The 144,179-nt window shown below is 39.8% G+C and overlaps 2 protein-coding genes and 1 pseudogene across 3 annotated transcripts; 1 reads left to right on the top strand and 2 right to left on the bottom strand.

The window, feature by feature from the left end:
- The first annotated feature begins 46,834 nt into the window (after positions 1-46,834).
- SLC13A1 (solute carrier family 13 member 1) lies at positions 46,835-124,756 on the top strand. 2 transcript variants are annotated; one of them, XM_036425829.2, is made up of 15 exons: positions 46,835-46,991; positions 60,880-61,008; positions 72,926-73,062; positions 76,228-76,415; positions 77,322-77,379; positions 77,461-77,509; positions 93,515-93,666; positions 101,785-101,904; positions 106,955-107,053; positions 107,468-107,569; positions 111,058-111,164; positions 113,195-113,304; positions 120,646-120,807; positions 122,234-122,371; positions 124,211-124,756. In XM_036425829.2, exons 1-15 carry the CDS (start codon positions 46,893-46,895, stop codon positions 124,346-124,348), a joined length of 1,788 nt encoding a protein of 595 aa, XP_036281722.1. In that variant the 5' UTR covers positions 46,835-46,892; the 3' UTR covers positions 124,349-124,756. The 2 variants fall into 2 exon arrangements, with proteins under 2 accessions (XP_036281722.1, XP_045432398.1); XM_045576442.1 differs by having other exon boundaries at positions 77,319-77,379.
- LOC118714505 lies at positions 64,553-70,697 on the bottom strand (annotated as a pseudogene).
- On the bottom strand, positions 115,879-117,322 carry LOC118712185 (cAMP-dependent protein kinase type II-alpha regulatory subunit-like). The gene has a single exon (XM_036425713.2). The coding sequence runs from the start codon at positions 117,209-117,211 to the stop codon at positions 115,937-115,939; it is 1,275 nt and encodes a 424-aa protein (XP_036281606.1). The 5' UTR covers positions 117,212-117,322; the 3' UTR covers positions 115,879-115,936.
- Positions 124,757-144,179: the final 19,423 nt, after the last annotated feature.

The following is a 144,179-nucleotide window of genomic DNA, read 5'->3' as shown; positions in this document are numbered from 1 at the left end:
AGGTGTGTGTTTTTTATTTTTATTTTTATTTTACAAGTGATGAAATGAATATAAAAAGGATTATGAGTGAATGATAGAACAATAAAATTGCCCAATCATTTTGTATGCTTTTGACTGGGGTTCAGAAATTTTGAATAAGATCATCGTGGTGTGTGGTCTGGGGTTTAGATCATAGGCTGACTCCATAGCCTAGAAAGTTATCAAAAGGAGTCTGTGAAATTTGCTTACACAAATGTATGGGCACTTCTGCAAAATATTTTATCCACGTAAATAGGGTGGGTGGGTATAGTTGAAAATTGATCATGTATTATACTTGTTGACTCTAATGGATGCCCTGGAATGATAACTCACTTTATTCCTGATGAAATAGGAATTTTTATGGGTGAAAACGGAAGGTTTAGGGAATTTTTTAAATAAAGGAGGTCCTTGGAAAAAGCACAGGGCTACAGAATTGCAGAAAGGTACATTTCCACAAGACACTGAGCAGGGAGCCAGCAGAAGTTACATTTCCATAAAACAAGGGAGCTGGGAGTGGCAGCAATTACATTTCCATAAGACAAAGGAACTGGGAGTAGCAAAAGGTCTATATTTACAAAACAAAGGAGGGCCTCACCGGTCCCATGTGAGGTTTGCCTTTTGAGCTTAGGAATTGCTCTAGTGACCAAATCAGAAGGGAATAGTGACCCATCAGAGGGGCTATCAAAGCACAAAAATCTGCAGCCTTTATAAACAAACCAGAGAAAAGGGTACTCGGTGGGACTCTTCCCCATTCCCCATGTGGAAGTCTGTGCTTGTTCTTCAATAAATTTCCACCTCTGCTATACCATCTTCCTTCTGTCCATGGTTTCATTCTTTGACTCCGATGGACAAAGAATCTGGGGAAGCCATCCTGCCCAGTGGAACATCGCGGGTTCCAGTCCAAAAATGTCCTATCACTTATGTATTGGCTATTACTTGTTTTTAAGTTGCTCCAAGTTGAGCAGGTGAGATGGTAAACAGATAATGACAAGGAGGATGGAGCCCTCTGTGGGCTGTGGGGGTGGTTCAGGAAGACATCTCAGACAGACTGTGGTATCTGAGCAGAGACTTGAAGGATGCATTTCCCACGCAGTCTGGGTGGGGAGTCTGATTTCAACCATGGGGAAAAGGATGACATTTAAGATATCACCGTGTGGAGAAAAACAATAGAAAAAAACAGCACTGCCTTGTCCGAAAACTGTGATTTTTCACTCCCCTAAAACAAATGATTTTAAAGTCTTTGTATTACCATCAAAGGGATCAAGGAGGGGGGAAAGGGACACATATGTAGTATTTTCAACAATAAAGATTTTTTAAAAATAAAAAGAAGCATGTTTCTAATTTCTTAAGAGGATATGCACTTGCGAGACCCTTTGTGGTAATACAGATCCATCGAGATGATCTGAGATGACTTATCGTTGTTTTCCATTTGTAAATCTGAAAGACATTTAGCTAATAAAACTGTGTTTCACTAAGCATATTTCAGGATTGTTTGTCATATAAACTGCAAATGTAAGTACTTTACTTGGGAAGATAGAAACCTCCAGATACATTAAAATGTAATGTTTGCAGTGTAAATGGACTGTTCTTAATGATAAATTTGCCCCTCCCCCCCAAAAAAACACTCCCTGGCAAATTTAATCCATTTTTTCAAGACTTAGACACTACTTTCTTTCTGATTTATCTTTCCTAACAATTGAAGCATCTTTAGAAATACTACCCTTTTAAACATGTTTTTATTGATTTTAGAGGGAGAGGTAGAGAAAGGGAGAGAGGGAGAGAGATATGAGAGAGAAACATTGATTCATTGTCCCTGATATACTCCCCGACAGGAGATCAAACCTGGAAGCTGGGCATGTACTCTCACCCTTAACCAAACCTGCGACCTCTGGGTGCACGGGAAGACTCTCAACCACCTGAGCCACACTGGCAGGGCTAGCAATGTTATCTTTTACCTCCCAATTAGTAAAAGTATGGGAATGAAATAGTTATTTCAGCTGGAGGAACATCAGCTTCTGGGTAAAAAATGTAAAAACAAACATACAAACAAAAAACCCAACTCTTCCTATTAGCATTTTTTTTTTAAATAGCATAAACACATTTATTTACTAACGAAACGGTAGATCTTAATTAAACCAACTCAGAAATAGTTGCGGGTAAAATGGTTGTGATAACTGCACACAGCAATGGGGGTGTGAGGGGGGGGGAGCGTGGAGAGATTTGCTCATGGAACTGAGCTTGTGCATCCTGGTGGCTAATTCCCATGTGGAAGGATGATGGGATTTTCACTCCACTTTCTCACAGACCGGAGTGTCCCTGACCTTGCTCATGATGCATCCCACCACTAACTTCCCGCCTCCAACCTTCCCCATGAAGGCGCTCTCCTTCCCTCCCTCTGCCGGGCCGGGCCAGCGCGCCCTGATCGAGGCTGCAGACAGTCTGTCTTCCTGCCGCCTGCCGTGGTCTCTGCCAACTGCTCTCCAGGTTGCATGAGAACGGGGTGGTCTTCAGCGTGCTCTCGGTTTTGATGGTGAGGCGTTTGCCATGGGAAGTGATGACACCGTCTGGCTTGGCCATGGCGCCCATTTCTGCAGAGCCATCTCCACGCCTAATTCCTTCATGTACTTGGGGAGCCTTTGCTCTCCGCTGAGCACCATCCCTCGACCAGCTGCTAGATGGAGGCCCAGTGGACGCGGAGTCCTGCGGGACCTGAGCGGAGCAGAGGGCAGTGATGGGCGTGTGGCCCCATTGATGTTTTCTTGGCTCTCGCACAGGGGCCAGCTGCCATTCTGATTTGCCTCATTTCCTGCCCATTCCAATCTCTCCTTTTGGCCCCCAAACTCTTGCACTTGTCTCTTCTCTCTTCCTAAGTAGGCTCTATTCCAAATCACCTGCTTCCTGGACCATCCTCTGTCTACTCATAAATATGGAGATTCTTTCTTCCCTAATGCTCAGTGCGCAGGAATAATGGGCTGATGGGTGAATTCTTCTCCAGCCAGAGAGCTTTCCCAAATTGTTCTAACAGCTAACAGGGCTCCAAATCCACTCACCTCCCACAATTCAATGCTTCCTTCATTGTTTCCCTGGACCCCTTGGGCCTTCCTCCTCCTTCTTTGTTTTGTAAATATAGACCTGTGGCAGTTTCCAGCTCCCTTATCTTATGGAAATGTGTCATTTTGTAGCTCTGCTCTTTTCCCACGCACCCCTTAATTTTCTAAAGTTTCCTAAACCTGCCTATTTCACCCCTAAAAACTCCTTTCAACAGCATCTCTCATTTTGGTCTGATTCTTTCCACTGGAGTGAAAGAAAGTAGAAGGAGGTTGCATTTTCAATTGTTTACAATGTCCTTGACTCTAAGCAGTTTGCAGGTCAGAGAAAAGAGACATACATTGAAATTTGATTCTTAAAAGTAATCCCCTCGCTGTTTAAATTGTGTAATTTAATACTCTTTAGGGGAAGGGATGGAGGACTCAAAAGAAACTGAGCTTTACCCCTTTGCTAAGGAAAGCCGGTTTTGACCTCTTATTCCCAATTGATATCAGGGCTTAGAAAATGAAGTTCTGTCTGATAGGATTTACCTAGCCACAGCTCTCTGTTATTTGCTTAAATATTTGTTTTTCCTTCTCAAGTCGTGTCATTCAGACCTGAAATTTGAAGTCATTTTTGTTTTGTTCTTCCTATAATAACTTCCAAAGGTTGTTTTGTTTCTTCCCCCCCACCTCCCCTATCCTAGAAAGACCAACTCAACAGTTCTGGGTGCCACACACTTGTAATGAGGATATTAACTAGGATTTCCTCATGTTCTCCCTTTGGGACTCGCAGTAAAATGGTGGCCTCAAAATGGCTCACTTTGGCTCTTCACTCACGCCCAGGACACTTCTTCCCCTCGCCCTCTCTGACCTGTGAAAGTTGTGTTTGTTTCCTGCCTCTCTTGCCTCTCCTGAAACCTCAGGCTATAAGACGTGGCGATAGGTTGGCTCTCCTAGACGGCAGTTTCCGTTCGGCACAGAACATGGTTCCTGGTGTTTGAGCAGCACTGAGGGACCTGGGTCACTCCTTCAGAATCCATAGTGCGATATTTTACAGGAGGATGCAGAGAAATGAGTCTCGGACCTAATTCTGTGTAACAGTTGCAGCAGGAATAGAAATGTAGAAGTTAGAGTCCAGGGGAGAAACTCAATTTTAAGTTTAGCCGGGTTTCCTGCTGCTGGGATACACAGGGCATGCATCGGAATATAACTATGCCTGTGTGAAATTGGCCCCAGAAAGGTATCTGAAGTGATTAAAGCAAACTGGGAACTCACGAAATACGCAGCGATACATTCATTTAGCCACGTTGAAGGAGGCAGTAAGTCATGCCTGTTAACCTTATTTTCCAATTTTTTCAGTGTTCACTAGGTGTCTAATATATATAGGCATGGACACAAATAAAAACACATATCTGCTCCCAAGTAATCACTCTGGTCAGTGTGTAATTTGCTGCCTTTATCCAGAAAGAAGCTTTGAAGAATGAGAGTGTTAGCTATTTTACATTCTAAGTCACTGGGGAGGGCTGACCCCTCAATTTATATAATAAAAGCCTAATATGCAATGCAAATCAACCGAATGGTGGAACGACCCGGTCACTATCATGTGCACTGACTACCAGGAGGCAGACACTCAATGCAGGAGCTGCCCCCAAGCCAGCCAAGGTGGAAGCGAGTGGGGGCCCTCCCAATCATGCCACTGGGCACCTCACAGATTGACCCTGATCGCTGGCCAGGCCTAGGAACCCTACTCATGCAGGAATTTCATGCACCAGGCTCTAGTTCCTTTATAACAAGCTACTCAGAAGTTTGGAAGCAGAAAATATAGAAATCACATATCCTTAATACATACTTACCTCTGATTTGGAATTGTTCTTTTATAGAAGTTATGGAGCCTGGAACTTAAAGGCAAGATTTTAAAATAACTCATTCTCAGAAAGTCATTAAAATTGGCCTCACTGATTATTGAAAAAGTAACTGGTAACTTTGACTTCTTATGTTCTGGCCTTTATGTCTGGGAAAGCCTAAAACTGTGGATAAAAATGGGCCTGCAGTACAGGGGAGACTTGATGGTGGAGAAGATGGTCACAGATGTGACAGCGCTTCTTCAAAGTCAGTTCATCTCGGGCTTGCTCCCATCACTGAGGTACCAGCATCTCTCACGGCAGCAGGACCCAAAGACAGTAGTCACCACGCTTCTTTGGGGGTAATGGAAGCACACTGAATCATGGTCCAAGTGAGGGTCTTGGTGAGAGGTTGTTTTGTAAGCTTCCTAGTAGAATGAACCTGACCTAGGAGAATATGGTACACACGATAGCACTGAAAAGAAGAGCGGAGGAATAGGGGAGGAGGAGAGTTTCCATCAGAAAAGACTGGAGTGCTGCCGAGGGGCCTGATGGTCATGAGGTCGCTGCAAGGGGGGTGAGAAGGCACCAAGGTGACTACTTGACCTTGTAATAGTATCCGTCTTTTCTTCTTCTTCATTCTCTGCATCATAGTCTACATAGAAATTGCTCAGGTATGTACGGAGAGCACCCTGGGGTTGAAGGGTTAATATTTTGGCACCTTTGTAGCAATGTGTGGTCGCACACAGGATGGGAAGCTATGCTTTCAGGACGGTAGAAGTCTCACCATCTGATAGTCTTAGTTTGGACAGATGGTCCCTGGCTTCTCGGGTGTGGCTGTTGCATATTATATTGACACCTGCTGCTGGGCCAGCTGGGGACTAGGGGGTGAGGGGGCATTGGTCTGGACTTACTCAGCTGGGAGGCCTTCATTAGGAAAACCCTTCTGGGATCCCACTCTGCTCTCATTGAGTGTCTTCTCCACCCAAGGGAGGTGATACAGGAGGGGCACAGGCTGCCTCCTCTCAGCCTGGCCTGTGCTAAGAACAAGTTACACAGCAGCACAGCCGTTCACCATCAAACCTTACCACAACAGCAGACATTGTGGCAAGTCTAAAATCTTGGTCAGTGTCGATTCAAGAAGTTTCTTCACATTTATAGACTCATTACATGCACTTAACTTTAAGGGGAATTTATTGTTTCCAAACAAAAACTATTCATGAATGTTTTCTCATTTAATTTTCACAATGATCTGTGAGGTGGTTATTATTATCTTGATGACTGTCCAAATACACTTTTTTTCTTATAATCTGTTTCAACAAACATTACTTAACTACTAGTATTTAACACTGTGGTCTACAGAATAACCACCTACCCACCATGCCCCAAAAACATCATTATCCTAATCCCTGGATTCGGTGAATTTGTTAAAGTTGCATGGCTAAAGAGAATTGAGATTGCAGATGGAATTAAGTTTGCCAATTCCTTAACATGGGGAGTGTATCTTGAATTATTTTGCTGGGCCCATTGTGAACCCAAGGGAACTCACAAGGCGAAGAGCAGGCAGAAGAGTCAGTGATGCTGTGTGAGAAGCACTAGCCCTGTTGCTGCCTTTGAAGATGAAGGAATGGGACCAGGAGGCAGGGAGTGTGCGTGGCCCCTGGAAGCGGGAAAAGGCAAGTGTGAGAACACAGCCAGACACCTACTCAACTCTGCTGCTCTGAGTCCAGATATTCTTCTAAATTCTTTTCGACTCTGCTAGAGTAGGTCCTTCTCGAACCCTGGCCACTGTACTAACTGTTGGGAACTTAGTCCAGTTCCTCCTTCAACCTCTGCTCACTAGTAACTGGTGTTGGGTCTGAGCTTCTCTGCCTGGGACTGGACCTCCATGGACGCTGGATCTTAGAGAAGCAATGAGAGGCTGGGGGTGTATAGGAATGAGTCTATTGCAGAAGCCAGTGGCCACATAGCCATCAGACAACACAGTCTATGACAGTGTCCATACACCAACTGGTAAATACATCTCTTTCCCACAAAGCAGCATCAGTCTCTGTATCACAGTGATTATCTGAGCAGCCGCACACTGCCTCCAGAGTCACCACCTCACATTGTAGCAGTATCTGCCTCAGCAGCTTTTCTTGTCTCTCTGGCTCAGCAGCTTCTCCTGTCTGCCCTGCCCAGCACAGTGGCTGGTCTCCATAGCCTCACATAGTAACTACCTCTGAGCTTCTCTCTCAGCACACCCGCTGGTTAACATGGTAGCTGTATCTGAGCTCTCTGGGAGCTCTTAGCCTTACATCGTAGCAGTACCAGCTCTCAGCTCCATCTGAGCTCCCTAGCTCTCTCCCACCCCCATCCCAGCCTATTCTCTCACCAACTAGCTGGTCAGTAACCTGCAGATTCTTACTCTAGAGACAAAGAAGGCTAGCTGCCAACAGTGACACCAGTGGTTTGGGTGACAGACGGGCAGAGCGTGCAGTGAGATCGCTGAGGCCTTGCAGCTGCTGTGGCGACTCGGCCTCGGCGCAGGCGGGCTGTGGACACTCCGGCAGAGCTCAGGCCTCCATGTCTGAGTGGCCTTGGCTCCCTGGGGACTCTGGCCAGGTCCCCACAGCGGAAAACAGATTCTCCCGAGAGCTTCCGGAATGGAACATAGTCCACTTGATTCTGGCCTAGTTAAACATGTGTTGGACTTCTAACCTAGAGAAGTGTAAGACTGTAAATTTTGAACTGTTTTAACCCTCTTAGTTTGAGGTTAATTTGTTACAGCAGGCAGCCAAAATCAAGAATTAGATTTTCCACCCAAGGGAATGGTCTCTAGGTAATTAAAGTATGATATTTTGGTGGACAGTTTTAATGTTTTAGATGGAACTATCACTTAAGTGTCATTTGCATTTTTTTGCTACATTAAGCAGGATACATGGACAATTTAGCTTTCTTTTCATAATTGGGGGCTACAGTTATGCACACAAAGGTTTGGAGCCTGGGGCTGATGCTATAAAAAGGGCTCTGAGCTATTACATGAAATGAGCCGAGCCTTATTTGTTGCTGTTTTTTGAGTTTTTGGCCTTTTTTCTCTTTGTCTTTCCTTCCTTCCTTCCTTCCTTCCTTCCTTCCTTCCTTCCTTCCTTCCTTCCTTCCTCCCTTCCTTTCTTCCTTTCTTCCTTCTTCCTTCCTCCATTCCTCCCTCCCTTCCTCCCTCCCTCCCTCCTTCCTTACTTTCTCCCTCCCTCTCTTCCTTTAAATTAATTTTTAGAGAGAGAAGAATGGAGAGGGAAAGAGAAATATCAGCAAGAGAGCAAATATCAATTGGTTGCCTGCCTCCTCCATGCCCCCCTACTGGGGATTGAGCCCACAACCTCAGCGGCATGTGCCATGACTGGGAATCAACCAACAACCTTTCAGTGCACAGGGCAATGCCTACCTGAGCCACACTGACCGGAGCTCTCATTATTTCTTGTTGTTGGCTGTTTATAAGTGTCCACCAGCCAACCCTAATGCTGCTTTTAGTCAAACTTGCTAAAAAGAAGACTTAAATGATATTTAACTGAATTCAGAAACTATATTCTGCATGCCACATATAAAATGTGCCTGGTCTTTCAGAGGGTCAAACATAATATAAATACATCTACCAATATTTCCGTGTATCGTTAACATTCACTACAATCCTGTGAGATAATTGGGGGAGACTAATAAACGCCTCCTTTTTGTGGGTTTATCTCTGTGTCTGACCTGAAGGGGACAACACTGCCTTTTTAAACCAATAGGCTTGAGTCTCTGAGATGTTCCCAAGTTTGTGACCTTGAAAAGCCTGCATTGCCCAGAGGTAGGAGAGGAGAGCACAGATCAGGCTGGGAGGAAGGCAGGGGATGGTAAAGGGCTTGGGTTTTATTCTAAGTGGAGAGAATTAAGGAGGAAAACAGCATGATGAAGCAAAGATCACTTGACTGCTGTGTGAAGACTAGATGGGAGAGATGGGGATGGGGTCGGGGGAGAGCAGCAGAAGTGGATTAGAGGAGGCCATTAATAAAGAGACTAAGCCAGCTGACCAGGCAATGAAGCAGGGACTTCGACTAAGCAGTGGAGAGAAGGGGATATTCTTTGGAGGCAGAACACATTACTCGGACCTTAAAGGAAAGCGTTACGGTTGGGCAAATATTGAGGCTAGTTCGTGTCATAGGGGAGCTATAAGCCGACCAAGGCAAAAGGCCCTCAATATTATAGCAGAGATGTGCATAGTATAGAGATCTTGGCAGCACTGAAATCAAGACTGATTGCTTGCCGGGACCGGTTTGGCTCAGTGGATAGAGTGTCGGCCTGTGGATTGAAAGGTCCTGGGTTCGATTCCGGTAGAGGGCATGTACCTTGGTTGCGGGCACATTCCCAGTAGGGGGTGTGCAAGAGGCAGCTGATCGATGATTCTCTCTCATTGATGTTTCTAACTCTCTATCCCTCTCTCTTCCTCTCTGTGAAAAATCAATAAAATATATTAAAAAAAAAAAAAAAGACTGATTGCCTGATCTTAATGTCAGAAGCTTAAAATTGGGCCCAAACAAAGCTAGGTAAGCCCACTCCTCAAAAATAACCTTTCTCTCACTGTCCCCAGGACTAGCGTTCTGACTTTTGCGTGACCACTCAGCCAGGCCAGGCGGATTCCTGCCTGCTCCGGGCTTTGCCATGTATGTCTGCAACCTGCCAATTCTCTTGGAAAAACTGGAACCCTGGCAGAATGTTTATATATGAATCTTGGCTTGTAGAAAAGCCAGTTTCTAATTGAACTTATTTCCAGACATTCGAATGATGCCATCTCGAGCCTAAGAAAATCTGGAAAGCCTAGTCAGTAAATCATCTGTTAATCAAGCCAGATTTCATTGATTGGCTTTCAGCTTACTGGAGAGTTTCTAACGGTTTGAATCAGGAAATGATCGAGATGCTGAGAGAAGGACATGAGATTCTCTGACCTAGACATCTGGCTGTGAATAGCAGATGCCGTTTTCCAAATCAAAGTGGCATTTTCTAGCAAATACTAACATTTACCACTCAAATGTATTTTTTATTTTTTTATGGGAATACCGCAGAGGGAGCCTGTTTGATAAAAAGCCATAAACTCTTTGCATCTAGACAGAAGTTTCTATAAGACGTCATGACTTCTTATATTCCCTTAAAAGTCACCCCACTTCCAGAGGGTAACTGAGGCCCATCAATCACTCCTTGCTCTCTTTAATATAAGTCATAAGAACACTAACACTAAACCAATTGGTAGAAGTCATTTTTCTACATTAAAAATATTCTAATAGCACCAAACTAAAATTTTCCTGCCTTTTTTTTTTTCTTTTATCTCGAAACATGTCAATAATAGGATGGTCACAAGAAAGAAAACTTGCACATCCTTTCTAAATCCCTTACAAATAAGCTTAGATTGATTTTTTTTTTAATCGTCAAAAACTCAAATCTTTTCTGCTTCAGTGGGACTCTCCAACAAATTGACATTCACCATGAGCGATTTGCTGTGTCCTGAGAATTGTAAGTAGTTAAGTCAGGGACGTGAGCCCATATCCGTGTGGAAAACCACAACCAGTGGCCAGAAGGGCGTTCAAACAGTGAACACACATTGACTGGCTGCTCATTGGGATCCCTTAAGAAGCTTTGAAAAGCACTGACTCTTGGGCTACACTTCAGACCAATTAGGAGGGAGCCAGACATCACTGTTTTGAGGCTGTCCCAAGGACCCCAAAAGGAAGCCTTGAGGGAACCACTACCACATACCAATGATGTTTTACCTCCAGGCGAATCAGGATTATTTAGGCATTTTGCTCCAAATGTACATGGATTCAAGAGAACTGGGATTTAGAATTCTCTGCATGAGAAGTTCATTTGGCAAAGGGCACAAGGAAGTTGGCACGGTATGCTTCTCACTGTTGGTAAGCAGGTGCGCGCCCTGCGATTGCTTTAAGAACTGGGTAAGAACAGTGGGCGCCACCTGAACAAAGTTGTTTCCTCAAACCTGCTCGGTGATTACATTGTATTTCTCAACTAAAGAGAAGGCGGGACCTTCGAAGGACAATGGAAGAGGAAGCTTAGCAATTACCTGTTCCACCAGGTGCCAGGATGCCTATATAAGTAGGGGGGTGAATAAACACTGCCCACTTAGGGACTTGGCTTCCATATAAAATCCCGGGCTTCTCTAAACCAGTAATCATGGGACAATAGGAGGAAGCTGGGATCCTTTCTAATTGGGGAGAAAAATCATTCCCAACAGAAAAATACTTTCACCCCAACTCACTCCCTTTCTCTCTCTCTCTCTTTTTTTTCTCTCTCTCTCTTTCTCACACATGCACACACACACTCTCAAGACTGTTTACATCTGAAGAAACTGATATGCATAGGAGATGAAAATATTCTTTATAAAGGAACAGCTGTACTTAAAAATGATTATAAAACGAAGGTCACAACTGGATTCCATTGTCTCTCTTCCTGAAGTAATCCAAATCATGATACACTAATTGAATAAATAAAAATTGATCTTAACAGATAAACAAAGGAAGATTAATCCCCCCACCAGCAATGATTATGTGTTTCGGCCTCTGCTCTGTGTCTACCTAATAGCTCTCAAATTATTATTCAGAAAGCACAGGGTAGCAGAGGTTTTTGCGTGGCTGAAACTGATAAACATCTGGGAATCCAGGTGCTCACCATTTAAATTTTCTGTTCCTTCATCAGATGAAACTGTCACAGTATTTTGCCTAATGATACCATCATTATCATATTCACTTGAGTGACAAAATGCCAGATTTGTGCTCATCAATTTTCTGCTGCATCTTTCCAAATCAAAGAGCTTTTTCTTTTTAAATCTATCAAATTAGCATGGTGGGCTCAGGCAACAGAGAGTAAAATTTCAGTAGTGATATTCAAAAATTATATACTATCTTAGTTCATCACTGTAACTCGTGCATTTAATTTAGTGCTGTCAAAATGAAGCCATTTAAGCTTGAATTGCTCTAAATTTAATTATGTGTATCAAGACAAATATTTAAGTGCGAAAATTTCAACCACAAGACATAAAAAAGTAAAGATAATTTAGAGAGGAAGAATAAAAAGAAATATTCTATAGTGTTCAGCAAACTGCAGCTAACGAACCACATATGGCTCTCTGGGCCCTTGAGTGTGGCTCTTCCACAAAATACCATGGTCTGGGCGGGTCTATTTTGAAGAAGTGACATTAGAATAAGGTAACCAGATGTCCCACGGGACAAATTGTTAAAAATCGGGACTGTCCTGCCAAAAGCGGGACGTCTGGTCACCTTACATTAGAAGAAGTTTAAGTTTAAAAATGTGGTTCTCAGAAAATACTTTAATCATTGTACTGTTGCTATTTGGCTCTGTTGACTAATGAGTTTGCTGACCACTGGGATAAAGGAAGGTATAGCCAAAGAACATATATACATAACCCATGGACACTGACAACAGTGTGGTGATGGCCAGAGGGCATTAGTACTAGGTGGAGGTGAACTAAGTGGGGAGAAATGGGGACATCTATAATAGTGTCAACAATAAAAATAAAATAATAAATGTGTACATGAATATGTAACACTTTCAACAATAAAAAATATGTACATAAAAAAAATAAGTAATTGCCACAATCCAGTCAGAATTAAAGTTGGACCTGCATAAAGGCTATGGAAGTGGTAATATTCGGGATATAGTTCAAAGGTAAAGTGGTCAGGACTTACTGCTGGATCAGCTTATCACAGATGATAAAATGTTCTGTACATTAGTATGTTGTCTCATTTAATGCTCCAAACAAGGTGAGAGGCAGTTGTTGCACTTCCTAAAGGGGAGAATTGATCATCTGTGGTGTTAATGTGGTATAGGCATGTGTTCTTGAACTTGGTCTTCTTATTCCCAGCTGCCTTTCCTGTACAGGACCCTCTCCCCACCAGTTCTTTTAAGGCCCCTTTAAAAATATCCTACAACACCTGTTTAACAAGCACCTTAGTTCAGTTCTTAGTGCCTTCCTGTTTCACATCAATTCTATTACACCACGAAGGATTCCCCAGACTTACCCAAGGGCTTCATAGTGTCCAGAGGAGAAAATTCAAACTCTTTGGCTAGTTCAGCAACTTCTTTCTTTATCTGGTGATAGGCAATCTCTTCAGCTTTGTCTCTGACTGGACACCCCACCTCAACCCTGGTCCCCAAACCTCCAACCACATACCTGCACCAAACACACACACACACACACACACACACACTCATTGATTATACTCATAAAACTACCTTAACCTTATTAGGTATGGTTTCCAGTTTAATATGGCCACTTCAGTGTATATTTTCTGATCTGGAAGAACAGAGAGCAAAATTTGACAATGGACCAAAACAGAAAGTATGAATCAATCCTCTTGGAAAAACAGTTATTAAAATCTCAGATATCACAAAGACATTCTTTTGGGTTTTTATTTTTGTCTTCTCAGCATAAAATAACTTTAAAAAATATATATATATATATATATTGATTTTTTTTTTACAGAGAGGAAGGGAGAAAGATAGAGAGTTAGAACCTCTTGCACACCCCCTACTGGGGATGTGCCCGCAGCCAAGGTGCATGCCCTTGACCGGAATCGAACCTGGGACTCTTCAGTACACAGGCTGACTCTCTATCCACTATCTTAAATACAAAATCTTAAATAAAAAGTTATTTTAGCCAAACCGGTTTCGGTTAAAATAACTTTTGTATTTAAGATACTTCAGGAACAGGGCTGGTGGAGGAAGAGGATGTGATGGGGATATGGAGTCAGGGAGATTTTGAAGTAGGCAAGTTTATTTCCTTGAACAAAATTAGAATTTAAACAGCATGATGCTGATTCCCCCCCCTCCCTCTAATGGTGAGGAATAAATGAAAATTAACAGCATCTTTACTGCGATCAAACATAAAGTGATTCTAGCTTAGTACCTTATAAAAAGCAAGTTAATTTCTATCCCTGGGATAAATAGTCTCTTAAAGGCCTGTGAATGAACACTCAAACGCTACCTTTGGCGATTTTGTTCACTTTAGGTTCTATTTGCTTTTGTGTAAAAGCAAGCACAGTATGGGAGGGGTAATTGTTTAGTCTCCGGACAACCTTTCGGCTCTCTCAGTAGCTCTAAGGCTGTGGTGCATCTGTGGAGAGAGACACAGAAAGCAGCTCTCATTCTGGATTTTGGCATGCAGGATGCCTTTCTCCCGGAGCCGTCATGGCACTAATATAAGGCAATTTGGCTGGATTGACTTCATCAGAAATTGAGCTGTAATGCATTTTAGTTTAGTATCTCCCTCCCCCCCACGGAGAGTGGGAGAGTGTCCCAGCTCCTAATCATTATTAGTTATGTGTACAACTCCCCGTCTTTTCATTTCCTCTCCTTGTAAAATGAGTCTGACTGGTTGGCTGAAGTTACAGAGAGGAAAAGCTACACACAGACTTTCTGATCATTCAACCCTCTACTAAAGACAATTAAATGGATTCTGTTACCCCAGTACTTTCTGTTTCACTGGCCTATGCATAAGTAGTCATTTCTGAAAAATGGCAAGTCCTACATTAGGATCAATTGGTGAAATTATTGACAACCTCAGTGGTTCTATAATAATGATTTTTATTAATTTATCTTTTTACAGTTATTAAATTTGTTGGGGTGACATTGGTCAACTTGAACAGGCTAGTGTCCTGGTACCTGGATTAATGCACATTGAAAGGAAATTAATTAGAAGAAATATTTTAATATCACTATTTGCCCTTTCCCTATAATAGAAGTGGCAACCAAATTCACAATCCACAATTACAGATCAAAACACACACGTGTGATTGGCGCCAGCAAGAGCTTTATATGTATCATGTATGCACAAGTCAACTTAGCTTTTTATAAATATATAAAATAAACTTGCTTAATTAGACCTGCTTTCTGATGTAGATAAACTTTTTCCAGCCCAGTAAAGCACCCCAACTTCTCTTTCAGGTAATTGTACACAGCAATAAATATCAACACAAAGGAGATTATTATTGTAGATCACACAGGAAGAACAAAGGGTAAAATATTCAGCTATAGCAGTGTTTGACTATATTCTGCATAGTAAGAAAACCTGAAGTTATCTTCAAGTTCCACCATTTCTTAGTTCTTTTTAGTCAGGTCAAGTTTTTAAACTTTCTAAATCTCCATTTTCCAGCTAATAAAAAGAAAATAGGATTCTATGGAATCTCCTATTTACCCTACTTCAGGACTTCTGTGAGGATCAAATGAGGTGAGGCATTGGAAAACACTTCACAAACCATTTGATTAAACTGTAAAATGTTTGCACCTGGCTGTAGAGAGCATCTGGGAAGGCACTTGAGCTGATTGTCAGCTGAGTTCAGTGGCATTAGCAGAGCCACATCCTGGATACATACCTTGCCAGAGGCAGGTATGTTGTCAGCCTGACCTTTAGCTCAGGCGCCAGGGGTGGGTTTCATTATCTAAGGTCAGCCAGGCAACAAGAATGGACGCAATTATCCGGGCTCAGTCTGGAGTGACAATTACAAAAGAAGCCACAAGAATGAAGAATTGCAGCTTGATCTTTAACCATGATTTCACATAATTTCCTTTGTCTTAAACTCTAGTAAAACTTCCTGGTATCATGGTGTGTATAATAGATGCACTGCATCAACTCTGGGTCATTCATTGTCTCTCCAGCTAAGGACAATGTCTCATTTGGCTCCAGCTTTATACTTAAAATCTTTGTGTCTGTCTCTTTTTTATTTATTTTCTCAATCCCCAGTCACCCCTACTCAGGACTTGTCTGCTCTCTAGCTGTGCTGGTCATGGTCAAGAAAGAAAATGTATACCTGGCTATAAAGCATGTTGGGTTCCTGGGCTGAATAAACTCCAAGGAGGCTAGTCGCTAGGGAGAGGAAGCCTGGCATTGCTATGTGACATCATTACCCAGCACCCACAGCGACCATTTCCAGGCTTGGCTGGGCCATGGGCTGCATTTTGCATCCTAGGATCTTGGCAAGGTTGGCTGCGATTTGGTGGGGTGTTGCTTCAGGATGGTGGCAGGGCCTGTGCCCCACTTGTGGGGAAGCCAAATGTTGGTTTGTCATCGCCAGGTCCATGGTGCCATTTATTTTTAAATCAGAAGCCCGATGCATGAAGATTCATCCTAGAATGGGCTTTCCTTTCCCTGGCTGCTGGCCCTACCTTTCCACTCCAGCCCGGCCCCTTTCCACTCAGGCCCTGAAGCCACCTCTTTCTGCTTCAGCCCCGCCTTTCCACGCTGCCCAGAGGCCCTGAGAGACCAGGGGTGGGGCAGATTGCTTGTGTCATCACCATGGCAATGATGCAAGCATCCCACCTGTGTCACTTGGCACCTGTGCATGCAAATCATCCACCATCTTTGTTGGGTTAATTTGCATACTACTTCTGGTGGGCTGGTGGTGTAGCAGAGGTATGGTCAATTTACATGTTTGTCTATTATTAGGTAAGATGGCGAATACACATCATGGTAGCTCCTGTGTTGAGCGTCTGCCCCCTGGTGGTCAGTGTGCATCATAGCTACTGGTCAGATGGATGGAATCAGCCTTTTATATGTATAGATAGGTTTCAGGTGTGGATTTCTATGTTACAAGGTCTGCATATTTCACCATGTGCCCACCATCCAAAGTCAAATCTTCTCCTGTCATCGTATCTTAAGACCCTTTTACCCCTATCCTATACCCTCTTCCCTCTGCCAATCACCACACTGCTGTTTGTGTTCATGAGTTTCAGTTTACTATCCCACCTATGAGTGAAATCATATAGTTCTTAGCTTTTTCTGACTGACTTATTTCACTTAGCATAATGTTCTCAAGGTCCATCTATGTTGTTGCTATTTCATCATTTCTTATGACTGAGTAGTATTCCATTGTGTATATGTGCCACATCTTTTCTATCCAGTCCTTTATTATAGGACACTCTGATTGTCTCCATGTCTTGGCCTTCATGAATGATGTTTCAATGAACACAGGGGTGCATATATCTTTGAGAATACATATGATTTCGAGTTGGTTTTTTTTTTTTTTTTTTTGTGTGTGTGTGTGTGTGTGTGCGTGCGTGTGTTTATACCCAAGATAAGGATTGTTAGGTTGTATGGTAGCTTTATTCTTATTTTTTGAGGAATCACCAGACTGCTTTCCATGGTTGTTGGATCAGTCTTCATTTCCACCAGCAGTGAATGAGGGTTCCCTTTTTTCCACAACCTCTCCAACACTAGTTATTGCTTGTTTTGTTGATAAATGGCCACTTTAACAGGTGTGAGGTAAAGTTTTGATTTGCATTTCCCTAATTGCCAGTGAGATTGACCATCTTTTCATATATGTATTGGCTGTTCATATTTCTTCTTGGGAGAGGTGTATTTTCAGAACCTTTGCCCACTTTTTGTTAGGTTGTTTGTTTGGTGCTGAGTTTTATGAGTTCTTTATATATTTTGGAAATTAAATCTTTGTAGGACCAACTGTTTGCAAATATCTCCCATCTGGTTGGCTGCCTCTTTGTTTTGCTGTCAGTTTTTTTTTTTTCTGTGCAGACGCTTTTTATATAAAAACAATTTTAAAGGAAAATACAAGTATGACCTTCTGGTAGAAATTCAATAAAGTACTAATTTCCAAATGTATAAAACAAATAGGTTGCAGTTGTGGTCATATAATTATTGAATAAGAAGAAACTACTTCTTATTCTAGCAATTATTTGCTATAGATTTATTTATACCCATATATTAATAATAATCTCATGAAAATGTAAGCATTCCTGAAGAAGGTAACAATGTTAGGTTATTATGGACCACAGGAATTGGGGTAGATTAAATTATTATTCAAAGTATTTATGTACTGGACTTGGCATGTGACATGCTCGAGATTCATGGTGGGCAGGATGTAACTCCATGTCTTTTGACTCTGAGCTCAGTGTATGCTTTGCTTTGGCCAGAGGGATATTAGACTTGAAATGTGATTGTATATTGGCTTTGATATCTTCCGTTTCTGCCATTGCCATACTTCCCCTAGGAAGCTGTTGACCCTTTCGCCTGGGCCCCAGAATGATCTATGTGGAGAAGACCAGCAATGAAGTCTGATCAGGCCAGCCAACTTTCAGTTGACCGTATACATGTATCCATTGTTTTAAGTTCATATACTTTTGGGTGGTTGGTTATTCAGAAATAGCTAACTAATGGAATCATAACTACTATTAACGGAACTCTTATTGGTTAAAGGTGCTAAACAGGCATTATCTCATTTAATTCTTATCTCAAGCCTCTGGGTGAGATATAATTCTCTAAAGTTTGAAAGAAGGCATAGATAATGTCAGAGCTAATATTTGAACCCAGACTTTTATGACTCCAAAGTTATTGCTGTTAAATACTTCTAGAATATAATAATTATTCATTAAAATCAATAGCTGGTTCCAAACAAATCTGACCTCCATACCAAGGCCATGTGTGATCTGTCCTCCTCTGTGATCTCATTCCATTTCCCCCCAGACCTCCAACTTGCTATGCTTTTACCTATCTGAAGCTTCTTTGTGTGTATTTATTTATTTATATTAATTTCTTTATTAATTAAGGTATCACATATTTGTCCTCAACTCTGTATTCCAATCCCCCCCCCCCCCCCCCCCACACACACACCTATTGCCCTTGACCACTGGTTAGGCTCATATGTGTGCACATAAGTCCTTTGGTTGATCTCTCCCTTTTATCCCCACCCTCCCTTTGAGGTCCAACAGTCTAGACTATGGCTCCTTATCACTGGGTCTGTTCTTATTCATCATTCTATGTTGTTCACCATTTCCCCTAGATTGTGTGTGTTTTTATTTTCATTGACATATTTTCTTTGTTCTTATTGGCTGGCCTCTCCCCATTTTTTGGATTTCAGAAAGGGCTACCTGCCAACTTAAAGTAACTGCCTCTTCATTATTTTCTCTCTCATCACCCTGATTGTTTCCCTTGTAGTATTACTACAGGTTGTAACTATTTTGTTTACTTGCTTTCTTTAAATTTCCCTTACCAGATGCAATTCCATGAGAGAAAGGCATGTTTGCCTTGCATGCTGTTGTATCCAGAGCATCTACTACAGTGTTTTGAACATGTTATGTGCTCAATAAATATTTATAGAGTGAATGAATGGACAGATGCATAATATGACAGGATATAGAGAGCAGTGGGGTGCTGCAAACCTATGCCGCACATTGTGGAAGGGAACCCTGGGAAGCTAGAGATAGAGTCTGGGTTTGGGGCAGTGGGCACAATAGGAGGGAAGGATGTAGAGATCAGGGGGAAAGTGTCAGAAACAAACGTTTTCCATGCGAAGCTTACATTGAGTACTCAACAGTCTTTATTCTTGAGTGACACTTCAAACCAGAATATACACTATAGAAAACAGACACTAATATGAATATGATTATTTGAACCATCTCTTTTCTTTTTTAAAAAAATATATATTTTATTGATTTTTTAGAGAGGAATGGAGAGGGAGAGGAATAGAAAGTTAGAAACATCAATGAGAGAAAAACATTGATTCAGCTGCCTCCTACACACTCCCCACTGGGGATGTGCCTGCAACCAAGCTACATGTCCTTGACAGGAATCAAACCTGGGACCCTTCAGTCCACAGGTCGACGCTCCGTCCTCTGAGCCAAAGTGGTTAGGGCTCTTTTATTTTCTAAAGATTATAAAAAGTGGTTAATATAAAAAACAAAAAGAAAAAGTTTCATAATAATGTAAGCAAGGGGAGCAAGTGTGCCTGTGCCAAGCAGGACCTTCAATGAACTTTCTCCTCTCACTGCTGCTCTCACACTGGATCCTGAGGAGACTCTAGAGTAGGGGTGTTGAACTCAATCAGAGAAGGGGCCAAAATCTAAAATCCAGCCTATATCGCGGGCCGAATGGTTTACTGAAAAGTCATAAACTGTCATTGTGATGGAAACACAGCGGAGTGCACTGATGATTGCGCCGGTGCGGGCCACATTGCAAGGCCTGGCGGGACGGATTTGGCCCGCGGGCCTTGTGTTTGACACATGTGCTCTAGAGGGAGTCTCGGACTGGAGGCTAGAACATTAAGGAGTCTCACTGGAGATTTTTCTTGGGGTAGAAGTGATATACAGGCAAGAGACCCAACAAGGTCTTGACAAGATGAAGTGTGTCATTGCCATTCTTCCCCCAGGAAGTTGTTATTCCTTCAGCCTGGGCCCAGAATGACCTATGTGGAGAAGACCAGCAATGAAGTCTGATCTAGGCCAGCCAACCTTCAGCTGACCGGTACACATGTATCCATTGTTTTAAGTTCATATAATTTGGGTGGTTGATTATGCAACAATAGCTAATTAATGCAATCATAACTACTATTAATGGGGCACTTATTGGTTGAAGGTGCTAAGCATGCGTTATCTCATTTAATTCTTATCTCAAGCCTCTGGCTTCTGAAAGAGTTGATTTCATGCTGGAGTAGTACATTGGGTGTAGGGTAGACTTCTTAATCCAATTGTGCAATGATATAAAATGGACACGCAAGTGTTATGTTTTATTTTACTTATTTATTATTTTTTTTGTAGTTCAAAGATTCCTTTTTTTAAATTTAAATTCTTTACTGTTTAAAGTATTTTCCCCCCATTGACCTCCTCCTGGCTGTTCCCTCTTCCCCCTCCCCTCCCGCCCAGCACATGCCCTCACCCTCAAGTATTCTATTTTAAACTAAAACTTGCTTCTATTGTCTAGCCATACAAGTCATGAATTGTTTATTCTAACACATCAGGGGTGATTTGTGAATGTGCTAGCTAAAAACAATAGTTTGTTCTTGTTCTTCTCCTTGGAATTCGGGTTGGCATTTATTGAATATTTTCATTTATTGATTTTTCTAACAGTATTATTAAGCTCTCACTGCATATACTATGCAGATTAAAGAAGTAAAGACTCCTGGACTTATAAAGGAGCATTGGAGTATCTAGGGAGTGGGGGTGGGGGTGTGATGAAACATCTCCTCTTGCATTCCTAACAAAAGGAAAAACCTAGAGTATCCCACTGTATTTTCCCCGAGAGTGATTTAATAAATGTTATAATATGATTCGGTATAAGAATGGAGTATGGCACTTTAAAAAGGGACAAAGAAGAGTGAAAATGAATGTTTTGAGCATAGGAAACACATGGTGCCATTTCTTTTCTCTGATTTATTCATTTCATCCTCATAGCAATGACTGTAGGGACTTTGCACTCCTATTACCCCTATTTTGCAGGTGAAAAAAAAAGAGAGACACAGGAGTTTAAGGATACTGGTATCATCATCCAGCTAACACATGAAAGGACCAGGACTCCAACCGAGCCAGACTGGCTCCTGAGTCCATGCAATGCCAAACTGTAAATTAATTAAGTCCTAAGAAATATCAGGGGGGTGCTTTCTGTGTCCCCACCTGTTGCCATTGGAGATGGGCTTTTTGGGGTTCCATAAGGAAAAGAATTTCCTGAGGTCCCCGTGGGAGAATGAGTTATTTTAGAGAGCTTTAATTAACCATCTGAGTTTCCAAGGTCCCACCTCCCCCTCTATAACACCATGGAAAAAGTCCCATTGTTGTCTTCAGCAGGGCTAAGATCAAAGCCATTGCCCAGAGTTTCCACTCCATATTTCCACCATCTGGTTTAGCATCCGGCTAGGTTAGCTTGTGTTCCCAGCTACAGTTCATTGTTTGTAGGGTCTACCCTCCTAGCCAATGACCTTTGTTCCAAAGTTGGACTGACACACAAGCACCTCCCCTACGTCATCCCCACTTCACTGTGCATTCACACATTTCCCCTTTGTGGGACCCCTTCCCCCACTGGCTGGCAGAGAATGGACCAGTGGTTCCTAGGAGTGTGAAGTTGCAGCTTCCTGGTGAAGCTGCCTAGATGACCATGCTTATCATATCTTGCCTCTCCTTTGGTCCTTTCCTATTGTTAATATTAGCTAGCTGGTTACGAGGGTAACAGGACTATTGATCCTTGTGAGAAACTTCTAGCATTCCCTAAGGGAACAAGGAATTCATCCCTCAACCCCTCACACATGTGAATTCAATGAATGAAATGCCTTGCCCTCTTTGCCAAACCCCTTCCTTAAGATGCAGCCCAGATGGAACGCCTCTTGAAAACCTCCATGGTTTCTCCAGTCTGGATTAGGTCTCTTTCTTCTACGCTCTAATAGCTCAAGGTACGTATGTCATTACCTTCAACACCATGTGTCTTTGTGGTAGCTCTAGATAATCTATAACAATAAAAGCATAATATGCTAATTAGACCGGCTTTCCAGAAGAAGCCAGGGCTACAAGGGAAGCCCAGATCCCAGGTACCAGAGGGAAACCAGTGCCAGTAGCTGGGGAATGAAGGCCTACTCTTGCATGAATTTTGTACATCGGGCCTCTAGTTTCTTAATAAAAACCAGTTATAAGAAGTATACATATAAGATACTCTATTTAAGTGTACAATTAGTGCTTACTATTTTGAAAGATTCTCTGTTATTATCTCTCCAACTTGATTTTACAATTCTCTGCATCATCCAACAAGTTTTCTTTAAACTGGTCTTTCAGTCTGGAGGCCCTCAGAGCTTTGCTCCACCTCCAGGCCTTTCACAGGTAGCCTTCCTGCCAGAGTGCTTCCCCACCCTGCTCTCTCTTTATCTCCCTTCTTCACCTTGCTCAGACTCCAGGTAGGCCTTGTCTGATTGCTTACATTGTAGGCTCCATCTTGTTATCTTTCAGTGTAACCCTGTTTGTGTCTTGCATAATGTATCAGGGTATTCTGTTCAAATATTAATTTGCATTTCTTTTTGCTGGCATGGAAGAATCAGGACAATAAAAACCATTGTGATATTGTGATTTGTAGAAAGAAATATATGCATATTTGATCTTCACCAGTTTCCAGACATAGAGATTCTAAAACATTCACATTTTCTAAGTGATGAGAGAGATAATGGTGTTTTTGTTATGTTAATGAGGTTATTTTTAGCCAAACTTAAAGCTGAGGGCTGATTCCTGGAGTTACTCCTGTGATTAGAGGGTTTGAATGATCAGTCCCACTCCCCTGACCTAAGGTGAAGGTAGAAGGGCTGGAGATTGAGTTCAGTCACCAATCGCAGATGATTTAATCAATTGTGCCTGTATAATGAAGCCTCCACAAAACCCTCAAAAGACTGGGTTTGGAGAGCTTCTTGGTTGGTGAACACGTGAAGGTTCTGGGAGAGTGGCATGCCTGGAGGGGCATGGGAGCTCTGTGCTCCTTCCCACATACCTCGCCCGTGCATGTCTTCCATCTGGATGTTCATCTGTATCCTTTATTATATCTACTAGGATATATAAAAAGGACTAATATACAGAGGGTCTCCTCCAGGGTTCGATCAGGAGACCGGGAGTTTGATTGCTCACTATGATGTGGGCTGACCACTAGAGGATGGCGCAGAATGAAGGAAGACCCTAGCCGGCAGCTGGAAGGCCCCAATTGGCCCTGATTGCCAGCCAGGCCTAGGGACTCTATCCATGCACAAATTTCATGCACTGGGCCTCTAGTCCTATTATAATAAACTGGTAAACATAACTAAATGCTTCTCTCAGTTTTGTGAGCCGCTCTTGCAAATTAATTGAGTCTAAGGCAGAATCATTGGACCTTCTGAACTATAGCTCTATAACTGGTTGGACAGAAGCATAGATAACAACCTGGGCTTGCGACTGCTGTCTGAAATGGGAGGAGGGCAGTCTTGTAAGACCTAACTCTTAACCTGTGGCATCTGATGCTGTCTCCAAGTAGATAGTGTCAGAATTGAGTTGCAGTGTAGGACAGCCAGCTGGTATCCAGAGAATTGCTTGTTGTTGGTTCTGTGCAAACCACCTCCTCGCACATTGTAGTACAGAACACCCTTTAGCTTTATTTTCTCTCCCAGGTTTTGGAAGGCCTACTTTCAAAGAGGAGATTATGCTACATAGTGCAGATGGGAAAGCAGAAAGGCTCATGCCTTTGAAGTTGGGGGTTGGAGGATGGAAGAGAACATTTCCAAGCCCTGGAAAAGAAACAGAGGGATGAGTCTTGTTCCACTTTCCTGGCAGTGTTTCAGGGAAGGTCAGAGTTCCAATGTGCAGGGCTCTATATGGTGTCTATAGGCACACTGGTTCCTTAGAACTAGATTAATTGCCTCAGCTGAGTTCTAAGTCCAAGTGTGCAGCAAGATTCTTGCTCATCCAGAACTGAGTAGGCACAAACAGTGACATCATGCTGGCCTGACGATTGCAGGTTCCTCTCCCATATTTCAGGCAATTTAAAAGCTTCCTTGGGGGTTTCTTTGTAATTGTAGGGAGGAGAGGGATGTGGCCCCTAAAATGACTGAGATTACATTTTCCAACCAGGCTGATAGGTTAGGGGTTCAGAGTAGGTTTAATTTTGTTTTATAAAAACAAATTCATCTGACATTGTAGCTCATTATAATTCACTCCTGCTATCATAGCACTTACCACAATTTGAAATTATATATTAACTGTTTTTATTCTCATATCCATTGTCTTACAGACTGTAAGTTCTCTGAGGGCAAGAAGGTGCTCAGATAATTTTCTCAAATAAATATTGAATTAGTAAATTTTGCACATTATATGGTAAATACTAATTATTTACCTAACTCATTAGTGAAGTGTACTTACCAAAATGGAAGGTAGAAAGAAACATCAGGAATAAACATTCAAGGAAAGGTCAATATGCTTTCTGCATTTTCTTTTCTTTTTTTATCTTCATCTGAAGGATATTTTTAAATTTATTTTAGAGAGAGAGGGATGGAGAGAGAAAGAGTGAGAAAGAGAGAGAGTGAGAGCAAGAGTGAGAGCAACATGGATGTAAGAGAGAAACATTGATCTGTTGCCTCTCCAACGTGCCCCGGCCAGGGATTGAACCTACAACTTTTTGGTGTATGGGCCAACACTCCAACCAACTGAGACACACTGAATTAGGGACAGGGTTGCACTTTTTAGTACTGTTGATTAGCAACAGAAATTTACTGAGAAAAAAAATCCACCAAATAACTTTAAAAAATATTCTTTAGATAGCTAACAGTCATTCTGCTGGGTGGTCTGTGGTAAAGGAACAAAGAAATGAGGTGTTGGAAAGACGGAGGACAAGGACGTGTAACAGGAATAAAAAAGAAAGAGGCCTTAGCTGGTTTGGTTCAGTGCACAGAACATCAGCCTGCAGATTGAAGGATGCCCGGTTAGATTCCGGTCAAGGGTACAAGTCTGGGTTGTGGGCTCAATCCCTAGCAGGGAGCATGCAGGAGGCAGCAGATCAGTGTTTCTCTCTCATCATTCATATTCCTATCTCTTTCTCCATTTTCTTTCCTCTCTGAAATCAGTAAAAATATTTTAAAAAGAAAAAAAAATGGACAAGGGTAAAGGGAAAACTAAGAAAAGAATGCTCAATAAATGCCTGAGGATGATTTCTGAGAAGTCCAAGAACATTCTAGAAGAAATGAGTGAGTATACTCAGGGGATAAACACCATAAATTTTGCACTTTATATGGTAAATCTCCAGGAGATTTGCCTGCTGAGTCTTTGCCAACCTTTACTCAGGAGTAGATGGCTCATCATCTGTACCAAGAGCCACACCAGTCGGTTCCCCTCATTAGGATGTGGCATCACACCTCACTATGGTTTAGTGGGAGCCAGCAACTTGGCTGGCCTCCATCCAACTTCCCATTGTGCATATACCTGCAAAAATAACAAGATTTTGATGTACCTCTTTTATATAATTCTAATCTGAATATTTTAAATGAATCAAATTTATACTAGTATATACTGTATATCCTATCTAATAAAAGAGAAATATGCAAATTGATCATACTTCACCCATGCCCACCAGCCAATCAGGAGTGAGTATTCAAATTAACCCAACCAAGATGGAAGTTAATTTGCATATCCAGGTGCAGAGTAAAGACTGAAGAAAGTGTAAAAGGAAGCCAAGCGCTGCAGAAGGGATTGAAGCTGCACAGAAACAAGAGAGCAGGGGGAGAAGGGAGGGAAGCAGGTGGGGTGGGAGAGAAAGGAGAAAAGCAGGTGGGGTGGCTGAGACTGCTGCAGGAAGCGCTATTGCAGGAATCTTTCTGCAATGGGCCTCTAGTACATATATATTATACTAGGGGCCCAGTGCACGTATTCATGCACCTCGAAAAGAATTGTGGGCCATGATGCTGCATGATGCTCTGTGCCCTCCACCCAACCCCTCCAACTGAGGCCCCCCCCCCCCCCCGCATCTGTCTGCTGGCAACCCCACTCATGCTGCTGCAGTCTCCACTACTGCCATTCCCAGGCACTGACAGTGCTGGCCCTGCTCACACCCCCTGATGGTGCAGAATGATTGGGGTTGGCGCCAGCAGTGGGTATAAGCAGGACTGGCATCATCAGCTGGTATGAGTGGCAGCTGCTGCCCTGATTGTCCCTCAGGAGCAGAGAGAGGTAAAGAAGCCCTCAGGGTGATTGGGGCTGGCAGCTGCCACTTGCACCCACTGATGATGCCAAGCGCTGGCAGCAGTTGTGAGTGGGGCTGGTGCCAGCAGCAGGTGTGAGTGCCAGGCAGGCCTGCAATGTGCAGGAGCAAAGAATATTTAGTAACCACTAGAGGCTCACCTAAATGACAGCAACTGGTGCCCCACCTTGGTCTGGCACCCCTGTTCACCTGCTCCACCATCCTGCCGTGACCTACGCTCACCATTCTCTGCGCACACATCACGGCGACTGGTTGTTTGGTTGTTCTGTCATTTGGTCTATTTGCATATTAGGGCTATATATATATATATATATATATATATATATATATATATCATATATCAATCATTGTTTTGAGTATACAATTCTAGATAATTGAATTGAAGATAAAACTTTCTCTTTCCTGCCTCTGCCATGTGATCTTCCTTTTCTATTCCTTTAGCATATTCATAGTCTTCTTATTAGATAACCTGATCCCCCATGAATTCAAAGGAGAGAGCCTGAAAACCAAGTGGGCAGTGAACATGAAAGACATACATGCACTTTGGGGGTCCCTGAAAGGAACATGTCTTAGATGCCTGAGCTATAATATCCCTGTTCCACAAGCAGCTATAAACAAGGGATGCTGTCAGATTTTGAAGCACATAACATAGTGTTTTATCCTTTTTTCTTTTTCAGGGGAATAGGTGTGGGGGCAGTAATGAAGGCTTCCCAGAAGGGGTGACATTTTAGCTCAAGCCAGGAAGATGAAGTGGAGGTTGTCAGGAGTAAGATGGGAATGCGGATGGAATGTGTTTAGGGGCTATTTGAAAGGGGTGAGATCCAATCTCATTTTACTATATGCTTATCTAGACTTTCCTGTATTTCATATTCTATATGAACAGTTGATTGTACAAAAGTGCAGAAAAGGGTTTTCACTAACATCAATAAATCATGAACAAATAGGGAATTTATAATGTTCAAAATGGAAAGTTAAGAGAGGTGGGGTGACCATTTGGTTGTTTACTTGTGTTTATTTATCCTGGATTTGACAACGGGTTTGAGTATCACCTGCCTGGTTGTTCTATGCTTTATAAGTCATTGCAGCATCGAGGCAGTCAAGCGCTGAGGTTCCACCATGAGTACAGTGAGTTATGAGCTGTATCTCTAATGGGAAAGGTGGCTTTGTTAAGAGTGGCCCTAAAACCAGCCGTTATGCTTGTATGCTCTGTGTTTGGCCACAGAGGACCCCTGAAGAGAGGCTGTTGATGGAAGGCCATAATTTCAACTCTACTGTAAGCAAAAACAACTCTAGAAGGTTTTCCGTTAGTTACATCAGTAGTTTTATCTACACAGACAGGAAAAACAAACAAAAAAAAAACACCTTGTGATTAATAAGAAATATGTGAAAACACATTTTATTTTTGATGACAATCCTTAACACTGGTAGCAGATGCTGATCTATATCTGCAAGAAGTTAGTAAGAAAGCATGAGTCATTCATTTCTGGTCTCTTATTTCCTTGTAATGGGCCTGCAAACTCCCTCTTGCCCCAAAGAAAGCTTTAACTAGCCCTGAGGGCAGCATGCTTCCGGGGAGGAAAATTACAGTTGCTCCACACTTTAGCAGTGAAAGGGAGGACAGGAGTAGTTTGAAACAAAGGCTGCTACTCACTGGCTCTCTTTTTAGTTGCTTTCTGAGTCTGCAGACAGGATAAAATGGGGATGTCCAGAGAGGAAGGGCATTTCAGAATTTACAAATTACTGGTTCAAATGAAATGGCTTTTTGGCACTCTCTGAAGTGGGCCATTGTAAAAGAAGAAAACCATTTGTTTTCCTTTCACTTTTGGCATTGTAAATGAATATCCCTTTAGGAAAATTGTATATGGAGACCCACAGAATCCATTGCTTTATTCATTCAATGTGACAGGAATGAAAGTGATTCTACAAAATACAAGGCAGAGTGAGTTGGGTTATATTTTGTATTGCTCATAGCCTAAATTTTTTTTCTCAATACCAGACTGGTGATATCTGTTAACAAATATCTAGTAGGCTTCCATTGTGTTTTGTGTTTATAGTAGCTGGATGAGGATGGGTTATAATAAATATACAACTGATAAGACTCTATTTAGTATCAGCGCATCTGATGTTTCTCTTCTACCTGGAAAGCACATATCTATGTGTTTTTTTTAGGACCTCGTTTTTGACACAAAGAAGACATTTATTCTAAAAGAAGACCACTGTTTCCCCCCAAAACCCAGGAGGAATATAAAGATAAGATCTATTTACATGGATGTTACCAGACAAAGCATAGAAACTATTATCATGTCTGAATATGGACTTCCCAATTCTGGTTAGGTAATTCACCTTTTGATTCTCCAGACACTCTGGCAAGGATTCACTTAGAGATAAAAACCCATGAACAACTACCCACAACAAGAACACCAATGCATAAGAAACAGTTAACAATGGCTGATTTGAGAATTAATAACTTGGTATTGCCATTTATATTACATAATAAAATCATAGGCAATGATTCTGGGCAGCAGTTAAGTGGTTAGCTCTTTAAAATCAAGTTAGGAAAGGGAAGGCCCAGAGCTATTAAACTGAACTATGGAAAACCATTTCCTGAAGATTTTATTTCCCATGACCATACATTCTGGTTTTCAGAGAGCAGATAAAGTTTGTGCTTGCTGTCCCAGTATAAGTGTTAGTGTATCCCCTTAACTCCCCAAAGTCTACCAATTTGGATGAAAAATTGAATCTACTCATGGATCATTGTGACTATCATGAAGTAGTCTTCACTTGAGGAAGCTGGATCAATTTGCATTTCAACTGAGTTGTTTTATTGAGCAACTTCTATAGAATCAGCAATGATGATAATAATATCAGCCGTGATTTCAGCAGGTAATATTTATTTTTGTGCTTACTATGTTCTGGGTAATGTACTAAGCACTTTAAATGCATTAGCTCATTTAATGCAACAATTTTATAGGGTAAATACTCTTATTGTCATTATATAGACTTTTTTTTTATAAAAAAAAAATGGAAGAACAGAATAATAAGTAACTTGTCAAAGGCTGTGAAGATAGTGATTGCTGACATTTTTATTCCAGAGCTGATTTTCTCAACTACTTCTGTTAGCAAGAAGCTTACTAATACAATAACTTGGGTTAGGAAGTATGACATAAACACATGAAATAGATAGAATGAAATAATTAAAAGAAACAAAATGAATTGTATTACCTATTTCCCAGTGCCTTTTCCACACCACTATACTTTCAAGTTTATGCATGGCCACAAGTAAGGAGAGTACCAGCAAATCAATAAAAGCTGGATAAAGGAACTTTCAAATCCATCAAGTGTCTAGAAGGGGCTGGTGAGAGCTGAGAAAATATACATGGTATTCTGTAAAGGGGACTAGGCCTGCCTGACTGATATATGATATATGATTTTACAATTCCACACTGGGCTAGAATGCAGGAGCAGACAAGGCTGGGGATATATTATTAGGGAGTGATGTGTGTGAGATGCTGAGAACGCATTGGAGGAGCCAGCTGTGGAATGACATGTCACCCAAACTGAGCAGGTGGAATTAATAAAGAGAAAAAGATCAAAGGGTTAAGAGGGTTTAAAGACAGATTCAAAGAGTACCTATAGATGTTTGGATGTTAAGAAAACTAGGCTACGGAGTTAATGACAGCCCAAGTTGGGGAAGCATCAAATTCAGGACACTGAGTGTTATGGACTGAATGTTCATGTCCTCCCAAATTCATCTGTTGATGACCTATGTGATGGCTTTTATAGGTGGGGTACTTGGGATGCAATTAGGTCATAGGAGGGAACCCTCATGAACTGAATTAGTGCCCTTACAAGAAGAGATACAACAAAGAAGATCATTTCTTCCTGCCCTAACTGGTTTGGCTCAGTGGTAGAGCGTCGGCCTGTGGACTGAAAGGTCCCAGGTTTGATTCCGGTCAAGGGCATGTACCTTGGTTGCGGGCATATCCCCAGTGGGAGGTGTGCAGGAGGCAGCTGATCGATGTTTCTGACTCTCTATCCCTCTCCCTTCCTCTCTGTAGAAAATCAATTAAAAATGTATTTTAAAAAAAGGTCCTGTCTTCCATCATGTGAGGACACAACAAGAAGGTGGCTGTTTGGCCACTGGAAAGAGAGCTCTTGCTGGAACCCTACAGGCTTGGCACCCAGATCTCAGTCTTCCTAGATCTGAAAATAAATGTCTGTTGTTTAAGACACCAAGCTTTGCTATTCTGTTATAGCAGCCCAAGGTGACTTAGACACTGGGGTGGGTAGGATCCAGTGCTTAGCTGAGGTGGCAAATGGCTAATGAGGCATGGATATAAGTAACTTCCTTCAGGATAGTTGAAGAAAGAATGCTTGCTTCATATATATATTGCAGATTAAATGAAGTTACATGTAAGTGTTTATTAGCACAGTCTCAGGCACATGCTATCGAGGAATGTGATACATGTTGACATCAGCGAGTTAGATTAGCATGGAACTTGAGGTTGCCAGGTTAAGTAGGGAAAGGCAAAGAAGAAAAACCTAAGTGAGTTGTTGAGGACATGGAGAGGACAAAAGTGGCTCCAGCAGAACGGAGCAGCAGAACAAGCAGAGGAGAGGAGATGGCGGTAGTAGCAATGACTGAGGAAGAATTTAAACAAGCGGCTGCGGGGACCTGAAGCTGCGGGGATCTCCCTTTTCTGTGTCCCACACGGAAAGAGAGATGAAGGAACTGGTTCTAAGTGGAGGTGGCCAGGGATTGAGAAATAATAGAAATAAAGAAAGAAGACATAGCGAGATTTTAAGCTGGGAGCTGGGAGGGCCGCCGACCTCCTCTGCTGGAGAGGCAGAAGACGACCTCCTGAGCCACGCAGCACATCTATTTATACTCCAATCCAACAAGGGGTTTCACAGGAAAACAAGGAGCCTGGGAGGGCCCAGTCCCACCCACTCCTTCCTCCAGGACAAACACAAGCCAGGAACTAAGAAAACATCTCCACACTCCCAGGGTGGGAGTGCAACTGACATGACTGAGCCAAAACCCCGGGCCCAGTCAACAACAATCTAAAGAATGTCCAGGTGTCTTCTTCCCATTTGGCCCTCTATAAGTGGCTGTTTGGAAGAGAGAGTAAAACCCTCCAAAAGCAGTCACAGTATCCTTTGGAAAGTTTGTTTCTTTCCTACTCGCTGCAGTTCCACCTTCTCAGAACTGCTCTAGGTAACACATTTACCCTTTTAAAGCCACATTTTATGCATGCTCAATTAAACATTCTATCTATTAGGTAAACAGTGGGAGCATTTGTAATAAGTTCAAAGAACAAGTGAATGAAGTGATTTTTGTTCATTTATGTATATTCCTCATTATTGTTGTTGTTGTTTTTATTTATTTCTTTTTGATCATCCTCTACTCTGTTTGGCATGGAATGTGGTGAATGTTCTTAATTACCCTCATCAAAATGATGAAAGAGTTTCACATCACAGGTGCTGATGGCAAACAAATCTGTGGCTTCAAAAAATAAAGCTCCAATCTGAAGAGAAATGAATGTTTACAAAAGCAGAATAGATTTTGCAAGGGTGCTACTCTCAAATTTATTGGGAGAACAGCTCATGCCATGCTCTGTGGGTTAGGTTTAGGACATTTGGTGTGAGGAATGGCCTCCATTCTGATTTCAACAAGGACATTAATTGTTCCCCTCTTGTGTCTGGTGCTACAGCGCAAACCTTCGCTTAATTAGATTTTGAAGGATTCAGAAAAGGGCCCACTCCTGATCTGAATTCTTTCCCTTGATGACATTGTTGGGTGTTATTTTAGCAGCCTGGAAGCAAAACCCATCAAACAATCTGCAAGTTTACACAGCATCCCTACTATGCAGTTGGCTTTGTGTAAAGAGCCTACAATGGAAGTGAAGTGGCAAAACCTACACATCTATACTAATAAAAGGATAATAGGCAAATTGGTCAAATGCCCTCACAGTAACAACTGACCAGCAGGCTGTGTGGGGAGACCAGGCTGGCAGGAGGGGGAGGAGGGAGCAGTGAGGGGTGACCAGGCCAGCAGAAGGGTCTGTGAGGGGTGACCAGGCCAGCAAAGGGGGGCAGTGAAGGGCAATCAGGCCAGCAGGTGGGGGGGGCAGTTGAGGGCAACTAGGCTAGTGGTGGGGCCCAGTTGCAGGTGATCAGGCAGGCAGAGGAGCAGTTAGGGGTTACCAGGTTGGCAGAGAGGGGACAGTTGGGGGTGATCAGGCTGGCAGGCAGAGATGGTTAGGGGTAATCAAGCTGGCAGGGGAGGGGCAGTTAGGGGTGCATCAGGAAGACAGGCAGGTGAGCAGTTTGGAGCCAGTGGTCTCAGATTGTGAGAGGGATGTCTGACTGCCAGTTTCAGCCAGACATCCCCCAAGGGTTCCCAGATTGGAGAGGGTGCAAGCTGGACTGAGAGGACCCTCTATCCCCATGCATGAATTTCATGCACAGAGCCTCTAGTATGAAATAATAAGAGAATAATAAAGCTAAAATGCATGGAGCTGACTCTCAGTGACATAGAAACTCAGAAAAAAAAGAGATCAGTGTAGGCTCAACAGCTAACAATTTATTATTATCCATCACTATCATTACAACAACATGGCTAGCCTTTATTGAGCACTATCTAGTAAGTGCTTACCCTATGCCAAATACTGTGCAAAGCACTTTGTGTGCCTTCTCTGATTTAATCCTCACAACAACCCTTTCCATTATTTTCACTTACAAATAGAAACAACATACTCCTATTAGTCCCATTTCATAAATGAGGATACTAAGTCTTAAAGTGGGTTATATAATTCAACCAAAGGTCCAGCAATGCCAGAATCCACTGACGGCAAGGTTGTCTGACCCCAAACCAGCGCACACATTACCTCACTATAGGCTGCTGTGCTTTTGTAGAAGGATGAAGTACACCAAGTCAGACTTTAAAAATATAGGTATGTTCAAAAAGGCAAGGGGGGAGAGGGAGAGCATTCAGCAGGAGGAATATCAGATGCACATGCCCTGAGACAGGAAGGAGCATGGCATCTGTTAGCAGCAGTGGAAACGCGCATGTCCAGAGCACACGGGGGACTGAAGTGCGGGTGGATCTGCTGTACACAGCGCTGTGCTGGGAATCTGTGCAAATCACAGTGTGGAGCTCGAAGCTGGGTCAGACAGACAACAGGTGGTGCTGTTTAAGACATTAGAACCACACTAACCAGCAAAACGCTTACATCGAGCTGGATGGCCAAGAGACTCAGGTACCCGAGTCAGAGTTACAGAACAGACAGGTAGGGTAGGTCACGCATTCATTCACACCCTCTATTCTAGGGGTGTCGAACTCAATCAGAGAAGGGGCCAAAATCTAAAATCCAGCCTAAATCGCGGGCCAAATAGTTTACTGAACAGTCATAAACTGTCATTGTGATGGAAACGCAGCAGAGTGCAGTGATGACAGCGCGGTGCGGGCCACATTGCAAGGCCTGGCGGGACGGATTTGGCCCGCGGGCCTTGTGTTTGACACGTGTGCTCTATTCATTCACAGTGTCGTATCTGAGCACGTTCCTTTCCTTAAGCACTTTGCAGTCTAGATACTTGGAAATAAAACCATAACCTCCTGGCTTACATTCTTGATAGTGAACTTTGAAGCCCAAAAGTTTTTAATTTTGATGAAGTTCAATGTGTCTAGTTTTTCTTTGATTGTTCATGTTTTTGGTGTCATAGCTAAAAATTCCAATGCCAAATCCAGAGCCACAAGTTGAAACCTATGCTTTTTATAGAGTTTTATAGTTTTAGCTCTTACACTTAGTCTTTTGATTCATTTTGAGTTAATATTTATATGCAGTGTGAGGTTGGGTCCAACTTTATCTTTTTTGCATGTGGATATTCCAGTACTACTTGTTGGAAAGATTCTTCATTTCCTCTGTGAATTGTCTTGTCACCCACATCAGTGTGATTTTACTTTTGCCCTATTTTTCTTTGCTTCCAAGTTAGTCTTGACTAACTGTGCCTTTCACCCAAGTTCAAAGTGCATTTTCCTAGACAAAGCAGAGTCTGCCAGGTAATTAGTGAAAACACTTGGCAAAGAAATAAATTCTGAGGAAGTTTATGTCCATGAAAGCATCTCCCAGGATGAGTGATCACAGTAAGCTCCTGGGCCTATGAGAGGGAGAATGACTTCTGTGCAAAATCATCTTAAAGTTTCCTTTATCTTACAGAGATCAGATTTCCTGAGGTTCCATATGGCAGGATGGCAAATCTCTTGACTGGTTGATTGAATTGACTTTGAAGGAAGATTCCTGCAATAGGGCTTCCTACTTCGGTCTCCACTGCCCCACCTACTTCCCTCCCTTCTCCCTGCCCTGCCTGCTTCCCTTCCTTCTCCCCTGCCCTGCTTGCTTCCTTCTCTGCAGCTTTGCTCCCTTCTGCAGCGTTTGGCTTCTTTTTACACTGTCTTCAGTCTTTGAGCTGCCCGGGTATACAAATCAACTGCCATTTTGGTTGGGTTAATTTGCATATTCACCCTGATTGGCTGGTGGGCGTGGCTTGTGGGTATAGTGAAGGTACTGTCAATTTGCATGTTTCTCTTTTATTAGGATAAATCTTTCATTTTTTTAAAAAATATATTTTATTGATTTTTCACAGAGAGGAAGAGAGAGGGACAGAGAGTTAGAAACATCAATGAGAGAGAATCATCGATCAGCTGCCTCCTGCACACCCCCCACTGGGGATGTGCCCGCAACCAAGATACATGCCCTTGACCGGAATTGGAACAAGACCTTCCAGTCTGAAGACAGACGCTCTATTCACTGAGCCAAACCGGTTTCGGCAGGATAAATCTTTGATTTTTAAAGGGAAAATAGGGACACCTACAAAGATAAATTTATTTGGGGATGCCATGTCAAGAAGCAGTGATTAAAGATGGTAGGAGACGATAGCCATGCTCTTAAAAAAGTTGAAGGATAGAAGAAACTTTCAAACTTGTAGTAACTATGCAGGTACAATACAAACAGGATGAGGCAAAAGTATATCTACTGTTGTGAGTATGGAAGATAATACAATAATTAAGAAATAATACAAGAATAAACTCTATTTTTCACACATTTAAATTATCTAGTAAACAACTGGAGAGCTTCTTCCAGTGTGAAAAGTTGACCTATGATCTAGCATGATACATTAGCTAAGCCAACAGGAATTAGGTTAAGATGAAAAGAATTACCATGAAGGCATTCAGACCAAGAATGTGTCACAATAAGAGATAAAAATCAAGCATTAGCCTTTTATTGTGGGGTGGAATAGCAAACAGCTGTCTTGAATGTTTTAGATATGGAGAGAATCTTGAAGATGAGAAAGATTAAACTGGCCATTGAAAGATGAATTGTATACATGACCAAAACAGAATAATGCTCTAAGTAAGTGGAAATCAGGTGCAAAAGCTTGAAGAGTTAAGAGAACATGGGCTTTTGTATGTGTGTGCATGTGTGGGTAATACTACAAATAATTTGTTGGGGAGACTTGCTTTATAGAAAAACATGAAATGTACCCTAGACAATTTGGCTGTGTGTATAGAGCATCAGCCTGCAGACTGAATGGTCCCAGGTTCAATTCTGGTCAAGGGCACGTGCCTGGATTGCAGGCTTGATCTCCAGTAGGGAACATGCAAGAGGAAGCCAATCAATGATTCTCTTTAATCATTGATGTTTCTTTCTCTGTCTCCCTCTCCCTTCCCATCTGAAAGAAGAAGAAGAAGAAGAAGAAGAAGAAGAAGAAGAAGAAGAAGAAGAAGAAGAAGAAGGAGAAGAAGAAGAAGGAGAAGAAGAAAAAGGAGGAGGAGGAGGAGGAGGAGGACATCGAGGAGGAGGAGGAGAAGAAGAAGAAAAAGAAATTTGAAGCAGGGCAGTGCAAAAAGATAAGACTGAGTATATAGGTTAACATTATAGTCTGCGAGGCCTTTAAAATTGTATTGTATATGGCTATTGGACAATTTTTTTCCCCAAAGTAGAGGGCCTTCAATATGATATGTCCAAATATCATATGGTCAGATTCATTTGGGACAATTTTTCTGGCAGCACTGTGAAAGATGCTTCAATGAGGTAAGTGTCAGGAGTGGAGACAGAGACCAGATAGGAGGCCAGTAACAGTAAGAGATGGCAAGAGCCTGAACAAAAAGTACTGCTTATGAAGAGGGGGAGACAAGGAGATTTGAGAGCATCACTAACAGTAAAATGAAGAGGCCTCAATGATGAATGGATTGAGGGGTGGGAATGAGAAGACAAAGTCAATATAAAGCTCAGATCTCTGGATGATGAGCACTGAGAGCCTTATTGATATCACAACAGGGTGAACATATATTCTAGTTTGCCTGGGACCCTCTTAATTTTAACCCTGAAACTCCCATGTCTCAGAAAACTCTCAGGCCCCGGGGAAACTGGTATGAATAGCCATGAGTCTGATATGCTGACATCTTAGGTCACCACCACCAGATACCTCCCATCCCCCAATCTCTGCCAAGTTTCCTAACTTACTGCATGTGCACCCCAGTCTTAGTTCCTGGTCTAAGAACTAATTTCTCAGCGGGACAGGACAGCTGCATGGACCGAAGTGCAATTAGCCAAGTGGTTCTGTGGACCCTCCTCCCAGTGGCCACACCTTGCTTCCCATAGCAAACAAGACAGGCTATTCAGAAGTGATTCTAGCCCCTCTGTTGTTAGCTACCCTCACTTTTAGAACCTTGTGCTCTGTGCCCTCCTCACTAGGTGGCCCTCAATTATAATGTCCATATAAAGTCAGAGTTAAGTAAGGAAAAGAACAACAGCTTTAGAATCAAGCAGTCTGAATTGGATTTCATTTGACTCACCTCAAGCAAATTACTTAACCTATTGAAACATTATCTGTAAAAATCAAATTGTTGCTGGAAAGCAATAATATTACAAATATAAAATGTTAACCATAAGCAATTTAATTTTTCTTTCTTTGGATTTTTGTAATTTCAGGTGGTACTTCCTTCTCCTAAGGGAGACTCTGAGTTCCACTCACTCATTCAGCCTAGGTCCTTCTTGGTCCAGATTTTCTCTTTTCCCAGCAGCCTTTGTGGAGGTCCCTGAGTGGCTAATGCTGAATTTGCCCATGGGTTAAAACCCCTAGAGGAGAAAAGAGAGGAAAGAATGGCCAGGAAGAAAATGCTAGTGGTTTCTGATACTACTAGGGTCACACTAACTTCACATGTGTTTTCCTAGTTAATGAGTCATACATATGCATTTCCTTTCTAGAAAATAGGAACCTTCTAATTTTTAAATAACTACTGAAGGTTAATCTTCTTTCTTTGGGTAAATCAATTCTATAATAAGTATTACTAACTCTTCTTATCTAGACAAATGCATATTTCAAAGTATAGAGGAAGAATTGGTTAGTGAAGTTAAAAGTAACATATGTCTTAGAAAAAATAACCCTATTTATGCCTTTTTGTGTGTGTGTTTTTGCTAGCCAAGGAGTGGAAGGGTGGTTATAACAGATATGAAATCCAAATTTCTGGGAAGGTAAATTTTAAATTTTTATAAAATTTGTACTAAAGAAACAGGAGACAAGTAAATGCCATCCTGATTGTCAACAAGGTAAAAATGTCCATCTTGGACAAGATTCTGTAAGAAACTACTAAAAGCAGACCATTCAGTAGACCTAAGTTAATGATGTCATTAAAAAGCTCCTTTCTATTGTAAGAATATCAGCTTGAAGCAACTTGTTGATTATGTTATCAATGATTTTGAATAAAAATATGAAGGGCACTATCATTAAATGTGCTTATACACTGAGTGGCCAGGTTATTATGATCTCTGAACATATACAATATAATAATAATCTGGCCACTCAGTGTATATCCTATATAATAAAAGGAAAATATGCAAATTTCCCCCTCAACCAGGAGTTCAACCAGCAAGCAGGCCAGCCGACAGCCCATGTCTCCTCCCCCTGGCCAGGTTGGCTGGACTCCATCTGTGCAAGAATTCATGCACCGGGCCTCTAATATATATATCTGAGTGGCCAGATTATTATGCATTCATAGATCATAATAACCTGACCACTCAGTGTAACTTAAATGTGATGCATGACACAAGTCATGGCAATTTAAAGCATGTAGAAACATCTGACAAGATGGAAATTAGTAGGAAATTCTGCCATATTTATCAGGACGACAAGACAGAGATTACATAACTATACTACTAGAAACATATTTTGAATCTTTACTGGATAATAAGCACAAACTATGTCAGCACATAATGGAAAATACAAAGAAGTTCTGCAGTGCAGCCTGTGTTAGTGTAACCACCACATCCAGAACAAGGCAGCTGACCATCCAATCTTGCTTCTCTCTGCCAAACAGCATCTGCCAGAGGGCATTGAACTCAGGAACCACGCCAGGGATCCAGAAAAAAATTAGCCCATGTTCTTAACCAGAGGAGTGTCCTCTAGGATAGTGAAGAAGCTTAATTAAAATTCGAGACAAGAATAGTTGAAGCGAGTGAATAAGGGAACATTTCAGATATATAAAGGCTGCCATATGAGAAAGCACTTTGATCCCCCTACCCGAAATGTTCCTCAAAAGCAGAATTAAAACAGAGATGGAAGCTATAGGAAGACAGAGTTTGGCTCAATGTCAAGGGGAAAAATCTAAAGGAGGGAAAGGAAATATTTAAATATGGAATGAGTACTGATTTAGTCTGAGACATTCTAGAACAGGCTGAGAAAAAATTGGCTTTTGGGCACTAATGTTTTACCGGGACCTAGAACATTTTTCAGAACAGAGATATTATGATTCTCCTCAACTAGAGAATGCCACATTAGATTTCTATTTAGATTTCTATTTCTATTAGATTTCTTAATTAGATTAAGACTATTAATATTGACACAATTCCATCTACTGTCAGAGAGGAAAGAAAAGGGAGAGAAAATCATTGATTGGTTGCCCCCTCCCCGCCCCCATTGGGAACAGATCCCACAATTCTGGCATGTGACCTGAGTGGGAATCGAACCGTGACCTCCTGATTCATAGGTTGTAGGTAAAGACTCTTGCCATGATAATTTATAATTAGTTATTTTAAGGACTATGAACATGGAAATTGTTATGAAAAATAACAGAGCAATCAGAATTAATTGTCTTCTCGGAGCATGTGTCTTATGCTCTACAAAGCCAATAGGAGTTATTACTGTGTGTGTGTGGGGGGGGTCATCTTGCCCATTCAGTTGCTACAGTGCTCTTCTTTGTGAAGGTACAGTGTCTTATTCCCATCAATCCACTCACTAGAATTTCCATTTGGGAACATTTTCATTAGCTTCATTAAAAAAACAAAAAACAAACAAACAAACAAACAAATAAAAAAACCATTCTGGATTTACCACTCTCATTTTATATCAGGTTTACCAATGCCAAAAGTCAAAGTTAAACCATGTTCCCATGATCTGTCAATCATATACATTGAGAAGAAAATATTTTCTGAAAACGTACCTTTTGACTCTATGAAAAAGAAAATGGACAAAATTGTAAGCATAAATAACGTAGAATAAATTTTGGTGTGTTTCTTCATAAGTCGTCACAAGACACTTATTTCTTTCCCTGGATCAATCAATTTCCTCTATAAGCAACCATTTAGAACCCCCAAAAGCCGCCAACATCAAATAATAAAAAAGCCACGTGGCGAGGAGCAGTGAATGCTGTAGCTATGCCAACAGAAACTTACTGCAAGACTACCCTCCTGCACTCATGTTAATGACATGTTGCGAGATGTTCTACACTTAGCTAACAAGTAATTTCCACGGAACATGGGTCAGCCTGACAGTAGATGGAATTGTGTCAATGTCGTTTAGGCCACTTAAGATGAAATCACCATTAGGAACTATGTTAACACTTTATTTTGTTCTAACCTCAAAATGACAATATTTTGGATGGTAAAAATGGTGAAATACTTTTTTGTTTTGTTTTGTTTTCCCTGAGAGAGAAAAATGGACACATTTGGCGACAAGCCGTAGTGAATTCATAGCAGAACTGAGATTACCAGAAGGAAATTTCCATGTCACTTTCTTTAAACTGGTCTCTCTAGTTATACCCCAAAGCAGTTCTGATGAACTAATATGACTATGGACTTTAGAAAAGAAATGAACACTTGAATCAGCTGGGATCCTATGGCCGTTCTGTGCGATCTGTTTTGGTGGATCCTGGGTTTCCATTTGTGAGTCCTAGCAATCCTCTCAGAACACCTTAAACCCCAGTCTGCTTTCCCATCCGGGTGCTGACAATAAATGCCACATCCAGAAATCTTGGGTTAATCTCTAATCCCCTAAAAGTTCCATGAGGATGATAATACTATCAATGTGTCCAGACTGCTGTCCTAGGATTATTACATAAGGTGACTGGGCCGGGGGAGTGAGGGATAAGCAGGGGAAAGGAGCAGAAGCACACAGGGCTCCAGAAAGCATAGGGTAGCTTTAGTCAATTCCTTTTTCTAATGTATGCTGTGGATTCCAGAATGTTCTTTCTCTCCTTCCCTCCTTCCCATCACCCCTCCTCTACCCTGAATGTCCCCCTTTTCATCTTCTAGAAAGCCCGAGGCACGGTCAGGCTCGGTCAAGAGAAAAACATTCCCCCAGCCGGATGGAGGGTATGAGCAGTCGTGTCTGGGCTCCAGTGCTCAAGTGTTCTGGCAACTGTTGTTCTTGCTGGAGGTAGGCCCCCCTTGTTTTGAACTTGCTTTGACCCGCAGTTCATGGGAGTTCAGGTTCTCACCTCGTAGGACACAGTTAATCTTCATCTATTCAGTCAGTCATTTATTTCATGGCATTGGAGAAATGATTATTCAAGTTGTGGTTAATAATAAATGATACCAATTCAGATGTTTAGGGACTTGGGCATGAATCCAGAGTCTCTAAGGTGTGTTATCCCACCCTCGATAAGGACTTATCCTTTATGTTAGGAAGTGAAAATAGAAACTAATACAGTATTGATGAGGGCCTGGAAATTTTACTATATGTATTACCTATACATTTCCCTTTTATTTAGAAAGATTCATCATCTTAAGAAACAAGAAAGGCAAACATGAGGACACTGAAGACGTTAAAAAGTTGAATGACTCTAGATACCAGTGTAAAAGAGGGGGAATTTATCTCATTTTTAAAAAAAATATATATTTTATTGATTTTTTTTACAAAGAGGAAGGGAGAGAGATAGAGAGCTAGAAACATCGATGAGAGAGAAACACCGATCAGCTGCCTCTTGCACACTCCCTTCTGTGAATGTGACCGCAACCAAGGTATTTGCCCTTAACCGGAATTGAACCCGGGACCTTTCAGTCTGCAGGCTGATGCTCAGCTGACCTTATTTTTATGATGTCTGAAAATGTTTTTGGGCACAGCTCACATATGACCCTCAAAGAGTAGACTCTTCACAGGGAAGTGTCTGGAAGTTAGGAATTATGGCGGTAACCCAAATATTTAAGTGGGGGTTCACCATGAGTGAGTTTCAGAGTTAGTGACTAGTCCAGGCTGAGAAGAAAATAACTGTCAGCAGACTACCTGACTTAAATTTCTTGACTAAATCATATTAACAATAGCAATCAACTAAAACTGACAAGCACTTTGAAACTCTACAAATCCTAATAATGAAAATAGGAATGCATAATTGAAGCACACAGTGTCTTTTTTCTTTGTTTATATATGTACTAGAGACCCTGTGCACAGATTCGTGCACTGGTGGGGTCCCACAGCCTGGCCTGCAGGGTTCGGGCTGAAACCAGCTCTCTGACATCCCCTGAGGAGTCCCAGATTGCAAGAGGGTGGCTCTTGGTAATGTGCCCTAGAATTGGGCTCCCTCCTCTCTGGTTCCAGGTGCATCACCCAAAAACTGCAGCTCGGCAGCTCCTCTCTTGAGCTGGTGGTCAGTGCATGTCATAGCTACTAGCTGGTCGGCCAGCTGGCTGGTTGGCTGGTCACTTACGGTAGGCTTTTATATATAGATTATTTTTTAATCACAGTTGAGATTCAATTGTATATTAGTTTTAGGTATATATCATAGTGGTTAGACATTTATGTAACTTACAATGTGATCCTCCTGATAAGTCTAGTACCTCTTTGACACCATACACAGTTATTATAATATTATTGACTGTTTATGTACAAATGCACCTGGCTGCTGTCACCAACAGTTTGGCCCTGGACAGTGTGCCTTGGTTGGTTGGAGCATTGTTCTATGTGCTGAAAGGTTTTTGAGTTCAATTCCCAGTCAGGGCACATACCTTGGTTTGGGGTTTAATTCCTGGTCCAGGAATGTATGGGAGGTAACTAATCTATGTTTCTCTCTCACATCTATGTCTCTCTCTCCTCCCACTCTCTCTAAAAATCAGTAGGCGTGTTCTTGGATGAGGATTAAAAAAACAAACAACATTTTTTCCTTTTTCCCTCCTTCGGCAAAGTGTATAATGAGTATACATACTTTCTCATGTAAGTGTTTATGGTAAATTTTGCAATGGAGCAAATATTGAACAAGCCATGGCTCTTTGAAAACTTAAGTACTCTATTGATGAACTGCTCTTATAACCTATAATATAATATATAAGCAGTGAGGCTAATTGGTTTCCATTTACCTATATTTATAGTTAATTTTTTAGAAAAACTTTTCACTTGTCCCTAGCACTTAGCACTTTGTTAGGGACATAAGGGAAGTAGATTAATGTCCCCTGTACTCCAAGAGTTAGCAATCTTATTGAGGATTTAAGGCTTCCATGCATTATTAAAATAGTATAAAATATGTCAGTCTACTCATGGGCCAAAATGCGACTTAGAGATACTAACTCAATGATTCTTATATATTAGTGCACATAAAACTATGTGGAAAGCCAATAAAACATGAAGATTCCCAAGCCACATTTTGATCCAATAAGGCAAAAATCTGCATTTTTGTCAAGCACTCAGATCATCTGTGATTCTTTGATGCAGTTGAACTAAGGAGCCTCCTGAACAGATGCACAGAAGGTCAGGAATTGGGGTTTTGGGAAAGGACTGGAATTGTTAGAATAAATTTGTAGAAAATAAAAGATTGGAGATGAGACTGCAAGGTCTCGTGTCAAGGGTGGGTGGTTTTAAAGAAAGAGAAGAGAAGCATATTCTTGGAAAAGGGAAAGGTCTGAAGAAAAGTCCAAATTTAGGAGTAAATGTGGCCTAAGAAAGGGACAACCAGAACACAGGCCTGAGAGAAGCACAGGAGATGGCCACATAAAAGCTGGTGTTCACTCCCCTCATGCTGATTATTGACACAAGACTCTAGGACATCTAACTTCTTTATGAAAGTGACCAGAATGTGCACTGAGTGGCCAGATTATTATGATCTCTGAATGCATAATAATCTGGCCACTCAGTGTATATCCTATGTAATAAAAGGCTAATATGCAAATTGTCTCCTAGACCAGGAGTTTGACCAGCAGGCAAGTTGGCCAACTCCCCCTGGCCAGGCTGGCTGGTCCCCAGCCATGCACAAATTCATGCACCGGGCTTCTAACACACATACATGCACACACACACACACACACACACACACACACACACACTCAGTGGCCAGGTTATTATGTGCTCAGAGATCATAATAACCTGGCCACTCAGTGTATAAAGAAAGAATCTTTCATTCTCATGCTTGAACCTGAGTTTTACATGTTATGTCTAATTTTTAGGTTCAATGGACATTAAAAAAAAAAAAAAAGCAAACAAGGGCTAGAGCTACAACCCCTAAGCCAACCAAACCCAATGTCTGTGTATAAAACTCTAAATATGATGACTTAGTGTTTCATGTCAAATGAATAGTCATATGGTAGATTCATGCCTTAGGATCCAGAAAGAACTGGGTTTGGATCATTGTTATACCACTTATACCTGGGACATTTTACTTGACCATTTTAAGTTTTAGTTTCCAAATCTGTAAAGGTTAATTGAAGATTAATTGAGGTGGCAAATATAAACTCTTTGGCACATAGTAGATAGCTGAGTGAGTGAATGAACAATATTTTAAAAAATATTTTCATATTTTTAAGAAAAATGTTTTAAGTGGATTAATCCATGATTACAAATGGTGTGATGCATTTTGGGTCGGATAGATAAAACTGCACAATTATGATATATTAAGAGATATTTATGTTTTTCTGTGCAATAAAAAAAAAATAGAGATGAAATTTGATTGTGGAGCTGATTAACAATGGATGTGATCTGAAGGACCCCTAAGATGTGTTTCCAAGAGACCCGAAGCCTTCTGCTAGCATTTCACCGCTGGTGACCCATGCAGGGTGCATAGCTCATATCAGTCATTCCTGGTTAGTGTGAATTATGTTTCAGATATTTTCTCTTTGTGACAGTGGAGAGAATACTGCCGAGGAACAGAGACTGGCTGCACAGGAAGGAAAGTTGGAACCATCCTGTAATAAGAGGCACCCTCAGAAAATCGAATGGCAAGAATGAAAGATAATATGAGCATCCTGCAAGCCTTCATCTGGGCAGAAGTGGCACCAGAATAGGTAAAATAGGGCACAGAAAGGAGGTACTGACAAATGCCAAGTACTTTTCCTTTCTCCTAAGTCTGGTTTGACTGCTGTTGTTCCCTGTTCTTTAAGTCCCTAATTTCCATGAAATGTCGCACAAATGCCTTTTTATTTGTGGTGTCACATCACAGAGTAAAATCCTTTCAGATGAGGAAGTGAGGCTTACATGTTCTCACCAGATGACTTAGGGAAACCTGAGAGCAGACATGGTTTCTTCAAAAAGTAGTTTTTATGAAAAGCAATGAACCAAAATATAAGAACTAAACTGCTTTAAGTAACTCAGTTCTTTTTATGTGATTTTAACTATTTATTATTGCTGCCTTTTATTATTATTATTATTATTATTATTATTATTTAAAATTATCCTCTTTCTATGATTTAGAGACCTTTTCTGTTTATTATTCATTTTCTCTGAATCATTATACACATTCTATATTTAGAAATTTAGAAGGAAAAATGCTTTTTCGTTTACATTAAAATACCGTGAGTCTTGGCCCTGGTCAGTGTGGCCCATTTGGTTGGAATGTCATCCCATACATCAAAGGATTGTGGGTTCGATTCCCAGTCAGGGTACGTGCCTGGGTTGTGGATTTGATCCCCAGATGGGGCAAGGGATCACTGATCTCTCTCATACCGATGCTTTTCTCTCTCTCTTCCCTTCTCTCTAAAATCAATGAGCATATCCTTGGGTGAATATTAAAAAAATAAAAAAAACACAAAGAATTCAATGAGTGTTGATGAAAGAATTATTTTCCTTCACAGGAAAAGAAAGCAAAGTTACATTAGTGTGGTATGAGAAATATGGTCTAAATGCCAACCGCAGATTAGATAAAAGTGAAGTTATTTGTGCCGAGAGAAATGGACTATAAATTATGGAAGAAAATGTGTTTTGTTTATACCTAAGGCTAGTAGTTGCTAGTAGTGCATAGTAGTTGCTTCGTTGAGATTTATTGGGTGATTAACTTATAATACAATGAGAAATAAACCACAGTCCCTAGCCCTGAGGAGTTTCAAAATACATCCTCCATGTCTTCACACATACGCACACGTGCACACACTCAGATGCCCTTGAATGGGTCTCATGACTCATCTCTTGTCACCAGATTCCCCGGTGATTATTTAGTCAGAATCAACACAATGTTATCAGCTCAATCCCAAAAAAGTCTTGCAGGGGGCTGCTTATTTGAAGTTTTATGAGAATTTCTGGTTTCTTATTAAAAGAGGCAACAGTGTCCAGGAAATTCCCAAAACTTGGCTTTCAAACCACGAAGAAATCATTGTGCAATTGAATGTGGTTTCAGGAAGAAAATACTGCTCAATTTCGGAAGCAGTGTTAATTATCTTTTGAATGAGTGCCAAGAACTCCCGTTCGAGAGAGGTCAGGAGTTCTGTGGATCAAACTTCACATCGGTAAACGTTTCTTCACTATGTTATCTCAGAAGTTCTAGGAAAAAATCCTCTGTAAGCACCCAGTCAAGAGTTGCTCAAATGTTGATGATTCATATTATTCTGAAACCTAAGTGTGATAACTACTTCTGTAAGGGAGCTCCAGAGCCAGGGGATTTTAGAAGTCTGTGGACAAACTCAACAAACTCTACTGTGTTACCTTCTCCTACACTTGTCCAGCCTATATTCCAGTTAATGTAAATATAGACAACAGGGAAAGAACAGGTGTTTTGTGTTTTTTTTTTAACCTTTCAAAAGCCATACCAGCAAATGATTCTTGATTTCTTGTCAACATTCTTGGGCTTATCACTCCATGTTTATTGTGACAGTAAAACAATAAAGATCGAGATTTAATTTTAACTCACGCTGGTCAGTCTAGGGCAGAAAGTGAAGATGATGAGCTGGAGAAATATTAATCCAGGCTGGTTATTTAACTGCAGCCTCATTTTGAGAAGAGCACTATCCAAGACACCCAGTCCGCACCATGAAACTCCCTAGTTACATTGTGATTTATCGCCGGCTACTCCTCATAGTTTCCAGTCTACTGTTTTTCCTGCCCCTGCCTCTCATCCTCCGCACCAAGGTAAGTGGACCTGGGAAATAGGCTGACCGGTTTCCTGATGTAGACACTGCCCTTCTCCATGGGTCCAGATTTAATTTCATTGGGGCATCCTTGTAAGCATTTTTCTGTTTTCTTTAAGTGTTGTCAGTCTATGAAGTCCCAAATGATAAACTCAGGGCATTTTCAACCCCTTAGTAAAATGATTTGAATCAGCAGATGTTTAGTGAGCACTGTCCCTGTGCCAGGCATGATGGATGTCACTTGCTGGTAGGACAGCCCCCCCTCCCCCCCAGGCTCTCTGCTTTAAGTCCCACATTGATCACTTGCAAGCTGGGTGACCTGGGCAAATTGCTTAACCTCTCAGTGCTTCTGTTTTCTTTTTTTTTCTTTCTTTATTTTGTTTTTGTTTGTTTTTAATCTTTGTTGTTCAGATTATTACAGAGGTCCCTCTTTTTTCCCCCATAGCTCCCCTCCACCTGGTTCCCACCTCACCCCAGGCCCTCACCACCCCACTGTCCGTGTCCATAGGCACTGAATACATACATGTAAGATTTGCGAACTGTCATGCTGCTGATTCTATTTCACTCACCAGCTTATTCTGTTCATCATATTTTTTATTCATTTGATTTTTTGGTTCACTTGTTGATAGATATGTATTTGTTGTCACTTTGTTGTTCCTAATTTTTTATCTTTACCTTTTTCTCCCCCTTCTTAACCGTTCAGCGTTTTATGTAATACTGGTTGGTGGTGATGAACTCCTTTAGCTTTTTCTTGCCTGTGAAGCTCTTCATCTGACCTTCTCTATCTTAAGACTGGGAGAGTAATAGGCTTGTTGTGGGAATTAAGTGAGTGATGAATGTGGTAAGTTGGGTGGAGTGGGTCCCTAAATGTGATGACTCCACAGCAGGTGCAATTCCCCTATGATGCCTTTTCTCTGAGTGGAGGAAAGTAAGTATTCATCAGGGTGATACCATTTTGCACTACAAGGGGATCCCTGTAATTGCAGTACTATGGATCCTCCAGCCTCCCTCAGAAGCTGGTCACCAAACTGGGAATTTCTATGGGAAATTCATGTGAGCCAAGGTCCCTTCTACTGGCAAAGCTGGCAAAGGGACTGGCCTCTGCCACCCACAGCTGCCGCTTGTCTGCTGCCAGGGGCAACCGCCCAGCGGCAGCCTCTCTCCGCACTGAGGCCTCCAGGTCCCCTGTGCAGGACAGGAAGAATTCCCCACCCCTTTTGGTCAAACATTGTGCTGAGGCCCCAGGTTCTTACAGAATTGCTAGTGAAAACAGCAACTGATTTTGGTGGGGTTGGTTTTGTTTTGCAAATTCTGTGTGAATTCTCCTCCCCTCTCCTCCCTATTGCTCTTACTGCTGCTACTTCTGAGCACTCCTTTAGGAGTCTGGCAACCGCTAGATGACAAAGTTCAGTATCAGACATAGGGCTCTAATGGGAATGCCCTCCTCCAACTCTCTTGGATGATTGTTACTCTATCCGGCACGCATGATGGCTTCTCTTCCCAAATCCCCTGGCCCTGAAGACCCCTGCACCTAGCTGGAACCAGCACATCCTGGTTCCTATCTGGACCCCTGCTCTAGTGTCATATTTCTCTCAGTTAGTCTCAGTGGCGAAAATAAAAAGTTGCTTTACAGCAGTGAAAATAAAAAATTAAACCAGTTAAAACAAACCTAGGCTAGGATTGCATATCATCTATGCTGCTTCTTTCATATATAAACCCAGGACATTTTGATTATCTTCCATAATTTTTAGATAAAATGAATATGGACTCTTTCAAAGAGAAAACAAGTAGGTAATAAAAAGCAACGATATCAGCGCATGATTCATTAACTGGAAAGCTTATTCTAAGAAATGCACTCATTGATTTCCCCCCCCGCAAGGTGCTGTGATAAGAGTACATTGGGCCAATGGGGAAACCTTGGGCCTGGCTGTTTAATGAACTGTGTTACCTTTCTTTTCCCTCTAGTCAAGTCCTCTGTTAAAACTCAAGTCATGCTGATGAGAGGTTTATTTTGCTTGTACAATAACATGATTTCATTTTTTGGCTACTCATAGCCCAATGCATAGCCAATCATTTAATCAACTATCAATTAAATTCAAAGATTGTAACTGTTGTTTACAATGAAAGCAAAACTTTATTTTCAGAGACTGTGGGCCTTTGTGTAAAATCTCAGTAGAGGCTTACTTTGACATAGATACAAATCAATGTATTATACCTTCCTGGTTACCAAACTGGAGAGCCCTATGCTTCTAAACTCACAGAACAAATAAAGATTCAAGCAAAGCAAAAAGTCAATTTTGCTTTATGTAAACATAATACATGATCTAGAGCTAACAAACAATGAGTTATTGACTGATTTTCTTTTTTAAGTTTCCTGCTGGTGATTTAATTATTTGTATGGACTGACCTTAAACCTTAATTCCATCTCAAGTCAAAATGTGGCACCCATGATGGGAGACCTTCCTTGGTTTTTCAATGTAATGTTCAAAGGAAAAAGAAGGGATTCACCCAGGAGAGCTTGCTTCTGTTCCAGGAATTCTGTCAGCTAAATTATCTTATTTTTCATTATGAACACTAAGACAATCATCCATGTTCTGTCATTCTCACTTTACACTTGAGAACAATGATGCTCAAAGGCATGCCACTCAACATGGGCCACATGGATATTGTGGAAACTGGATTTGATCTTGGGTTCTGTCAGAACTTCTAATTGATGCTTTAAAAGGGGTTTTCATTGATCTTGTCTATGTTTTTGAAGATTTACCTTTCATTTTGAAAAGTTACATAAAGTGTGGCTTGATAATCATCTATCAACAACTCAGGCATTTCTCTTCATAATGATGCTTTACGCGGGTCAAACCACAGAAGCAACTCCTCAGTTGACCTCATGCTACTTAATGTCTTCAAGATAGAAAATTGCAGTGAGTCTAATCACTGGGGGTGGGCCTCGTTAACCAGAAGAGAGGTTCAGCTCTAATAAAGAACATGAGGCATTTATTTTAGCAAAAACGGTTGCGATGGGGAGAGGCAGACTCAGGTAGCAACTCAAACTGTGCTCTGGAGAGAACAAAATGTAACTCTTTCATGCAAGTAAGTGAAGGGTTGTTGTCTAGATGAACAGGAATTGGTTAGTTTCAATATGTAAACAAGATAGATGAAAATCACAGGGAGAGTTAGAGTCCGGGTGTGTCCAGACAACAGTTCTTGGTCCACAAGCTTATGACTCAGCCTTGAGCTAAGTTTAGCGATAGGTTTATCAACTTAATAGCAGTTCTGAGAATTGAGGCACAAGATGTGCATTGGTCCCACTTCCTTAAGAGCTCCTGACTCTCTTTGAAAGTACTCTCTTAGCAATGTGTATTCTATTTTATTTCTCTACTAGAGGCGCAGTGCATGAAAATTCATGCACTGGGGGCGGGAAGAAAGGGGAGGATCCCTTAACCCCGCCTGCTCCCTCTCACAGTCCCAGAGCCCTCAGGGGATGTCCTACTGATGGCTTAGGCCTGCTCCCTGGCTCTATAGTCTGACAGACGTTGATTATAGCTAAGTCTGGCCTTCCTTGGTGGGAGGTGACCAGGCCAATCAGGAGAAGGCGACACCCCCAGCACAGCTGTTGCTGCCATTGCTGGCCACCAAGGCGGCCTGAGCCTCAGCCTGACCCTCGCAGCAACAGCCACTATCATCTGCGGTTTTGTCTGGAAGGAGGACCGGAAGACGTATTGTCTAATTAGCATGTTAGATATGAGAATGAAGCAGCAGTGGGTCTTCTTATATGTGTCATTTGGTGAGTGTCCCAGAGTCCCAGCTATACAAGCTGGTCATGTCAGTTTGTCACATTGTGTGCCCCTTCCCTTTCATATCGAATGCTCACCATGAGTCATGTCATTAGGCTGGCATCTTAGTATCCTTCAGGTGGAAGAGACTTTAGAACTGTGTTTCAGTTTTTATAGAAATGACAGTTGAGAGCAAAGTTGAGAGCTTATGCTCACACCAGAAGCCTTGTGGGCATAAGTTAAACAGAAGCAAAAATTTAATCTTTACTAGTTGCAGTTGGCTTACACTTATCAGTTTTGTTTCCTGTCCAGTTCATCCTGTTTATAACTAGTCCACAAAATACTATGCTATGTCTTAATATTTGGCAAGGATAGCATTAAGAATGGCCCAGCTCCTTAGACCCTTGTCCTAACATTCACAATCAATATCTGTCAGACTTTAGAGCCAGTGATTGCAACCACAATTGAATATCTAGATCTTTATATCTCTTACCATGGTAATAAGTATATTCCTAATACATTAGTGTAAACGTTTCTTTAATATTGTAATCCTATGTTCTTATCACTTAACACTGCATCATCACTAATGTCATTTTTAAATTTTATTATTTTTTAAAATAAATTTTTATTCATTTAGAGAGGAAGGGAGAAGGAGAGAGAAATAGAAACATCTATTGATGAGAAATTCTCATTGACTGGCTGCCTCCTACACACCTCACACTGAGGATCAAGCCCATAACCTGAGCATGTGTCCTGACCAGGAATCGAACCACAACCTCCTGGTGAATAGGTTGATGCTCAACCACTGAACCACACTGGCTGGGCTATGCCTTCCTTTTAATTGTTACATGGATATCAAGGTTCTTTCCCAATTAGTAGTTACAATACTAATCAGTAAAATAAGCCTATAATGTATTTGCTATTTATGTAAATATTTGAATGAAGTTAATAATTGCACTGAATTTTCTCATTTTGGAGAGGAAATTTCTTAAACATTCCTAGATAAAAACATTTTTAGCCCTGACCAGTTTGGCTCAGTGTATAGAGCGTTGGCCTGCACACTCAAGGGTCCCAGGTTTGATTCTGGTCAAGAGCAAGTACCTTGGGTGCTGGCACATATCCAGTAGGGAGTGTACAGGGCAGCTAATCAATGTTTCTAACTCTATCTCTCTCCCTTCCTCTCTCTAAAAAAAAATCAATAAAATATAAAAACAAAAACCTTTTTAAACTGGCCGAGGCTACATCTATAGTTCCAGAGATATTCTCTGTGCAGCACTGTTCTTTTGTGACTATTCCTAACATCTTGTTCATTTTTACTCTTCACAGCACTTTGTGCTATTTTCTTATTTATTTGTCCAGTTCTTGGCTTTTCTTTCTATTTCCATAATGAAACAAAAAGATAAAAAGAGAAGGCTAGGTTTGAGGAGATATAAGAGGAGAAAACAGAATAACATTTTTGTTTGTTTGTTTGTTTGTATGTAGAGTGCATTTCCTCCTGCTATGTCTCCGTCTATCTAGTTTATCCATTAATTAAGACCCCTATTTGAGATGAGACAGGGAAACAGCCACTCAGCTATTGAGCATTCCCCAATTGACTAGTTGTAAAACCAAGACCAGATGTCAGTTTTCTTCAGGTATTTCTGGATTTCTCTAGGAAATATTTTATTCCAAGAGAGACTTAAAAAAAGAAGAGAATGGGCGAGCCAACACAGCAGGGCTTTAATGCCTGCCAAAGACTCAAGGAAGAAGCCCAAACATCACCCCTTAGCACTAAACCTAGACAACTCACCTAACAAACTTATTCACCAGAGGGCACGAGTTGAGGAGGGAAGAAATTCAGCTTTAACAGCCAGCTCTATTTCATTATTGTTTCTTTCACAGTAGATTCATTGTATACCACTTGAATTTCAAAATTAGAATAGAAATTATAATAAGTAAAAGAAATGAAACATCATGAGAGACTTATGGTGCTGAATCTAAATAAACGAAACAGATGGGAGAAATATACTGCTTGTAAAGAACTGTAAACTTTGAAAGAATAAAGGACCTACTTAGATGTCTGACATAGAAAATTGAAAATGAGTGGGAGAGGATTTAAATAAACTACAAGTGAAAGAAGAGGGAGGGGACAAATTCCAAGGAAACATAAAGAACATTTAAAGGGCCAAATCAAATAATTAAACATTTTAATAGGAATAAATGATATCATTTTAAATGTGGCTTTAAAATATTACAGGGATGTAAGATAAAGAGGAGGGAATGCTATAAACTCTAAGAGAGTGAATACTTTAGACACAGAGCATCAAAACCATGGCAAGAAAAAAAGAGAAAGTAGAGCTCATGCTACAAGTAATGTGGTAGATGAATAAAACCAGAAAGTAAAATTTGATGTATTTTTATCTCATGAATGTATTATGAGAACTTGCTTAGCCCAAAATGTTGTGCTCAGTGAACTGTGGGGTTTAAGCAGAAGTTTAAATTAATGTTAATGCTTTTAAGCAGCTTGTACAATTGCTGAAAGGTCAATATATACTGTGGTAAATGTTTATCACACATAAGGTTGTGTACAAGCACAGATCATTTGTGCCATGAATGGGTAATCAATGTGGGGATAAACCTCTAACCGTCCCACTTGTCTGTGACCTGCTGCTCCTATTTTCTTTGCCTCAGAGCATCTGCCACCCTCCCCCCATTCTTTGGCCTGAAACCTACGTGTCATCTCAGATGCTTCAGATGTTCCTGAGCATCCATCACAGTCTGCATTGCTTTGCCTCTTACGTCCGCCCCCATCCCAATCTGCTTCCACAGCTTCATTCCAGCTGGCACTGCTTTCCTGGGGCTGACTTCATCTCTTTCTCTCATGGACCACTTTTACACTCTGCCCCCTGAAGTCTTCAGCCAGAGCACTATTTTAAAAATGCCAACCTGGTCCTATAATTACTACCCCCCTCATATCACACTTTGCAGGGGCTCTCTTTTGCATACAGGGGGAAATATTTAAACCAAACATGTATACACTGATGGAGCTTTAAGATTTTGCCATTTGTTTTATCCTAACAATCCTCCCCGAAGCCCCAGTGCCTCCCTCCCATTCACATTTCCCACACTAGCAATATTCCCCCATCCGCAGTGCCCAGAATACCCACAATGAGTGTCTCTGTCTTTGCACATCCTGTGCCTCTTCCTGGAATACCCTTTCCTCTTGCCCTGTTCTTGGAAAAGGCAGCGCAGGCTGGTCTACAAGCCGAGTCTCATCCTCTGTGTTCTCATCGCATCATGGATACATTGGCCTTTAGAGTATATATTCCATTTGGCCTTTATCCTTGCTTCCCATCTGGACTGTCAAAACCTAAAGAACATGGAACACATTTAATTTGTTTCCTTTAGCACCAAACACATGCCTGTCACATGGTAAATAGTTGATAATTCTGATGAATTGATGATCTTTCATGACAGAAGGAGGTGGAAAATAAAGCCAGATCTTGTAGGAAGGATAGGGTGCAGGAGAAAGAATAAAAGGAAGGAACTTCAAACAGAGAGAAAAATGTTACTAACGGACAGACAAGAACGTTGGTGGAAAAGGAGGGTGTCTCTTCCACAAGCTCTTCCTGTCCTTCCATAATACCCATTGATACTTAGTTTGGTAACAGTAATCAGTGTGAATGCCTCATAATAACCCTTAGAAATAGTCAATATTTTCACCCCCATTTTATAGACAAGCAGGGACTCAAAGAGGTTAAGACATTTGCCCAATGTCACACGGTTTCTAACGGGAGCTTGAGAATTTAAGGACAAGTCTGTCTGACTCCCAAAGTCATCCTGACATTGCTTCTCTATATCAGATCTTTCAAAGCTTGTGCGTGGATTACCTTTCTCCATCTTTCCTGCATTTGCAAAGACAAGAGTGTGCATTGAGCTGAGCCTTCTTCCTCTGCTCAGATTCAGAGCAGCCACAATTCATGACTGACCAATAGGGAAGCCAGGAGATAAGCCATGCTTGTTTAAAATGCTGAGATGTAGGGAGTTGTGCGCAGTGTAACCTCAATTGTCCTGATTTATCTGGCATATTCTGAATAAGCTCCCCCAGTGATGCAGTCATGCTATCCCTGGCCCATTTCCTCATCAGGAAAATGAATAGGACTCTTCTAAGAGTTTTGAATGTTAGCTGTGTGGATCAGCTGCCCCAAATTTACCTGAGGTACTTGCTTAAAACCATAACCTCTGGGTATACTGCTCGCTTAACAGACTCACATGTTTCTGAAGCAGTTAATTTACACATTTCATTTCGATCAGACTCTAATGCAGTGGTTCTCAACCTTTCTAATGCTGCAACCCTTTAATACAGTTCCCCGTGTTGTGGTGACCCCCAACCATAAAATTATTTTCGTTGCTACTTCATAACTGTAATTTTGCTACTGATAATGAATCATAATGTAAATATCTGTGTTTTCCATTGGCCTTAGGCGACCCTGCTAGCGGTTCTCAACCTGTGGGTCCCGACTATAGAGCCATCGGAAAACACAGATATTTACATAACGATTCATAACAGTAGCAAAATTACAGTTATAAAGTAGCAATGAAAATAATTTTATGGTTTGGGGTCACCACAACATGAGGACTGTATTATAGGGTCATGGCATTAGAAAGATTGAGAACCACTGCTCTAATGCGTAGTCAGGTTGAAGAACTAAATGGTCTCTATAACTATTCCAGTTCCACTGTGTGCCCGGGGAGTAAAGACAGTACATCTCTATTGCTAACTGTGGAGATTAAATGAAAAGGAGTTAAAATTTTCCCGGTAATTGGCACAATGAAGCCACCAGTTGTCTTTCCCTGATCTCCATTTGGCCTAAAAATGAACAAGAAGTGCTAGTTAGTTTTTCTTGACTTTGTAGTTTAGTTCCATCTTACTCTTCAGCCCTCTTTCCACTATATAATTCGAGTCATTTCAAGCTTTGTCAGGTACATGGATTAGGTCTTGAGGAATCACGGTATTAGTGGCAGGTGTATCATAAACCATGCAAAGTCCTTACAGGCTCTGTCAAATAATAAGAGTGTTTTTCTCCTAGCATTCAGATTTAGAATGCATGATTTTTCTCCTTTCTTAATTGTGTTGTGTTCTCTCTAAAAAAAATCATTTGCAGTGAGTGAGGCCTGTGATTGGTCCTGCTTTTCTCAAGCTGTGCTGAGAGATCATATCCACATGTACTAATTCATCAGGCAAATTACTACCTAATATCAGTCAGTATGTCATTAAAAATGGAAGGAAGGATGCAAAAAATCCTATATTTTAAAGCTCATTCTATATTCTGTTCCATCTGGAGCTATAATTTAAAATGGAACCAAGGTGATTTTAAAGTATAATCAGTGAAGATAATGTGACAGTCAGAACTTGGTGGTGGTGGGTGGGGGAGGGGCAGAATTTATCCAAATTGCCAAGTTATAGCTGCATTTTCCTTTTCCACCTGTGCAGCAAGTGCCCTGGCTTCCTGTAGTTGAGGTGGTTAGGACCGGATATGACCGTGATATAGTTAAATGGAGTCTAGGTAAGTGGAAGAATGCAAACTATGGAAAATTAGCTTATACAGGTAAAATTTTTAGTTCCAATTCTAGTTTATTGGCAAGAGAGATGTGAGGTCCAGGAATAATGTAGAAACATTCACCCACTGGAGTGAGGGTCAAGATATCTGGTGCCAGACAATTAGGAGATAGAATGAAAAATTGAGCAAGGAAAAGCAGAGATACCTATGCCAATGAACTTCATTCCTAGGACAGTGACTGTTTTATACAGAGACCAAGAGATATGAATAAAAACATTATAGCACAAATGCAGAGAAGAAATATTCATTTATTTGTTAAATATTACTGAGCACTTACTACATGTCAGGCACTGTTTTAAGTGCTGGGATGGGGGAGTAAATGAAATGATGTATGCCCTCAGGGAGTTTATGCTAGGATTGGACCCCAACTCTACAACAATCTAGCAATGTGATAATTGATCCTTAATTCAATATGAAATTTTGGTGGAGACTAAATAAATCATGTGGAACCCCAAGTATAGTACCTGCCATATAGTAGGTATCATAAATGTTATTTTTCCAAATGTTATTTTTCCTTTACTTAATCATGTCAGAAAAAAAAAGTTTTGTTTTACTTGGTACCTATCTTCACCTTTTAAGTAAGCTTTTCTGTCTGTAAAAGCTATGATCAGAAAGTCTAGATAAATGTTAAACAGTTAGAATCCCCACCCACATACCTATACTCACTTCTCCTCTCTAAATACAAAGCAAATACATATTTCTACATATTAGAATGGGTCAGGAAAGCAAACAAGTGGAGTGAAGTTGAGAAACTGTGGTCTCAAGTGTGCCCAGGTAATCCAGGGGTCAGAGCCAGGTCATCGTCTGTTGTGTAAAGGGTTGCTTATCAGAAGGAACCCCTGTACAACACGGGTAAACCAGCACTGTTCTTAGGAAACTGGGACAGATGGCCACGTCCCTGCCCCCCAATCAGAGGTGGATAATCCTATTATCCTCCTTTTCTAGACTGTGAGCTTCCTTAAAAATGGAAAAAAATGGGGTGTTTCCCAAAAGTTCCTGGAAGGTTGCTATCAGAAATAATGCAGATACTTTGCCTTAGCCAGGGGCACAATGAAGGATAGGCAAGTTTTCAAAACAGGTTCTGCACCTAGGATTCAGCTTGGGCGGGAGGGCACTACCTGAGAGCAAGTTTCTGTTTGAAACTTGAGCACAGAGTGAAACATCAAATAGAAGATCCAGAAGAGGAAGTAAGCCATGCTTCTCAAACTTTGACCTATATCAGAGTCACCTCGGGAACTTGCTGATGCTGCTGGTCCATGGGCCACAGAGAAATGCAAATGAGCAGCCCAAGCATTGCTTCTGAGATGGTGAAGCAAGATTTTTGAGGCAGGGAAGGTGGGCAGCATTTTTCTTATTGGAGATTTTACTCAAATGCTGATAAAGGCCAAGCATGTAAGAGAATGTGCGAAATGGAGTTGTGGTATTGTACAAAGCTGAAAACTACACAGCAGGCTCGAGTAAGCTTTTCTCTAGTCTGGAGAATTGCTGACATGGAAGAACCTCATCCCAATGTTACCAACTTTTTTAATTTTTCAAGAGAAGCCAGAAATTCATATTCAATATTTAATATGAAATCTGCTGGTTTTTTAACTCCTGACTCAAATTAAATACACACACACCATTGTGCGTTGTACATTTTATTTTCTTGTTAGACTTGGCCATCAGCCTGCAACTGCTTCATCTTAGTCACTGGGTCACAGAGCTTAGGAGTCCAAAACAGGGTCATAGGTAGTTGTAGCTGGTACTTAGGACATCCAGGAACTTGCTGGTACGACTGTATGGTTGAATATTATGAACTAGAGTTCAGTAAGAGGGTGCATGATGAGACCAGAGATAGGCACACAGATGTCAAGAAGATATGTAAAGAAGACTTTACAAATAGAGAGTTAATGTCAGGAAGTAATGGGGTAAGTCTTATTGTAATTAGACTGAAGGTGACCTTGAATGGGGATTTTGAATTGTTTTCAAGCAACTACTGAAAATCACTGACTTGATTGTCTTAAATAAAGGCTAGGATTGCTAAAATATGAAAGTGTTAGCCGGGCAAGCTAATAATTTAATATAGGAAGTTTTGCTTTTTATTCTGGCTTCAAAGTTGCCCTATCTGAGCAGAATGTCACTGTCTAGGACTCTAGATGAAGTAAATCTGTGTTGAAATGAAATTTTATCTCTTATGGCAAGGGTTATGTGTGGTGAACAGAATTAGCTAGCAACATTTCTCCCCGCCCCACCTCCCTCCCTTCCATTTTTCTTTCCTCCCTCCCTCCCTCCCTCCGTCCCTCCCTCCCTCCCTCCCTCCCTTCCTTTCTTCCTTCCTTGCTTTTCCTTCCTTCCTTCCTTCCTTCCTTCCTTCCTTCCTTCCTTCCTTCCTTCCTTCCTTCCTTCCTTCCTTCCTTCCTTCCTTCCTTCTTTCCTTTTTAGTTTTTTAGTATTAGAACTCCCTGATGGATTTGTACTCTAGATAGTTGTCAGGTCAGGGTGACCAGCCTCTTAATCTTGTTTTATGCAAAGGAATGACAAAATCAAAGTGGATTCTTGAAAGATGATCTGGTTTTGGAACAGCTTTGCCTGCAGTGGGACAAGTGGGATCAAGGCTGAGAGGCAGATTTGAGAGGTAAAATGATGGGGAGATAGAGAACAAAGAGACTGGTTGGTTGTGCCTAAAGAGAAAGATAGTAGAAGGGCCCCATTTGTCTTTGAAATCTAAGTTCTTAATACCTTTCTATGATAGAAAAAAAGTCATTAGGAGGAGCTTCGGGGTTATTCATGTTAGTTCCAAGGAAAATACTGGCCTGGTCTTTCTCCTACATTGACATTTAAAATTAAGCTGGTATTCACAAAGAAGAAGTTAGGAAAATTCAGTCAAGGCTCAGCTTTGTTTTATTATTTGTTTGAGATTATAGAGGCAGACTTTGTATAAAATTGTCAACATCAAAAACCTTTGTTCATTCTTTCTTCTTAAAATTTTTTATTCTTTCTTATATTTATTGTTTGTTAACAATAAATATAAAATACTAGAGGCTCAGTGCAAAAATTCATGCACCAGTGGGTGCCTTGGCCTGGCATATGGGGATTGAGCAGAAACTGGCTCTCTGATATCCCCTGAGGGGTCCTGGATTTTGAGGGGGTCGGGGGTTTCTCGGGTGACACACCCTGGACTTGGGCTTCCTCCTCTCTGGTTCCATCACTTAAGAACCACAGTTGCCAAATCACTGCAGCTCAGCAGCTCTTGGGTTGAGTGTCTGTCTTCTGTGATCAGTGTGTGTCATATTACAGATTGGATGGTTGCTTAGGCTTTTATATATATAGATAGCCCTAGCCAGTGTGGCTCAGTTGATTGGAGCATCACTTTATACACCAAAAGGTGGTAGGCACCCATATCTAGGTTGCAGTTTAATTCCTGATCCAGATGCATGTGGGAGACACCAATCAATGTTTTAGTGTTTCTCAAATTGATGGTTTTGTTTTTTGTTTCTCCTTCCCTTCCTCTCTCTAAAAATCAATGATTTTTAAAAAACGATGTAATTCTGGATTATTAAAGATTGCTTAGAAAGCCACTAAATTTGCAGGGATCCTGGGTAAATAAATGCCAAGCTCAGGAAACTCACCCTGAGGTAGGTGAATCAGAGGGCAGCAGAGCTAGAAATTGTATTGCCCTGGGAAAACCTTAAGTAAAAGATTTCATTAAACTCAGATAGTTTTTGTAAAATTTTTTTAAATTTAGTTCAGAATTTGCAGAGATTAAGTAGTGTGAGAGCAACACATTAATCTTTATTAATCCCTTAGTATGTTCTGGATAATTTCTTATGAAAATTATTCATGTGTGCCAAATATAATGATGAATGTCAACCATTTCTTACCAATGCCCCAAAACAGAAACCCACAGTTTTTTACCTAGCAAATTGACAGATTTATTAAGATTTGCAACCCTGTTGAGTCTCCCTGTGTCTCCTAAGGAGCTCAGCTGTCTTTCTAAAAAGCAAGACAGAAGGTTTTTCACCTCCAGGTTCATATCACTTAGGAGCTAATTCATTCTCATCCATGCCATGCAAAAATGTTCTCCCTTTTTGCAGAAGGGAAGGAAGGTGGGTGTGCATGGGTCCCAAACAACAAGGCACCAAGGAATGCAACTAAAAAGCAGCTGTGTCCTGCCCCAGGGGCAAGGCAGTAACTTGCCATTCCTGCACTCCAGAAGAACCGGAAGTGCATTTCATCAGCCAAATAGGTGAGCATTAGCAGCCACACACACTGATATGAGCACAGAAAGTTAACTACATGCTTTGAAGGAAATGTGAAGGAGACTTAATGGATGAGGATTTTTAAATGTCTCTTTTTCATGTGTATTTAATTTTTGCTTTTGGAACTCCCAAGAAGGACAGTTTACCCCCAACTCAAAGTGCAGAGGCCTCAGAGTTTCCTCCTTCTCTGTGACATGGCTCCATTCAGCAAATGTGGTTGTGATTTGAACTATGATTTCTCAGCCCCATCATTTCATGTTGTGTTTTGCTATTTCCAGGAAGCAGAATGTGCCTACGTACTCTTCATTGTTGCCATATTTTGGCTTACAGAAGCAGTGCCCCTGTCAGTGACAGCTTTGCTGCCTGGCCTAATGTTCCCATTGTTTGGAATCATGTCCTCTAAGATGGTAAGTGGATTTAAGTTCTCTTGCAAATGTTTGCTGTGTTTAGATTGCTTGTTTTACGCTAATATTTTCACTGAGAAAACTGATATTTATTGGCAGCAATAATCTTGTGAATAATACTTCCAAGTACTCAGGCCTGGTAGCTCAGTAGGTTAGAGCATCATCTTGATAAGCCAAGGTTGTGGGTTTGATCTCCAGATACAAGAATAAAGAATGTATAAATAAGTGGAACAACTAACTGTCTGTCTGTCTGTCTGTCTGTCTGTCTCTCTCTCTCTCTCTCTCTCTCTCTCTCTCTCTCTCTCTCTCTGTCCTCTCTCTCTCCCATAAAAATTAAGAAAAAGATAATGTGTCTATGTAAGTCCTCCAAAGGTCCAGTTGTTTCTCTTCTATAGAACTCTGCATGTGTGTCCACCTTCATGTGGACCAAAACCAAACATGGGCGGCAGCTCCTTGGGCTGTGCATGGAATTGGGAAAAAAGTGTGCCCCGTCTCCCCCGGCTGACACCTAAGCCTGGAGCGTCTCTCCCAGCAAAAGGGCCAGTGCTCTCACAGCCCGCAGAAGCTTTGTGCATTCAGCTGCATTCCATCTCACACAGAGTTGGAAAGCAATTTTTGTTTTTTAATGAAGAAAAAGCTTCTCTGTTTTCTTTTCCAGAAACCTGACATTTAGAAAGATAAAACCAAATTAACTTTCACGTGTCTTTCTATTTTGTTCTTGCTGAGAGGAGTTTATTCATGCTGAGAGGTGCCTCTTACCTTTATATAATCTAAAGGTATCCATCTGAAGAAAATGAATTCAGTTTCTTATTAAAACCATGAAATGCATTGAAACCTGAATGTCTGTTTCCACACGGTCTGCAACCACTCAGCACACAAAGGCCCAAACACGGCCAAAACATTCTCAGGAAAAAATGTCAAGTTCAAGATGCCAGAATTTATCACCTTTGGACTTCTTTCTTCTGCCAGAGTCCAATATTACTAGTACTATCATGAGACCCATCTGTCTTATAATGGAGCTAGAGATTTTTTTAACTAACCCATAATACAGACTTTTTTTTTTTTTTTTAATTTTTTGTTGTTGTTATTGTTTGTCCTCCCACCTCCTTCCAGCCCTTAACCCCCCTTGGAGAAGCTATTATTCCTTTTCTTATTTTCATGTTGCTCCTTCCCATTTTGGATTTTTTAAATTTTATTTCTGATCCTTCTTTTTCTTTTCTTTTCTTACTACATTTCTTACTACATTTCCTTCTCCCTTGTAATCTTCACACATATTTTTCTAGGCACCATTGATTTGGAAGAGTGTAGCTGGGGCTGTACTTTAGCTTCTCTCATCCCCAGGCTGAAGATTTGCTGCCTCACAGAATCTAGGAGCAATAAACGAAGACATTTCTCAAAGGCTCCGGCCCGTTACTACCCTGTTTTCCCGAAAATAAGACAGTGTCTTATATTAATTTTTGCTCCCAAAGATGTGCTAGGTCTTATTTTCAGGGGATGTCTTATTTTTCCATGAAGAAGAATACGGTATACATTTATTGTTAAATGAAAAAAAGAGGAAATTTATTACCTGTATACGATACGGTAGTACAGTAGTTGTCGACACAAACCAGACAAACTGTGAATCCTGCAGTATCAAGAATTTACTCATTTATTCAATGACAATCATGTCATCATCTTCTGGAACATCATCCTAACAATCCAATTCCTGAATTTCCTGGTGAATTTCTTGTGACTCCATTTCTTTCAGAATCAGTGGACCAAATCTCTCATGTTTAGCAATAGCTTTCTAAGACAGAGCCTAGGGAGGCCTTATTTTCAGGGGGATGCCTTATATTTCACTCAGAAGGAAACCTGTAAGTAGGTCTTATTTTCGGAGGATGTCTTATTTTCGGGGAAACACGGTAGTATATGGCTCTCAATAAAGGCAATAGACAAAGAAGGAGTTGACAAATCCTCAAAAATCAGGTGTCAGATGAGTAACCCCTGTCTTGCTGGCTTGTGTGGTCCCACTGCCAGAGATAAAGATTAACAGTCACATATTTGTCACTTACGACTTAATAATAATCAGACTGACTAAATTAACATTTTACCAGAGACTTATGTAGAAGCAAGATTTACTGGAATCATGGGGCATGTCTGTGGCAAGCAGGCTGGAGGGAGACAGAAGGAAAAGGGGGCCTCAGAAGTCCTGGCTTTGGGAGGACTGCCAAAGAAGTAGCTCTGGCCCTTTTCAGTATGTGGAGGCCCCACAAGAGGCAGCAACATTCCCGGCACTAATGGCAGTTGCATTACGCAGGCTGCTGATAGCTGTCCAAGAGCCCTTTACCCCGCAAGTGCCTGTCTCATGCTAATTGAACAGCCACTGAATCTTAGACTCGGGAGCTGTCTGAGTCATTCTACCCTGGGCAGGGATTCCCCACTATAAGGTCCTTTACAGATGAGATCACTCAGGAAGTACTTACAGGCTTCCTCCGTGTGGGCTTAGAATCCCTCAGGAGGAGCTCGTGGCATTTTTGAATCATTTTAACACTCTAGTGACTCAGCTTTATTGAGCCCAAGTCTGAAACTCAGTAGCTCTGACTCTTGAAACGTTTCTCTTTGCAGCTAAGATTCCACCAATGAACTCATCTTTCTTTCATATGATAGTACTGCTTGGATTTTTTAAATTAATTTCTTTATTGATTTAGGTACCACATATTTGTCCTCAACTCCCCATTCTAATCCTCCCCCCTCACCCCCTCATGCCCCATGCCCCTATTATCCTTGACCACTGTTTAGGCTCATATGTGTGCACATAAGTCCTTTGGTTGATCTCTCCCTGCTATCCCCACCCTCCCTTTGAGGTCCAAGAGTCTGACCCATGGCTCCTTATCTCTGGGTCTGTTCTTGTTCATCAGTCTATGTTGTTCACCATTTTCCATAGATGAGTGAGATCATGTCCTACTGGAAATATACTTATAAGAATCAAAACTGAGACAAGCAATAATCATTATGCTGAAAGGCATATGAATCAGTCTGTAGTGAGCTTCTTTCTGGGCCACCAGTTCTTTGGATTTGAAAATAAATCTCTTTAAGTCTTTGCACCTCCAGTTTCTATGGTTTTCAAATCTCAGCACCTTTCCTCAACCCACCACCTCCAACTCCATCGCCACCACCACCTTTTCTCTTGCCTAAACTACCTCTGGCTTATCAATGACTCTTAAGGATTAAATAGTTAAAAACGCAATGTCTGTCACATAGTAAGCATTCAATATAGGTCAGTCAATAATAGTAGTATTGTTTGTACACTGACAAAAGTAAACACTATAGATCACTCTAGAAATATACTTTTTATTTTCCTTTGGCAAAAATAAGATTTTATATTTTGAGTCATTTAAAAGACACCAAGACTCAGTAGATGTAGTTCCCATACCACATTCTGTCCAACCCCTACCAGTTGTCTCTGTCATTCCCCAAAGTTGTTTTCTTTGGCAATTCCTATTTTGTTTGCTGGAGAAAATATATTTTCCTTTTTGTTTGTTTATTTGTTTGCAGTGTAGAGCTTTGTTTTCCAGGAAATAGCGTGTTTGTGAAAAAAAAAAAAATCAGGTAGATCTACTATGTCCAACAATGTGGGGGCAAGGGGGTCAGCACAGGTGAAATGGAAAGGTTCTCTAGTATTTGTTGCAACCAGAAATCCACATGTAGAAACGGCATCCAGGAATAAAGTCGTGTGCGAAGTTGCTCTGTCTTTGCATCGTAGAAACCAAAGCTGGCGCCTCTGGCAGCTCCTCCGGACTGCAATCTTGGAAGGAGGCTCTGTGAATCTCTGCAGATTCCGTGTTGACAGCAAGACCATAAATCACTGGGAAGTGGTTTTCATTTTCTTCCAAGTCATTTAATTCCGCCACATAGAATGTCATTAAGTGAATGTGATCTTCTTGTCTGTCAAATTCACTAAGAAGTTGATGGGTACATTTTCGTGACAACTGCCTGTTGTCCATGGAGCCTCCTATGAGGGTTCCACACTGAGAGCGATTGGGAAAGGATTTTATGGAGTTCATGACCGAGGGGCCTTAGTTTGGGTGTAGGTGCCACCACAGTGTATCAAGCAGGTAGCCCATTGCCTGTCTGTGTACCTCGGGACTACAATGTGACAAGTGGTGGCATCATCAGAGCCAGGAGTGGGGATGGAGCCATCCTTTGAGGTGGTCACGGCAAGCTCTCCTTGATGAACATACAGAAGGCTCTGGGGCCCCACTTGGTGAACAGACTTACCTCCGAGCAGACTGGCTCTTTCCTCCAGAAGTGGGTGGGCTCGGATGATGCCCTCACAGCCCCTCAAAAGGTAGCTCCCCACACGGGCTGCCCGGCCCCTCTAGAAGCATTCTGATTGTTGCAAAGCTAAAGTGAGTTTATCATCTCCCTTCTGGTATTTCAGCCCAAATTCATTTTAAACTTTATGTGACTTTTCTTTCACCTGGTAAGCTTAACTGGAGCTTGAAACAAATCAAAGTCCTTATAACTTTTAAGTTTTTTTTTAGTCTTGTGATCCTCTGTCCACACAGGGCAATGCCCTTTTTCTCAAAAGTAGCTGACCTAAGCTACAAGGAAAGGGCTAGAGATTCAGTCAGAAGACCTGAGCTGAACACATGATATTCCTAATAATTACTTGCATGATCCTGATCATGTCTTTTAATAATGCTTTTTCCCCCCCTCATCGGTAAATGGGGAATGATAATGCCACACAATTCAAGGGTTATAACAATCAACTCAAATAATACATGTGAAACAGTGATGCAAACTAAGTATCAAATATTCTTATGCATTTTAATATTCACGCTTAAAGTTTGTTTGATAGTGTGAAACTGTCATTCCAGCCTATTGCAGCATTTTGGAATCTCATCTGCCATTGAAGAGAATAATATTTCTTTACTATCTTTATCCAAGTTCAGAGCCCTACACATGTCTTTGTTTGGCCACCACAGTTTTAACATTATTTATCAAGCCAGTGCTAAATACCTATATCTTATTTTTTGTTAGAGGTGGGCTCTGTGCCCTGGCTCTTGTCTTGTTTGTAAGAAGGAATTCAAATGAGAGACAGTACCAAATAGCAAAGCATGTGAGAGTTTATTTGCAATTAAAGGAAATATACGCAGATATAATCCAAGTAGATGGAAGTTTAGCTGACAGAAGCCAAACCAAATGCCCCACTTGTTTGGGTTTTGTAATTTTATACTGTGGAGTTTACAAACAACAACAACAAACCCAAACCTCCTCAGGTTTCAAGGCTGCCCCATCCAGATGTTAAGCTGATATACCACATCTTGGAGAAGGTTTCAAGTCTCCCCCTTTCTCACTCTTGGGTCTGCTCACTTTTGGTTAATTCTTGTTTGTCACATCTCCCAAGTCTTCCCTTTGATCTTAGCTATCTTTCCCTGCTCATACCTATCAAACTACCTACTCCAACATTACTGAGCACATTGTTGTCTGAAGAGCATCAACAAGTATTGAATTTCTCTCATCATTGAATAAATTTGAAATGCTAAATATGTAAATGTGCCTAATAGATTTCCTCAAACGGGTGTATTGTTATTAAAACACAGTTATATATAAATTTAAATATATAGATGTAAAGATACAAATGTACTATAAAATGTCATATTATATATTTACTCAGTCATTTAATAAATATTTATGTGCTAGGACTTTGGCAGACACCTTAGAATATATCAATAAATAAAAACAGACAAAAAGTCCCTGTCTTCCTAGGAATAAAGAGATAGCAAACAATATGCCTTAAAGAATAGGTAAATTCCTTATTGAGTTAGAAGGTAATTGGTGCTATAAAAAAGTGCAACAGAAGAATGAGGTCAGATTTCAGTTTTAAATAAAATTATCAATGAGGTGTCCATACTTGAATGAAGATTTACAGAAGATGAAGGAGTTAGCCATTTGGGTATATGGGGAACAGCCATCACTGAAGGGGAAATACCCTGTGCAAAGACCTTAACGCAGGTATATATCTGCAGTGTGATTGGAGCAGAGTGAATGAAGGAGAGAATGGTAGAAATGTCAAGGAGATAATGAAAAGAGGAACTGGACCCTGGTGGGCCAAACTAGGCCACGATAACGTTTGTTTTCTAAAATATATCTTTATTGCTGAAACCGGTTTGGCTCAATGGATAGAGCGTCGGCTTGAGGACTGAAGGGACCCGGGTTCGATTCTGGTCAAGGGCATGTACCTTGGTTGCGGGCATATCCCCAGTAGGGGGTGTGCAAGAGGCAGCTGATCGATGTTTCTCTCTCATCGATGTTTCTAACTCTCTATCTCCCTTCCTCTCTGTACAAAATCAATAAAATATATATTTAAAAAATATATATATATATCTTTATTGATTTCAGAGAAGCAGGGAGAGGAAGAGCAAGATGGAAATATCAATATTCAGAGAGAATCATTGTTTGGTTGACTCCCGCATGCCCCCTACTGGGGTCGAGCCCACAACCTGGCATGTGTCCTAGACCAAAATCGAACCTGATACCCTTCAGTCTGCAGGCCAAAGCTCTATCCACTGAGCAAAATTGGCTAGGGTGACCACAATAAGGTTCTAACTGTGAATGAAGTTAGACCCTCTAAAGAGACTTGAAGATCAATTTGATTTTTATTTTAAAAGAATAACATGGGCTTCTGTGTTGAGAACAAGGTAGTAGGTTTTTTTTTGTTGTTTTTTTTTGCAATAATATAGGTGACAGGCCATGGTAATTCAGACCAGGAATAGTAATAGGGATGTTGAATATATTATATCTATTTTTAATTATATATTTTATTAGTAATTTCCTGAATGATTTGATATGGCACATGAAAGGAAAAAAAGGGGGGGGAGGGGCTTCACAGCTTTTTTTTTTTTTTTAATCCTTACCAGAGGATATTTTTCCATTGATTTTTAGAGAGAGTAGAAGAGAGGGGGCAAGACAGAGAGAAATATTGATGTGAGAGAAACACATCGATTGATTACCTCCTGTAGGAGCCCAACCAGGTCCTGGGCTGGAGAGGAGCCTACAACCGAGATATGTGCCCTAGACAGGAATCAAATCTGGGAGCCTTTGGTCCACAGGCTGACACTCAATCCATTGAGCCAAACTGGCTAGGGTTCTCACAGCTTTTTGATCAGCCAGCTGGAAAAAAGGAGTTGCTACCAATTGGAATGAAGACTCTGAGCAAAGTAGGCTTATTGCAGGAGAGAGACTGACACCTGGAGCTCACTGTTGGACGCCAAGTTTGAAAGACCTATTTTATATCCAAGTGAAGGTGTTCAGCAAGCAGTTAGACACAAATGAGTCCAGAGTTCATGAGACAGCTGAGTTGGAAAAATAGATTTGCTATTCAGCAGCCCTAAGATTTGAAGACATCATTTAGAGACCAAGTGAAGATAGAAAAGCAAAGAGGACCAAGAACTAAGCTCTGGAGAACTAAGAGGTTGGCGATAAAAGAAAGTGCTAGCAAAGAAGACTGAGAATGAAAGGTTATTGAGATAGAAGGGAGACCATGAGATTGTGGGGTTTAGAAATGCAAGTGAAGCAAATGTTTTAAGAATGAGGCAATGATCCAAAGTGTCAAATGCTCTAATAGGTCAATTAATGTGAAAACTGGAAATTGACCATTGGATTTAGCACCACAATATAAGTAAATACTCTTTTAAGTATATTATTAAAATACTAGGGGCCCAGTGCATGAATTCATGCACCTTGAAAGGAACTGTGGGCCACAAGGCTGTGGGTCTCAGCCCATCCTCCAGGACCCTGCCTAGCCCCTCCTGCCATGGCCCCCCTCCATTGTTTTCCAGCAGGGGTGCGGAGTGATTGGGCCTGGCACCAGCAGTGGGTGTGAGTGGCAGCTGCTGCCCTGATCGTCCCTCAGGAGCAGGGGGAGGTGGAGAACCCCTCAGGGGTGATCAGGGTGGGCAGCTGCTGCTCAAACCCACTAATGGTGCTGAGTGATTGGGACTGGCGCTGGGCACTGGCTGCGGGTGCAAGCGGGGCCAGTGCAGGCAGCAGGTGTGAACACCAGGTGGGACTTCGGCATGCAGGAGCAAAGAATTTTCAGTAACCATCAGAGGCTCCCCCCTTCCCCTCCTCACCTCCTGACAGTGACTGGTGCCCCAACTTGGTCTGGCATCCCCACTCAACTGCTCCACCATCCTGCTGGGGCCAATGCCCACTGTGTTCTGCACACGTCCCCTGGTGGTCAGCTCATGTCATAGCGACCGATTGTTCAGTTGTTCCAATTAGCCTTTTATTATATAGGATAAGCTTTATAATCATACACATTAGAACTGACAAAGTATCCCCCCAAATCTCTTTTAATTCACAAACCTGATGTGAAGTATTATTTTACTGTCATGGGTAAGTATATTGGCTTGTAGAAGTTTTCTAAACTGATGTAAATTACATAGCTAAGACAGAACCCAGGTGCTCTGATCACAAAAGCCCATGTTTCTTGATGAAATCTCATTTGAAACAAATATAACTACCTTGATGTTGTAAATGGATTTCAAGTTTTATTAGGTATCTGATTTGACATACCAACTTTGCCTTGAAAATAGTTATATTTATCAGCATCATTTACAAACCGATATCACCATCTTGTATTACCTTCTATACAAGTAGACTATAAACACAAACATGGCTAAAATTCTTCATATATCCTAACTCTGATGAAAAACAAACAATGGAAAATGGAATGCAAAAATTCCTTCTTAGGTTTAACGACTAATTTTATTTAGACAATTGGGCTGAAGGCCATAATTTATTTACATATTCTATTATGGGATTGACAAACCATAAATCTGAGGGTTATAGCCAGCCTGCAACCCAGTTTTTAAGATAAAAAGTTTTGTTGGAAACACACACAGCTATTGTCACTCATTTATGTATTATCTTTGGCTACTTTTGTGCACAAAGATAAGTTGAAATAATACTTATTATAGAAATTATAAGGCTCACAAAGTCTAAACTATTTATTAATTCTTTATAGAAAAAGCCTGTCAAGTTCTAGTATAATCAAAAGATATTATAAAAAGCATATCTCATGGTCCTGGACCTCTTTCTGTGTTTAATTAGTTACTAATAATAGCTTGCTTCTATGTGTTCCTTTGTGTTTTTAAAAGAATCTTGCCATTTTCCTCTCACTTAAGTACAGAGTAATGTTGAGATAGGATCAGTGGGGCTTAATTCAACGAGCAAAACTTCAAAGAGATAAGAGTAGAGGAAAGCTCAAATGTCTATTTATCTTACAATTATCAAATCAAGTATCAGATCCTGTAAAATTTTCCAAATTCCCTTACGAAAAAGTGGTCACTTACTCTTTGAAACTTCAACCATACCTTGATGATGTGGCTCCCATGTACCTGTGATTCATTGTCGTGCTCTTTGTTAACTTATTTTTCCTCCTTTAACGCCCTGTAAACTCTTTTGAATTGACTTATTAATTCAATACCTGTTGAGTGACAATACATGCCAGGCATGTGTTAAGTCCATAAATACAATGACCAATAAGATACATCTGTGGCTTCAAAATGTATCTAGCTGAATGAAAGGAATGGTTAAGTAAAGAAATGATCTCTATACAGATTAAGCTGTACTATAACAAAAGAATGTACCATCAGACCAAGTCGGGGGTGGTCAATCTTTGCAGATTTGATATCTGAGTTCATTCACGAAGGAAGGTAAAAGATAACCAAGGTGAGAGTAAGGATCCTTCCAGTTAAATGACAAGCAAGTGCTACAGCATTTTTATGTTTGTGGACTGCATAATAGAGGAGTTGGCGGAGCACTGGAAGACTAAGCAGGACAGATGAGATGGAACTAAATAATAAAGAGTCTTTAAGTCATATTGAAAGATTAGGTTTGATCTTAAAAGACGTGGGGTCCTCTGAAGGAGTATAGGAAGGACAATAATGTGATTAGATTCACACTTTAGAAAAGTGACTATGACAATGGCAATGAGTGAATTAGACAAGGAAAGATTATGCAGAAACCAAGTAAGAAATGTCAAGGAACTTAATTAAGGTAGGAATGTGACAAACTTAAAAGATTTGAAGAAACTAGAAATAATAGAGTTTGGTGACTAATACACACATATTGAAAGTGAAAAGGGAATCGTGGCTGGCCCTTAGGTTTCTGATTTGAGGAACAGAATAGATGAAAGTTTCAATCACCACAAAAAGAGGAATGTTGAGTTTTTAGATATTTGTGGGAGATTCAAATGGGAATGTTGGATACACCAGTATGGAACTCAGACTTATCTGTCTGGATATAAACATTTTAGTCTTTAGAATTCATTCAATAAATATGTATTGAATGCCTACTATGTGCCAGACATTATTTTAGTCACATCGAGATATAAATTGAAATCATAAGATTCAATCATTAGGTGTATAAAACAAGAAGAATGCAGATAGAATATCAGCATTTAAGAAAAGGGCAAAAGCCCTGACCGATTTGGCTCAGTGGATAGAGTGTCGGCATGCAGACTCAGGGGTCCCAGGTTCAATTCTGGTCAAGGGCATGTACCTTGGTTGCGGGCATATCTCCAGTGGGGAGTGTGTAGGAAACAGCTCATTGATGTTTCTTTCTCATCGATGCTTCTAACTCTCTATCCCTCTCTCTTCCTCTCTATAAAAAGATCAATAAAATATATTTAAAAACAAGAAAAAGAAAAGAGCACAAGAAGGTAATTTTCTAAGAAGGCCAAGAAGAAAAATTTGGAGAGTCAGGGTTAGGACCAGGGACAAAAAATAAAAAATAAAAAAATAAAAAATAAATGGTTTATAAGTTTGGAAGCACTACATAGTAGATTAATAAATTGAAAGAATACTTATACCAAGATAACGGTTAAGGGAGTGAGTTAGGAGGATAGCATTTTGGGAACAGAGTGTAGATAATTGGAACTTAGGAGCTCAGTAACCATAGCTTATTCATTGATTTCCTTTCTCTCTTTCGCATTTATCCAATACTATATACTAAGCTCCTATTCCATAGCAGGACTGTGCTAGCTGCTAATGACACAATGGCTAGCAAAACAGAATGTGTAGTACAATAGAGAAGACATGTAACACACAGGTAAACAAACAGTATTCACACAGTGTGGTGTGCTAAGAAGAAAACAAACAGGGCTCTGCAATAAAGTAAAATAGTGAGATTTATTTAGAAAAGTTTGATTTTTGAGCATTGAAGAGGTGGGAAGAGCAAAAGCTGTCAGCCATTTATACCTATATCCCCTGCTCATAACAGTTTGGTACATGGCAGATGCATTTTCAATGTTAGAGTAATTAATAAATTAAATAAGAGAAAATTGATTGAATCATTAACTTTATATTATGTGTTCATTCTTTGCTAAATACTGCTGCAAATGGTTGCCCCAAATATCTGTACACTTTACTGAATCTGAATGGTGTTAGCTAAGAATGACTTAAAATGTTGACCCATTCAAGGTTATTTAAAATAATTAATTTTGAAGGAAAAACTATTTAAAATACAATTGGTAATAATTATATTGGTGATTTGAAAGCTCAATTTAGGACTTTCCCAAATTATAGGCATTGACATTCTATGGTAGGAGCATAACCCAATTAACCCCAGTGTACAGATGGAGAAATTAAGGGATAGATAGCCTTTGTTTGATGTTATTCAGTGGTTTGAAAACCCAGAATCCTGAGTTCTCTCTTTTTCCCCCGTGAATATTTTGCTTAAAACTACTACTTCTGGGTAAGAATATAAAACATTTTTAGAGTTGTAGTCAAACACATACACATTTCTCTCAACAAAATAGAAATATTCTGTAGCTGAAAGTCAAAGTTAAGAGCAATGAGATAATGCCTTTTGTGTGTAATGTTATTCCCCCCACCAACCTAAATAATCGTGGATTTAATTATAATTTCAGGTGGCATCTGCTTATTTCAAAGATTTTCACCTACTGCTGATTGGAGTCATCTGTTTAGCAACATCAATAGAAAAATGGAATTTGCACAAAAGGATTGCTCTGAAAATGGTGCTGATGGTGGGTGTGAACCCAGTATGGTAAGCTCTGTATTTCCTGTTCCAGGTTTACATTCTCAACAGATTGTTTTTGTGCAGAGCAAATAGCCAAAAAAGCAATGCATATCAAGGCAATCATTTGCATTGCAGTATACTTCATGACTTCATTTTCTCCAAAAATATGAAAGTGATATAAAATATACTTGAGTTGTAGAAAGAACAACTTTCTTTTCAACGAAGGTCTAGTTACAGGAGATTGCACACAACCCTCTTACCTTTTATGCACCACAGGAATCAAAGGCGAGAGAAGCCTTAAACGTCAACATGCAAGATTGATAGACTTCAGAGTAGATTTCATACTATCTTGTTTATTTGGCTGATTACACATTCAAGACTTGTTCAAGAGCATCCTTAGTCACATGGAGGATGTTAGGAACCAAAGACATTTTTGTATTTAAATGAACTGTTGCAAAGTGACAAAATACAAATATGTGCAAAAAAATTACTGACAAAATACAAATGTGTGCAAAAAAATTCCAAGGTGGACATTTTCTTTTCTTTCCTTATTTATTTATTTATTTATTTATTTATTTATTTTAATCCTCACCCAAGGATATTTTTTTCCCCCATTGATTTTAGAGAGGGTGAAATGAGAGGGAAAGACAGAAATATCCATGTGAAACACGTCAATTAGGAGCCCACAACTAAGGTATGTGCCCTTGACCTGAATCAAACAGGGACCCTTCAACACTATATCCCATTAAGCAAAACCAGCCAGGGCAACATTTTTGTATTTAAATGAACTGTTGCAAAGTGAAATAATCAATTAAGAAACTTCCTCTATCTCTGGCTGGTATTGGTCAGTGGTTAGAACCTTGGTCCATGCACCTAAGGGGCTTGGGCTTGGTTCTGGTCAAGGGCACATACCCAGGTTGTGGGTTCACTTTCTACCCCCTTGTCGGGGTGCTTACAGTAGGCAAATTTTATTTATAGCATGTGAAATCACTCATTTGACTGATTTTCTCCACTGAAATTAATTTTCCCCCATTAAATTAATTGGCTATTTTAGTTTTAATTCCAGCTCTTAAGAATGTAGATGTAAGTTAAAATAACTTTCCAGTGTCAATATCATTTGCATAATGGAATTATGCTTTAAAGCCTTAGGTGGTTCTTCCCTCATCTTTCTTTGAAAATGAGAAAATTGCATTGAATTCTGTTGCATAATTCATTCTAAGATATAACCACATCTGTGTTCATCATTTATGGAGCAAACTGTTTCGTTAAATACAAAAACAAATAACTCAGATGAGACAAATTAAAAAAAAATATTTACTTAAAATTGTATAACATATATGTATTAAGGGCATTTCACGTCTTAAGAGTGACACAGTGTTCCAGGCTTCCTGGGTGCTGTAGAGATGTGCCCCTTTACTGCACAGCAGAGCACTATCCGTTATGCCACTAAATTGCTTTTCAATTTAAGGCATTTTTATCAAACAGAAACCTTATCTGATCCCAACCTTTCTTATTGGAAGATTTTTGTGTCTTGCCAATGCATTGAGTTAAGATTGCTTCTAGTTTTCTCTTATTTCTTGTTGAATTTATTGGAATGACATTGCTTAATAAAATTTATATTTTTCAGATATCCAATTCTATAATACATCATCTGTATTTTGTGTTGTGTGTTCACCACCACTGATTAAGTCTCCTTCCATCACCATTAATCCCCCAATACCTCTTTTTTTAAGAACTAGAGGCCCAGTGCACCAAATTCATGCACAGGTAGGGTCCCTAGGCCTGGCCGGCAATCAGGGCTGATAGGGGCTTTCAGGCCACTGGTTGGGGCCTCCCTTTCCTGGCTGCTGGCTTCCACTGCCAGCTGGGACCTTCCTTTGTTCCATTCTGCCCCCTGGTGGTCAGTGCACATCATAGTGAGTGATTGGTCTCCTGATCAAACTCTCATGGGGGCAATTTGCATATTAGGCTTTTATTGAGGGAGGTAATTTCTTGTTTAAGCAGATTTCTAATATTTTGTTGTTGTTGTTTTGTTTTATACATAGAAAATATTCACCTTATCTGAAGTTGAAACTTATAGTGTAAAATTCTTCTGTACATCTATTTTAAAAATATATTTTTATTGATTTTAGAGAGGAATGGAGGGGGGAGTGAGACAGAAACATCAATGATGAGAGAAACTAATCAATCAGATCCTCCTCTATACCCAACACCAAGGGTCCAGCCCACAGCCCAGGCTTATGCCCTGACCAAAAATCAACTGTGACCTCCTGATTCATAGGTTGATGCTCAACCACTGAGATATGCCAGCTGGGCTTGTGTATCTATTTTTAAAGGAAGTTAAAGAATTTAATAAGTGGCTTTACTCTATATGGAAAGATGTGCTTCTGAATGATTTTCTGGGTTCTTCTACTCAAAAGAGATCAAGTTTTAACCCAAGTGTGATTTTGAAAGCTTATAGACATGGTTTAAAGTCCTATAGTTTTACTAGTAGGTATGTTATTATTAAGGGAGAGGAACTACTCTAAATGAAGACCATGTAATGTAACCAGTTTTTGACAACAGGCAGAAATGTCAGATTCAGACAAGCATGAATAATAGAATCTACAGAAAATTCTGAAGCCTCAATTTAGCCATTGCTTTTTAACCATTTCCTCCACCCACCACATATTAAACCCAAGTAGTGAAAAAGTAGAAGGCAGGTTTATAAAAATTAATCTCTCTCCTTCCCTCTAGGCCTTCTTGGCAGCCTCCTATCTTACAGAGATATAACCAAAAGATGAAAAAAATAAATAAAATAAGAGATCCACATTCAAAAGTTGATTGCATCTTGTCTTACTAGAATTTGAAGGAAAGTGCATTCAAATATTGACATAATATTAGAAACCATTATATCATCTAACAACTTGCAGGCTGGTTATGCATTTAGTCATTATTCTGTTTTGGGAGACAAGACTTTTATGGTTTCCTGAGAAACAAAACTTATAAGAACTCCCCTCTTACCTCTGCCGCTTTGATTTCTATGGTTTATGACTGTCTTCCAAGTTTGCTGCCTGGGAGGCACCCTAACCATCCATGTTTTGAACAAACGAATTCCCAACCCATAAACAGCAGCATCCTTTACAGTTAAACCATGCGGTGAGTTAAGCTGGGAGCCCAGCTCATACTAAGAGTCCTCTCCTCTCATTTCAGGCTGACATTGGGGTTCATGTGCAGTACTGCCTTCTTATCTATGTGGCTTAGCAACACTTCCACTGCTGCCATGGTGATGCCCATCGTGGAGGCTGTGGCACAGCAGATCATCAGTGCTCAAGCACAGGTCAAGGCCACTCAGACGACTTATTGCAATGGATCAGTCAATCCCGGACTGGAGATGGAAGGTATCACATGTAGATATGGCCACAGCGGGTCCAGTCATATGGGCAATAGCCATAAATTTGCAATGTCTGGGTTATATGTTTAATTAACTGTCCATTCACTCACATGTGAATTTAACCTTTTTCTTTCTATATTTTCAAATATGTATACAAGAAAATTACTTTACCTCAATATTTACCTTAAATTAACGGTTGAGTTTACAGTTTCTAGCAAAAAAAGAAAAAATATCCTTTCCATTCTTCAGCCAGTCTGGTGGAACTCTCTCTCATGTCTTTATTAGCAGACCTCAGGTTACTCCTTTGTACTGAAAATATGTTCTTGTATAATATTGAGAATTTTTTTTTAAAATACATTTTTATTGATTTCAGAGAGGAAGGTAGGAGAGGAGAGGAGAGGAGAGGAGAGGAGAGAGAGAGAGAGAGAGAGAGAGAGAGAGAGAGAGAGAGAGAGAGAGAGAGAGAGAGAGAGATATCTCAATGATGAGAGAGAACCATTGATTGGCTGACTCCTGCACGCCCTACACTGGGGGTTGAGCCTACAACCCAGGCTTGTGCCCTGAATGGGAATTGAACTGTGACCTCTTGGTTCCTAGGTTGATGCTCAATCACTGAGCCAGGTCAGCCCAGGCTAGATTGAGAATTTTTAATTCCTACATTCTATTTGGAAATGGCATCTCATTTTACTGTAATTATGTCTGCCTCTGATAAACTGCTCTGATGTAATGAAAAATCTTGGGGGATATTTGTGTTTATAAAATACATCATTAAGATGAATATTGTGTCAGTACAGGTGAATTTTTTATTTTCAGTGTCTAGTAATGCTTCCATCACACACACACACACACACACACACACACACACGAATAAACCTTCATTTAAATTGTTTTTCTTTTATTTAATGTTTTGCAGAAGGTGTTAATGAACATGAAACAAATGAGAAGACAGAGAATACAAAACCAGATCCAGGGTAAAGAAAATTGACATTTCCATTAGGATTTTTCAAATTACATTTTAATAATATTATAAACTGGGTCAATTTATTTTTCAGACACAGTGATGATGCAGAGAAAATTCCACACAAGGTGAAGTTGAGAAAGGTACATTAAATTTGATTTTTAAAAATATTTACACATGAAATTATATTAGAGCCACAGTTAAGTAAGTCAAACCACAGTGTAATAGTTTTCTTTTTCTTAGCCTCTAAATACTTCAAGTGTATATTTCTTAAAATCAAGAGTGTTCTCGTATTTAGCCACCATATAAATGTGTTAAAAGTCAGGAAATTAACATTGATAAAAAAAATCTGTTACTGAACCCACAGACTTTATTCAGGTGTCACCCATTGTCCTACCTGTGCTCAGTAGTAGGAAATGTTCAGGATCTAAGGTCACTGTTGCATTTCAGTTGTCATTTCTCTCCAGCCTTCCTTCTCTGGATCAGTCTTCTTTCATCTTTCATTGTCCTTCTTCACATTGACATTTTGAAGAGATGGGGCCTGTTGCTTTGCAGAAAGTCCCAGGATTTGCAAATTATTAAATCTATTTAATTAGATTCAGGTTATGCTTGGGTGGCAGGATACACCAGAAGTAATGCTGTGTTCTTCTCATTGTTTCTATCAGATGGTAGGCGATTTTCACTTGCTCCCATAATTGATCTGAACTTTGATCAACAAGTCTTGAACATGTCCTCCGGGTTTACACCCTCCCTCCCCCACCCATTACTTGCAATTAATAACTAAACTATGGGGAGAATTTTTGAAGCCAGGTGGAGAGAATTTTTGAAGCCAGTTGAATATCCTGTTTCTTAGAGTAATTGCTGACTGTTATCTGAATCAAATTACTATAATGATTTCCAAATAATGATACTTTAACTCTGTTATTCCTTCTGCATTTATTAATTAACATTTTACTGAAAAGGTCTTTCTCTCTTATTATTTACTTCTCTCAATATGAATCCATGGATTTTCATTTTATTCAATGGGCTATAATCCATTACTATCATTATTTATTTTTATGTTCAGATTGTCCCAGAGTTAGTGCCCTGAATGGGAATTGAACTGTGACCTTGAACTGAAGCCTGTTTAAGCTGGCTACTGTGCCGTCATTCAACTTGTGCACAAGATGGTCCACGCTTACCTTACAGCCATTTTTTCTAAGGACCCCTGGCTCTTTTTTGTGGGCTGTGATATTAGAGCTTAATATCTGGAAGCTGGGTGTGTTTATTGTCACTGAGGTATCACACTCATGTCCTTTTAGTGGACAGACTGGGGGAAATATCCATTTCATACCATTCTTGCCTTTCACAATTTTATATTTGTAACTCCTTTCACTCTGAGGAGCCTGGATCCCAACAAAATTTATATATTTACTCCTTTGCTCAATTCTACCATACACATAATCTTTCCTTAGAATTACTATCGATAGTAAACCCACATCACTATTAGCAATAAACTAACTAACCTATTAAGCTGTAGTTAGGGGCAGATGTGAAGCTGAGGAAAGTCCCTGACACAAGTTGCTCCTGCTGGAAGCTAAAACTAGAGCAAACCACAGGGAGACCCAGGTCAAGCCAGACCTTGGGGAGTAGGGAGGGTTGTGTGAAGCTGAGGAGTGCTGGGGGCAGCCTTCTCAGGGCAGCTGGAACATGGACCTGAGCAGGCTGCCGGGAGATCCGGGATAAGCAGCACATATTTGGGGGACCTGAGGACACTGGGATGGCATGGGCCTGCAGGGAGACACCTGGGTCAAGCTCCTGCCCTTGCGATCAAGGGGGAATGGAAGGATCACAAATGGCACTCTGGTGCTTTCAACCTCAGAGAGCCTTCCAGCAGCTCCCCTCCCAATTGACAGATGCTCTAAGATTTGTAAATGGATCTCCTTCCTGTCTAGCCTAGGTGTCCTTTAAACCACTATGTTCCCCCCCCCCCCTTCCCCTCAATCCTCCCCTGTGCCCCAAGGCAGGCAAATCTGTGTGGGACCTCCCAGGATCCCTCTGGACTGCAGGGCAGTGTGTTGGCTGTGGTGTCCACTGGGTGGTGTCCCTGGCTCTCCTACACGTGTCTGTGTGGTCTCTCTCTTGTTGGTTGTGCAGAAGCTGTTCAGTCAGCTCTCAGTTCTTCATCAGGGGGAATTGCTCTGGTGTAAATTTGACGTGTTCCTGGAAGGAGGTCAGTTCAGCCTCTCCCCACACGGCCATCTTGGACCAGAAGCTCCCAGTGCAATGGCCCTTCATAGATAGACCAACATCAACAACCTGGTAGAAAACATTCTGTGCGCTGAACGTTAGCATCACTATTTTCTCCTTTCATTAGGTCCTTGTTGAAGGCATTTAGCATATGCTGTTTAAAGGAATATAATAATCCCATCTCAGAATAGCGGTTTTTTGTTTGTTTGTTTGTTTGTTTTTTTTTTAAATGAAAATTTTGTTTGCCTGATAGCCTGGTTTTCGTTAGGAGCATCCTCATTTCTCCCAGCTTATATATAAGTTCCAGGTTCGATTCTGATCAAGGGCATGTACCCTGGTTGTGGGCACATCCACAGTAGGGGGTGTGCAAGAGGCAGCTGATTGATGTTTCTCTCTCATCGATGTTTCTAACTCTCTATCCCTCTCTCTTCCTCTCTGTAAAAAATCAATAAAAATATATATTTTAAAAAAAGATGTGGTATGCATAAAGACTGGAATATTACTCAGCCACGAGAAAGGAGGAAATTCTGTTATTTGTGACATGATGAACCTTGAAAGCATCATTTTAAGTGAAATAAGCCAGAGAGAGAAAGATAAATATTGCCTGGTATCATTTATATATGTAATATATATTAAAAAAGAAAACTCATAGAAGCAAAGAGTAGAAAAATGGTTGGCAGGAGTGATGGGTGGAGTAAATAGGGAAAGGTTCATAACATGGTAGAAGCTCTTGGCTATGAGATAAATAAGGTCTGAGCTTCAACTGTAAAATGTGATGCTTACTGCTGCTAATACTGTTGTATGTTTGAGATTGGCTAGGGTAGTGGTACTTGAATGTCTCACCACTAAAAAAAAAGATATGCAAAGTGATGGCTGTTTTATTGGCTAGATGGGAATAATCTTTTAATAATATATATGTGTTTCAGATCATTATGGTGTTCACTTTAAGTATCTTACAATTTTATTTGTCAATTTTAGCTGAATAAAGTTGGGAAAAAAAATTGTGGGATATTTAAAGTGTAGATCCTGGTGGTGTAATATGTATTCATGATACAACGGCTCCCCATCTAGTTGATTGCACATACATCACCTCATTTATTTACTTAGTTGCTTATTTATTTTGGTGAAAATTTTGAGTTCTACTCTCTTGGGACACTTCAATTGGGCTGTGTAGTGTTATCAACTGTAGCTGCCATGTTTTGCATTGGATCCTCAATCCATATTTACCTTATAGCTGAAAGTCTGTACCCCTTACTTGGACTTTTTTAATCTGGCAGTTTTCTGTGCCTCTGGGAACACAAGGTGAAGCTGAACTTAAAAAAAAAAAAAATCATAACTCTTCTACTCATTAATCCGATTTATGACAACTCATTCCACACAACTGAATATTTAGAAGCCTCATTTTCAATAGTGTTATATCAGAAGAAAGGAACAAATTCCTGGCATATAATGGGAATCCGATATGCTCTGCCAAGAGCGTAGACTAGAGTGAAGGTAAATGCCAGGATAGACCATCAGGGAAGCCTAATCCATCTGAAATTCTGCCAGGTGTATTTCTGAAAAGAAGAAAGAAGTGGGTGGCAACAGTTGGTGAGGTAAATTCACTTTTGAATAGTTTATTTAACATTCATTAAGACTAGGAATCATGGCAGCAACCAGTAAACATGAGCTCACTCCAGATTTCCATTTTTATCTTAGTCAAAACCTAGCTATACTGATGGGTATAATTAGCGGTGTTTCTACAAAACATTGTGCTGTTAAAGAAATTATTGACTGTTGATGATATCTTGTCTTCATATATCTTCAAGCAAATAGTATAAGCTCACCCATGCTGGAAGCATCTGTAATCTCCTCTAATTATTCAGTAAACCTCCAAAAATATAACGAAACAAATGTAAGAAAAATATAAGAAACAAAATATAATGTAAAATTAATTTAAAATCCTAAGCCATGTTTTTATTCATCTTACAATGCTATTTCCTAAGCAAGAAATATGTTTATTTTGTCTCCAAATTGTATTTTGAAATATTCCATACATATGTATTAAATATAACAAAAAAATTAAGGAGTAATAAAATGAATAAAATTGAATATACCATACATTCCCCTCAGCTTAAGAAATGGAATGTGCCCTGGCCAGTTGCTCAGTGGTTAAGCTTCAGCCCACCCACCAGAGGGTCTCAAGTTCAATTCTGGTCAAGGGTTCTTACCTGGGTTGCAGATTTGATCCCTGGTATCCGGTCGGGCCTGGACAGGAGGCAACCAATTAATGTATCTCTCACAGATGTTTTTTTTTGTGTGTGTGTGTGTGTTTTTCCCCCCTCTCTCCCTCCCTCCCTTCTACTCTCTTTAAAAATCAATGGAAAAAATATCCTCAGGCTAACAAAAAAATAAATAAAAGAAAGCAATAGAACATAACCATTTCTAGAAATCTCCATGAGCCCTTTTTTGATTCTTTTTCTTTTATATTCTCTCCTTACTGGGTTAGCCACAGTCCAGAATTTTGTGGTAATAATTCTCCTATTTACTTCTCAGCATCACCACTTGTATTAGATACTTGTTCACTATGACAACAATCCTAAATAGCAATAGTTTTCATGAGATAAAAATAGGTTGGTATGTTGTCTTCACAATCAAGATGACCCTGACTCTTTATCATCTGCCCTCCTCGAAGTGTGTTAGATCAAATTTGCTAGTTGTACCTTTCAAATAGTCTGTGACCTAACCAATTTCTTTCCGCTTCACCCAGCAATTGATGAACTGTTTTGTTAAAATCTCCCTCTACAATGTGGATGTCTATTTCTTTTGCAATTCAGTCTGTTCATGTTTCCTTATATTTTTAGATTTATTTAGATTCTGTTATTATGGCCTCACCAGTTTGGAATGTTTACCTATTACTGATTAATTAACATGTTTACCATTTTGCAGTGCCCCTCTCTATCTATACTAATGTTTTGGGGTTTTAGAGTTTATTTGTCTGATGATGATGATGCTCTTTTAGGCTTGTACCTGGCATTTTTTATTTTTAAAATTTCTATGTTGTTATATTTATCTCTTGTGAAACAAACACTGGCATGTTTATCCAGGTTGAACATTTACCTGAAAAGTTTGATTCAGTTGAACTTTTGCAATTTTATGAATTCTGAATTTCTAATTTCAGATTTCTATCTTTCTCAATTTTTTTCTGTTTAATAATTCTTTTCTTATTAATTCCTTTAATAGTGTGTGTGTGTGTGTGTGTGTGTGTGTGTGTGTGTTTTAAATTGATGTATTGGTCTTTTACAAGAATTGCTGGATGAAGCAGAAATTTCAACCTGCATAAACATGCAAAAACCAAAGTTTGTTTTAAACTTTCTCACTCACTCTTCCAACTTTCATAACATCTAATTTTTCTTCTCGATGTCTTGCTAGACTACATTATAAATAATACTTTTAGATCTGTCTTCCAATTATTTAATTCTCCCTTCAGCTATGTCTATTTTGCAGTTTAACCCATCCACAGAGTTTTTATTTATTTATCTTAATATATCAGCTCTTTTGGATTATATTCATATGCCATATTAAAGTATGCCATTAAAGTATGCCAGCCTGTCATTTTTAGTATATTTACATAGTTATGCAACCACCACCACAATTTTGTTTTATTAATTGAATTTATTGGAGTGACAATGGCTTGTAAAACCGTACATGTTTCAAGTGCACAACTCAGTAAAACATCTGCACACTCCATTGCTCCAAGCAGAGTCTCTTTTCATACCCATTTCCCCATCATTGCCTACCTCCAAGTACTCCTTGCCCCCTTTTCCTCTGGCTGTCACTACACTGCTGTCTGTGGCTATGTGTTCCGTGTGTGTTTTGTTTTATCCTTCATTCATCTAGTTCCCCAATGCCCTGTCCTCTCTCACAACTGTCAGTCTATTCTATGCATCCATGCCTCTGTTTTTATTTTGTTCAGTTTATTTTGTTCATTAGATTCCACATATAAGTGAGATCATACGGTATCTGTCTCTCTCTGTCTGGCTTATTTCACTGAGCATCATAATCTCCCAGTCCCTCCATACTCTCCAGTTTACAGATGGAATATCTGTAAAATTTCTGAGGGTCTCTGAGGTCCGCCTCCACCTGTCTGCTACTCTGTCTTCCCCTGAGGTTGCCTGATCTTCCTCCAGAGCCTTCTGAAGAAGGACTGCAGAGTGGACCCAGGCTGGCCACAACCCACAAACCCTTCCCCAGGTTGTGAGCTTGGTAGAGGAGGGCAGCTTGGGTCCAGAGGGTGGGACTAGTGGCCTCCTACACGAGGACTGTGTGATCAGCCACTCAATGAGAGGAATGAGGACCCTACTCCAGAGCCAGGCCACTCAACCTCTGCCAGAGTCTCCAACTCCAGTCCCCACAGGAGGGGCATGCTGCAGGTTCAGTTGGTAGCAGTAAGCCATCCCCTCTGCAGGAGCAAGGTCAGCCAGGAGGAACCACTGGGGTTTGGGGGATGGGGATGGGGGAGGTGATCAAGAGTCTCCCATTGGGGTGGTGCCAGAGAGCCCTCGGGAAGGGACCAAGACAATAAATAGCCTCTGAAGGAGACAAACTCTGAATGTCCCAGTACTGAGCTACCCTTCCTTCCCCCCTCATTGGGACTTGGGGCAGGGGCTGGGAGGGGGGGCTGGAGGGGGGAGATCCAAAGTGTCTCCCATTGGGGATGTTGACAACAAGCCTGTAGGAGAGGGGTGGGCACTTCTTCTCCTTGCCAGGATAGGTGGACTGAGCAGGAAAGATAGGAGTGCCAAACAGCTGCCCCTTCCTCCCCCCAAACCCAGCCCTGGCCAGTCTGATTCTTGGATAAAAGCCTCCCTGAAAGACAGAGTGTCTGAGGTGCCAGCTGTGTGCTGTACGCTCATCCCTTTCCCGGCTGAACTCAGCAGGGCAGAGCCACAGCGTGGCAGGGCAGGCCACTGTGATTCAGGAGGTGGGAGGGGCTGTGTGCTGGAGGTGGGGAAGAATGGCCTCACAGTCCAATCAGGGTCTGAGTCTCCACCAAGAGCTTCTCCAGAAAAAGAGCACCCCCAAATCCCTGCTGAGTGCAGCCAGCAGATCCCTCTGCAGCACCTGAGTATGGCAGATGGGAGCCACCAGTAGTTGGAAACTGGGAAGTGCCCTCTCCAGGCTGGTGCTAACAACAGGAGTGCTTGACCCTGGGAAGATGGCAGACTCCCTTCACTCCCAGGCAGACTGAATCCCCATGGATTTTTACCACCAGATGCTCTCCTCTTTGTGTCTCTTTTGCTTGGTGTTGGGGATTCCTGCATGAGCTTCAGACCTCCTGCTCCTGGGGGAAGGAGTTTTGCAGCCCAGATAACCCTCCAGCTCCTCACCTACCACATGGGTGCAGGGTCCAACCCTTTCCACATCTCTGCCCTTCTTACCAGTCTCTATGTGCCTCTGCTGCAAATACTTGTTTATAATATTTCAGTTCAGTTAGACTTCAGTTGGTTATTCAGGTTGATTGCTCTATAATTTAGCTGAGTGTAGCTTCCAACTGCAGCCATTTTGGCATCTTCCCTCCACTGAGTTTTTAAATTCAGTTATTTAATTTTGATTCCTATTTGTCTCTTTTTAAAGATTTGCTTAGTAGTTTTTACAGTTTCTTCCTCCTTACTCGTATTTTCCATCCCTTCTCTAGTTTTGTTAATCATAAGTAAATTTACCATATTTATATTCTGTGTCTAACTCTAGTGTTTGAAGTCCTATGGATCTCTCTCTCTCTCTCCGGCCTATTTTTTTGTTTCCTGTTTGTTCTCACTTTGGTTACCTTATTTTCTTGTGTGCTTTGTGCCTTTAAATATAGAAATGATAAATTTCCTTGAAGTGTCTATGGGGATTTCCCAAGTTCTGGGTTGTAGCTGCACGGAAAAGCTGCAGCTGCATTGAATTATATTACTGTTTTATTTTAATACACACACCAATTAAGAGTTTTCAGGGTACATTATGTTTTCTCTTAAGTCAGCATGAGATTTCCTTGCTTTCTACTTTTGCAAAGGATAGCAGCTTTATGAGTGTTTTCTTATGGAGTTCCCTGCACAGGATGGGCCATCTCCAGCTGTGCCTGCAAAGGAATAAACTGAAACCCTCAGGTCACAATGCTGCCTATACATTCACTTAAGTTTTTCTTTCACTCTTTTGAGGTCAAGGCCGATTTCTTACTTTTATATCAGTTCAGTGATAAATTTTTAAATGCACTTTTAAATATTTTATACAGGGACTCTGATTTGTCATGCAGCTGGATATAAAAATCTGCTATATTATTTATATATTATTTCAGTCATTTTTACCACTATAAAAAAAACAAGATGTTCCCCAATAGCACATATATTTTTACTTTTTGCTCTTCACTAAGAAATTAAAATGAAGTTTCTAAATATTTAACATTGAGAATAATATTATTTTGTAAAATAAATTTTGGATTTAATTAACTTTCAACATCATTGAATAAGTAGAGTTTTTATGGAGATTCCTCATGTCTGGAGCTAAATTTTTAATATCTACCTATTCATCATACTATTATTTTATAACTTAATATTCCCAATTCACAATATGCAACATAATTCTTTATTAACTACAGTTGATATAAAACACAATTCTAGGAGTTTTATTGATAACTTCAACTTTGTTACGTGTTGTTCAGGTTATCACCAATTACAGCTTCATCTGATCTTTATGAAGAGATTTTATCAAGAGTAGGAGAATCTCCTCTTACATTTTCTGCTGTTCACTTACTATTTTCATTCTGAAGTTTCTTTACATAAATCACTTCCTATAGAAATACTTCAAAGCCATATGCATAATATGGGAAGAGGAGATAATAACATAAGCATTTTAGAGGAAGGGGAAAAAAATGGGTGGGAGACCTGGTCAGCATGCTCAGTGGTTAGAGTGTCATCAGCCAGTGCACTGAAGGTTCACAGGTTCAATTCCCAGTCAAGGGCACCTACCTGGATGAGATCCCTGACCCCAGTTGGTGTGAGTGTGGGGAGCAAGCAATCAATGCTTCTCTCTCACTTTGATGTCTCTCTCTCTCTCTCTCTCTCTCTCTCTCTCTCTCTCTCTCTCTCTCTCTCTCTCTTTCTCTCTTTCTCCTTTCTCTCCATCCTTCTCTTCCACTCTCTAAACAATCAATGGAAAAAATACTCTCAGGTGAGGATTAACAAAACAAAAACGAGAATGGGTGAGAAATGATTCCTTTATCCCACAAAAGTGGAATCCTAAATCAGTGGTGAGGAAAGACAATAAACAATCTAATTTACATAGAAACAGCCTCAAAAGTTTTTAAATGTTAAAAAGTGGAGATAAATAAAAACTTCCTTATGAAGCAGTTCAACTGTACATAGATGCAACTACTCCTCTCCCCCCAAAGAGAAGTGTAATCTTAGATATAATGAAGCAGAAGGCAAGGAGAACCAGACACAGTTCCAGGTTGGGGGAAGGTTTCACAATGAAAATAGGGGCATTGAGAGACAGTTTATATGCTAAACTGTGAGACCCCTGACTTCCATCCCCCCCCCCCCCCCCCACGTGCTCAATAGGCAGGAAACTAGGAGTTTCTTCCTTGGAGAATGCAATCAGCACAAAAGAGAAGATGAAAATATATAGCATTGGATTTTTCTAAATGCATTGAAACCCACAGTCAACATTGAATCCCAAAGCACACCTTCAGAGCTTCCAATCAGCTTTTCATTGACTTTAGTAAGAGCAAACAACTAAAAATGTCCTGGATAGCTGAAGAAAGCCTTGGGCATAGAAAGAGAATCCCAAACAAACAAAAATGAAAAGGAAACTTGCAGGAAACAGAGAATGCAAGAAGATGAAAACACAAGAAAAAAAACTATTATGAATCTATTCAAAAGGGTAAAGAAATTATGCTCATCAAAATATGACTGACAGTCTGTAAAAGGGGAAGAAGACTTCCTGGCTGGGTGGCTCATTTGGTTGGAGCGTCATCCTGCAACCAAAAGGCTTTGGGTTGGACTTCCTGTCAGGCTGAGGAGATAAAGGGGGGTAGGCAGTCAGGGTTGGAACCATGGGTGAGGTGGGAGGTCTGCGAGGGGAGTGTAGAGTTGCAGATGCAGGTTGCTGACTGTGTCCTATTCTTAGAAAAACAAAGTAACCTGGAATTGAACCGAGGTAGGCAGCAGTTGCTAAGGCAACCCTGTTATCAGAACAGTGATGTCACCTTGGACCCAAAATGGCAGTTCTCAATCCGGTTCATCTCCCTATGGGAACTTGAGCTTTAAAATGTATGAATTCTTTGAAATGACCAATCTAAAGCAGAATTCTTTGAAATGACTAATCTGGAACTAACAAAGCATATATCTACCACTAGACAAAAAGCACACTATCTTCTCTCTGGTGCACTGGGTTCCTGGCTCTCCCTTGCACCCACATAGCTTGTGGCTATATAGGACTCCATACAAGGACTAAAGGATTTTAAATAGCTTGGATGCTGAACTATACCTGGCTGCAACACAGAACAGAAGGTCTGGACACTGGCCTGCTTTGGGCTGTCCTGGAACCCCAGCTGCACCTTTTCTAGGACTGGCTTAAGGGGCATGGGACTTTGGAACCTGAGACATTGGGCCGCCTCACTTTGCTCCATGCTGCAGGGAGTCCCTCTTTCTCTCAATAAACTGTGCCTCCATTTACCATCTTTGTCCGTGACTAATTCTTTGATTTTTCAAGATACTCAGACCCAATCACAGCACTTTGGATTCAAGGGCACATACCCATGTTGCAGATTCAATCTCAGGTCAGGGGGCAAACAGGAAAGAACAGATTGATGTTTCTCTCTCACATCGAAGTTTCTCTCTCTCCCTTCCTTACTTTCTCTAAAATCAATAATAATAATAATAATAATACCCACATATCTTCAGGTCAGGATTAAAAAGTAAAATTTAAAAAGGAGAATAAGACAAAAATAAAATGTAAAATAAGTATATAAAAATAATATATTAAAATATAAATGGAAAATTTAGTAGGAGAAAATAGGAAGAAACAAGAAAATAACAGGAATTTCAGAAAAAGGAAAGCCAAGAATATTATATCAAAAATTCAATAAAAATTTCATAATGAGGAGTATGCTTTTCTTGATTACAGGACCCACTGGGTGCTAGCACAGGAGATAAAACAGACCCACATAGGAAAGGACATTGAGATTTCAGAGTGGGTGGGAGAAGAGGCTCTAAATATTTCCAGAAAGGGGAAAAACATATTCCTTAAAAAGGGTAAAAATGTAAATGGCTGAAGACTTCTCAATAGAAACACTGGAAACTCAGAGACAAGAGAGAAAAAAATGCCTTCAAAATTCTGAGTAACATTTATTTCCAATCTAGAAACCAATATCATGAAACTATCAACAAAGTAAGAGGATAAATGAACATCTAGATAGCTCTTTGCAGGTTTAGAGAAAAAAGTGATTAGATTTAGAGCAGGCAGAGGCTCTGGAAGACATACCTTCAAGGCAATGAAATTAGTAGATTACTTGATGTGGATTAGGTATTCTATCATTTAAATGTTCTGAGATAAGATCACCTAAATACAGAGATTTAGTGATATGTACTTAGAAAACTAATCAATTAAAGATATGGGGGGAATACACAACAGAAAAAGTAATATGTATCCTAGTACTATGCTGATAATAGATCTCTAGACAATATTCTGAACATTGAACTCAAAGCAAAGTAACAAAGAAGTAATATGCAAATTGACTGTCACACAGTCATAAGATGGTGGTGCCCACAGCAGGCACAGAGCTGGATGCTCTGAGCACCTGCTGCTGGAGTCCCATCAGCCCTGTGCGGGCCTCACATCCTCCTGCTCCCCCCACTGACTGAGGCTCAGGCAAGCAGGGCCAGCTGAGGTGCAGGCAAGCCTCGGATGGCAGCTGCCCAGCCACCCATGGCCAGCCCAAGGTTGAGGTAACCAGGGCCAACTGAGGCTTGACTACTGGCAGTAGCAGCAGCAGAGGTGTGATGGGGGTGTCACCTTTCCCTGATCTCTGGGTTGCCTTCTGCCCCTAAGGGATCCTGGACTGTGAGAGGGGACAGGCTGGGCTGAGGGACCCTCCCCTCCAGTGCATGAATTTCCATGCACCGGGCCTCTAAGTCTAGCCATTATGGGAGAACAATGGAGACATGAAAAGTATGAACATGGTCAATGAAGGAGGATGTGAAAAGAAACTCAATTCATGTCTAACATAGTGGAAATTTAGTTGTAATGCCTACAGCTTTGAAATTAAGAGATAGTATCATATAAATATTATTAAGGAAAGGTCAAGTAAATACCCAAAAAGAGCTAGACTATTTTAAAGTTGCTGTCTTTGGCAAGCAGAAAATCATTAGCAGGAACTAATATTTGTGCAACTAGCCCTACATAATTATTTAAATATAAATAGAAATCCTAATGTTTTCATACCACACTTACCCAAATGAATTATTTTTTACAGTGCTGTGGAGACCAGGGGCAAAATCCATGCTGATTCCTGTATGTGTGTTTATCATCTGAGGTTGGAAATGTGGAACATGCTCTTAGAATCTGTAGTCACTGCCACCAGGTGGCCATAGTGAGTTACTAGGATATCTGGATCTGCACATTTCTCTTCTGAAATGTCTCTTGAGCACCATCCCAGTAGCAATGTCAGAAGATTCTGAATTTGGTCATGTCCAAGACAAAATTTTTTAAGTCACTTAGGAGAATTTTTGGAACTCATACAAAGTATTAGATATGTTTGTGTGAAATATGAATGAATGAAACAATTGTGGTTGAATAAAAGCACAACAGGTTACAATTGCTGGGGTGAAAGCAATGTGAAATTAATTCAATGTGACGTTTTAGATGTAGGTTTAAAAACTCACCTATGTAAAAAGTGTTCTGGGAGGCAGGATGAAACAAGAGAAACCACTGAGAGGGAACTCATATATGGATTCTGGTTTCAATCTGCATTATGACTAGCTATCAAAATTGAGACTCATTCTGAAAAATTAGTCCATGTATCAAATAATCTCTAAACATCTATCTGCTCCAATAGTCTATGATTCTTTTATATATTAGAAAATCTTTCTTACGATTGTGGGACATACAAAATATATAAAGAAGGTAGCAGTTATCTCCATAATCCCATTGTTAAAATTTTAACATATTTCATTTCAGTCTTATTTCTAGTCACATATATGTATGTGGATTGTGCCGAGCTGCCATGGTCATGGGTGAACCTGAGCTCATGCCCCTTTTATCCATACTCATCCCCACATTGGGCACCATATATGCCGCGCCAGCACAGCCAGGTTTGGTGAGACTGAGAGGAGGCGGTAAAGATTGAGAAAAGACAGACAAGAGAAAAAAGCTGGGTCAGGGTGGGTCACTGCCCTCTCTGATAGAGAGACAGCACCACAGCCTACAGCGCCACAGCCTATAAGCTGTGTCTTTATTTTATAGCCAGATTCCATGAGGCAAAGTAAGGGCATAGTCAAGATGTTTACAACATTCTCATGGGTTTCGAACCTACTCAATTACGTGTTCCTGATATAATTTTGTTTACTTGCTGCACCTCCCTCAGCCTATATCACTCAGCCACCTGGGGCTACAGGTTCAGATCATAAGATCAAGCTTACAACTATAGCCTTTGGCTATAATTATGCTGGGACTTGCACGTGGCCTTTGGCTATATTTGTGCTGGAACTTGCTCTGTGCCCTCTCATTAGTCCAAGGCTTGAATCTGTCCAAACACTGTAGCCGCTCTCCACAGTGTGTGTGTGTGTGTGTGTGTGTGTGTGTGTGTGTGTGTATATATATATATATATATATATATATATATATATATATATATATATAGTTTTAATTCTCACCTAATGATATGTTTTTATTGAGAGAGAGAGAGAGAGAGAGAGAGAGAGAGAGAGAGAGAGAGAGAGAAATACAATGATCTGACTGGAAATTCAACCCCAACCTTTTTGTGGAAAGGGTGATGCTACAACCAACTGAGCCACCTAACCAGGACTATTTTTTATTTTTTACAATTTGCATTATTCTGTATATTTAATTTCATTATGAAACATACAAAGCAAGCACATACCCAGTTACAATATATCCATGGAATTTCCTTTGGTTACCAGCACAGGATTACTATCTTTATATCTTTAGCACATCACACACACACACACACACACACACACACACACACACAGTTTCTTCTCCACTTATAGAGAAATATAGTCATTATTTTGTTGTGTTGGTATCTTTAAACACATACCCTCAGTGTCAAGGTCTTACTTTCTACCCAAAAGACTCATTTCAATTCCCTTTTAGCCTACGGTCAAATACTTAGTCTCAAATTGAAACCACTGCCCAGTGTAGCCAAAGACTAATCCTTCCTCTTTTTATTTTTTTTAATTTTTTAATTTTTTTTGTTGTAGTTTTTATACCTACAATTGGCTCAATTAGTGGCTTATCCCAGGCTTTTTAAGAACTCTGTTTTTCTGCCCATTGCTCTCTACTACTGTCCCTGTGGTCCTCAATCTTTATCTCTTATTACCATATCATCTCTTCAACAGTTCAGCCCAACAATCACCTGCCCTAAGCAAAAATAACCATAGAGTTGACTGTGTGGGCCTCATGTTTACTGGGTACAAAAGTGGTGCACCCCATTCCACCTCCCAAACACCTCCACTTAACTATGTATTATGACATTAGTGTTACAATTTACTGCAGAATTTGAATTTACCTTGAGATTTTAATATGTTTCTAGGTCGTCTGTGATATTTGCATATATCACCTTATGTGCATTAACGTATTTTTTTTAAAGATCTTTATATAAGAAAATAGTGTAGAAAATCCATAAGATTTATTTTTACTTTTGTATCTTTCATTTTAACCACTGTTTTATATGCCTATATGCCTATATTTGCCATTAAGCTATTATATAAAATTAATATATATATTATTTTTGAAAGTTTTAATGTGACAATGAGAAATTATATACACATTACATCTTTAAGTTTCTTCCTTATAATCAACTTGATAATATCCAAATTAGGCATTTTTTTGTAGTTTGAAGTCTTTCCTATAGTAAATAATATTTATAACCTTATTTTCACTTTGTGTCACTCATAAGAATTTATAAACTTATTTTTCTATTTTATTTATTTGCCATTTAGTTTTGAAATTTTCAATGGAAACTTTTATCATAGAGAATACAAATAATTTCCATCTAGGAAATATAAGCAAAGGAGGAATTTCTAAATTAACATCTTTGGGATAAATTAACCCTGGGGGCTAACCTTTAAATTAATTAGCAAGCAAAAGGCAACTTACAACTCAATACATCTGACCTTGTCATGCTAAGTACCATTTCCATATCCATTATGGCTTTTCATAAGTAGGAACTTTTTCTGATTATGATTTCTCAAAAAGATCTCTCAGTTGCAATCTTACAGTCAGCCATGCAACCGGGCGACCCTCCTCTTTGTATGTCTTAAATACATCTAGATTTTTTTTAGAAGGCTGCAGTATGTAAAGTAGCTCTGACACAGGCCAGAATTAATGCAAGGAGGCCCATGTGGAAACTACTACACTGTAACTACAGTAACCCAAATTAGAGATGATGTCAATTTAGACCAACACAAAAATGGGGATGGAAAACACTGAACAGAGTCCAGAAATATTTCAGTAGACAAAATTGAGATGATGTGGTGGTATAAGGAAGATTACCTCCCAAAGATCACATCTCCAAAGAGCATCACAGTGTGGGGTAAGGCTTCAACATAAGAAATTTGGGGAGAGACGGGGACACAAGCATTCAGTTCATAACAAAGCTATTACTGCTCGTCATGGCTACCAGTGGAGCTGTTCTCATAGTACATTTTCTTGTTGGACAGAATACAGTCACAGGAATCAAATATCAAACAAAGAAGGACCATATGATGTGTAAGCTTATGTGTTTGTGCATCACTTACTCTTCTACCATTGGTGGACTGACAACGATCACCGGTACTTCCACCAACTTGATTTTTGCTGAGCATTTCAATTCGTAAGTAATATTATTGGATTGGTGATTTAATCAATGGAAAGCAGACAACTAACCTAAGTTAGAGACTCTAGGGACAGAGGTGCTATACTGGGTTAACCCCTCCTCTGAGAGTTAAATATGTAAGATGCAGTAAATTAACAGGTACCTACAGATTCCCCAAGGCAGTTCAGAAAAGATAACTCCTGGATGACCATTCTAATGAAATAGGGAAAATATTTTAAATTACAAACAATACTGCAAATGTTAGAGGAAACAAAATGGGCCTATTTGCATGGGACAGTTTATAAAGTGTTTGGTAACTGGCATTTGAACTTAAATGATGAATGCCAGATAGAGTTATAGTATTAGTTACCGAAGGCATGGCTTTGAATTTAAAAAACTTTGAAGGATTAAGTAATTATAAGAAATGACAGTAATAAAGTAATTTAAGAACAGATATATGACCATAAATAAAAGTTTGGCATTGTATTATCACTCCATTGCAGAAAATGGGGAATCTGTGGCTATAGTCAAAATACTTGGGTTAAATATTCCACAATATTAAGTCACTTTGTGAATTTTAACAATAAAAAAGTACATTGCTCTCCAAGACTTAATTTTTTATATCTAAACTAGGCAAAGTTTACATGATTACTCTGATAATTAAATGAGATAACTATGTAAAAATACTTGGCACTGTGTAAGAGCTATTGAAAGAATAGTTTGAAACTCCAGGCTTTTATGTGAGAGCTCAAATTGCTTCTACACCCAAGCTATATTTTCAAGTACTAATGGGACAAATTATTGTCCAAGTTCCAGAAGGGTGGGGAGCCCTGTGATGCCCTGAAACAGGATTTAGGTCCTTATTCCAGAAAAATGAAGGTTCAGAGGCAGGAAAGCTACACTCTAAGAAGCAGATTCACAGACTGAATTTTCTAGAAGTATTTTCAAAATGTTGTACATGCATAGCTTTTCCAAGAAACTCAGGACAAAAAATGTCACTCTGTGCTGGGAAGAATGAGAACTTGCATACAAAGAAAACTGATATAGCAGTTTAGGACCATACAACAGAGACCTCCATGTGTATTTATTGCTTCTATGAGTACACATTCATCAAGTGTATAGTACATAAGTATAGAGAACATTTTGATATTTGCCAGAGGGGACAAGGGGAGGGGAGATTGGTAAAGAAGTTGAAGGGATTAAGAAGTACAAATTGGCAGTTACAAAATAGTCATGGGGATGTAAAGTACAGTATAGAGAATAGAGTCAATAGTACTGTAATAACTATGTATAGTGTCAGATGGGTACTAGATTTACCGGGAGGGGGAGTACTCCATAAGGTATATAAATTTCTGGTCACTCACTGGGTTGTACATCTGAAACTAATACAGCATGGTATATCAACTGTAATTGAAAAATAAGTGATTATTTTTTTAAAAATCAAGAGTAGAAATGTTAGTGTTGGAAAAGAAGGACCTAGCCTCCAGAGTAATAATGTCATGGAAGAAGAGAAAACATGCAGGCAGAAATTTCAAACCATGTAGACATCCCCTCATTTCACATGAGGAAGCTGAGGCTCAGAGCATTTAAGTGATGATCTAGTCAGTGAGGAACTGGGGGCTGGAGACAGGTGGCCTGAGTCCCAGCCCCTTTTCCACACTGCAGTCTCATTGCCTCACCTACTGTATATGAGTGGGGCATGTTGGTAAAATTCTAATTCCTTAGACCCAGAGACATAGAAGCATGAACAGATTGTTGAACCTCAAAGGGAAGGCAGGGGAGGGTTATTGGGAAGAGATCAACCAATAAACTTGTATGAATTATATGTATAACCCATGGATACAGACAATGGGGTGGTGAGGGCCTGGGGAGTGTGTGGAGGTGGACTGGAAGAGGTCAATGGGGGAAAAGGAGGACCTATGTAATATTTTAAACAATAAAGATTAACAGAAAACATTTGCAATTCAAAATGTTCTCTTCCTGATCCTTACTTATTGCTACACTGATATATTCTTCCAGTTATCACCCAATCTCTTCCATGGCTAACACTATTGTTAATAAATACCACCCTGTAATTAACCATTTCTTCCTACTCTGGTTGTTGGAAGACCCACCAGTTCTGCCAAGTTCCTTCTCTATTTGTGTGGCTGCTCTCCTATTGGAAACTCTATTCAGTTCCTTCTCCATTGCCATTCCCATCTTCTCTTATCATAAATAATATTCACATTTCTATAAATTTGTCTTCTTTACACATGCACAATCGCCAACTCCTGATGAGTTAAAGTTTGTAAATTTTCATTCTTAAACTTCTTTTATTAATCACTAACAAGGAGCACCAGTTAATGATTAATAAACATTAATTAAGATGAGCTATACCAATGCATAAATAAAGTGCTGACTGTTCTTGGGAATCATCCAAATAACAAAATTTTTTTTTTGATATTTAAATAAAGTTATTAAGGGAAATCTTATTAGGCATAATTACTGTTCTCACAAGAGTAGCTTTGACGCATCAATATTATTTAATAAATACAGCAGCTATTAGTTAAATACAAACCCCCCCCCCCAAACCTACCAGATTAAAAACTGCACCATTATCACAAGTCAATTTATATAGTTTGCTGATTATCAAAGTATATTATTCAGTTCATGTTGGGTCAGCTATGAAATACGTGTGTATACAAAGCAGCTTGGAAGGAAGTTGTATTATCAATGATTAGTACAGTCCCTGTTACTAATTATGTGTTAATTAATAACTATCCTAGGTTTACAAACCAACAAATGATAAGAGAAATGAGTTTATAGGTGCCCAAAATTTAAAGCCTACATCTCTAACCTCTCTTCTTAACTAATTACAGAGGGAAAGGTAAATTGGTTACCTAGCAGTAGTTACCTTCAAAAGATACCATGACTTTCCCCTACAGAAATGAGTAATATATACTTCTCAGAAAGAATTTCTTTCCAATACAATAGAAGAAATTTGGATATTACAGAGTTTGGACTCAGGCTTTGGTTCAGATTCCAATCTTGCCATACAGTTGCTTAATTTCTGGGAACATCAGGTTTTTCAATTGTGAAATGGCGGCAAAACTCTAATTTCGAACATTCTTTTGAGGCTTAAAAACGCAAATGTGGCTCTTAGCAAAGGGCCTGGCACATAGGAAACTGTCAATCATGCTAGTGTTGCTGCTGCTGCTTCTACTTTTATTATTGCTGTTAGAAATCTAAGCCTGGCTCATAAATAACACCGTTAATATTTGAAAAGAAACCTCTGGAAGTACACAAATGCAAAACTGAAAAATGGCTTTGACTCAGAAATAATCAAAACAGTCACTAATCAAAAAGACTATGATCAGTGTGGACACTGGCTTATAGTGATCTTAATGGCCCAAATATGTTTCAAGGCTGTAAATTTCCATAGCCACATTCATTCTTTTGAGACAATTTGTGTGTGTTTCATTAGAATTATTCATCATTTTGTAGTTGGGCATAAGATCTGCAATAACAACACTGTGTTCCTGAGTTTCAACATTGACAGGCATTTATGCTTCAGGTCAAACCATGGCTCTGCTATGGAGTAAATCATTTGTATGATGTACTCAAGTGTCCTTAAAACATCAGGTTAGTACTCTGGCCTCTGGATACTTTTCAGTATATATGGAATATTTTCTTTTCACTCCAGAGCTTCCGTTGAGGACACGATGCATTAATGAAAAGAGGTTGTGATTCAAACACTCCTCCTGGGTTAAAAACCCAGCTTCACCACACAGTCCGTGACCTTGAGCCTAACTTTCTGAGACTTGTTGTGCTCTGGTATAAATACAATGCTTTTCTCATAGGATTTTTGTTAGGTCTTCTGCTCATTCCCACATTTCTGCCTGACCTCTAAAATGTAGAGCACCTCCAGAGTGCATTCCTGGTTCCTTTTATCTCCATTTACTCCCCAAATTACTATACCCTTTTCCATGGCTTATGAAGCCACCTATATGCTTGGTACATAGCAATTTTAGATCCCTAACTTGCTTTCTCCTCTCAGCTCCAGACTCATTTATCTACTGCCTACCCGACATGGCCACTTGGAAAATTAAGCGATATTTCTAGTTAACATGCCCACAGCAACGTTTCCGATCCACCACTCTCTTCTTCTTCTGCCATTCTCCCCTCAGACTTCATTTCAATAGATGAAACTTTTCCTCCACTTTCTACATTTTATCCCGAATATATTAAAATCTGTTGCCTTCTGTTCTTTCCCCCCAACAATCTAAATTAAGCTAAAATCTCTACTCTCATGCTCCCCTGTTCCTGTGCAAAACTTCCTGTCTGCTAATTGAGTCCCCTGTGCATTTATATTCTATTATTTTGTTAAAAATTACTACATGTTTAGTGACTTAAAACAACACAAATGTATTATCTTATGAGTTCAGTGGGTCAGGAGTCGAGGCACAGTTTACCTGGGTCCTTTGCTCAAGAGCTCACCAGCCTGAAAGGTGTCAGCTGAGCCTGTAATCACTGAAGATGCTCAGGGTTCTATTCCAAGGTCATTCAGGTTATTGACAGAATTCAGTTCCCTTTGGTTGAATTATTGAGGTGCCCCCCCCCCCTTTTTTCCTGTTGGCATGGAGTCACTCTCAGCAACTACCAGGTACACCCAAATCCTTGTAATATGGCCACTTCCTTTGACAACAGGGAAACTTACTTCTTTAGGCCAGCAGAAAAATCCCTTTTAAGGGATTCTCTAATTACGCCCGACCCACCTACGATAGCCTTCCTTTTGATTAAGGTAGAGTCAGCTGATGAGGACTTTTATTACCTCTACAGAATCCTTCACTTTTGCCATAAAATCACAGGACTGAAATCTCATCGTATTCATAAGTTCTATACACACGGAAGGGGAGAGGATTATACAAGGCATGCACACCAGGGATTTATCTTGGAACTCTACCTACCACACCTTGGCTTCCACTCTTGTTCCCTTCAATTTTGAGAATCCATCTAGCCAACATGTTTTATGTAAGTGATAAATTTACATAGACTTTAAATTAGATCATGTCACTCATTTACTTACTATGTTTCTTCACACTACTCATAATCCCATTTCTGCTAAAACTTCAGATTCCGTCGGATGACCTACAAGGTTATATGTGATCTGACCCCCGATTGGCTACGTCTTGGACTTCGTTTCATGTCGCTATACCCTTAGCTCACTCACTACCCACAGCCACACAGGCCTTCTGCCTAACCCTTAAACATTCCAAGTTCATTCCCACCTCAGGGTCCTTGTACTTGCTGTTTCCTGTCTGTAATGCTGCTTCCCAGTTATGTACATGACTGGATCCCTTGATGACATTCTATAAAATTTTCCCCTCCCCTAATAATCTTTTATTTCATTATCTTGTTTTATTTTCTGATTCATTATATGCTTACCTGTGTATAGGCTGCGTTACTTATTTAAATATAAACTTTAAGAGAGCCTGGACCATGTCCATCTAATTCACCACTGTATTCCCAATAGTTAGAAGAGTAGTTGGCACATGGTAGACACCCAAAACATATCATTGGGTGAAAGAAAAGGATCCTCTCAGAATTAAATGTACTTCCATAGTTCATGATGAAAGAAATGTATGTTTGCTCTAGGCAGATACTTGCAGTCACTTCACTTTTAGGGTATGAGGAAGTGAGATAAGAGACACCACGGTGAAACTAATTCCTTCCAGTATGCCGTTTATTCAATTTCCATCCAAAGTATTCACTCTCAGTAGACATGTAAGAGTTGTGATAATGGAGGTCACAGTCCTGTGTGGTGTTTACTTCCTTATTACTGAAGAAAAAACAAAACAAAACAAAGAAAAAACAGAGTTCAGCTTTTTCAGGCTTTCATTTTTCTAAATGAACTACTTCCAGGCAAAAATTCTGAAAAGCCTTTTTTCAACCAAACAAACCATCCAGGATTCTCTGCAGTGTGGGGGAAACGATGCAGCCTGATGTCAAGGTCTTAGCCACAGATGGTGGAAATGAAATTGAGCTTGGGGCATGGTTTTGAGCCTAAACCAAGTAGCATTTGTAAAGGTCTTTTGGCTAAACAGGATAACATAGGCCATCGACCTGTAACCCAAGTCTAATAAACTAATGGAAAGTAAGTTTAAGCCTTTTCTCCATTATTTTATTTTCCAATTGAAAACAATAAATTATTTTTTCAGCAAGAGATTCTCAATATAGCCTCATAGATATGATAAAGTATCTTTCCATTCATAATTTCTTTGTATTCTCTATCATTTCTTGCTTATCATTTGTCACTTTCTAATGCATATATAGGTAAGCTAATCCTTGGGTCTCTTCAAGGTAGATAAAAATCACCATAAAGTTGCTAATGATATCTCTAAGACCTAGGGAGATCAGCAACTTTTTATAAGCTGAAAGACATTGCAGAAATCATTAGAATTTTAGAGTTTTTGAAACTTATTTTTTAAAAATGAAAGTCTTTGCATTACTTAGAAACCATCCTAAAATAAAACAAAGAATTCTCTAAAATCCATACATTTGGCTTATGTTGATGAATCTGGCATGAAGCATTGTTGTTTATTTACATGTTTTTTTAAGAGACTTATTATTTTTTAAAATATATTTTTATTGATTTCAGAGAGGAAGCGAGAGGGAGAGATAGAAACATCAATGATGAGAGACAATCATTGATTGGCTGCCTCTTTCATGCCCTCTACTGAGGATCAAGCCTGCAACCCAGGCATGTGCCCTTGATCGGAATCAAACCTGGGACCCTTCAGTTCACAGACCGACACTCTATCTACTGAGCCAAACCGGCTAGGGCTACATGACCTTTTTTAAATGACAAAATACTAATGTGATTTAAACAAAATGAGAATTGAAACAGTTATTATTTCTATAAATTCATCTATATTTTATTATTTCAAAAATAACAAAAATATTAATTGTGTTTTTATTACTTTTGTATTTTTTTTTGTATTTTCTGGATTTTTAGACAACTGTTTCTCAAATTTCCCAATTTCCTCCCACAGTCATAAAGTAGATAACTATATTTATTTGGAATTTAAATTAAATTTTCAGCCAAAACTGGTTTGGCTCAGTGGATAGAGCGTTGGCCTGTGGACTGAAAGGTCCTGGGTTCGATTCCGGTCAAGGGCATGTACCTTGGTTGTGGGCTGTACATGCCCTTGGGGGTGTGCAAGAGACAGCTGATCAGTGCTTCTCCCTCACTGATGTTCTAACAATCTATCCCTCTTTCTTCCTCTCTGTAAAAAATCAATAAAATACATTTAAAATAAAAAATAAAAATATAAAAATATAAATTAAATTTCCAAATCATGAGAGTGAGGTTCCCAAGGACACATTGCTTGTACCTGATTCATTATATGAATGCCTGTTTATTGCCTGTGTTCCTCATTTATTGTCTTTCCTCACCCATACATCCTTACAGATTGAGTCAACAACTTTTTCTTGTTGTTGCTATTGTTTTGTTATTATCTGAACTGAAAAGCTGAAAATAACTAGTAGAGACAAAGGCAAAGTTGATGTTTCCCACAGAATTGTTCATTAATTTTTTTTTTCTGGTCCAGATTTACTCCATTTGACTGAGACCCAAAGCACCGTCTAATTCTAGGAAGAAAGGACTAACCTATGTCTGGTCTGATGGTTACAGTTGCTTTGGGGCAGAAGAAATAGAGGAAAACATCTCTGAGAGACGATGTGGGCTGGGTCAGAGTCCCTTCCTAGGTACCTGGGATGCCTAGGTGCCATGGCAGCAGAAATTCTGTTAATCTTCATCTGTTCCCATGTCTGCTTATTGTCTTTCCTCACCCATACACCCGTGGTCTTAGTACTAACCGCAAAACACACGCACCCGTGCACACCCATTTCCTGTGCCTTTGAGTAGCAGGTACTGTGCTGGGTTCTTTCACAAGCACATCCTTACAGACTGAGTCAAGGGGACAAATTTACGCAGTGAAGAGTAAGAGAAAAGGAGAAATGCTAACTTCCATTCTTAAAGGGGAACACCCCCACCATCATCTTACTTTGGCTGGCGGCACAGGGGAGGGGTGAACTGCCATCATTAGGGATTCCACTTAGCCTCTTCTGTAAACGCTTTTCCATGTTTCCCCACAGGCGCTACCCTAACTGCCGATGCATCAACTTTGGATCGTGGTTTTTGCTTTCCTTCCCGGCTGCTATTATTATTCTACTCTTATCCTGGATTTGGCTTCAGTGGCTTTTCCTGGGATTCAAGTAAGTAAATTGTTCTTCAGGTAAATGAAGGTGTCTGGGTTCTGAGTTCTCTGCTGCTCTCTCACCTGTCTCTTGAAGCTGCATTTCTATATTGCTCTTCCCCACAAAGCTGGCCTGCATGAGCACATGCTCTAAGAATAGTCGAGAGTACCATGTAAACTATGTTCACTATGGAAGAGAGTTTGTGGAAAGCAACTCCATCTTGGTTTCCTTTGAGTCCTCAATACATAACATGTTAATAGGCCAGGAAAGCATAAGGGGCTCATTTGGATGAGGAGTGAAATTTGAAGTAGTGTTGCCTTTCTTCTTGGCTTAATATGGGGATTTCCTCAGGTTATTGAGCTACTGTATGTCCAACTGTAACATGCAGGGCTTCCTGTTTTACCCTAGCACTGAAACAGATATGTCCTTGAAGAAATAAAGGTCTGAGAGAGCTCTGTGCCAAGAGCATTGGATTCAGAATCAGGAGGCCAGGGACAAAAGCTGTGGCTTCTCCAAGCCAGACCACTGACCTTTGCAAGTCCCGATCCATTCTCAGTCTCAGCATCCTTAACTGCAAAACAACACACTTTAACTGGAAGATCAGTAACATCCCTTCCAGTGTTGTAATTCTAACACCACATTGAACATATAGAAGACAAGGCAAGAAACACTGACCAATCAAGAGCTGATAAAATGTTAAATGTACCATTCAAGGAGAATTTGCAAACGTTACCTTGGCTGGGATTGAACTTGGTGATCCATAAGTACCAATGACACATGACTTAAATGGCAGCCAGTATTTAAAATTATAAAGGGCTTCACAGAAAAATGGAAAATGTAGCTTATCTATTCAACATAGAAAACAATATTAAAAAAAAAAAAAAAAGGAAGGGAAAGAGGCTGTCTGTCAAACCTTGCGGATTTTCTCCTGAAAAATAAAGCAATTCAAATTCATTTTATAGGGGCTTTATTTAATTAATTTCAAGGGCGAATGAATAAAACAGCATGCTACCCACAAGCAGGTGAGCCTGGCACCAGCTCTTTGTACTTCCTTTGAAAAGCAAAATACCGTGACCAGATGCTGCTCCGTGCCCACACTGCCATTTTCCAAGTCAAGCCACATAAGGACTGATATTTCCCCTCTCTATTCCTCTTCCTGGTTTTCCCCCAGAACCGCTGCCATTGTATTAGTAGTGGGGAGATGGTACTGATGATTTTTTTTTGAAAAATATTTTTGTCCAGATTGTGGGAGCAGCATGTGGCAGTGCTCCCGCTGAAGCAAATGTGTGGAATGTCACTGACTTCAGCAGGTGGGCATCAGTGGGGCGAAGCCAGCTGCATACTAAATGCCCCTTCCTGAAAGCCACGCCTCCGGGGGTCTAGTCAGTCAGTTGTACAGGTAGCAATGCAGGCTGCAGGGGACAGGACACCCAAACCAATGGAACAGGCAGACCCACCTCTGTTTCCTTCTTTTGTGCTATATGTAAGTGACTTTATAAAATATATATGCAACTATCGTCATCATTAGGAAATAGCCTCCCCATTTAAAAGGGAGAAATAAAAAAGGTAAAGGGAGATTTGTGGAACTGTGTTTTCCATGAGGGGGTAAAAAAAGTGTGAAGTGTGAGGTGCAGACATTAGGCAAAGTCCATAAATCACAGCCAGGGGCATGTTTAAACAGTCGCCTTGCTGTCCATTGTCGGTTAGACACTGCGCAACTTCCTGACCCAGCTCATTTTTCAGTGTCCTTTTCAGTCTGTCGGGGTGTTCACCTGCAGAGGTTTTAGATCGACAAACAGAAAGGATCAGCCACTCCTCTGGCAGGCCACCATACATTCTGATTAGTGTGCTGGCTGTTAACACAGTTAACTCTCACGTTATAAATGATCCCAACATCCTGCAGACGAAGAAGCTCATCCATCAGTGCCACCAAACTTATTTAAATGGAGAGGTTGACGCGTTGTCAGATGCTCCATCAGTTCCTTTGTGAAGGCATTAACCTTCATTTACAGCAAAGCCAATTTGGCTTCCGACTTAACTGTTTATGGTCCCCAACCAAAGTGGCAAAATACAAATGCAATCTACAGGGTGGGAAGTAGTTTCGAAGGAGACTCACTCCTTTCTTCACATTTCTATTCTACAGATGGCTCTCAAGAAGGCTCATAGATTAGTCTCTTACAATAGCATTTATATTAGTGACAAGGGATAAAATTTTGACACTGTGACTAGTTAGTAATTTAATTGATCTTAAATGTAACAATTATGTTCTTGGTTGGAGTGTGTACAGTACAGTGATTATGCTCATGGTTGGAGTGTGTATAGTACAGTGATTATGTTCATGGTTGGAGTGTGTACAGTACAGTGATTATGTTCATGGTTGGAGTGTGTACAGTACAGTGATTATGTTCATGGTTGGAGTGTGTATAGTACAGTGATTATGCTCATGGTTGGAGTGTGTACAGTACAGTGATTATGTTCATGGTTGGAGTGTGTACAGTACAGTGATTATGCTCATGGTTGGAGTGTGTACAGTACAGTGATTATGCTCATGGTTGGAGTGTGTACAGTACAGTGATTATGCTCATGGTTGGAGTGTGTACAGTACAGTGATTATGCTCATGGTTGGAGTGTGTATAGTACAGTGATTATGCTCATGGTTGGAGTGTGTATAGTACAGTGATTATGCTCATGGTTGGAGTGTGTACAGTACAGTGATTATGCTCATGGTTGGAGTGTGTATAGTACAGTGATTATGCTCATGGTTGGAGTGTGTACAGTACAGTGATTATGTTCATGGTTGGAGTGTGTACAGTACAGTGATTATGAATGTAATAGAGGTCCAATGCACAAAATCTGTGCAAGGGGCTCAGCCCTCGCAGCACTGTGGCTTGCCTCGGCCCTTATAGGCCTGGCTTCGTCCAGAAAGTCCGTCTGGAAGGTCCTTTGGCTGTCCAGTCTACTTAGCATATTGAGCTTTTATGATTATAAATTACCAAAGAATTGAGGAAATTCTTCTTCTTCAAAAGCAGTAATAGTTCAAACAAGTTTAAATAACAGTGTCACAGGAAAATAAATAAATACCAGTATACATGATCTCTGAATGTATAATAATCTGGCCACTCAGTGTATATCCTATATAATAAAAGGCTAATATGCAAGTTGTCTCATCAACCAGCAGGCTGGCCAACTGCCCTTTGGCCCCCACCCGCTCCACTCCCAACCCCCCAGGGTCAGGCTGGTGAGACCCCACCCATGCACTAATTCATGCACTGGGACTCTAATATATATACTGAGTGGCCAGATTATTATGCATTCATAGATCATAGATCATAATAATCTTGCCACTCAATGTGTGTGTGTGTGTGTGTGTGTGTGTGTGTATGCATATGTTCTTATTTACTCCCTCATAAATGTCCATGTTTACCCCAGAAATTTTACAAAAGAAAATACTACAGCTTTATTCTTTTTAAACTGCTTTATTGAGATATGATTGACATAGAAAGAGCTGTGACTTTTTAGATTCCACATATAAGTGAGATCACACAGTGTTTATTTTTCTAAGTTTGGTTTATTTCATTTTAGCATAATGTCCTCCAGGTACATCCATGTTGCAGCATGTATCAGTGCTTTATTTCTTTTATGACTAAATAATATTCCATTGTACATATAAACCCCTTTATTTATTCATTTGTGTGTTGGTGGACATTTAAATTGTTTCCATACCTTGACTCTTGTGAATAATATTGCAGTGAACATATGCATACAGATCTCTTTGAGATCCAGAATTAAATTCCTTTGCATTAGATATCCAGATGTGCTTTTTTACACCTACATATAATGTAATCTAAGGGAGCTACTCATAGACAGTAAAAGAGATAATCCCTAAGAATATAGGCACTTCCCATTTGTTTCTTCCTCTGGAGGGATTTAAAAAAAATATATACATACATACATACATACATATATATATATATATATATATATATATATATATATATATAGCTGTAGAGCCCTTCTTCACACAAAAATTGTTCAAAGTTATGAAGACCCTGGACCCAGGACAGAAAAGTTAGTCACCAGGAAAAAGGTCACTAAGATAAGTAGCTAAAAAGAATATAAACTGATAGATACTATTGGAAATAAGTTGAAAAATTATCTAGTGGAGGCTATGAGGACATAAGAGGTGAAAAAAACTTGAAGAAAGAAAATATGATCAAGCTGATTTTAGTTCTGAGAACAGATCCAGATTGGACTACATCCATGATCAGTGTATGTGACCTCCTTGCCCTAGGGCAGTGGTCAGCAAACTCATTAGTCAACAGAGCCAAATATCAACAGTACAACGACTGAAATTTCTTTTGAGAGCCACATTTTTTAAACTTAAACTTCTTCTAACGCCACTTCTTCAAAATAAATTAGCCCAAGTCATGATATTTTGTGGAAGAGCCACACTCAAGGGGCCAAAGAGCCACATGTGGCTCATGAGCCGCAGTTTGCTGACCACGGCCCTAGAGTCTAACTTGAGTTTAGTACCTTTTTGTAACAATGGGTGGGTCTGACAACCAACTGACTAATAAATTTGACAAAAGTACTGTTGAGTTGATGAATCAAGTATATATCGTGTCAGGCAGTGTTTATAGGTATCGAGCCAAAGAAAGTATCTATGACACTGCTCATGCCCTCAAATAATTGATCTAACTAGTGCGATAAAACTCACTCATCTGCAACAATTAACAATCAAAATGTATAATGAGTATATTAAAAATATAATAGGTACATGATAAGGTGTTAAATTAAAGATGAGTGGAACATGGGAAAATTTTAATAGTGAAAAAGGACTTGGAAAAGGAGGAGATCAGTGGAAAATGACCTGGAAAATATGGAACAAAAAATAAGCATGGAATATTGAGCAACATGGGCAGAAACAGAAAAGGGGGGGGGAAACATTCAAAGAAGGAGATAGAGGTATAGGTGAAAAGCTCAGATTTACGTTATATATGAAGCTTTCACGCAAGTATCTTTTGAAAGAGAGAATCTTATGATTAATTGGCTTAACCACTCTTTTCAGTTTTAAGGAGATGTTCAAATGTGGAAAGACCAAATCAGAGGAACAAAAGGCTTATGGTGATGTGATTAAAGAAGAATACAAAAAACTTGGGCCAATGAGGTAAGATTGCTGCACGCGCGTGTGCAGGCGTGCAGACACACACACACACACCCAACACACACAATTTATGCTGCAAGTATTTATTAAAAACAAAAACACATAATTATCTGTAATGTATTTTTAATACTTGATAACAGCCCCGGGTGTGCTACCTTTGTGAAAGTAAGTGTTAACCTCCACGTGACAAAAGACAAACTTTCTCTACATAAAATTTAAATGTAGGAGGGCAAGAAGCTGACAGACCCACCGCAGAGCAAAGACCTTCCCTAACTGCACTGTTTCGCTTGAATTATCGACACATCCAGTGTTTAATGTTTGGTGTTCTGGTGAGATTACTCCTGACAACAGCTCAGGGAGTTTCTACAAATGTCCTGGCTGAGAAAATAAATGACAGGATTGCAAATGTTTTTACAGGTATCAGGAAATTATCACCTTGGTCCTCTTCATTGTGATGGCCCTGCTGTGGTTTAGCCGAGATCCTGGGTTATTTCCCGGCTGGTCTGAACTCTTTCCTGAGTAAGCATTACCTGTGACGTGTGTCAGCCCTTCCTCTTTGGCATCTGCTTTTCTCCTAAGCCATCCCTAGAACTCTTGGAGGATTGTATGAGATTTTCTCTGCCCTTTCAATTGAAAAGAATTCTTAATTCTAATCCTTTCAGGAATTAAAAAAAATGATAAGGAATGAAATCCAAGGAAAAGCCTCAGATAAGACAACCACACTACCCAATATAACTAAACTTCAAGCTTCTTTAGACAAGGCTATTTCCATTCCTACAAAATTAGAAATGCAATCTGCCAGGAAGCCATGTTCCATGACAATTAGGAGTGTAGACTAGAGCAGCGTTTTTCAACCGCTGTTCCGCGGCACACTAGTGTGCCGCGAGATGTTGCCTGGTGTGCCGTAGGTGCAGACAAGACAAGAATTTTATAATTTTTCACTATTTTGTTTACTTAATATTTCATAATAAAGTAATTATAAAATACTTTCTTTGTGTTTATTTGATTCCTATTCAAGAGAATTACTTTATATATAGTCAATATAGGCACAGAGTTAAATTTTTTAACATTTTCTAATGGTGGTGTGCCTCGTGATTTTTTTCATGAAACAAGTGTGCCTTTGCCCAAAAAAGGTTGAAAAACACTGGACTAGAGCCACCCCACTTGAGTTCCACTCCTGCCTCTTCCACTGGCTTTGGGCAGGTCATGTCCCTGGATTTCTTCCTGGATAAAATGGAGTTTATAGCCCTTAGAACGGTGCTTCCCTTCTCCCTATGTGAAAGGCAATCTAAAGGCTTATTATGTAAAATGTCACTCAGTGTTTCTTAATAACCTGGTATGAATTCATGTTCTGTGATTTTTGCCGACTCACTTTTTTTTTTTTTTTTTTTTTTTTTTTTTTACCTGTATGGGGGATTATTTATTTGGTTCAGTATCTTGTCTTTTTCTCTGTTTGTGTCAATTAAATACCAATTCACCATAAACCCATGCCTGCCCCTATTTTTTAGGTAAGGAATTCCTTAAGTAATAAACCTGATTTTACAAACTTCTGTTAGAAGCTGGGTCAGAGTTAATTTTAACTTTCAAAGTCTTACATACCAGCAGTCAATGCTGAATCATGTGAACTGGGCTGGAGTGGGGGGGGGGGGGGAGGGGATGGAAGCATAATTTTCTAAATTAAGAGCCATCCCACATGTGATTATATATACTCGGGTTTTGAGATTTGTGTTCCCAATCTATCCTTTACTGAATTAATCTAGTTTCTAAATTCAACAGATCTCTGATTTGGACTTCCTGTCTCATACCTCCCACCAAGCATCAATGTATTCGGGGGCAGAAACCAAAATTGTTTGAGTCAAATATATTATTCCCACATAGAATAAAGAATTTTTTTTTTTTTTTTAATCAGAGCCTTCTGGTTATACAGGCATTGCCAGCACTTTTTAAGGCTGCAAAATCTGAGTCCAAATTCCTAGTGAGCATACAAGTGTAGCAATGCAATGTGGTAGCATGTTTCAAAGAATCTGCTTTAGCTTTATACACTTTTTGTTTCCCCTAAGACTAAACCTTTTCATTTTGAGAGGTCTAAAAAAGACAGCTTCCAATTATTCAGTGCAAGCTATTGAAAACACATGGCTGTTTAAAGTTTGATGATAACATGTAGTTTTGTAATAGGACTAGACCAATATAAAAAATAATTCTTCCACCTTTTAAAAATTCCTCTTCTACCATCCTAGGTAAGGAGGGTCTTTTCTAAACACCAGTGTGTAAGAACTAAATGAAATCAAACAATAGCTAATAAAAATAAAGCTGAAATCCCAATAGTAAATTCAATGTAATCAGTTTCTAATTTCTTTTCCTTACAGGAGGAGAATGTAATTGAGGAGATGTTTGTTCATAGCAGAAAAATATAGTGTACTTGCATTGGACAGGTGTACATGTTACCTAGAATTCTGAGATAAAACAATAATAAAAGGAACAAAGGTTTGAGATAGGAAGTGATTTGAAGATATAAATAAAAGCAAATGAAATTTATATAATCTTACCTTTTGTAATACTGAAGCAACCTGAATTAATTTAGAACAAATGAAAACTAAAATAAAAATAAACATAATAAAATAATGATAGTTTTAAAAATCTTCGGAATATAAATTATTTCAGTATTTATGGCTTGATTTATAGAATATATTTGTAATGAAGAGGTTTTAGGCATTTAGATGTTCCAAAGCTAGTATGAGAGATTAAGATTTATAGCTAACCACCGAACGTTTTCATTCCATCTGTTTGAGCTTGGACTGAGTCCAATGTGTCTTCATAAAAACAAAATCAGATTACATGATGCCTGACCTAATTTGGCAAAAAATCCAACTGTAACTTATAACAGAGATAAAAGAAATAAGGAATAATGAAAATGTAAATATTAGTTAAGTTTATTGAATAAACTACACCAATGTAGCTTTTTTTACCCAACAATGCAAGAAAAAAAATGTACATTTAGGAAAAACAAACTGTGTTATAAATTGTCAGCTTGAATCATATAATGCATTTTCTTGATTTTAATTTGTTCAAGTACATTACAGGAGTAAAGAGCTTCTATAATAGGCCTGCATCATTGAGTGACAAGGTAGCAAAATAACCTTTAGGATGTAAGGATTTCTTCTCAGAATCCAAAGATTCACTAGTTGAATATGACTGACTTTTATAACCAAATTCTAATTATTTATGTTTCATTCATATCTAGTCTCCAGGTCCTTCTTAACTGATGAGGCTTCTGGGAATCAGTCTTATTTGTTGGAATGGCCTCGTGATTCTAAAACCCCATCTGTTCCTGAATCACTCTTAATTTGAACAGTGATCACTTATGAGCATCTCAGAAGCCATTCTAATAATTAATTCTCTTGATTAAGTTTCATAGGGTGCAAAGTATTAAATGGGTTGATTTCATTTGTATGATATGGCTAGGGCTTATAATCATGGAAGCAGATGCTATATCTTAGAAAAACAGATCATTCACTTTCACAATTTACAAAAGAGCTTTCAAGGACTCCAGAAACATTCATACCTTGCCACAATTCAATACTAGGATGTTATAAATCAATTATAGGAGGCTTTGCCTAGCCTAACAATTGTTTCAACATCAATTCTCTGCCAATATAATGAAGATAAATAATTCAAAGAAAAGGTTATTTACCAGAGCTGTGAGCTTTACCAAAAGGGAAATTTGCCATGTTGGTCTTGTAGGTCAGCATGTGTATACATGGTTTTGAAAAAAGAAGAAGAAGAAGTATAGGGAAACAATGGAAACATGGTCTGAGATTTTTGGTTCCACTAAATAATTTAGTGGGAAATCATTTAGTAGAAAATCCATAGATTTTCAGAACACATTATCCAAAATAAATACTCTATGCCACCATTACTGCTTGTATGATATAAACATAGTCACTTAATCTTTCATTCCCAGAAATTCGGGATGTCATTTGTTAATGAATACATTTGTCCTTTTCCAGGTATCCTGGTTTTGCTACAGACTCAACTGTTGCCTTACTTGTAGGACTCCTGTTCTTTATTATCCCTGCTAAGAAATTGACCAAAACTACAGCTACCGGAGAAACTGGTTGAGTATTATTTATAATTCCAAATGAATTTGACAGAAGAGCAAAAATATAAAAAATTCTACTGGTTTCAGTTAGCATTTAGAAAAAAAGATGGACACGTTGACACACTTCCAGTTTGCACACTGCAACCTCTAGTCAGGCAGCACACATCTTTCTGCTTAAAAGAAGGATCATCCTACTTTGTAGAAGTGAGAAGTAGATTTCCTTATGCTCCATGTTAGGACTCTGCTCTGAGTGATATTATTTGGTCTTTGATAAGCTCACTTCTCCTCTCATAATCAGAATTAACATTACTATTGGCAAACTTAGGAACAAATTACTTCATGATGAGCCCTTGGCTTGGTACTAAATGCTGAGGATCTACAAAGGTGAGGAGTTTCATGGGAGTTATAAACTCATAATAGTCCTGAAGAAAGTGCAGATCAACCCTACACTAGCTCATAACCTAGTGTCACAATTGGAAGAAAAGGTATTCAGAGGGAGCACTCATTGTCTTTATAACACATGGACAAACGTGTGCATATTTATGTGTATTCACTCCACCCACACACAATCACAAACATGTCTTAAACATAGGATTCATCCACATCTGAATTCTAACACATCATGTTTTAGGAAGTCAGATTCAGATATTGTCAGTGTGGGACAAATGGTTTAAAATTATTTGTAAATAGTCTGGTAGAATAGAATGTGTTTTTTTATAGTTGGTTTTCCTTTTCTCTCTCCCTCTCTCTCTCTCTCTCTCTCTCTCTCTCTCTCTCTCTCTCTTTTGGATGGAACTGGAATTCATTCATGCTCTTGGATTGGCCCACCTGTATCCTTGAGTCAGAATCAATAAATGACTAATGAGTCTGATCCCTAGGTCCTGACAAATATAAACAGTATAGGATAGAAATAAATGCCTTTCATTCTTGAGATTAGAACATCTCAAAGTGCACTATAAAGAGAGGCTGCAGTACAGAGCAATGATTTCTATGAGACCCTGAGAATTCTGACTATTGCAATCTAAGCCCCAGGACCTGGCAGGGGGCAAGGAACTAATGTTTGACTTAACAATCCTGGCTCCAACATCTGAGTACCCCTCAGACAGAGCCTTGCCCCTCTCTCCCATTCTCTTTCATCTTATTCTTCAATAATTTCTCTCCCTGATAGACTCATTTATAGTAGGTTTTAAATAACAGATAAAATGTATTATGTTACATTTTATATAAAAGTACACTTCAAAGATGTTTGTATTTTAACAGAAGATATGGTCTTAATTTAAGTAAGAAATAGCAAAATTTCTGTCAACAGTGAAGAGTATGTTTGGTTTAGGTTTAGGGAAAAGGGATGGGAAGGAAGCTAATTAGTAACCTTAGAATCTCACCAGGTAGAAGGCTAACTGGTACATATAAATGATAAATGGACATAATGTGTTCATGGATGATCTTATTTCTCAATAAATCTATGAAGACAATAGGAATATAAAGAGATATCTTTAAGATAATTTATGAGTATTTTAAGAGTTTCATGAATGATGCTTAAATTATTTAACCTGAATTTTGAATTATTTTAAACTGGAATCCTGATGGACCCGTTATGCTCTCCCCCTTGCTATTTGAAAAAATAATAAAATAGTCCAATATATACTAATGAATAATAATGCAACACGTATGTTATTAGAACCATTGGACTGTTACAGATAGTTTGCATAGCAAAGAATAATGTAGTCCAGTACACTGTTTTACTCATAGTAGGCAAAGATGTTAATGGAATCAAATGAATAGTATTATAAATGACAATGTTATAATTTATCTAAATTCATTCTATAATGTAATCTAAAGGATTTTTCCAAGTTATGACCTGTTTAAGTAATATAATCTTCCACCTAACATAGGTGGAAATTGCTCAAAGTCCAGATCAAACCCCCTATCCTAAAACAACATAGGAGTAGTAAAAACTCCTTGTGAGGTGGCCATTACAATAATGAAGAAAACAATATCCTATCATATTTTAAGCAATGTATAACTGTAGGGGTTTTGTTTTGCAGTTGCTTTTGATTATGCTCCACTGATTACTTGGAAAGAATTCCAGTCATTCATGCCCTGGGATATAGTCATTCTTGTTGGTGGAGGGTTTGCCTTGGCAGATGGTTGTAAGGTAATAATCTGTGTCTAAGATTGTTGTTGTTGTTGTTATTCCTCATATGAGAATGTTTTTCCCATTAATTTTTAGAGACAGTGAGAGGGAGGGAGGTGGGGGGAGAGAGAAACGTCAATATGACAGAGACACATCTATTGGTTGCCTCCCATAAATGCCCGAACTGGGCCTGGGGATCAAACTTGCAAACCAGGTTTGACCCTGAATCAAACCTGTGAGGCCTTGGTGCATGGGCCAACACTATAATCACTAAGTCACACTGGCCAGGGCTGTGTCTAAGATATTTAACAATTAACTAGGCTACTCCAAAAAAAGAACATGGGGACATTCAAGCTTTTGTTATATTCAATTTCATCCTATCATTTTAATGACACAGGTTTCAATAGCCATACAGTAAGTATATTATACAGATGAGGTGAGTTCAGGGTTCAAAACATTTTACAGGCTCCAAGCATAAGTTTTTGTGATGCATGTTAAAAGAAATAAAGCACAGAAGGTTAGAACTCTTAATTCATGAAATAGACTTGCTTAATTATTATTAGACTAGCTTAATAAGAAAAAAAAATCATACATATGGTGACTACTAGTGAAACATTTTTCGTTTATATTTTTACCTTATTTCATGATGGATTTTAGTAGCTCTCAGAGTTCTCTGGAATATATCATGGTCCTAATGTTGTCAAAGAAGGACAATAAGAAATAATAGTAATGTATTACATTATTTATTATATTATTTATTACATATTAAATATATTAAAGGTAATAAATATATATCTGTGGAATAAAGTCCTGAGAGAATTTCACATAACCATGGCTAACATTGTATTCTTTCTAATTTTAGGGAAAAGTAAAACCATAGGTGGTTTAGAGTTGGCTATTTCTTGGCCTATCTATCCAGTTGACAGAAAGTAGATTATCTGGAAAAGTTACTGTCCCTTGAAATTGTCTTGGTCGTTATAGGATTGCTTCAAAAATTCCATAAAAATCCTCTACTCTTGGACAAATTAAAAATCTCTTGTTTCTGGATTTTATAGCCTTCTGTGAAACACTCAAAGATCGTGGCTGTTCTATTTTCTTATTTTGTTATCAAAATAAAAATGATGGTGAGAGAGATGTTTTGTATAGAGAGATGTTTCTGGGAAGTGAAATTTTTACACTTCTCAAGGCAAAAAACTACCTGTTCTGTTTTCTTCTTAATAATCTCTAGGGAGACTGATTTTATTGTCAAATTTTCTGTATTATATTTGGATACTGAGCTTTCAGCAATAAGATTTAGTAATAGATGAAATCCTGAGTGCCACTTTCAAAGTCATTTTCAGCCTACATTTGGCTTGCCTTGTAGACTTCTCAATTACAAGTGAGAGAAATATAAGACAAATAGACTTTTCCACTAGTCCAGCAGATCTGGTTTCTCAGAATCAATAACCTTCATGCCTCTGCCCACTCACTTGAATTGTGAGGAAATCAGAATCAGCAATTCTGGCCTAAATATGAACTTATGTTCATCTTTCCTCCCCAGAATATCTGTCTGGATTGGACACTCAAAAGAGGTTTTAAAAGCATTGGCCAGACTCTAGTCTAGCAAAGTTTAAGGAAATGAGAAGATATGGACCTAGTCTGATGCAGTCAGCTCTCTCACTGGAAGGATGGGGAACCCCTGGAAGAAGGTCTAGTTTGCTATGAAAATCCTAGGACTACTATTCTAGGAATATTAAGAATAGCCCTTCCTTTGGGTGATGGGGTGGAAGCCGAGCTTAATAAATCTGATTATGGGCAAATATGGCCCTAGAAACTGGTTTTACTAAGTTTTTTTTTTTCCTTACAAAGGGACAGAATTTATTCATGCAAACTGCACAGATCAAACAAAATAAAACCTACGAAAAGAACCCCCCAACCAGAAAACCTTCCCTCTCTGCTCCCTGAAGGATGTACCAAACCCAAAGTTTCTGCTCTAACATGGCCCCCAGGACCAGTTAGCGCGAGCTCGGTGCTGAGCCGCGGGCCGGGCAGGGCCAGGCCCTGAGCATCTCTGCGAGCTTGGAGGCAGCTGTCAGTGTGCAGCGTTCGTTCCGCTCACAGAACCAGCCCCAGGGCCTCAGTCTCCGCCACCAAGGCCAGCATCTCCCCTGTGAAACAAAGGCTGCCACTGTGAGCGTGCGTGCACGCCTCGAAGGCCACACGAGAGGGAAGCTGCAGGTTTTCTCGCCTGAGAAAGGCTGGGAGAGGGGCGGACAGCCTCCCACAGGCTGCAGGGACCCGAGGTGGCTTCCCAGAGCAGCAGCAGCTGCAGTGGGAGAGGAAAGGAAGATAGATGCTTACACTTTGGGCTCTGTGTCAGGCACTTTAAATTGTGGGAGAGACATGCCATTTTGAACCAGAGAGGTGAAACTGGGCTGGAATACTCGTTATACAAGTCTAATTAACAGGCTTTCAGAGGCAAGTGGAGGGGTGTGGGCCGAACCTCGACCCATCATCATCCTTTAGCGCTCACTTTCAAGTGTCCTAATGCAGCCGTGGTGGCCACAGCGGCAACAATTCCGCGGTGTCTGCTTTCCCGCGTGTTCCCGGGCTGACCGTCGGGTTCGGGGGTCACGCCGAGAAGACGCTGGGGTGGGTGCGGCGGCAGGCCCACCTACAGCCCGGGGTCGGTCAGATCCACATTGGAGCCGAACGTCTTGACCAGCTGCTCCTCGTAGTGGGTGATGTTCCTCTTCATGATGTCCATGCAGGGCCCCAGCAGCCGCTCGAAGGCGCGCACGTCCATCACCAGGCACTTGACGTCGCCCACGGCGTAGGCGGAGGCGGCGCGGGGCTTGTTGGTGACCAGGGCCAGCTCCCCGAAGTACTGGCCCTTGTGACAGCGGGCGATCTCCACCTCCTGGGCCCCGCCGCCGCCGTCCTTGGCCAAGCCTTTGGTCTTGGTCCGGATCAGGATGCTCACCTCGCCGGACTCGACGATGTAGAAGCTTTCGGCCTTGTCGCCCTGGGCGATGATGCGCTCCCCGTCCTTATAGCTCTTCTCGCCGATCACGTCCACGATCTTCATCCGCTCCGACGCCTCGAGGGACTGCAGGAGGGGCACCGACTCGAGGAACGACTCGAACATCTTGCGTTTCTGGGCGTTGTTCTTGACGATGATCCTCCGGAAGGTGCCCCGGTCCAGGCCCCACAGGGCGCCCTCGGACGTGGCCACGATGGTGGCGGCCCGCGGCGTGTTGTACATGAGGGCGAGCTCCCCGAAGCTGCCGCGGTTGTCGTACTGCCCGACGGAGCGCGTGAGGTCGTCCTTGGTGACCAGGATGTCGTACGTGCCCCGCTCGATGACGTAAAAGTTGTCGCCGTCGTCTCCCTGGTCGATCACGTGGTCGTCCGGGTTGACCACCTTCTCGAACATGGCGTCGAGGATTTCGGAGAGCTGCTCCTGGTCGAGGTTCCGGAACAGGAGGATGTGCTTGCAAGCTTCCTGGAGCCTGTGCCTCTGCTCCTCGGTTTTAGGGTGAACCACCCTGGGTTCCGCATCCCCCTCCTCTTCGGCGTCAGGGTCGTAGCCCTCCGCACACACGGCTTCTCGACGACTCTGACCCTTGGCTGTACTGCGAGGGGGAACCTCCGCCGTCTCCTCCTCCTCGGACTCGCCCTCACCCTCGCCCTCCGCCTCGGTGACGCCGCCCAGGCCCGCTGGCTCCTCCTCCTCCAGCGCCTGCGCTGCGGCGGCGGCAGCGGGAGGTGTCGGGGCAGCCAGGGTTCCGGCCGGGACCGGGCCTGGGCCCTGGGCGCGGGCCTCGCGCAAGCGCGTGAAGTAGTCGATGGCGAAGTCGACGAGGTCTGGCGGCCGCCGCCGCAGCACCTCCACCGTGTAGCCCTTCAGCAGCTCCGTGAGCCCGGGCGGGATCTGGATGTGGCTCATGGCGGCGGTGGAGGCGGCGGCGGGGACACGCGGGCTCCGCCCTCCGCGCGCCCTCACACCTGCCTCGCGCCCCGGGCCCGCGTGGTCGTCTCCTCACGCGAGACCTCCCTCGCACCTGCCGGACAGTCCGCTGCTAGCACGGCCGGCCCGGTGGTGGTGGTGCCGCCGTTGCCCAGGGACCCACCAGCGGGCAGGCGGCACGGGCGGGGCAGGAAAGGGTTGTGACGCACGAGGCCGCGAGCACGCGCCGGTTTCATGAAGTTTTGAAGACAGTTACTTAACTTTCTTAACATTTTGTCCCAAATTGTAATTAGGAAAATGTCCATTAATAAATAAATATATAAATATATATTTATATGTAATTATATATATGTAATTATATATATATATTTATATGTAACTATATATATTTATATGTAATTATATATATTTATATGTAATTATATATATATATATAATCCCTTCTAATTGGGAACAATGACATAGCATTCACCTCATGGCAGTTCCCTCTCTCTTAAGTGTCCCTTGATATGTTTTAACATGTTTGAACTCTCGTGTTCTGGAAGGCACTCTCAAATTCTTACCGGTGAATAACTCCTCCTCTCCCTTTTTCACACATTCCTGAGTTAAAAAATGGAAGAATTGAACACTATTTTTATCAGCTCCCCCACTGACATGGCAATAACAGAACATAAAAGTGTTTATCCATAAAGAATTTATAGCAGGAACAGTAATGTGTAAGAGATGTTAATATTATTTAAAATATGGAAGCTGGATATTTGAGGGGTAACTGACTTTATATTGTGGAAATAGAAAAGGATGAAATCTATGGACCTGAAAAAGGATAGCCAACAAGAAACAATCTGATCCATCCTGAAAGGGTTTAGAAATCAGAAGCAGTAGAGTAGCTGAGAGCTGGGGTAAAATTCAGTACTAACGTTGAAGGATGGCTTCAAGAGTGTATAAGGAGCTGTGAGCCTCACAAATACTCTCTCCAGACCTGAATACACAGGCAACTGCTCTCTTCCCTCCCTAGTAGAAAATTTAGATTGACTCTGTAACAAAATTGAATCAATGAGACGCTGGCTCACGGCTTAGTCACCTACAGTAAAGTATTTTTTTCTTCTTCTTAATAATCGTTGACCAGACACAAAGAGCTTTCAAAACCATTATTTTGTTACCTCCCTTTTAAACATAAATGGACTATATGAAGCCATCAGATAGTTGAAGAAGCCTCTGATACCATAACCAGTAATAAACAAGAAAAATTGAAAAGAAACACATAAAAGCAAAGAAAATGTATGAGGCAAAATACATTTTAAAAAATTTATCATTGAGGCCCCAAAGAGATTTTAGAGACAGTAAAGACATACAAAATAAGTAGAATGTTACTCTTTAAATAAAGGATAAACAGAAATTAAGAAAGATCCACTGAAGATGAAAAATGTTGTAAAAGAAATTTTAAAATTCAGTAGCAGTTAGAAGATGAACTTACCTCAGGGAATAAAACAAAAATATGAAGAGACGGTAATATAAAAAAAGATAAGAAAATTAGAGGAGCAACTCCAAATCTCCAACAGCCAACAAATAGGAGTTCCAGAAGGAGAAGAAAAAGAAGAAAAATAAAAAGAAAATAGAAGGACATTTCCAAAAATAATACAAGAAATTTCCCAGAACTAAAGATTTTGAGATCATGGACTGAAAGAGTTACTACGTGCCCAATATTAAAGCATTTCATGTAGAATTTAGAAACCTTGGGTGTGATGATATGATCCCAGTGGCTTCCAGAAGTGATGATGGAGAGGGGGGTTGGGGGGGACGGAGGGGAGACTGTATGTGGTATAATGTTTGCTAGCAGCATCTAAACATAGATAAAATTCATTCTTACGATATATGTAACTATATTTTAAGATGAACTTCTACCAATATAAATTAAATGGTACGCAGACTTTTCCATCTAAAAGTAAAACATCAACAACAAAAAACAACACAAAAATATAAATCAAGATCACAAATAGCATACATAATATCTGGTATCCATATCAGGGGATTTTTTGCCAACTTTTGATGTAAGGGTATACTGCTTGTAATTAGAGCTTTTCTAACATATGCCAATCCCAGTTTGACCTGGGCATAAAATTCCCACATGCAGTAGTTAAGTGAAATCTCATAAATGGAGGCTTTCCCCAGGTGGGAGTAGCGAATAGAATAAGATACCTATTAATTTGCATCCAGCTGATTTCTTTGAACTGTGTACAATGAATCAAAGATCAGAATGTCATCAGACTTTCTGGCTGAGTGATAACTATTTCAAGTCTAGAATTTTACAAGAGCTCAAGTATCAAAACAGTGTGAAAAGGAAATAAAGAGGTTTTCAGACATGCTGAAACACACAAAAACAAAGCCTTCCATTCACCAGTTCTCAGAAAGCTATAGAAGGTCTCCACAACCACAAAGGCATTAAGAAGAAAGGATTCTCTCAGAGGGAGGTGAGGGGAGAGCATAGTACACCAATGAAGAGAGGCCTCAGAACAGCAACAGTAGAATTGACATGAAGGGCAACAAGTCCAGATGGAATAGAAAGAGGGAAGACTCCAGGACGGACATCTCCCTGGGGGAGAATGAGATGGAACAATATGTTTGTCTACTTGTATGGAGTTTTTCAATTTTACTAGAGAGTATGCTGAAAATCCATGACAGATACTTAGAAAACCAAGCAAAGAATGAGTCTATTATTTCCTGGGCAAACAACAGTAGAACAAAACAAACAAACAAAAATATGATGACAAAACATTAAGTGACTTATTATGAACAATGTTTATATAATCATAATGGTAAACTTTAAATATTGATTTAATAAAAAATGTTGAAATATGAGTATAAGGGGATGGAGGGAGAGGAAATACATGTGTAGTGGGTGAGATCTGGTGAAAGAAGACAGAATCCTTATTTGAATCAATAAATAATGTCTAAATTTGAAAATTAGGAAAAAGGGTACTTAAAAAAAATAGACATAAATACCTAAACATAGCTGTAAATAGCTAATAGTTGAGAGTTGTTTTCTCTACGGAACACTATTTAGGAGTGGAGGGAGGTACACAAGAAGGGCCGCTCTTTTTTTTACAGTCGGGTAGTTCTACTTATAAATGTCCACATATATTAATTAGATAACCTTAACATCTAATTGAAAAATATAGAAGACAATTCAAACTTTCTAAAACATATTGGTAGTGTTAAAATAAAAATAAATGAGAGCTTCTCCAGGTCAAAGCCACCCAGATCTGCCAAGCTACAGGGAAATATGAGAGGTTAAAATTATATGTTAGAAACAGAGGTCTTAGAGAAAATAATGTTTTGTTTTGTGTTTTTATAAATTTAAAGTGTCCATTAAAATGAACTATTAATGAATAACAAATGTAAATTTGTTCTTGTAGGACTCAGGACTATCTGAGTGGATAGGACAGAAATTATCTCCTCTAGGATCATTACCACCATCGCTAATAATTCTGATATCTTGTTTGCTGGTCACATCTTTAACAGAGGTAGCCAGCAATGCAGCTACCATTACTCTCCTTCTCCCAATATTATCTCCACTGGTGAGTATCTCACTTTTCCCATTTATGTTCTTTATCAAAAGCAGTGTTCTGCTTTGCCTGTTCTCATACTGTGGTGTAGAATCATTTTGGGCCTGAATGGTCCCCCTGGAAATCACTGGTAGAAGGGTCCTTATTTGCATTCCTACCTTTTAGGAGACCTCAACTCAGCAGAACTCTTTTCTTCCACAATCAAGCAGCAGGATCTTAACCACTCACCCTGATTTTCAATTTGCAGATAAGTGGGATGGCAAACCCAGATCCTTTCCAGCTGTTTCCTGACAATTGTAGTATTTAGACCTCTAACTCTGACACTTCCCCCTCCAGATTAGTTCTGAATTTCTGAGAACTGCTTCATATACAGTAAGTGATTGAAAACCTGGGTTTACAATTCAGGCTTCAAGCTTAAATATCTTATACACAATTCTCAACCGCCCAGGGAAGAATTTTAAGAAGCAGGTCTGCAAGGAGAGAGAAGGATACACTGTCTTCCCTTCTTCTCCCCACCTAGCTAGCAATGACAAGACATAGCTTTAAGTCAATGTTTTTCTTATCGGGACAGATGGGTTTGGTGAAAGGAAAACACTTTAAATTAAGAGGATTGCCCTTCTGGAATTTTTCTGCTACTAGCTCAAAGGGCATATGTTAGCATTCTTGAGCTGATGCTTCAAGTTAGAAAAAAAAAATTTAAATTGGCAAGTAATTTTTTTTTTTCTTTCTGGTTTTTATTTCTCAACATAGAGCAGCTAGAAAAGTATGTGATAAGTTAAGAATCATGCTAATTTTCTTCTGTGATGATCCCTAAGCAAGTTTTAACGTATGTGTGTCACAGAGGCAGTGAAGTTCATGGGATGATGAGAAGCTTTGGGGCCAGAGGGGCCTGAGACCCCACCTAAGCTCTATGCTTGTCAGCTGTGTGTTTGATGAGTTACTTTTAGACTTTTCAGGCCTTGGTTTCTTCATCTGTTATTTGCTCATAAGGGCATTGTGAAAATTTATATATACATACATATATATACATATATATATAAAATTATATTATTTTATACATTACATATAATACATGGAAGCTTCATATATTATATATAAACACATATATTTTATATACAGGTAAACACTTAGCATAGCGCCTAGTGCCCAATAAATAATAAGTGGTGGTTGTTTTTGTTTAGTTTCTGGAATAAATGAAACTTGATTTTTCGAAATAAACTGAGCTATAATACTCAAATGGGCACTAGCAAGCATATATACAAGAGGAAGAGACATTATATGAAAAATATTCCTCAAGTTATAATTGCATTTATGTATAATTTTATGCCTTAGGTTTCTACCTGCTTCTGGGAGTCTGTTATTCTAATTTTGCTCGTTTTTATGCTTGATGCATCTAAAATATTACTCAGACTCTTTTTTTTAAATTCTTTTGCAACAGGCTGAAGCTATTCACATGAACCCTCTGTATATTTTGATACCTTCTACTCTGTGTACTTCATTTGCATTCCTCCTGCCAGTAGCGAATCCATCCAATGCTATCGTCTTTTCCTACGGCCATCTAAAGGTTACTGACATGGTGAGTGAGCTGAGAGAACACTGTCAGGCTCAGGAGCCAATCTTTGTGAAGTCTTAGCTTCTCTCTCCTTTGACACATGAGTCAACTGCCATGAAAAGCGTGGCTTGAGTTCTGCTTCTGAGAGTAATTGTGTCATAGAGTGATTCTGGCCATAGTATTGTTTGGAAGAGTGACAACTGGAAGCAAACATATCATTGCATGTATAGTCAGGAATACAGAGATACTGAAAGTATCAGCAAAGCATAGAATATGGTCCACACAAGGGCTCACCCTTACATGTCAAGATCAGATCTAACTCAACCTAGGGCAAGAGAGAAAGGGCTAAGGAAATTTAGCAATCAAGCGCTGTGGTTTACTATCACCAATATTTGTGCAGCTGACATTGGCTCTGAGTAAGACATGAGGCTCAGTGCCTGAATGATGCAAAATCATCTTTCTTGTTCTGATTTAATAGCAGCACCTGAAGTGAAAGCACAAGCAAATAATAATAGAAAATCTAAGAGACAAAACATGGACATTTTTTGCCAAATATGAAAGTAGTGATAATTAAGAAGTAGCTTGAGAATAGTCTAGTCTCCTCCCAATTTTGGTTGCCAACTTCCAAGCCTGAACAAACAACAATATAGCCCAAGTAAATTCGGGGAGCTTGCTATGCAAATGCGACTTCAAGTTAAGTCCCAGCTCCCTTCCCTTCTCACAGATTGCTAAACCCCTCAAGATAAAAATCCTGGAAACACCCCTTTGCAGAAGTCATGTACTATCATTTTGGTAAAGACAATGTGCATAACATAAGCAATGTCCTATGTATGCGAGCTTTAAAAAGAAAAACGAGATTCTGGAATAAATGAGTGACGTGCGAAGTCAGGAAAGGGGATCTCTGCAGTAATCACTGCTAGGTGTCCATCTTTTGCTTTAGTCCAGAGGGGCAAAGATAAGCAGATATAAATATTGGGGGCTTTGTGCGTCATAATGGTCTCTGTCACAACTCCTCAACTCTGCCATTGTGTCATGAAAGCATTCAACAACAACATGAAACAAATGGGTATGTTGTTGTCCCATAAAACTTTATAAAAACAGTTCATGGGCAGTAGTTTGCCAGGTCAATGGGTAGAAAGCGACTTTGAGATTGTTATAATGACACCAGATTGATGATGTCCGAGCCAGAAACCTGGGCACTCTAAGAAAGATGAATAGAAGTGGCATTATTAAATCTTAACAAGAGAATACTGAAGGGTAAACTATTAATATTGACTATGAAGGATCCAGTTATCACATAGTGACCTGAACTTTATCCACTGAAATACAAAACCACAAACTCTAATTTTGATTTAACATGAAGTGGTAGATTTTTAAAAACCTCACAAGAGGGTATTTTTAATGATTTTTAGAGAGAGGGGAAGGAAGAGAAAGAAACATTGATGTGAGAGAAACACCCATTGGTTGCCTCCCATACTCTTCCCTACAAGGGGCCAGGGATAGAACCTGCAACTTAGGTATGTGCCCTGACTAGGAATCGAACCCCAAACCTTTTGGTGTACAGGATGATGCTCAGCCAACTGAGCCACCTGACCAGGGTGAAATAGCAGATTATTAAAGGGATTCTTTTCTCTATCAGAATGGCCAGTATATTCCTAAGAGGAACTTCTCTGAAACTCTGCAGGTAAATGTCATTTAGTTGGGGACAGATTCTCTTTGGAAATAAAAGAACTCATTGTTTTAGGAAATCAACAATTTATTCTAATCATTCACTATGCATGTAAATACATCCTGTAATGGTATTCCAAGTCCCTTCGGTTTTCTTATTTAGGAGACTGACATTTATGCTCTCTCCTGTTCAAGGTTAAGGCTGGACTTGGCGTCAACATTGTGGGTGTTGCTGTGGTGTTGCTGGGCACGTTCACCTGGATGGTGCCCATGTTTGACCTTCATACATACCCTTCCTGGGCTCCTTTAGTAAAAAATGAGACCATGCCATGACAAGCACCAATGCTCTTCTCATCCTGTGGTGAGTTTGGGGAACCATTAAGGATTCACTGCAGAATTTCACTCTGAAAAACTGATGATACGTTTAACTCCATCCTGGTGTGGCTTCTGCACCTCCAGTGAACACTCAGAACCTGGTGTCACAACTCAGTCTACATTTCCTTTGAGAGGCAGCCGGAGTGTCTAAGTGCCTTCATCAAGAAGCCCAGCATTGGGATTTTGTGCGTGGACCATAAGTATCCTACTTCATCACAAGAATAATTTATAACTTGACCTTCAAAGAGATGAGGTTATTTGTTTCATCTTACCATTTGAGTTCAGTGTAACATTTCAAATGTCAATTTACTATTTGAGAAACTTCCCATGAAGCTATATATATAGAAAATAAAAAATACAAGTTAATTGTGTACTTGGATAAATTATTTCTGTAGCTTGTTCAAGGGAATTTTCTGAATAAACAAAATTGTGGTCATCTTGTGGTATAAAAGCAAAATTTAATCTAAATAAATGTGAATCCCATAAACAACAGAAACCTCATATATAAGGACCAATTTCCACTTGACCTTATGGTTAGAGTAATATAATTTGTACTTTTATGATCTCAGTGCACTGAGAAATACATTTTGTAGACCTATGATTTGCACCTTGTAGCACAGTTAGAAAAGAAAGCTAAACACTGTAAAACTGTTACCACACATATGTATAATAATTTTGCTTAAGTATTTATCTTATTTTAGAAATACATAATGTCATATACAAAAAAGGTGATTCAGAAATTTAAATGAATTTTCATTGCATATGAAGATGTAGAAAAAGATCACATAACTCCATTATATTAACATTGAAATAAAAAAGCAGAAAATAAGGAATGAAAAAATTAAAATTATTGATATACTTATAAAAATATAAATTATTTATGGACAAATCATAAAGAGAAAAGAACTGAATATTTAAACAAAAGTAGGAAGAGGCCTGGCTGGTGTGGTTCAGTGATTGAGTCAACCTATGAACCAGAAGGTCACAGTTGATTCTCGGTCAGGGCACATGCCCAGGTTGCAGGCTCAATCTTCAGTAAAGGGCATGCAGGAGGCAGCTCATCAATGATTCTCTCATCATTGGTATTTCTCTCTCACCCTCTCCCTTCCTCTCTGAAATCAATAAACCTATTTTTTTTTTTAAAAAGGAATAGTTTACTAGCGCTCAAGATGTGAAAGAATAAAGTCTATTGGAATTTCAAAATTAGACTAAAGGGTGGAATATTATAATAAAAAACAAAAACGATGGGTGTATAGAAAAAAAATGGAAAAGTTAAAAGAGTAATTCTCATGAAAAAAAAAAGAAAGGTAAGGCTTAAAAATACCCTTGCTATTTTTAACTTTCTGAAAGTCATCAAACCTGATTTGGTTTTATTGTAAATTAAAAATAGTAAAGATGATCTTTATTAAAGACTAGAGGCCCAGTGCATGAAAATTCATGCACTCAGGATGCAGGGGGAGGGTCTCTCAGCTCGGCATGTGTCCTCTTGCAATCTGGGAGCTCTCAGGGGATGTCCAACTGATGGCTTAGGTCCACTCCCCATGAGTAGTGGACATAAGCCTTAGTCTCGCCTCCCTCTGTGGGAAGTGACCAGCAGGCTGATCAGGGGACAGCATGGTGGTAAGCTGCCAGCCCCGTTTCCCATTGCACCACTGCCACCAGTGACCTCCCTCTGTGGGAGGAGACCCCAGTGGGCTATTCAAGGGACAAAGCTGGGGAGGGGGCACCGCGAATCGAATCACCCCAATGCTGCCCTGCCTGTGGTCTGCCTCTGCAGGAGGCAACTGGGCAGGCTATCAAGGGATGGCGCCAGCCTCCATCACCCTATCACTGGTTGCCACTGCTCCCTCTCCCACCACCACCCTGTTGCTGTCTCCTCCTTCCACTCACTAGCATGCGCCTTGGCTGGCCTGGCACCACCTGCTTGCAGATCCCACCATTCAGTCGATTTGCATATTATGCTATTATTATATAGGATGATTTTTAAAAATATATATTTTATTGATTTTCCACAGAGAGGAAGGGAGAGGGATAGAGAGTTAGAAACATCGATGAGAGAGAAACATCGACCAGCTGCCTCCTGTATAACCCCCACCTGGGATGTGCCCACAGCCAATGTACATGCCCTTGACGGGAATCGAACCTGGGACCTTTCAGTCCGCAGACCGATGCTCTATCCACTGAGCCAAACCGGTTTCAGCTATAGGATGATTTTAAAAAATGGAATGCATTTCTTTAGGAAATTATATATTATAGATTTCCTGTATTCATTATTTGTCTCTTGATTGGTCCATGAAAGCTTAATACTTTCTTTCAAGGCAAAATTTGTCCATTTAAACCTTAAACTATAATATTGCTGCTTTGTGTATCTCTTCTCTGTTCACTCTTTCACCTGTTTCCTACTCTATCATGGTACACATTTATTTATGATCCACAGTGTCAATTACATTTTTTCTAGCCATTCAATTTATCACTGATGAATTACATTGTATGATGAATACATTTTTTATTAAGAAAATAAAAAATGACTTTTCAAATTATAATGAATAAGTTTTGTTCTCAAGAAAATAATATAAATATTTTAGCTTGAATCATTTTAATAAATTACTTCCAACAACTGCCAACTGAGTACAGGAAAAATAATACTTAGCCAAAATTTGTTTACGTGAGCTAGATAGTTCTCTTGCTACATCTCTATGTTTGGTTGATATATCAAAAATGACTTCATTCACCCATTTCACGTTTGCCCCATTTACATCAAGTCCTCAATCTCTGTTAGACTGAGAGTACATACTGTCTTTGAAAGTTTCTAAAAGGCAACCTCAACAGATAATCCAATAAATGTTTGTCCTCCCACTCTGTGGTAGATAGTGTTTTTGTTAATACCTCGATCCTTATTTAAGATTAACTAGATATTTCTGTCACTTTAAATCCTAGTATTTTACTGAGGATTTAGAACTTGTCTAGATAATAGTAGCTATTTCACTAAGTGCCTTATACTGTCTGTTCTAAGCACTTAGAGGGCTTCACTGACATATGTGTATTCTTCACTCACTCCAACTGCCCTTGTCCATGTCAGCATCTTTGGAATTCAGACTCCCTTTCTCCCAACTGTGAGCACTGCTTTCACCTTACTTGGTATCCAAGGCTTTGTTCTCTGCTTTTCAGCCTGAGAGATACACTTTTAACCTATATTTCTAATAAATGTATTAGCAAAAGTTAATAACATTAATTGTGTCTTGAAATGTGTACTACATCTTGTTATATATAAAAGATTATTGTTAGATATATCTCTGCCACGGCTAAATCACAAAGATTACTTGACACCAAAAGCATAATTCACAAAAGTCCATACAAGGCAAAAATGAATAAATTGGACATCAAAATTTCAAACTTGTGCTCAGCAAAAGACCCCACCAAGCCCTTGTCAGGTAGCACAGTTGGTTGGCGCATCATCCTGTACACCAAAAGTTTGTGGGTTCCATGGACACAACTAATAGTGTGATGAAGACCTGGGGCAAGAGGTGGGTGCAGGGTGGAGTGGTTCAGTGGGGGGAGGGGAATGGGACATCTATAATACTTTCAACAATAAAGATAAACTTGAAAAAAAGTTTGTGGTTTTGATTCCTTATCAGCGTACATACGTAGGTTGCAGGATCTATCCCTGGTCTAGGCATGTATGGGAGGCAACCAAATGATGTTCCTTTATCTCTCTTCTCTCCCTTTTCCTCTCCCTCTTTCTCTCCTTTTGCATCTCCCTCTCCCTTCTTCTTTCTTAAAATTAATGGAAATATATCTTTCAGTGAGGATAAAAAAAAAAAAAGACCCCATTCAAAGGATGAAAAACAAACTACAGAATGAGAGAAAATATTTGCAAACCACGAGGACTAATACAGATAATATATAAGGAACTCTCTTAAAACTCTGTAAACAAGCAAACAATCCAATTAGAAAATGGGCATAAGGTATAAATATACATTTCACAGAGGAGCATATACAGATATTCAATGAACACATGAAAAGATGTTCAACATCTTGCCGAAACCGGTTTGGCTCAACGGATAGAGCGTCGGCTTGGGCACTGAAGGGTCCCGGGTTTGATTCCGGTCAAGGGCATGTACCTTGGTTGCGGGCATATCCCCAGTAGGGGGTGTGCAAGAGGCAGAGCTGATCGATGACTCTGTCTCATCGATGTTTCTAACTCTCTATCTCTCTCCCTTCCTATCTGTACAAAATCAATAAAATATATTTAAAAAAAAAGATGTTCAACATCTTTATCAATTAGGCAAATGCAAATTAAAACCATGATGAGCTATTGCTACACACCTGTCAGAAAGGCTAATATAAAGAATAGTGAAAACACCAACTGCTGGCAAGGATGTGGAGAAACTTAATAACTCAAGCAATGTTGATGGAAATATCAGTAGTACAGCCAGTATGGAAGACAGACTGCCAGTTTCTTAACAAAAAATAACAACCACAACAAAAACAATAATAACAACAACAACAAAAACTGAACATGAAACTGCCAAATGTCGCAGCAATCGCAATCCTGGGCATTTATCCCAGTAAAATGAAAATGTATGTTCATACAAAAACCTACCTACAGATACTTATAGCAGCTTATTAATAAAAGCAAAAATTGGAAACAAGCCAGGTGTTCTTCAAGGTATGAATGGTTAAGCATATTGCAAAACATTCATTCCATTCAGCATTAAAAAAGAACAAAGCTTTGCTGTGCACTGAGTTGGGTCCCTTTAAGTTTCAGGCATAGTGGACGTCTTAAAGTGTCTTTGGTCACACAAGTTGGGTAGGCATGCCTTGAGCGCCTCTTTAGTGCTGGTGATGTTTTGCGATAAGATAAGTTTTGTGAGAGTGGCTGTAAATATTTATTCCTTATATCATTATAAGGCCTCTAACTGAAAACAGTAAGTTACAATTAAAAAAAAGTGGACATGGAGGTTGGGATGGAAGGTTCTGTTGACAGATTGGCTCTTAGAGATTCAGACATTACTCCCCAGCTACACCTAAACTTTGGAGAGCTAAAGAGAGGGATATAATACTCTGTATACTCAGGGGTAACACTGAGCTTCATTTTTCTCTTCCTTTTTTTTTTTTTTTTTTTGTTTTTGTTTTGTTCTTCATAACCTATCTGTTTTTTATTCCTATTATCTGAATGGCTGATGGAATGTTTTTAAAGCACTCAGAATGTCAATGTGGGGACTGAAAGATGTACTACGCCATAATTGCATGTTCTCAAGGAATTTTCACATTGTTAATTTTTATTAGAGTCTGAGTAAGTGCCTCCTAAGAGGCAAAGAAACAGTATCTGAAATTATCAAAGCAATCATTGCCAGCATATCTCTAACTTCTCCATGAAGAAATGTCAGTTTGTGAATTAGGAGATTTTCCAAAAATTTATTGTTGACATTTTCTAATTACTCTTTTTATTACCTTGGGAAAAAATATAACAAATGACGATTTAAGATCACTTTCTGTCACCCTTGCCAGTTTAGCTCAGTGGATTGAGCATTTTCTGATTGTATAACTTTGGCCCAGTTATTTAACTCTTTTATCCCCAGTTTCCCTGTCTGTTAAATGTCATAATAATAGTGCTGAACTGTTGTCCAGTTTCATCATCAAGATTATGATATTTTTATTATGTGAGTTGAATATCGTCCTCACTTTTATTATTCTCTGGAACAATTTATATTAGATATAAGATTGTTTTACTTTCAAAATTTGAGAGAAATTGACTACATAAATACCTGAAGAATTTCCCCAACATTTTAGTATGAAAATTCTCGAATGAACAATAAAGTGTATAAAACTTTAGTGAGCCCTGCCACCTAGAATCTACCATTAACACTTTAGTCTACTCACTTTATCACATATCTGTCTGTCCATTCCTCTGCCCAACTAGATTTTTTGTTAGTTAGTATATTTTAAATTTGATTCTTTTTTGATGTTATCAATCAATTCAAATTTTCAAAATTTTTGTTATGAGTGACTTTCACCTTAGTTTTTAAAATTATTAGAATAAAGTTTTTAATCTGATCCTTTTTATTTTGTCTAGTGTATTTATAACTATGCTTCATGTCTCCATTGTTTTTACAAATTGATCATGAAATAATTTACAGAACAAATCTCAATAAATTACACTAAATTAATTTATACAGTGTTTTCTGATCACATTGTAATAAAATTAGGATTTAATAAAAAAAGATAGTTCACAATAACCCTATGTGTTTAGACATTTTAAATATTTCTAATAATTTTTTATACAATGTAAATTGTATATTTTATGTTGTGTATGTTACATATGTTCTATATGCTACTTATGGATAACATCTTTACACTTTAGGCACTTAATATCACCAACTGATTTGTGGTTATGTTCAATATGCATTTTATTTCCTACTACTTTTGTTCAGCTCTCATTTGTGCTGCTTTAATAAGATTCTACAATTTTATTCACAGGGGTCCTATGCTGATATTGAATTTTTATATTATCATAAGCAGAACAAATACTTTTTAAATGAGCTACCCTTTCTGTGGAATTCCATACAATGTTCACCTGATCCAGTATGTCCCCCTTCATTTGCTTCAACATGGTTAAAACCTGTCATCCCATCTGTTCTTGCTGGGAGATGGCATGTGTCACTGGATTTCTTACTCAGATTTCTGTTTCTGTTCAGATTACTTATTATTTTCTGACTCTGTAAAGGGGTTGTTTGAAGAACATTTGCTGAACATGGAGAATGACAATTGTGCATTGCTGTTGCTGATATCTTAGAAGAATATATTCCTTTATTAAATAGATTGGTTTTCCCCAAGACATTTTTCCTAATTTATAGAAATCAGCAACACAAGGACTCTAGACTGAGATCTTCTTTCATTATTAGTTCTTTATTTGGTTATGCTGCCTTCATTTAATTAGTTATAAGACTTACTTCATGCAAAGTTATAATGGGCCCTAGCATTATTAATAATAGCAGCTCATACTTAGAGAGTGCTTATTATGCAGAAGGTCTGGTTCTGGGAGATTTACATGTGTTCAATCACATATTTTGTATGTGGGTATTTTATTTGGATGTGGGTATACTCACAACAACAATTTTAACTTTCTTTCTACAGTGTGATATATTTTATGTTTGTCCCACCAATTTTTTAAAGGTAAAAACATTAATTTAGGTCATATTCAATGTCAGCAGAGTTAGTTATAAACAAGTTTTCAGCATTTTCCTCCTGCCCTTATGGTTAAAATTAAGATTGTAGTATATTATTAGGTTAGCATAATTTCAGTTATTTTTTTTTTTTGCAAAGGCTATGGGGAAATATACAGAGTCAGCCAAAGTAATTTATTATTTGGCCTTTAATACATTTAAAGTCTGTCCATTGACTATAAAATATTATAAATAATTCTCACAGTTTTAAAATTATTTATTCCTCCTCTATTTGATACTGTTTACTAAAGCTATATTCACTGCCTTTGCATGCTTATTTAATAGTTTTTATTTAGGTTCAAGTAGATAAGGGAAAAGTACATCCTATCTAATAAAGAGGGACTATACTAATTAAACATCACACCCTCACAAAAATGGTGGCACCCACAGCCAATAAGGAGGGAATTTGCTAATTGACTGCCACCCCCTCAAAGATGGCAGCACCCACAGCCAAAAGATGACAGTACCCAGTTTCCTCAGCACTGCCAGGTTGGCAGGCATGTGGTATGGCTGGCCCCACCCCAGGCAGGTCTGGCAGCTCCGTGCGCCTGCCTCCAGAATCTCTTAGTCCCCTCAGCCCCCTAGCCACCCAGGGCTGGCCTGAGGCACAGGCAAGCCTCGAATGGTGGCTGCCCAGTCAATGCCCAAGGCACAGGCAAGCCTCAGATTTCGGCTGCCCAGCCACCCAAGGTCAACTGAGGTTCAGGTAACCAGGGCTGGTGGAGGCTTGCACTGCCGGCAGTGGCAGCAGCAGAGGTGTGATAGGGAGTCACCTTCCCCTGATCGCTGGGTCGCCTCCTGCCCTGAGGGTTCCTGGACTGTGAGAGGGGACAGGCCAGGCTGAGGGACCCACCCCCACTCCAGTGCATGAATTTTCATGCACCAGGCCTCTAGTATATAGATAATTTCATATACTCTTCAGAAATAGGATCTGGCTCTATTTCTGCAAGCTATGATCTCCAATAGATGATTATTTCCTAATGTCAGTAACTATGTACTTGAACTTACTTTTTTTTTTTTTAGCCAAATAATATATCTATAAGTTGCAGAGCCAAGAGAGAAGTTTCTCTCTCTCTCTTTCTCAATTTCTCTCTCTCTCTCTCTCTCTCTCTCTCTCTCTCTCTCTCTCTCTCTCTCTCTCTCTCTCCTTCTCTCTCTCTCTCTCTCTCTCTCTCTCTCTCTCTCTCTCTCTCTCTCTCTCTTCTCTCTCTCTCTCTTTTCTATCTATCTTCTGTTTGTTAATCCTCATCTGAGGATATTTTCCCATTGATTTTTAGAGAAAGTGGGATGGGGAGAGACAGAGAGAAAAACATCCACGTTGCCTCCCTCACACACTGCGACCAGGGCCAGGGATCTAGCCCACAACTGAGGTCTGTGCCTTTGTTCTTGGCTGGAATTGAACCTGTGGCCCTTCAGTCAGGAATAGAGTGGGCCTATGCTCTGTTCTTTGAGCCAAACTGGCTAGATCTTAACTCTCTTTTGAGTCGAATTCTTTAGGCCTGCTCCTAGTTTTCTCTAGTCTAGGCAAAACCTTTTTCTTTCTCATCACTGCATAGATAAGTGTTTGCCCTCAGCCAGGATCTACCCCACTTCCTGTTTCTTAAAACACAGTGAAGAGGACAAGGGCACCTCAACCAATCAAGCAAAACATGCAGGCTGCACTGGAATCTCTATTCTTGGGGATTCTGATTTCTAGGACACATTTTTCCACTCTTGGTACTAGCTTACTAGTTCTTCAGAGACATTAAACAATGTCTTTCCTTCTCTCTTCAGTATAAATCAAGGCTCTCAAAAACAGCACTATTGACACCTCAGTCCAGATGTCTTTTTTTGTTTGTGTGTGTGTGTGTGTGTGTGTGTGTGTGTGTGTGTGTGTGAGGAGCAGTTATGTGCATTAACATCACCCTGGCCTCTAACCCTCTAGATATCAGTAGCAAACATCCTCCATTTGTGACAATCCAAAATATCTCTGGACTTGGTCAAATGTCCCTTGGGGGCAAAATTATCCCAGGTGTGTGTGTGTGTGTGTGTGTGTGTGTGTGTGTGTATACTATTTATTTGTTATTATAGATAATATTAATCTAAATTACAGAAGATAAATAAATGTAGAAAATAGGGTGGCTACTATAACAAAATATGGCTTGAAATTCCATATTTACAAGCAAGTAGAATTTTTAAATAATTGATCAGATTGACAAAAACATTAAATAATTCAGTCCCTGGGAATGATGTTAATGTAGCCAAGAACATTGCATTGTAGCCACCAGTGCACAACAGCTAGCTGCTAGGCATTTGTATTACAGTGACTGAGATGCACTCACTACTCACTCTTTCCTTCGGCATCTTGGGAATGATTACTCTGGAAACTGTGCAGAGGGTGGAAATTTCAGAAATGAAAACAAAATAAGACAAACAGTCTTATCTTCAAATAAAATGTTATTGGGCAGATACAATTTCTCTGAAGATATAATCTTTATAAACTTAAGGAATCTAGGCATAAGTATAAAGTAGACCTTGAATAAAAGTCTAAACTTTGTCATTTTTTGTCAAACTCAGGTGTAAATAAAAAACAACATTTCACTGAATTTGGGTAGTGAAAGATTTTTTAAATGTTCAAAAATTATTTAGTAAATCTTCTTGCACTTTCTATTGTTATTCAAATACAGTTAATGAAAACTTGCCAGTTTAAAAAGTTAAGGATCTGTTTTTATGTTTAGATTAGAGGACTGGTGCACAAAATTTGTGTATAGGGTGGGGTGTCCCTCAGCCCAGCCTGCACCCTCTTCAATCTGGAATATCCCTCTCACAATCCAGGACCGTAGGCTCCCATCTGCTCACCAGCCTGCCTTCCTGATTGCTCCTAACTGCTTCTGCTTGCCAGCCTGATCACTCCTTAACCACTCCCCTGTAGTCTGATCAATGCATAACTGCTCCCCTGACAACCTGATTGCCCCTAACTGCCCTCCCCTGCCAGCCAGGTCACCCCTAACTGCTCTCCCCTGCTGGCCTGGTTTCTCTCAACTGCCCTCACTTGCAGGCCTGGGTCTCCCCCTACTGTCCTCCCCTGCATGCCTGGGTCCCCTCCAACTGCCCTTCCCTGACAGCCTGGTTTCCCCCAACTGCCCTCCTCTGCTGTCCTGGTTACCCCTAACAGCTCTCCCCTGAAAGTCTTCTTGTGTCACATGGGGGTGGCCATCTTGTGTGTTGGAGTGATGGTCAATTTGCATATTATTCTTTTATTAGATAGGATAATATAATATAATAAATATACTATAATATATACATATTTCATTTATTTATTAAGAATGTATCTGGGGCCAAAACCAGTTTTGCTCAGTGGATAGAGCATCAGCTTGCGGACTGAAGGGTCCCAGATTTGATTCCAGTCAGGGGCATGTACCTTGGTTGCGGTCACATCCCTAGTTGGGGGTGTGTAGGAGGCAGCTGATCAGTGTTTCTCTCTCATCGATGTTTCTAACTCTCTATTCTTCTCTCTTCTTCTCTGTAAAAAATCAATAAAATACATTAAAAAAAAAGAATATATCTGGGTCAAGAAAATCAGCATAAAAGAAAAAAAGAGAAAAACTCATGGACACAAACAACAGTGTGGTGATTGCCAGGGGGGCAGGAGTGGAGGCAGGGGGAGGAGGATATGGATAGGATAAATGTTGATGGACAGGGATTCTACATGGGCTGGTGAATATACAATACAGTGTGCAGATGGTGTGTACCTGAAACCTGTATAATTTTTAATCCAGTATCACCCCAATAAACTCAATAAAAATTTATTCATTCATTCATTAAATTCCACAAAAATGTAGAAAGCTTTAATAAAGTGTTTAATAAACCTTAATTTTAAAATAAATTTAGACTTATAGAAAATTGCAAAGACAGTCTAAAATAGTTTCCATATGTTTTCACCTATTATTTATTTACCTTTTAGTATGGTTTATTTGTTGTAATTAATCAACCAATATTGGCACATTGCTTGTTATTAACTGAAGTCCAGTTAGTCAGATTTTCTTAATTTTTAGGTAATATCCTTATTCTTTTCCAGAAGACCACATTGCATTAAGTCTTCATGTCTCCTTACTCCTTAGGCTCCTCTTGGCTGACAGTTTTCCGACTCTTTATTTTGATGATTGGCACAGTTTTGAGGAGCAGAAGTCACGTATTTTGTAGACCATCACTCTATTGGAATTTGCTGTTGTTTTTTTCTTTCATGATTAGACTGTGGATATATATATATATATATATATATATATATATATATATATTAATCTGCTTGGGGCCTGCCCTACTCTCCCCAGAAAGCTTCATAATGTGTGTAGTACAACTTGCCATACCCTGTAGTTTATCAGCCTGACATCAGAACCAAGTGTTGGGGGAGGAAAGACGCTCAATCTCATCTCAGTAGGGTGGCCACCACAATTACATTGTTCATTAAAACAAATTAAGACTTCTCTTTTTTGAATTGAAACTCTAAACTTTATTCTAGTAAATGTTTACAGAATAACTGGATATTCCATTAAACGTCTCACCAGGATGCCAATTATGAACCTGTGGGGATGGTTTTTGGTTCTGATTTTCCCCTGTGGTCTAACATATTATCCTCCCTAAGTTCATAGTTATTCTCTTACACTGAAAAAAAGAAAGAAAGAAAGAAAGCTTTAAAGGTTTGCTCTTAGTATTTTGATATTTCATGTAGCTTGAATTTATTTTGTGCTGCCATAAGGAAAATATAATTTTTCTATATAAATAATTAATTATCCCAATACTATATGTTGTTTGTGCCCATCTTTCCCCACTGGTTTGGAAGACTGTCATTAAAAAAAAAATCCCTATATGTGCGTACAGGACCACCCAGAGACTCCAAGAAAAGGAGCCTCTAGCTTAGGGCCCATGCTTCAAAAGGGTCTGCTCTGGGCCCCCTCTAGCTATAGCCTTCCTATGGTGAGAGGAGGTGGCAAGGTATGTCCCCATTTTAAACCTACCTGGCGATAAGTAGCCTTATCCCAGAATTCCCTGTCCAACCAACTCTGAGACTACACGTAGAAACTGTACAGTCTCCTTCCCCCAAGAGCAAACCATACCAGCGATAAGCATGGGGGCTGGCTAAGTGGAAGTTGTCTTGGGGCATTTGTGGGAAGACCATGGATATATAGTCTAGGGCTCTGACATCGACACGTGTGTGTGCATAAGACCTTTGGGAATGGGAATAAAACAGGTCAGGCTAAGGCTCAGGAGTTGGACTCAGAGGCCTGCTTTTCCTGGGCCACCACATTCTGGAATAGAACTCCAGGAATCCAAGAATTGTACATCCAAACCTTATTCCCTGGTGACTAGAAAAATGTGTATGTCAAGGTAAAAAAGGTAAAACATATTTCACCTAATTATTCACTAGCTTGATTAAATATTTAAGCATATAGAATATCACGAGTCTTCTTTATACCCTTACCGCAGATTCTACAAATGTTAGGGTCTCTGTGTTTATGTGTGTTTCTAGGCTTTTTATCTGTCATGTTTCATTGGTCTTTTTACTGTTGCTGTTTCAATAGTATACTGCTTTCACTATTATAACAACAGATTTTGTTCCAAATTATTTTAGTTATTCTTGTCCTTTTTTTCTCCAACATAAATTTTTGTGTCACCACATTAAATTAAAAAAAAAATCTCCTTTAAACTACCATCTTAAAAATGTTTGATTCTTTTATTCTGGCCATTAAATGGAGACCAAGGATGCTGCCAAACATCCTAATATGCATAGCACAGCTCCCCCAACAAATTATTTGACTCAAGACATCATCAGTGCCACAATTAAGAAACCCTGCTCCACATAACACAGGGACATGTAGATCCTGTTATGATACACATACAAGATGTGTATGTTAGTAGTGTGTACATATTTGCATGTATGTGAGTGTAGTCTAACCAGTACTTAGCTAACTGCTTTTTTAATTCAATGCCCTTCACTGGAGATACTCAAAGAAATTTGCCACCATTATCTTGTTAGTCCTGCTCCAATGCTCTAGAAATAGGTGACAGTACAATTACGCTTTTTTCACTAATTCAGAGACACGGGTAGATTAAGTGCTTTATCCCTTTTCTTTGCAAAAGAAACTATTGAAAAAAAAATATTTCATAAGTCCTCTATTTCAAGCATTATGTGAGAGTTGATAGTTTCTTCTATTCTTCTGCTTTATTAAACTTGGATAACTTTTTTTTTTAAGCAACAATTCACTTCCTACTTCTCAATGTGGTATTGAATTCCAAGTTCCTAATTGTCACTATAGAAAGGAATCTGATTTTAACACACTCTTTAAATTTTTAGTTAGCTGGGTAGAAATATTTTCATACTTGAAGGAACATTTTTATAAAATGGCTTAGTGATCTCAAATACTGCATAGAAACAAATGCTACAAAGAAATGTACTAATCAAGATAAAGCAATGTCATTAGGTTTTTAGACTTCATTTATAAGCATAATATGTGAAAACAAACTCCTAGGCAGTGATTCCTAAGGGATTATTACTAAAAGCATTCTTAAGAAATGTGGCTGTAGAGGAATATTTCATGGTGAGGCATTGGTCATGAGAGCAAGGTCCTGGAGAAAGGTTTTAACAATTGGCAAGAGGCCTTTAAAAGATTTATAGCTCAAAGGGGTAGAGAAACAATTTAAATATTTTTTGAAATAAATGCTCTAAGAAAAGGGAGATCAGGAACCTAGAGTTAGAAAGAAAGAAGCTTGTCTAAAGTAAGACAAACTGAGGGTCAGGCTAAGGGCATTTGATCATGTGGGTCCATTTTAGTTACGGGTGAATGAATTAAGGTGTCTCCACAGTATGATTTTCTACCAAACAAAATTTGGTGGAAACTTGACTTAACTTTAACTCCATACAGGAAGGTTTAGCCACAGAATTATCTCACTGGGAGTTTTCCTCTAAGTCAGATCTCCATCCTAGTTAGTACCTGTTGGAAACTACATGATATTGGCATGGTTTCCCAGTCTCACTGACTACTGTGATTAAAGCAAGAAACTCATTTTCAAATAAAATCAAGTCACCAAATGGTTCAAGTGACCTGAAGAAAAGGTAATTCGTTTCTGGGCATTTGCTCTACGCTCAGAAATGTTTCTTCATTGTAAGGATATGCAAAGATGGAGTTTGTTAGTCTGCTCCCCCTCTTTTACACATCACAAACAATTTTCTTATTAAAAAAGTATCAAAGGCTGGTTTTCATTCCCAACTCAAACGCTCCCCCTCTTTCACCCCTGGCACTTTTGGGGGGTTGGTAGGGGCGTTGGGAATCTTATTTAACATCTTATTCTCAAAACATGATTTGAGTTATGTTTCTTTAGGCACCCAGAAGCCAGGAGGCATCGCATAAGTAAAATTAACTGCTTTTTGAACCAGGCTCTAAGCCGGTTAATGGAAACTGAGATGAATTGCCTCTGAATGGAAATCAACTCTCATCCCTGCAATTGGAACACCTGTCCTAACAAATAAAAGAACTGCTGCTGAAGGAGCCATTTTCTGTTATAAATCACTCCGTGTATTTCTAATCATACAAGCAACGTACGAGTTAGAAAGAAGTTTGCTTCCCAATAGTCAGATCTAATTTCCTAGCTCTCACCCGGGCGGCCTCTGCTGGGATTAAGTATCCATACCTGCATACATTCTTGCCTTGAGCATTTTTGCGTCTACCAGCAGCTATCAAAAACTATCCACCCCCTGGGCTAGACTGTTGCCCTGATTGCTACTTCTCTATGAATTGCTCAGAGCCAACCACTCACAGAACTGCTTTTTTCCCTAAGGTGTGTGGTTTCTTAGTATTCCCCTGTATTTCCTTTTTCTTCCCCCAGCTGTGCTGAGACATATAACCTTGTAACCTTGTGTAAGGATTTAGGTGTATAATATACACTGAGTGGCCAGATTATTATGATCTCTGAATGCATAATAATGGCACTCAGCAGTGTGTGTGTGTGTGTGTGTGTGTGTGTGTGTGTGTGTGTGTTTTTTTAAGAGGCCTGGGGCATGAATTTGTGCATGGGTGGGGTCTGGCCAGCCTGGCCAGGGAATGGGGACATGGGCAATTGGCCGGTCTGCCTGTTGGTTAAACTCCTGGTTTAGGGGACAATTTGCATATTAGCCTTTTATTATAAAGAATATACACTGAGTGGCCAGATTATTATGTACTCAGAGATTATAATATTCTGGCCAATCAGTGTATGTATGCATGGTGAAATGATAATCCCAATAAATTCAGCTACCACCTCCATCACCTCACATGGTAAACTTTCTTTGTGTGTGTGTGTGGTAGGAATGTCTAATATTTACTCTTTTAGCAACTGTTGAGTACATGATACAGCAGTATTAAGTATAGTCATCATGCATACGTTAGATACCCAAAACTTATTTATCTCATAATTGAAAGTTTGTACTCTTTGACTGACATCACCCCATTTCTTCCACACCCCATTTCTTTCACCTGTATTTTCTTGAGAGGAAATTCTATTCCATTGATGAATGTTTGGTTGAGTTGCATGATGACAGATTTCAATTTTTAAAGAATGCCCATTGCCCACCTCTACTCTTAACTCAAGTTTTAACATTTCCATAATAATTATGATAATGGCCATCTAATTAGAAGGAAATAGTGGACATATGTTTGGGGCTATTTATTACTGGTTAGCACCAAATCATCTGATGTCTTAGTCAATCTTTGTGACCATAAATTGAAATGGAAGAGACCACAGAAGTTTTCAGGTACAGTGCCAAATCATGAAATACAGTCACTTTTACATGATTAGGTATTGTTATCAATTTCTTGAAGTAACATGGCGTATGCTTCATGGGAAAAAAAATCACTTTCTTAATGTTAATAAAATTAGTGAGAAGGAAGGCAGGCACGCAGAAAGGAAGGCAAGAAGAAGGAAGGAATAAAAGGGATATGGATTATAGAATTAATATAACACATTCTTTCAAAAAAACATAATTTTATTCATTATGTCATATTTTATCATAAGATAACTCATTTAATAAATATTCAATTTTTGGACACATGATTTTTATTTTTATAAAGTCTTCTGCAATAAACATTGCCAGGGCCAGCCTGATGGTTGAACTGGGTTGAGGTAGGGAGGTGGGAATTGAGAAAAGAAAGAAAGACAGGAAAGTGGAGTTGGGAGGACTACAGGTAGCCATTGACCAACTGTAGCCAGTTTATTTTATTTTTTTAAATATATTTTATTGATTTTGTACAGAGAGGAAGGGAGAGAGATAGAGAGTTAGAAACATCGATGAGAGAGAGTCATCGATCAGCTCCCTCTTGCACACCCCCTACTGGGGATATGCTCACAAGGTACATGCCCTTAACCAGAATTGAACCCGGGACCCTTCAGTCCCCAAGCCGACACTCTATCCATTGAGCCAAACCGGTTTCGGCTGTAGCCAGTTTATTAACTGCGCAATGTTTTTTATACACAAAACACTGAATAGGAGGTCTGTCAAGAGGAATGTATTCTTTGTTCCTCTTAATCTCTAAGGGAGAAGACAGCAGAAGGACAAATTATCAGTACAGCAAATTTCAGTAAATAGTTACAGACTTCTTGGCAAGCCATAAAAGGTTGATCTTATTCTACTGATAGTAGCCATTTAATCAAGTCTGGGAAAACAGTGTGGGTACAAGGCCAGCCTTGCTAGCCCCCTCGAATGAAAGGGCCTTGTCAGCTTACACCCTGTCTCCAACAAAACATTCATCAATGCATCTTACTATACAGTATATCTAAATAGCAAATAAGTACCATGACCTGGCACTGCACATTCCTGACCCAGCACAGCATTTATTGGAGAAAACTGGCCAAGGCAGGGGTAATCATAGCAGGTACTCAGTGCTCTAGTGCCTGTCTCAGAGAGAGTCAGAGCTTAAGACTAACCCAGGGTCAGAGAGAAACCCTGTGGACTCTAAAGGACCATGACCATGATGCTCCAGCCCTTTCCCTTCCCTCATGTCTAAGCTTTGTGGTTCCAGCAATAAGATAAGGCAAAATTCTGGTCTCCTGCCCTGGTCCACCCTCTCAGCATTCATGGTTGAGTGAAGGTCAAGGGGACAACCTATGGAGAGGAAATAATTTGGAAAAACTGGTGACTAGGTAAGATTTTTAAATCATTACGCTAGGACAGTTTTGGGTGACTTTGTACTTTTAAGGAACAATAATTGTCCATATTCTATGAAATTTCCCACAGAAAAGGAGAGGTGGTTTCTCAATTTCTTTAATTAATCCAACATTATCTTGATGTACAAATTTTGTTATAGCATCCTTATAATAAAAGCCTAAGCAACTTTTATGGTGGAACAACCAGAACAACCAGTCACTATGAAGCACACTGACTACCAGGGGCAGACGCTCAATGCAGGAGCTGTCCTCTTATGATCAGTGCACTCCCACAGGGGGAGCACTGCTCAGCCAGAAGCCGGACTCAAGACTGGTGAGCTCAGCGGCAGTGGCGGGAGCTTCTCTTGCCTCTACAGCAGCACTAAGGAGCAGCGAGCAGGTGGATGGTAAGGAGCAAGGGATCCCGGACTGCGAGAAGGATGTCTGCCTGCTGGCTTAGGCAGACATCCCCCAAGGGGTCCTGGATTGTGAGAGGGCAAAGGCTGGACCAAGGGACCTCCCCCCCCCCAACCAATCCCCAGTGCACGAATTTCATGCACCAGGCCTCTAGTAAAAAAAAGAAAACACAGACCAATTGTACATTACATGCTACATATGTAAATGTCCCAGACACACACCGCAGTGATGAGAGTAACAAAAGCAACAGGAATTGAGGCAATGAGCATTGGGACTCAAGTGTAAAGTATAATTATGTTCACAAAAGAATTGATTCCAAATTTTGCTTATATAATTAAAACAATGTTCACATATTAACAGCTGGAACCTACTTTTTTAAAAAAAATCTAACTATAACAGGATTTATTTTATCATTCAGTACAAAATGAGAAAATCTATATGCTTATCAGCACATCTTATCCTCTTACTCTATTAATTTAGACCCAGTTAATATTTGTATGAATTTTTAACTATTAGGAATTAGTTTTGATATTTGTGTTTATTTTTGTTAACAGATTTTAAAAAATTGGTGTGGACACTGGTTAGCAGAATTATATAGGTTTTGGGTGCACAATTCTACAACAAATCATCTATACTTTGCATTGTTCATGTTCACCATGCCAAGTCAAGTTTGTATCAATCACCATTTATCACCCATATACTGCCCTCCACCTCTCTCAACCCTTCACCCTGGCAATCACCATTAATCAAGTGTCCATGAGTTTTTCCCCCATTTTTTCTTTTTACTCTATCTGTCCACCCAGAACATTCCCACTCCCCTCACCCGCTAGCTGTCAGTTTGCTCTCTATCCATGATTTTGTCTCTATTTTTTTTGTTAGCTTATTTTGTTCTTTAGATTCCACATATGAGTAAAATCATATGGTACTTGTCACAGACTGGCTTGTTTCACTTAGTATATGCTCCAGGTCCTCCATGCTGCCTCAAAGGGTAAAATTTGCTTCTTTTTTATGGTCCAAGAGTATTCCATTGCATAAATGTACCACAGGTTTTTCATCCACTCATCTACTGATGGACACTTGGGTTGCTTCCAATCTTGACTATTGCAAATAACATTGCAATTAACATGAGAGTGCATATGTTTTTTTGGATCAATGTTTTGGATTTCTTTGGATAAATTCCCAGAACTGGAATTGCTGAGTCATAAGGCAGTTCCATTTTTTATTTTCTGGGGTAACTCCATTCTGGTTCCCACAGTGTCTGCACCAGTCTGCAGTCCCACCAACAGTGCTGGAGGGTTCCCCTTTTCTCCACATCCTCACTAACATTTGTTGTTTGTTGATTTATTGATGATAGACATTCTGATAGGCATGAGGTGATATTTCATTATAGTTTTGATATCTCTGATGATTAGTAGTTACCTTGAGCATCTTTTTATATGTCTACTGGCCTTCTGTATGTCCTCTTTGGAGAAGTGTCTGTTCAGGTCTTTGGCCATTTTTAATTGGATTGTTTATTTTTTTGGTGTTAAGTTTTATAAGTTCTTTATAAGTTTTGGATATTAACCTCTTATCAGATGCATTGGCGAATATGTTTTTTCCATTCAGAGGGTTGTCTTTTCATTTTGTTGATGGTTTCTTTTGCTATGACAAAACCAATAAATTGATTGAGGTATAATATATAGACTTTAAGGTTCACCTGTTTTAAATGACTCTTAGTTCTTTGATATAATTATGTCACCAGAATGACAATTCAGTCTTAAAATGTTTCCACCACTTTTTCAGGTCTCCAGTCAATCTTCCTTTCAGATGCCTCTCCCAGGCAACCACTAACCTGCTTTCTGTCTCTGTGAATTTGCCTTTTCTGACCTTTTATATAAATGCAATCATACATCTGGCTTCTTTTATTTTTCATCTATTTGTTAGCATGTATTAGTAGTCCATTCCTTTTTATTGCTGAGTAATATTCCATTTTTTGAATAATGAGCAGGTTTTTT

This window comes from Pipistrellus kuhlii, unplaced genomic scaffold (genome assembly GCF_014108245.1).
Source record: "Pipistrellus kuhlii isolate mPipKuh1 unplaced genomic scaffold, mPipKuh1.p scaffold_m20_p_10, whole genome shotgun sequence".
NCBI lineage: Eukaryota > Metazoa > Chordata > Mammalia > Chiroptera > Vespertilionidae > Pipistrellus > Pipistrellus kuhlii.
Note: the sequence above shows the minus strand (reverse complement) of the source record. Positions and strands in the feature narration are given on the sequence as shown.

Bases quoted from the DNA above. Each gene is read 5' to 3' on its own strand.
- SLC13A1 (XM_045576442.1), top strand. From the start codon at position 46,893: ATGAAACTCCCTAGTTACATTGTGATTTATCGCCGGCTACTCCTCATA. The intron at 61,009-72,925 runs GTAAGTGGATTT...TTATAATTTCAG, and splicing joins GAATCATGTCCTCTAAGATG to GTGGCATCTGCTTATTTCAA. The intron at 93,667-101,784 runs GTAAGTAATATT...GTTTCCCCACAG, and splicing joins TTTGCTGAGCATTTCAATTC to GCGCTACCCTAACTGCCGAT.
- LOC118712185 (XM_036425713.2), bottom strand. From the start codon at position 117,211: ATGAGCCACATCCAGATCCCGCCCGGGCTCACGGAGCTGCTGAAGGGC.